The sequence below is a fragment of the Balaenoptera borealis genome (genome assembly GCF_965194805.1).
Source record: "Balaenoptera borealis genome assembly, chromosome: 12".
In the NCBI taxonomy this organism is placed as follows: domain Eukaryota; kingdom Metazoa; phylum Chordata; class Mammalia; order Artiodactyla; family Balaenopteridae; genus Balaenoptera; species Balaenoptera borealis.
In genome coordinates this window covers 87,928,508-88,063,702 of record NC_138869.1, presented here as the reverse complement: position 1 = coordinate 88,063,702, position 135,195 = coordinate 87,928,508, and the positions used below count along the sequence as shown (strand labels likewise).

Sequence of the window (135,195 nt, the reverse complement as noted above, 5' to 3'; positions counted from 1 at the left end):
CCTATAACCCCAAACCAATCACGTAAAAAATATCAGACAAACCCAGATTGGAAAACAGTCAAGTATACTACAGAAATACTTCATCAACACTGAGAAACTGTCACAGACTAGAGGAGGCTGAATACAATGTAGGATCCTGGAAACAAAAGGGACATCAGTGTGAAAACTGATGTGATATAGACAAAGTCAGGAGTTTAGTTATTAGTAAAGTACCCACGTTGGTTTCTTAGTTTTAACAAAGGTACCATGGTAATGGAAGGAGCTAATATTAAGGGAAACTAGGTAATGGGTATAAGGCAATTCTCTGTATTGTCTTTGCAACTTTTCTAAAATTATTCCAAAATAAAAATTTAATTTTAAAAATTACAATAAGGAACATATCTCTTTGCCACCACTGAAATCAGTGTTGAGGCAAACGCCTGGTTGACAGTAGGTCCATGATAAGTAGTTGTTCAAAGCTGAAGGAATGTGATATTGTTGTCTTATTTTGGTGAGGGACATGGCAGAGATATTTATATGGTTATCTGTGCTAGATGATGTATACTTGTCCTGCCAAATACTCTCCTAGAGTCCCATTCGCACACTGAAATGCAAACCAGACCAACGAGATTTGTCTTTAGCCTGTAAAAGACATCTGAAATGGAGCCATCTGGTTTCTGTTGAACTTGAAGTTTGGTGGGTTTCTCTCACAAAGTTTCAAATCACACCCAAAGTGTTTTCTTTCCTATCTTGGCCCTAAACTATTTCCATTTGGGCCAATAAACATCTGAACCACTTCTCTTTGTTACATCCTGCCCCACAAAACTGGGTTTATCTATCACACCATGGTCCCATTATAAAATCCAAGTTTTTCAGAAAGAACAGCGGCCAGTTCAATGTTCTTTGGTGGGTTCTTCACAGAGCTCAGACTTCTCCCAGGTAATATTCATCACGCCTTCTTTTTTGTTCTTAAAGACTTCATAGATTACTTTAATGCTGGGTGGATTGTGTGTGTGTGTGTGTGTGTGTGTGTGTGTGTGTGTGTGTGTGTGTGTAAGTTTTAGGCATCTCTGATATGCATAAATGCAGGTGGTTCCTAATTTAACTTAGTCTTCCCATTAATACACATAATACCTGACACTTAAAATACAATAGGAGAGGTGTATTGCACTGGGCAGAAAATTTTAAATCATACAGATTTGACTACAACAAAGGAGTTCTTCAAATAGAAATGAGTGGAAAATGTGACCTACCTTTACAGAAGGCAGCTATAGCTGTTGAAATAAACAACAAAAGGAAACAAATTGCCTGCTATTGCAAGAGATACAGGCAGTTTCCTTACACTATTCTCTATCAGCTCAGGAAGCAATGTTGTGTACCTGGCCTAGATAGAACACGCTTGTAGAAGTCTTATAGATTGAGGCTAGTCATAACCTACACTATCTGCCAGCACTCCCCAAAGAATTTGAGTAAATGAAAACAAGAAATAGAGATTTTACATTATTTTCTCAAGGTCACAAATACAATGACAGGTTTGGAACAAAGAACCAATGGAGCCTGGCATCACAGTCTGTGCTCTCAAGCATCATTCCATACTGCCTCTCATTCTCAAAGGAGAGGATAACTCTCTGATATTTATGCATTGATTGTTTATTTCAGGAACTAGGACCAGTTAAGAACTTTATGACATTTTTAAGTAAGACATATCTACCTAAGTTTTATATTGTCTATATCTCTGTGTCAAACATCGTTCTTAACGTGTATACATTTGCTGAATTCTTACCTTCTTTTTTCCTTTTGCATGCCTTTACCTGCCACATAGCTCCAATATCAATATTGGAAAGCACAGTTCTCTTTTGTAAGATATTGCTTTTTCACAGTAAGAGTAGCAAAAGGTGTGGTGAAGTCCTTCAAAGTGCTCCAGTTCATGTTATGTTTCAAGACCGATAAGCACCATCATTTCCCAATTGCAGATTTGAAACTGAGAAGTATCTCCTATCACGAAGTTGAAGAAGCTCCTAGAAGTGAAGTGGTTTGGCTACCTATTTCAAGGGTCCAGAGGCTCAGAAAGTTTTTCGTGTCTTGGCACAGCATGTAAACTTCTGTGCATATTTCAGGCGAGAGAAAGTAAAAGAACTTGATAGAAATTCTGAGAAATAGTCCCGAGACTCTAGCATTCGTCAAAAATTCTTGAGAAATGCATTGGTGAAACAGGAAAGTGACATCTACTTCAAATACTATCAGAATCAGCACTGTGTCATAATTGGCTCTGTGGCTTAGTTGGTGAAAGCGCCTGTCTAGTAAACAGGAGATCCTGGGTTCGAATCCCAGCGGGGCCTTAGGAGGCAATGTTTTAAATATGACAAGTACAAATTGGAATTAACTGGAGTTGATATGCGTTGAAGTCCTAGGGAGGAGAGAGGACAGCATTAGTCCCCTTGCTTACAAAATAAATATAATATCAACAACTCTCCCAAGAGCGTTGAAAGGTGCTAAAAACCCAGAATACTTGCCCTGAAATCATGAGGTGAAGATTAGAATTGCCTAGAGTGATTGCTTCTTGGTCTTTCCTTTACCTTTTAGATCAGGTGTCAGACATTGCCAGTTCGGTTTTGTGTGACCTCTTCAATTATTTTTGCCTCCTAGAACTTTTAACACAACGGAGACGTTCGTTTTTCTTGATTGATTCATTGAATGGTCAACCTCTCCCCTCAGATCCCCCCAGTTTTGCGCCCGATAACCTTTTGGCACATTGAACAGCGCCTTAGAGCCATGCTTCTCAAAATTTTGTGAGCACATGAATGACCTGGTATGGTCCATTACAGTGAGGATTTTAGATTACTACATCTGCAACAGGGCCTGAAAGTCACCATTTCTACAGTCTCCCAGATGAGTGACATCTACATTACTGTTACGTGGACCATACAGTGTGAGGCAAGGCTACTGAATTGGTGATCTAGTTTCAATGGGTGTGCTTTCAATTTCTGCACTTTCATATGTTTACAGCTATTTTCCACACCCATTACTTAATCTGGAGTTGTTTTCACCCATTTGCCTTTAGTCAAATCTAGTCCAAAACAAATAAAAGAACAAGAAAAAAATTCTAATATAAATTAGAGTAGTGTAAACCAAGTAGTGTTATAACCGTTTCCTCTTTTTTTGTTTTTAGTTTATTTTTACTGGAGTGTAGTTGCTTTACAATGTTGTGTCTGTTTCCGCTGTACAGCAAAGTGAATCAGTTATACGTACACATATATCCCCTCTTTTTCAGATTTCCTTCCCACTTAGGTCACCACAAGCATTGAGCAGAGTTCCCTGTGCTATATGGTAGGTTCTCATTAGTTATGTCTTTTATACATAGTCGTGTATATATGTCAATCCCAATCTCCCAATTCATCTCACTCCCCCTTCCCACCTTGGTATCCATAACTTTGCTGCCTACATCTTTGTCTCTATTTCTGCCTTGCAAGTAAGTTCATCTGTACCGGAAAATGAACGACCATTTATCTCTGTGGTTTCATTTGGCAATTTTAAAAGTAATTAACTGATTTCATGCAAACTTATTATAATACTCAGTGCATGTGCCCTTTGCTACCTCAGGCTTGCATACTTTTTCAGGACATCTGGTAGGGTCAGGATTGGCCACGTTGGGGGCTACTCATTACTTGCTTAACAATAAACTTCTAATCAAATTATTGGAAAATAAAATTATTAGACTTGGGGAGCACCAAACAAATGCCGTTTTATTGGACTTGTAAAACGCGGTGTGCGTGCCACGTTTCCGTGGTGTAGTGGTCAGCACGTTCGCCTTACACGCGAAAGGTCCCCGGTTCGAAACCGGGCGGAAACAGCTCTCTGCCTAGGCTTTTGACACTTTACCCACAAGTGCAACTACTTCCGTACTACCTTGCTGCCCTCTCTAAGGTGCCCGACCTCAAAACAAAGGGCTTCCAACCTATCCTCACAGCAGCAGTGCTCAGACCTACATCTTGTTAAAGTACTTACTGTATTTTCACGTATCTGTAGGTTCCTCAGACTCCAACACCTTTTACAGTGTGTGAATTATGAGTATGTCCTTCCAGTCTGTGCCTAGTGTTTTTCTCTCCTAATGGACTTTTGAGGAAAAACGTGTTCAGTTTTGGGGGGGATACAGTGTAGCAATCTTTCTTGTATGCTTAGTCCTTATTATGTCCTGTCTAACATATAGTTGCTCATCTCAAAGGCGTGGAGTATTTTGCTAAATTTTCTTCAACAGACCTTACTGTTTTCACTTTCACTGTATAGGCAAATGATTTGAAATGCAAGCAAATGGCCAGGAAGCAGCTGAGGTGTGCTTACCGCAATTAGAATTGAATAAGTGAATGAATGCCATCAGACAAACAAGGATGTAAAACAAACAAACGAAAAACAAAAGGTGATGTTTCCAGATGTCTTCCATCTCTGGCATTTTCTTTTTTCCTTGCCAGAAACATTTTCAGAAACCTTCAGTATAAAATTTGTGTGTGGAGAAGGTGGAAAGGAATGGAGGAGAGGGCGGAGGAAATGAATCAGAAACGTTTCCCGTCCCCAGAAACTGCACGGGGATTTCGTGTCCGGCAGAGGCCGTTGCTTAACCTCACTGTCCTTTCCTTTTTCTCCTAGTTCCCGGGGTCCGCGTTCGTACCCCCGTCAGTACCCTCAGGGACTCGGTCTGCAGCCCGCCTTGATCCGGGTCTCTCTGCTCAGGTGCTTCCACAACGCGGTCAAGGCCAAGCCGCCCCTTCTCCGGAAGCCCAGGCTGCGCGCCGGGATCCGTAGGCCGACTGGCCTGAGCCACCCAGGCTTGCCTGCGAGGGGTGGCCGCTCGCTGCCACGAGTTGTCCTTTGGGCGCAGAGACCTGTCGCTTGCGTGGGTTCAAAAGGCAGTTGCCTTGTAGGCACAGAACAGTCCCGGCCGGGCTCGGAAAGGGGTGACGGTGGGTTTACCGGCGTGTGTGTTTAGAGACAAGTCTGTGGGACAGACGTACGCGGAATGGGGCGCGGGGGCCCTCGCAGGCAGGGTACCGAGGCCGGCAGGGGCTCCTCTCGGACGCTTCAGGGGCTCGGCATCCCGCTCAACTCAAGGTGCGTGCCCGGCGGGCGGAGATGGCCCGCGTTGCCACCAGGAAGCCCGCCTCTTCCCGGAGTCAGGGCCGTGAACAGCGCACTCTGGATTTGCCGGGCTGTGTGAGGGATTTCTCAGAAGAGAGAAAGGACAGGGGGAAATGTCCTGATAGTATATTGAGCTGGTGGTGTGTGTGTTTTAGACACCGATTTTCTTATTTACAAAAACACATGAAGTACCGCATACAGTATTTCTACTTGATGGTTATGGAAGAAATGTTCACATATTAAGATATGGGGAAGTCATTATGGCTTACATATGATTTAACTAAAACTTAACCCTGACTAGAACAGCCTGTTTTGCGACCTATTAAACATACCTTTTACATCTGCTTTAACCATTAAAAAAAACCAAAAACCATACCATTACATCTGCTTTAACCATTTAACTTTTACCATTACCAGAAGTAAAAATGTCTATTTTAAAGATGGAGATTAAACGCCTCCCTTCCTGGGACGCCAGTGCCAGTAGTACTGCCTCTCTACAGGGACCCTGGCTCTTGTCCCTCGTGGACTAAGGGGAGTCACATGATCTGAATGCCTGGGAGTTTTCTCAAATGTTTGGGGGGATTTTAGCTGGCTTTTGCTTAGATTAGGTCAGACTAGATCTCAGATTCTGTGAACTTTGAGAGGACAAAAGTATGACAGACAGAAAGCAGTGTTTCTAAAAGAGTTGCCTATGACCTAAACATCTGATGGCTATTTTATTATGTGGCCCTGAAGATTATGGCCTGAAATCCTCTCCATGGCCACTCCTATGTCTTCAGCTTCATTTCGTACCTCACTGCCCCCTCTCTCCCAACCACACTGTCCTACTTGCAAGCAGTTCCTCTTATTTCCCAGGGGTGTGTGCACATATTATTCGTTCTACCTCAAATACTTCTCTATACCTAGTGAACATCTCCTCAACCTTGAAACTTGACCTCCACCATTACTCCTTCAGATAAAACTTTCTAAGTAAATCTTCACATTTCTGTTAGCACTGTACACCTCTCTTTCATGGCAAAAGCCAGTTTGGTGAAAGATGGCAAAGCTGGGATGAGAAAGCATTGCATTCTGGATTCCAAGTTTGTGCCGTCAAGAACATTACCATACCGTGTCTCTCTCTCAACATCCAAGATCCTTCTCTCGAGGCAGTTGTACATTTTGAGGCGTCTCTTTTGCCCAATTTGAAAACTAAAATAAACATACAACCAAATTGTCTAAAAAGAGCATGTCTGTCTGTTTGAAATGTATGTGGTATTAAATCAGTTCCTAACTTCCCACATTCTGTGTCAAATTTGATTTCTGGAATGTGTGTACCTTTACTGAATGACTGAATTCTTGCCTCTTTTTGCCTTTACCGTTGACTTTTGCATGCTTTTATCCGATGCATGGTTCATCACAGAATTTGCCCATGATTCTCCCTCTTAGTGAGGCTTACTCTTTTAACAGTAAGAGGAAAAGATGTGATTCTTACAGCCGAATGCATTTCCAAACCAAATAAATGTGCACTACTTTATAACACTTAATTAAAGAGAATACAGGGCAGTCATTAGTCATCCGCGCACACATCCTCAGGGTCCAATAGAAGTACATAAGAATATATGACGCGGGTGGAAGCATGGCAGATCAACAGATTGATTGCAAAAATTAGCAAAGAGCACTCGCAGGCGAAAACTTGCTTTCAGGGAATGACATGCTTGCTATCACGTATGGAATGTTCTAAGGGTTACAATTCTTATGATTTTAAATATAGAAATTGAAAACAACGTTGTATTCTGTACATTCACCGCAAATTACATGAATCTGTCGGAGTCAAAGGTTTTGCGGTTATTTCTATCCTCATTCCGGAACCAGCGACTTCGTAGGTCTCATTTAATTAAATAGGCATACTTAAGCGCTTGTTTCGCGTGGGGGCCAGTGGCGCAATGGATAACGCGTCTGACTACGGCTCAGGAGAGTCTAGGTTCGACTCCTGGCTGGCTCGGAGCCCTTTTGACACCCAATCGCCTTGCAATCGACACGCCGGCCAGTTCTTCAAACTTTCTCGGATCACAGTGACGTGCTGGGAAAAGCTCCCTCACCTTGCTTCTTGTTGCCCCGCAGGGCAATCAATCCCGCCTCTTGCGCAACGCGGAAGGACCCTTCAAAGGCGATCACAGGAACGATCACAGTCTAACGTTTTCTGGTTTCAATCTCATACCGCAAATATGGAGAAAGGATCACACAGAGACACCTATACACAGATTCAAATCAAAGAGGCGTTAAGAAAACAGAAGAGGAGGAGGAAGAACAAGAAGAAAGAAAGAAACAATGTGGATCTACGAGTGTCTTCACCAATATTAGCCTCACTGGTTTACCCCTCAACCCCTTCCGAATAGAAAGACAAGAGGCTTTGACTGAGGCAATGGTAAATCCAGAAAGGCCGGGCTTGTGCGGACCGGATATCGGAGCTGGTCCTGACCACCACGCACTCAAGATTCCAGGCCGCAGCTTGCTTCCCAGCACCGCGACTTCCAGAAGCGCGCTGGTTCGACGGTTCCAAAACGAAGGGTTAACGTGAGTGACGTGTTGATTTTATTTATTTATTTATTGTTTTTTCTTTTCTTTACGTAACCTGAGCTTTCTAAGTCTCGGCTAGAGACGTGTAACCACCTTGGGTGGTAAGGAGTAAAAGCGACCGTGGCCAGTACGGGGATCGAACCCGCGACCTTGGCGTTATTAGCACCACGCTCTAACCAACTGAGCTAACCGGCCGCGACACACCAGGCCCTTTCGCTTAAAACTTTTAACCACCATTTCCCGCAGTACCTCTTCGGGCAAAGACAAACGTTTACTTTTCACGGTCCTCGGATACCTAGCTGCTCCATGTGTAACCCACCAAAGATCTGCTGTGCCCTCTACACAGAAAGCCAAACTCGGACAGCAGCCCTTTGTCCAAAAGGAAGCCTTGGGTTGCACGGCGCCAAGCAAGGGACTGCGAGACAAGTCTCACGTCCACTCCGCCTTCGTCTTTGAGATACGGGTGTTTTTAAAGGGCGGTGGGGGGTGGGGAACAAAGAAGCTGGCATTGACCACCGACTTCTGACATTTCGGAATCATTGCTTCAGGAGTCAGGATGTTTCCGGTTTACCATTCTCTGGCCAGGTGGTCCACGGCTCGGGGATCTCTTAGCTCAACTTGCCCTGCAGAAACAAACTGACGTTGGACGTTAGTGATGATATCGATAACAGCAATTTTACTACATTAACGATGTTATCAACAACAGCAATTTTAGTCTGACTCTGGTTGATTAGTGCTCAATTGGCACAGAATTGAGGTCAGAGGGGTCAAGAAAGGACGGCCTGGCAGACCAGTGGGCATTTCCCCCTCTCCGTCGTCCCTCGGTTTCTGTCGGTCAAACACTGCCCCGGCACAGAATGGGCAGCTGCCAGAGCTCAAGGGCACCGAATCCCGGTTACTTTTCTGCGATCATGTTCTGGCACCTAAGAGATGGTGATCACAGAACTTCCTAAGGTCACATAACCCACATAGGACAAAATCGAGCAATTTTCAGAAATCTACTGTACCCGGACGCTGCCTAAAATGTCTGTCCTGCCTTTGGAAAGGAATTCTTCGCTTAAGGGTAGTATTTGCCTGGTGTGACTCATTGACTTTAGTATTATTGGTTTTAATACAAAAGCGCAGTAACCCCGATCATTTCCTGGAAGAGAGAAGCAATTCAACGTGGCCGAACCTGGGCTAGCCAGAAAGTCTCTTCTCTCTTAGACACACCAGCGGGGGGGTGGGGGGTGGGGGGTGGGGGGGAATAAGCACAAGCAAGGGAAGCGCAGTTTCCGTAGTGTAGTGGTTATCACGTTCGCCTCACCCGCGAAAGGTGCCCGGTTCGAAACCGGGCGGAAACATCTCACCTCTCCGGAGTCTGCTTTTTGAAGCATCCTCCTGAACCTCTCAGGAACCTTCCGAGAAACCAGGTAGGCGGCTGGTTACGAACGGCTCCCGAACGCCAACCAAGTCTCACCCGGAAACCTGGGGGACTCCGCGAGCATCGACAATCGGACCCGTCGGAATATCCTTCAGGCACCATATTCCGTCTTGTATGACAGAGCCTGCACTCACTCCTAGTTCAGGGGCTGACTGCCAGCCATTTACACAACAGCACATACTTCCATGGATTCCCCCGGCCGTTGGCCGCAGCTTCCTCCAAAAACGTCGGCTTCCTCTTTCACGTCCAGGAATACGACTGAAAACCAGTGTGCCTTCTTTCCCTTTGGCTTTCTATCAAGAGAAAGCGTCTCATTCTGTTTATTAAGGGTGGAAAGCAACAACAATAACCAAATTCTCCTGAGAGAAGCTACACTTGGAACTTAACCTTTTAAAGGGGTTGGGGGTTGGGGGCGGGGAGGGAGAGAGGGCCCAAGAGGAACGAAAGAAGAGAAGAACGCCCCGATCCTCGGTGGCCGGTTAGCTCAGTTGGTTAGAGCGTGGTGCTAATAACGCCAAGGTCGCGGGTTCGATCCCCGTACTGGCCACTTCTTTCGGTCACCGCTGCAGGGACTCTCACCCGCTAACTCTTCTCAGAGGAAACTTCTTGCTTCTTAACCTACACACGACTGCGAGGAGTGTAGAGTCCTCTCTATTAATAACACGTTCCAAATCCACCTCCCTCGCATACCTTTTATCCACTCCTTAGCCAACTCGGCTCTCGTCCTACCACAACGTGAACATTCTTCCCGGCAGGCAGTGTTCTCTTTCCTCCGGGACCAGTGGCTGAGGACAGAGAGACGTGCAGGGCCAGAGGGCACAAGAGTGGCAGCTCGACCTAACACGAAAACTGGGCGGGAAAAGGTGGAAAAGATTACTCGCAACCTTTTGTTACAAGCTTATTCGCTTTTAAATTCTCTTTCCAAAGTAGTTGCGCAATCAACGTCCTGTCTCAAATCCTCAAGAGATACAAAGTAAAGAGGCGTTCTTCAAAGGTCGTTCTTTCCACGTCTCTGACGACTCTTTCAGAGGAACTGACAGCCGAGATTGCCCTGTGAGGAAGGACCACACCAGGTGGACTGGTTCAGGATACTTCCTGTTCCCTCCATGTCGGCAGCACTTTGAACACTTTGAGCAAGAAACACAAAACACAGACTTCTCTTTTCTTTTCTTTTCTTTTCTTTTCTTTTTTTCTTTTCTTTTCTTTTAAGGACAGGAATCGAATCTGGATTCCTTAGACAGACGTGCATCTCATATCGTTGCTTCTGACTTGAAAGGACAGTTCAGTATCATGGTAACTTCTCTGATCTTTGTGGGAAGTCCTTCCCCAGACTTGTACAGTTTCCCTACCTGCGTGCGCTGACCAGTGCTAAGCTCCACGTGGAGTGCTTTCTGGAGGTTTCTCTTCTCACGGCTCTCTCCTTTCCGGTACTCTGTCCTGCCAGCTCTAGCTGCCTTGGTCTCCTGGACTATCCGCCCCGTCACTTCAACTCAGGGAGTTCACCAGCCTCCGCCTGGGTTCCTGTTGCATGCACTGGGGCCTGGAAACTCTCTCAGGGCAGTAAGGACTAGGGTGCCGTCCTAGATCTCACCTCATTCCCAGCAAAATCGCTCATTCCTTTTTTTCTGTCAGGGAGTACCATCCTTCTTTGCCTGATGTTTGGTGTCTTGAAAACTGTTTCGTCTATTTTGTCAGGTTTTGCTTCTTTCAAGCAGGAGGGTGTATCTGATCCTTGAGATTTCGTCTTAGCTGGAAACAGGACTTTCTGCCCTTTGGAGGACGAAGGGGGAAAGCTGAGTCCTCTTCGGTGTGTGCTGCGGGTTGCAGGCTCCGGCGGAGCAGAGAGGGGCGGGCTGGTTAGTGCAGCGGCCTGTCTCAGGGCAGTTGGCATTGCCTTTCTGGGAAACGTGGGGCCTCATGTTGCGTGTGGCAAGCAGTGTGCACAGGTATTGCACTGGGCCTCCAGGCTCCAACTGGGCCAACCTGTCTGGAGGGCTCAGGCTACAAGGCCTCAGCGCCGGTCAGATGGTCTCCTCTGGTGTGTGAGTGTGATGTGTGTGTGTGTTGGGGGGCGGTGGGGGGGGGGGGGTTTGGGCCAGGGCTGTTTGCGGGAGAGGAGGGCTCTTGTGTGAGAGCAGGGCTGAGTCCAGGAGTGCTGAGGGGCCGAGGCCGCCAAAACGGGCATTCGGATCTCTGTCCGGCTGGCGGGCTGAAGGTGGGAGTTTTCTGATGAGGGGGTGGGAGCCTTGGAGGGCGTGGGATCCGGGCGCTCTTTCCTTACCGCCGCCCCGCTGTCGCCCGCGGGGCATCGGAACACCTACGTGCTCCGTCAGTGCCTCCCCGTGGGTGAATTCCGGTCGTCCTCTCGGTGGCCTGGTGATGACTGCCACTTAGCACAGCCTCAGAGGCTGAGACTGGATGAATCAGTGGGACCCGCCCAGCACCTGAGTCCACCGGGATGACCCCGCTCCGTCCTTCCTTCCCTTGCTGCCTCTAGTCCCCTTTCTTTCTCTCTCTCTCCCCACACACACGCCCGTCTCTCCTTTCCATTAGGTTACTACTTCTCTGTGGTACCCTTTTCCCAATACTTTATTGAAGTATATTTTTAAATGAAAAGAGTTTATGTGTAGTTTGAGCTGATAAACTTTACCGATGTATCCTACTCCCATGTGACCACCACCCAGCTGGAGACTGAGAACATTCCCATTAGTCCAGAAAATCGCCTTATGCCCCCTTACCAGTCAATATTGCATCCTGCAAGCTAATCGCTGTCTGATTTCTAGCACCAGACAGTTTGCCTGCTCTTGAACTTCATAGAAGTGGAATCATACAGCATATCCTATTGTGAGGCATTTTGGGGGTCCAGCATGATATTTTTGAGAGTGATCTGAGTCCTTACACGTGCAATGTCACCGAACTTTGTTCCTCTTATTGCTGGGAAGTTTATTCTTTCGATTCTATAGACAAACCAAAATGTATCTGCATATACGCGGACACATGACATAGCTCATGATGTTCATAGTGGGAAAAAAGGAGCTCAGCGTGACGGCCTGTCAGCAGAGTGGCGCAGCGGGAGCGTGCTGGGCCCATAACCCAGAGGTCGATGGATCGAAACCATCCTCTGCTAAGTTTCCTTCTTCTAACGCCCAGTTCTTTTCTCCTGGATCGCAGGCACAACATAGCATGAAGAAATCTCGTCAACTTACAGATGCACCTTCTTCTTCGACCACCTCTAGAATCCATTGCCAGCCCCTACCTAATCGTTGTAAACCAGTTAGCGTTTTCCTTTCCCCTCCTTTTCCTTTTCTTTTCTTTTCTTTTCTTTTTTTCTTTTTTCTTTTGCCAGTTGGGAGGGGGGGACGGAGGTGGGGAACAATCCATCCTCCTCACTCATTTCAAAAGAGAGGCGAATCTCTAGCCCTTCTCACTCGAGAATAGTTAAAAAATTTACCGTTCGTTTCCAATGGATCAGTATTATTTCTTCCAGGAAATAAAATACACACTTCACTCCAGTTAGGGTTTTATATTTTCTTTACACTCGAAAGAAAAACATTTTTTCCTGATTTCTGCCCGATGACTATGTTACATTTTTACTTGGGCGCGAGTCTCCTACCCTTTGTCGCCTCTTTTTTCGCTCCTATGCATGATTTATCAAATTTAGATCAAGTTAATGCGAATGTTTTGTGAATTCTTTTTGAAAGCAATACATGTTGCAATTACCATGAAGACACCATTCGCGTGCACTCTATGGGGAAAACAGAAGCAAAGGAGTTAAATGTGAAATGGCAGGAGAAAATGAAATGAATGTGTTAAAATAAAAAGATCTGTGCATCACTATCTAACTGTCAAGCTCAGGGGGGAAAACACACACACACATGGACGTCTTAGGGAAAAAAAATTTTTTCTGTTTTTTGAGGAAAACTTTTTAGTGAAAGTGCTCTTTAGTGGGTCCTTACATTATGACAAGGAAGTATAAATTCCTTCAAACAGGAAGCACCCTAAGTAATGAGAATTTTAAAAAATCAAATGGAAAAATAGAAATAAGGTGAAGATGGGGGTAGAGGGACCTGTTCTCTTCCTTTACCTGTTGCTTTGAAGGTGTTCTTATTTGGGCGTCCACTAAACCAACACTCTTCAACTTATTTTGCCTGCTTACCCTCTAAATTGTTCAGAGGAGGGAATAGCCAGGTTCTGACCAAAACTCTGGGTCCTTTGGCTCTGCAACTTGTGCCACCATGTGATGGAAGGGAGGGTTTACGCCTTCAAGACACCTTTCCTATGGGTCCCCAAGAGGTCGAGGCCACATCACTTCCATGTGTGAGATGTGATGAGATAAGCAGTAAATCACGCTCTAAGAGTAGAGAGCAATTGCTCTCAGCCAGCCAAGCAAGAACACTCGAGTATCTGGGAAGGACATGAAATACCTGACCAAAGCGAGCGGGAGGTGGGAGGAACTGAAGCAGGAATGCTGCACGCGCTGCTTTTGGCGTTTGCACCAGGCACTTTTCTTGTTCTGGAAAAGAGGGCAAATGAACTGAATTATAGACTTCGTCCCTGGTGACGGCGGAGTTTACTCCACGGGACCCCGACATTTCCTAGCGAGGGTTCCCTGAGGACTTTGCTGGGCGCGCTGCTCCTCGGCTTTTTTTGCGGTTCCTGGTCTGGCCGAGAGCTCGGATCCTCTTCTGCCTATTCGGAAATAGCGGTCGTCCTAGGAATTGCTGGGGTCGTTTAGTTTTGGAGAGAGCCCGGGATGGAAGAGGCGAGGAGAAAAGAAATGTGAACAGGAAAACTCAGCTCTAGTGTTTAAGGAAGTTGGAAAAAGCGAGAGCACTGTGCCCCAGAGCAACTCAGCTACAGCGTTGCTACTCTGGAGATAGCCAGATCCAGTAGGAGACAGTGAAACATTTTCCTAAAATGTATCTTCCTGATCGCGCACTGGCTCTCGATGGATGTGAACGGATTCTACTTTCACATTCCCTTGCAAATCATGCCTTTTTATTACTTTTTATACAACATTTTACTGTGGCACGTTACTTCAGGGGTAAAAATATTCCCTGTTGACAAGAAAAAACAAATGGGAATATAGGTGTCTCCAAAGTCTCACCTGTAAACAAGACACAGGGCTGCGTCTCCTTTGTGTATTTTATACAATTTCACAGAGGAGAAAGTGACAAATTCTTCATCTACTTCCAACTACGAACACTACAGTTTTAACGAAAGGGAACATACATATATATCACAGAAAGTTAGTGCTTTAATATTTTTACACTTATTCAGACTCGTAAAAAAATTATTCTCCTTGACTCTCTCAAATAGAAATCCATATTTTGGAAAAATAATTTTTATGTAGTTACTAGACCCCTGCTCACTATCACTCCTACTTATTGCCACCGTTTGTTAAATTTAGATTAACAGTGGAAATGTATTGAAGATTCTACTTTGAATAATGCACCTTAAATAATCATAAAAGCACCTTTTGTAAGCCACACACTTATTCAAAAGTAATGGTCTTTTTGCTAATTTTCAACGAATTCTTCTTATTCCAGCCATAAGAAGTTTTCATCCACAAATGCATGAATTGATGGGAGGAAATATTCCCTGCCTTTTCACTAAAAGATGTCTTACCAATGCAGTTCTACTTTACATATATAACAACTTCCTTATCAAAATTAGCTATTAGTATCTTTTACTGAATGCTCTTACTAAATGTGAAGGTAATTCAAGTCAGAAAAAAAAAAACACTTAAACACAGATTTATAGTCACTGGAAATAACTGAAATTTAGATTTCAGTTAATGTAAATAAATACTTTCTATTGCATAGTGACATGATTGGGTAATTGAGCATAAAAATACATAGTATTAGGATAAAATTCTGTGGCAGAAATAGAATGAGAATATGTTTGTGAGAGAAAACATTCTCGAAATTTTTTAAACTGTAAAACCTCAGTAAGAAGGGCTTTTCGACGGAGGATGAGGGGAGGGGGGGGAAGCGGAAGGGAAGGGGGAGAGGAGGGAGACGGGGAGGAGAGCTGTAAGGCCCAAACTGAGATCTGAGGAACGTGTAGAGAATGAAGACAGGTGAAGTGAGGGCACAGGTGGGGACTAGAGTGTCGCCGGTGAAGAATGAGAAGATTATGGAGCTTGGGGAGAATAGAAAAAAGTTTACCTTGACTGGAAGGCAATGCGAGTACTGAGGAAGGATGACAATTAAGACTGGAGACACGAGCAGGTTAAAAGATTATCAAAGTGTGAAAGGCTCCCAGGAGGAAGGGGGAAAGAACTGGTTCTGTGTGAAAATTCTCTTAAAATGACTGCACTTTGAAGAATGGTACTGTACAGAAGGATGAAAATGTAAGGTTTTCCCAAAAGCAAGACTTTTAAAAAGTATTCGAAAGCACTTTTCCACTGTGGGACGAGGTGGCCGAGTGGTTAAGGCGATGGACTGCTAATCCATTGTGCTCTGCACGCGTGGGTTCGAATCCCACCCTCGTCGATCTTTCTAGGGGTGGGGGCTGTGACATTTGCTCTTTTATGTATCTTGGCAAAACAATTGTGCATTGCACAAGTTTCCTGCTTCAGTTCCTCCCACCTCCCGCTCGCTTTGGTCAGGTATTTCATGTCCTTCCCAGATACTCGAGTGTTCTTGCTTGGCTGGCTGAGAGCAATTGCTCTCTACTCTTAGAGCGTGATTTACTGCTTATCTCATCACATCTCACACATGGAAGTGATGTGGCCTCGACCTCTTGGGGACCCATAGGAAAGGTGTCTTGAAGGCGTAAACCCTCCCTTCCATCACATGGTGGCACAAGTTGCAGAGCCAAAGGACCCAGAGTTTTGGTCAGAACCTGGCTATTCCCTCCTCTGAACAATTTAGAGGGTAAGCAGGCAAAATAAGTTGAAGAGTGTTGGTTTAGTGGACGCCCAAATAAGAACACCTTCAAAGCAACAGGTAAAGGAAGAGAACAGGTCCCTCTACCCCCATCTTCACCTTATTTCTATTTTTCCATTTGATTTTTTAAAATTCTCATTACTTAGGGTGCTTCCTGTTTGAAGGAATTTATACTTCCTTGTCATAATGTAAGGACCCACTAAAGAGCACTTTCACTAAAAAGTTTTCCTCAAAAAACAGAAAAAATTTTTTTTCCCTAAGACGTCCATGTGTGTGTGTGTTTTCCCCCCTGAGCTTGACAGTTAGATAGTGATGCACAGATCTTTTTATTTTAACACATTCATTTCATTTTCTCCTGCCATTTCACATTTAACTCCTTTGCTTCTGTTTTCCCCATAGAGTGCACGCGAATGGTGTCTTCATGGTAATTGCAACATGTATTGCTTTCAAAAAGAATTCACAAAACATTCGCATTAACTTGATCTAAATTTGATAAATCATGCATAGGAGCGAAAAAAGAGGCGACAAAGGGTAGGAGACTCGCGCCCAAGTAAAAATGTAACATAGTCATCGGGCAGAAATCAGGAAAAAATGTTTTTCTTTCGAGTGTAAAGAAAATATAAAACCCTAACTGGAGTGAAGTGTGTATTTTATTTCCTGGAAGAAATAATACTGATCCATTGGAAACGAACGGTAAATTTTTTAACTATTCTCGAGTGAGAAGGGCTAGAGATTCGCCTCTCTTTTGAAATGAGTGAGGAGGATGGATTGTTCCCCACCTCCGTCCCCCCCTCCCAACTGGCAAAAGAAAAAAGAAAAAAAGAAAAGAAAAGAAAAGAAAAGGAAAAGGAGGGGAAAGGAAAACGCTAACTGGTTTACAACGATTAGGTAGGGGCTGGCAATGGATTCTAGAGGTGGTCGAAGAAGAAGGTGCATCTGTAAGTTGACGAGATTTCTTCATGCTATGTTGTGCCTGCGATCCAGGAGAAAAGAACTGGGCGTTAGAAGAAGGAAACTTAGCAGAGGATGGTTTCGATCCATCGACCTCTGGGTTATGGGCCCAGCACGCTCCCGCTGCGCCACTCTGCTGACAGGCCGTCACGCTGAGCTCCTTTTTTCCCACTATGAACATCATGAGCTATGTCATGTGTCCGCGTATATGCAGATACATTTTGGTTTGTCTATAGAATCGAAAGAATAAACTTCCCAGCAATAAGAGGAACAAAGTTCGGTGACATTGCACGTGTAAGGACTCAGATCACTCTCAAAAATATCATGCTGGACCCCCAAAATGCCTCACAATAGGATATGCTGTATGATTCCACTTCTATGAAGTTCAAGAGCAGGCAAACTGTCTGGTGCTAGAAATCAGACAGCGATTAGCTTGCAGGATGCAATATTGACTGGTAAGGGGGCATAAGGCGATTTTCTGGACTAATGGGAATGTTCTCAGTCTCCAGCTGGGTGGTGGTCACATGGGAGTAGGATACATCGGTAAAGTTTATCAGCTCAAACTACACATAAACTCTTTTCATTTAAAAATATACTTCAATAAAGTATTGGGAAAAGGGTACCACAGAGAAGTAGTAACCTAATGGAAAGGAGAGACGGGCGTGTGTGTGGGGAGAGAGAGAGAAAGAAAGGGGACTAGAGGCAGCAAGGGAAGGAAGGACGGAGCGGGGTCATCCCGGTGGACTCAGGTGCTGGGCGGGTCCCACTGATTCATCCAGTCTCAGCCTCTGAGGCTGTGCTAAGTGGCAGTCATCACCAGGCCACCGAGAGGACGACCGGAATTCACCCACGGGGAGGCACTGACGGAGCACGTAGGTGTTCCGATGCCCCGCGGGCGACAGCGGGGCGGCGGTAAGGAAAGAGCGCCCGGATCCCACGCCCTCCAAGGCTCCCACCCCCTCATCAGAAAACTCCCACCTTCAGCCCGCCAGCCGGACAGAGATCCGAATGCCCGTTTTGGCGGCCTCGGCCCCTCAGCACTCCTGGACTCAGCCCTGCTCTCACACAAGAGCCCTCCTCTCCCGCAAACAGCCCTGGCCCAAACCCCCCCCCCCCCACCGCCCCCCAACACACACACACATCACACTCACACACCAGAGGAGACCATCTGACCGGCGCTGAGGCCTTGTAGCCTGAGCCCTCCAGACAGGTTGGCCCAGTTGGAGCCTGGAGGCCCAGTGCAATACCTGTGCACACTGCTTGCCACACGCAACATGAGGCCCCACGTTTCCCAGAAAGGCAATGCCAACTGCCCTGAGACAGGCCGCTGCACTAACCAGCCCGCCCCTCTCTGCTCCGCCGGAGCCTGCAACCCGCAGCACACACCGAAGAGGACTCAGCTTTCCCCCTTCGTCCTCCAAAGGGCAGAAAGTCCTGTTTCCAGCTAAGACGAAATCTCAAGGATCAGATACACCCTCCTGCTTGAAAGAAGCAAAACCTGACAAAATAGACGAAACAGTTTTCAAGACACCAAACATCAGGCAAAGAAGGATGGTACTCCCTGACAGAAAAAAAGGAATGAGCGATTTTGCTGGGAATGAGGTGAGATCTAGGACGGCACCCTAGTCCTTACTGCCCTGAGAGAGTTTCCAGGCCCCAGTGCATGCAACAGGAACCCAGGCGGAGGCTGGTGAACTCCCTGAGTTGAAGTGACGGGGCGGATAGTCCAGGAGACCAAGGCAGCTAGAGCTGGCAGGACAGAGTACCGGAAAGGAGAGAGCCGTGAGAAGAGAAACCTCCAGAAAGCACTCCACGTGGAGCTTAGCACTGGTCAGCGCACGCAGGTAGGGAAACTGTACAAGTCTGGGGAAGGACTTCCCACAAAGATCAGAGAAGTTACCATGATACTGAACTGTCCTTTCAAGTCAGAAGCAACGATATGAGATGCACGTCTGTCTAAGGAATCCAGATTCGATTCCTGTCCTTAAAAGAAAAGAAAAGAAAAAAAGAAAAGAAAAGAAAAGAAAAGAAAAGAGAAGTCTGTGTTTTGTGTTTCTTGCTCAAAGTGTTCAAAGTGCTGCCGACATGGAGGGAACAGGAAGTATCCTGAACCAGTCCACCTGGTGTGGTCCTTCCTCACAGGGCAATCTCGGCTGTCAGTTCCTCTGAAAGAGTCGTCAGAGACGTGGAAAGAACGACCTTTGAAGAACGCCTCTTTACTTTGTATCTCTTGAGGATTTGAGACAGGACGTTGATTGCGCAACTACTTTGGAAAGAGAATTTAAAAGCGAATAAGCTTGTAACAAAAGGTTGCGAGTAATCTTTTCCACCTTTTCCCGCCCAGTTTTCGTGTTAGGTCGAGCTGCCACTCTTGTGCCCTCTGGCCCTGCACGTCTCTCTGTCCTCAGCCACTGGTCCCGGAGGAAAGAGAACACTGCCTGCCGGGAAGAATGTTCACGTTGTGGTAGGACGAGAGCCGAGTTGGCTAAGGAGTGGATAAAAGGTATGCGAGGGAGGTGGATTTGGAACGTGTTATTAATAGAGAGGACTCTACACTCCTCGCAGTCGTGTGTAGGTTAAGAAGCAAGAAGTTTCCTCTGAGAAGAGTTAGCGGGTGAGAGTCCCTGCAGCGGTGACCGAAAGAAGTGGCCAGTACGGGGATCGAACCCGCGACCTTGGCGTTATTAGCACCACGCTCTAACCAACTGAGCTAACCGGCCACCGAGGATCGGGGCGTTCTTCTCTTCTTTCGTTCCTCTTGGGCCCTCTCTCCCTCCCCGCCCCCAACCCCCAACCCCTTTAAAAGGTTAAGTTCCAAGTGTAGCTTCTCTCAGGAGAATTTGGTTATTGTTGTTGCTTTCCACCCTTAATAAACAGAATGAGACGCTTTCTCTTGATAGAAAGCCAAAGGGAAAGAAGGCACACTGGTTTTCAGTCGTATTCCTGGACGTGAAAGAGGAAGCCGACGTTTTTGGAGGAAGCTGCGGCCAACGGCCGGGGGAATCCATGGAAGTATGTGCTGTTGTGTAAATGGCTGGCAGTCAGCCCCTGAACTAGGAGTGAGTGCAGGCTCTGTCATACAAGACGGAATATGGTGCCTGAAGGATATTCCGACGGGTCCGATTGTCGATGCTCGCGGAGTCCCCCAGGTTTCCGGGTGAGACTTGGTTGGCGTTCGGGAGCCGTTCGTAACCAGCCGCCTACCTGGTTTCTCGGAAGGTTCCTGAGAGGTTCAGGAGGATGCTTCAAAAAGCAGACTCCGGAGAGGTGAGATGTTTCCGCCCGGTTTCGAACCGGGCACCTTTCGCGGGTGAGGCGAACGTGATAACCACTACACTACGGAAACTGCGCTTCCCTTGCTTGTGCTTATTCCCCCCCACCCCCCACCCCCCACCCCCCCGCTGGTGTGTCTAAGAGAGAAGAGACTTTCTGGCTAGCCCAGGTTCGGCCACGTTGAATTGCTTCTCTCTTCCAGGAAATGATCGGGGTTACTGCGCTTTTGTATTAAAACCAATAATACTAAAGTCAATGAGTCACACCAGGCAAATACTACCCTTAAGCGAAGAATTCCTTTCCAAAGGCAGGACAGACATTTTAGGCAGCGTCCGGGTACAGTAGATTTCTGAAAATTGCTCGATTTTGTCCTATGTGGGTTATGTGACCTTAGGAAGTTCTGTGATCACCATCTCTTAGGTGCCAGAACATGATCGCAGAAAAGTAACCGGGATTCGGTGCCCTTGAGCTCTGGCAGCTGCCCATTCTGTGCCGGGGCAGTGTTTGACCGACAGAAACCGAGGGACGACGGAGAGGGGGAAATGCCCACTGGTCTGCCAGGCCGTCCTTTCTTGACCCCTCTGACCTCAATTCTGTGCCAATTGAGCACTAATCAACCAGAGTCAGACTAAAATTGCTGTTGTTGATAACATCGTTAATGTAGTAAAATTGCTGTTATCGATATCATCACTAACGTCCAACGTCAGTTTGTTTCTGCAGGGCAAGTTGAGCTAAGAGATCCCCGAGCCGTGGACCACCTGGCCAGAGAATGGTAAACCGGAAACATCCTGACTCCTGAAGCAATGATTCCGAAATGTCAGAAGTCGGTGGTCAATGCCAGCTTCTTTGTTCCCCACCCCCCACCGCCCTTTAAAAACACCCGTATCTCAAAGACGAAGGCGGAGTGGACGTGAGACTTGTCTCGCAGTCCCTTGCTTGGCGCCGTGCAACCCAAGGCTTCCTTTTGGACAAAGGGCTGCTGTCCGAGTTTGGCTTTCTGTGTAGAGGGCACAGCAGATCTTTGGTGGGTTACACATGGAGCAGCTAGGTATCCGAGGACCGTGAAAAGTAAACGTTTGTCTTTGCCCGAAGAGGTACTGCGGGAAATGGTGGTTAAAAGTTTTAAGCGAAAGGGCCTGGTGTGTCGCGGCCGGTTAGCTCAGTTGGTTAGAGCGTGGTGCTAATAACGCCAAGGTCGCGGGTTCGATCCCCGTACTGGCCACGGTCGCTTTTACTCCTTACCACCCAAGGTGGTTACACGTCTCTAGCCGAGACTTAGAAAGCTCAGGTTACGTAAAGAAAAGAAAAAACAATAAATAAATAAATAAAATCAACACGTCACTCACGTTAACCCTTCGTTTTGGAACCGTCGAACCAGCGCGCTTCTGGAAGTCGCGGTGCTGGGAAGCAAGCTGCGGCCTGGAATCTTGAGTGCGTGGTGGTCAGGACCAGCTCCGATATCCGGTCCGCACAAGCCCGGCCTTTCTGGATTTACCATTGCCTCAGTCAAAGCCTCTTGTCTTTCTATTCGGAAGGGGTTGAGGGGTAAACCAGTGAGGCTAATATTGGTGAAGACACTCGTAGATCCACATTGTTTCTTTCTTTCTTCTTGTTCTTCCTCCTCCTCTTCTGTTTTCTTAACGCCTCTTTGATTTGAATCTGTGTATAGGTGTCTCTGTGTGATCCTTTCTCCATATTTGCGGTATGAGATTGAAACCAGAAAACGTTAGACTGTGATCGTTCCTGTGATCGCCTTTGAAGGGTCCTTCCGCGTTGCGCAAGAGGCGGGATTGATTGCCCTGCGGGGCAACAAGAAGCAAGGTGAGGGAGCTTTTCCCAGCACGTCACTGTGATCCGAGAAAGTTTGAAGAACTGGCCGGCGTGTCGATTGCAAGGCGATTGGGTGTCAAAAGGGCTCCGAGCCAGCCAGGAGTCGAACCTAGACTCTCCTGAGCCGTAGTCAGACGCGTTATCCATTGCGCCACTGGCCCCCACGCGAAACAAGCGCTTAAGTATGCCTATTTAATTAAATGAGACCTACGAAGTCGCTGGTTCCGGAATGAGGATAGAAATAACCGCAAAACCTTTGACTCCGACAGATTCATGTAATTTGCGGTGAATGTACAGAATACAACGTTGTTTTCAATTTCTATATTTAAAATCATAAGAATTGTAACCCTTAGAACATTCCATACGTGATAGCAAGCATGTCATTCCCTGAAAGCAAGTTTTCGCCTGCGAGTGCTCTTTGCTAATTTTTGCAATCAATCTGTTGATCTGCCATGCTTCCACCCGCGTCATATATTCTTATGTACTTCTATTGGACCCTGAGGATGTGTGCGCGGATGACTAATGACTGCCCTGTATTCTCTTTAATTAAGTGTTATAAAGTAGTGCACATTTATTTGGTTTGGAAATGCATTCGGCTGTAAGAATCACATCTTTTCCTCTTACTGTTAAAAGAGTAAGCCTCACTAAGAGGGAGAATCATGGGCAAATTCTGTGATGAACCATGCATCGGATAAAAGCATGCAAAAGTCAACGGTAAAGGCAAAAAGAGGCAAGAATTCAGTCATTCAGTAAAGGTACACACATTCCAGAAATCAAATTTGACACAGAATGTGGGAAGTTAGGAACTGATTTAATACCACATACATTTCAAACAGACAGACATGCTCTTTTTAGACAATTTGGTTGTATGTTTATTTTAGTTTTCAAATTGGGCAAAAGAGACGCCTCAAAATGTACAACTGCCTCGAGAGAAGGATCTTGGATGTTGAGAGAGAGACACGGTATGGTAATGTTCTTGACGGCACAAACTTGGAATCCAGAATGCAATGCTTTCTCATCCCAGCTTTGCCATCTTTCACCAAACTGGCTTTTGCCATGAAAGAGAGGTGTACAGTGCTAACAGAAATGTGAAGATTTACTTAGAAAGTTTTATCTGAAGGAGTAATGGTGGAGGTCAAGTTTCAAGGTTGAGGAGATGTTCACTAGGTATAGAGAAGTATTTGAGGTAGAACGAATAATATGTGCACACACCCCTGGGAAATAAGAGGAACTGCTTGCAAGTAGGACAGTGTGGTTGGGAGAGAGGGGGCAGTGAGGTACGAAATGAAGCTGAAGACATAGGAGTGGCCATGGAGAGGATTTCAGGCCATAATCTTCAGGGCCACATAATAAAATAGCCATCAGATGTTTAGGTCATAGGCAACTCTTTTAGAAACACTGCTTTCTGTCTGTCATACTTTTGTCCTCTCAAAGTTCACAGAATCTGAGATCTAGTCTGACCTAATCTAAGCAAAAGCCAGCTAAAATCCCCCCAAACATTTGAGAAAACTCCCAGGCATTCAGATCATGTGACTCCCCTTAGTCCACGAGGGACAAGAGCCAGGGTCCCTGTAGAGAGGCAGTACTACTGGCACTGGCGTCCCAGGAAGGGAGGCGTTTAATCTCCATCTTTAAAATAGACATTTTTACTTCTGGTAATGGTAAAAGTTAAATGGTTAAAGCAGATGTAATGGTATGGTTTTTGGTTTTTTTTAATGGTTAAAGCAGATGTAAAAGGTATGTTTAATAGGTCGCAAAACAGGCTGTTCTAGTCAGGGTTAAGTTTTAGTTAAATCATATGTAAGCCATAATGACTTCCCCATATCTTAATATGTGAACATTTCTTCCATAACCATCAAGTAGAAATACTGTATGCGGTACTTCATGTGTTTTTGTAAATAAGAAAATCGGTGTCTAAAACACACACACCACCAGCTCAATATACTATCAGGACATTTCCCCCTGTCCTTTCTCTCTTCTGAGAAATCCCTCACACAGCCCGGCAAATCCAGAGTGCGCTGTTCACGGCCCTGACTCCGGGAAGAGGCGGGCTTCCTGGTGGCAACGCGGGCCATCTCCGCCCGCCGGGCACGCACCTTGAGTTGAGCGGGATGCCGAGCCCCTGAAGCGTCCGAGAGGAGCCCCTGCCGGCCTCGGTACCCTGCCTGCGAGGGCCCCCGCGCCCCATTCCGCGTACGTCTGTCCCACAGACTTGTCTCTAAACACACACGCCGGTAAACCCACCGTCACCCCTTTCCGAGCCCGGCCGGGACTGTTCTGTGCCTACAAGGCAACTGCCTTTTGAACCCACGCAAGCGACAGGTCTCTGCGCCCAAAGGACAACTCGTGGCAGCGAGCGGCCACCCCTCGCAGGCAAGCCTGGGTGGCTCAGGCCAGTCGGCCTACGGATCCCGGCGCGCAGCCTGGGCTTCCGGAGAAGGGGCGGCTTGGCCTTGACCGCGTTGTGGAAGCACCTGAGCAGAGAGACCCGGATCAAGGCGGGCTGCAGACCGAGTCCCTGAGGGTACTGACGGGGGTACGAACGCGGACCCCGGGAACTAGGAGAAAAAGGAAAGGACAGTGAGGTTAAGCAACGGCCTCTGCCGGACACGAAATCCCCGTGCAGTTTCTGGGGACGGGAAACGTTTCTGATTCATTTCCTCCGCCCTCTCCTCCATTCCTTTCCACCTTCTCCACACACAAATTTTATACTGAAGGTTTCTGAAAATGTTTCTGGCAAGGAAAAAAGAAAATGCCAGAGATGGAAGACATCTGGAAACATCACCTTTTGTTTTTCGTTTGTTTGTTTTACATCCTTGTTTGTCTGATGGCATTCATTCACTTATTCAATTCTAATTGCGGTAAGCACACCTCAGCTGCTTCCTGGCCATTTGCTTGCATTTCAAATCATTTGCCTATACAGTGAAAGTGAAAACAGTAAGGTCTGTTGAAGAAAATTTAGCAAAATACTCCACGCCTTTGAGATGAGCAACTATATGTTAGACAGGACATAATAAGGACTAAGCATACAAGAAAGATTGCTACACTGTATCCCCCCCAAAACTGAACACGTTTTTCCTCAAAAGTCCATTAGGAGAGAAAAACACTAGGCACAGACTGGAAGGACATACTCATAATTCACACACTGTAAAAGGTGTTGGAGTCTGAGGAACCTACAGATACGTGAAAATACAGTAAGTACTTTAACAAGATGTAGGTCTGAGCACTGCTGCTGTGAGGATAGGTTGGAAGCCCTTTGTTTTGAGGTCGGGCACCTTAGAGAGGGCAGCAAGGTAGTACGGAAGTAGTTGCACTTGTGGGTAAAGTGTCAAAAGCCTAGGCAGAGAGCTGTTTCCGCCCGGTTTCGAACCGGGGACCTTTCGCGTGTAAGGCGAACGTGCTGACCACTACACCACGGAAACGTGGCACGCACACCGCGTTTTACAAGTCCAATAAAACGGCATTTGTTTGGTGCTCCCCAAGTCTAATAATTTTATTTTCCAATAATTTGATTAGAAGTTTATTGTTAAGCAAGTAATGAGTAGCCCCCAACGTGGCCAATCCTGACCCTACCAGATGTCCTGAAAAAGTATGCAAGCCTGAGGTAGCAAAGGGCACATGCACTGAGTATTATAATAAGTTTGCATGAAATCAGTTAATTACTTTTAAAATTGCCAAATGAAACCACAGAGATAAATGGTCGTTCATTTTCCGGTACAGATGAACTTACTTGCAAGGCAGAAATAGAGACAAAGATGTAGGCAGCAAAGTTATGGATACCAAGGTGGGAAGGGGGAGTGAGATGAATTGGGAGATTGGGATTGACATATATACACGACTATGTATAAAAGACATAACTAATGAGAACCTACCATATAGCACAGGGAACTCTGCTCAATGCTTGTGGTGACCTAAGTGGGAAGGAAATCTGAAAAAGAGGGGATATATGTGTACGTATAACTGATTCACTTTGCTGTACAGCGGAAACAGACACAACATTGTAAAGCAACTACACTCCAGTAAAAATAAACTAAAAACAAAAAAAGAGGAAACGGTTATAACACTACTTGGTTTACACTACTCTAATTTATATTAGAATTTTTTTCTTGTTCTTTTATTTGTTTTGGACTAGATTTGACTAAAGGCAAATGGGTGAAAACAACTCCAGATTAAGTAATGGGTGTGGAAAATAGCTGTAAACATATGAAAGTGCAGAAATTGAAAGCACACCCATTGAAACTAGATCACCAATTCAGTAGCCTTGCCTCACACTGTATGGTCCACGTAACAGTAATGTAGATGTCACTCATCTGGGAGACTGTAGAAATGGTGACTTTCAGGCCCTGTTGCAGATGTAGTAATCTAAAATCCTCACTGTAATGGACCATACCAGGTCATTCATGTGCTCACAAAATTTTGAGAAGCATGGCTCTAAGGCGCTGTTCAATGTGCCAAAAGGTTATCGGGCGCAAAACTGGGGGGATCTGAGGGGAGAGGTTGACCATTCAATGAATCAATCAAGAAAAACGAACGTCTCCGTTGTGTTAAAAGTTCTAGGAGGCAAAAATAATTGAAGAGGTCACACAAAACCGAACTGGCAATGTCTGACACCTGATCTAAAAGGTAAAGGAAAGACCAAGAAGCAATCACTCTAGGCAATTCTAATCTTCACCTCATGATTTCAGGGCAAGTATTCTGGGTTTTTAGCACCTTTCAACGCTCTTGGGAGAGTTGTTGATATTATATTTATTTTGTAAGCAAGGGGACTAATGCTGTCCTCTCTCCTCCCTAGGACTTCAACGCATATCAACTCCAGTTAATTCCAATTTGTACTTGTCATATTTAAAACATTGCCTCCTAAGGCCCCGCTGGGATTCGAACCCAGGATCTCCTGTTTACTAGACAGGCGCTTTCACCAACTAAGCCACAGAGCCAATTATGACACAGTGCTGATTCTGATAGTATTTGAAGTAGATGTCACTTTCCTGTTTCACCAATGCATTTCTCAAGAATTTTTGACGAATGCTAGAGTCTCGGGACTATTTCTCAGAATTTCTATCAAGTTCTTTTACTTTCTCTCGCCTGAAATATGCACAGAAGTTTACATGCTGTGCCAAGACACGAAAAACTTTCTGAGCCTCTGGACCCTTGAAATAGGTAGCCAAACCACTTCACTTCTAGGAGCTTCTTCAACTTCGTGATAGGAGATACTTCTCAGTTTCAAATCTGCAATTGGGAAATGATGGTGCTTATCGGTCTTGAAACATAACATGAACTGGAGCACTTTGAAGGACTTCACCACACCTTTTGCTACTCTTACTGTGAAAAAGCAATATCTTACAAAAGAGAACTGTGCTTTCCAATATTGATATTGGAGCTATGTGGCAGGTAAAGGCATGCAAAAGGAAAAAAGAAGGTAAGAATTCAGCAAATGTATACACGTTAAGAACGATGTTTGACACAGAGATATAGACAATATAAAACTTAGGTAGATATGTCTTACTTAAAAATGTCATAAAGTTCTTAACTGGTCCTAGTTCCTGAAATAAACAATCAATGCATAAATATCAGAGAGTTATCCTCTCCTTTGAGAATGAGAGGCAGTATGGAATGATGCTTGAGAGCACAGACTGTGATGCCAGGCTCCATTGGTTCTTTGTTCCAAACCTGTCATTGTATTTGTGACCTTGAGAAAATAATGTAAAATCTCTATTTCTTGTTTTCATTTACTCAAATTCTTTGGGGAGTGCTGGCAGATAGTGTAGGTTATGACTAGCCTCAATCTATAAGACTTCTACAAGCGTGTTCTATCTAGGCCAGGTACACAACATTGCTTCCTGAGCTGATAGAGAATAGTGTAAGGAAACTGCCTGTATCTCTTGCAATAGCAGGCAATTTGTTTCCTTTTGTTGTTTATTTCAACAGCTATAGCTGCCTTCTGTAAAGGTAGGTCACATTTTCCACTCATTTCTATTTGAAGAACTCCTTTGTTGTAGTCAAATCTGTATGATTTAAAATTTTCTGCCCAGTGCAATACACCTCTCCTATTGTATTTTAAGTGTCAGGTATTATGTGTATTAATGGGAAGACTAAGTTAAATTAGGAACCACCTGCATTTATGCATATCAGAGATGCCTAAAACTTACACACACACACACACACACACACACACACACACACACACACACACACAATCCACCCAGCATTAAAGTAATCTATGAAGTCTTTAAGAACAAAAAAGAAGGCGTGATGAATATTACCTGGGAGAAGTCTGAGCTCTGTGAAGAACCCACCAAAGAACATTGAACTGGCCGCTGTTCTTTCTGAAAAACTTGGATTTTATAATGGGACCATGGTGTGATAGATAAACCCAGTTTTGTGGGGCAGGATGTAACAAAGAGAAGTGGTTCAGATGTTTATTGGCCCAAATGGAAATAGTTTAGGGCCAAGATAGGAAAGAAAACACTTTGGGTGTGATTTGAAACTTTGTGAGAGAAACCCACCAAACTTCAAGTTCAACAGAAACCAGATGGCTCCATTTCAGATGTCTTTTACAGGCTAAAGACAAATCTCGTTGGTCTGGTTTGCATTTCAGTGTGCGAATGGGACTCTAGGAGAGTATTTGGCAGGACAAGTATACATCATCTAGCACAGATAACCATATAAATATCTCTGCCATGTCCCTCACCAAAATAAGACAACAATATCACATTCCTTCAGCTTTGAACAACTACTTATCATGGACCTACTGTCAACCAGGCGTTTGCCTCAACACTGATTTCAGTGGTGGCAAAGAGATATGTTCCTTATTGTAATTTTTAAAATTAAATTTTTATTTTGGAATAATTTTAGAAAAGTTGCAAAGACAATACAGAGAATTGCCTTATACCCATTACCTAGTTTCCCTTAATATTAGCTCCTTCCATTACCATGGTACCTTTGTTAAAACTAAGAAACCAACGTGGGTACTTTACTAATAACTAAACTCCTGACTTTGTCTATATCACATCAGTTTTCACACTGATGTCCCTTTTGTTTCCAGGATCCTACATTGTATTCAGCCTCCTCTAGTCTGTGACAGTTTCTCAGTGTTGATGAAGTATTTCTGTAGTATACTTGACTGTTTTCCAATCTGGGTTTGTCTGATATTTTTTACGTGATTGGTTTGGGGTTATAGGTTTTTGTGGGAGACCACAGAGATAAAGTACTGGTCCCATCGCACCATAGCAGATGTTACATGATAGGAGCATAGCTTACCATTGGTGATGCCAACCCTGATCATTTTGAAGGTAGTGTTTGCCATTTTTCTCCCTTGTGAAGTTCCTATTTTTTTTCCTACTTCCTACTCTACTATTTAGAAGTTAGTCACTAAGTGTGGCCCCTATACCGGAAGGGAGGGGATTAAGCTTCATCTCCTGGGGTGGGGGGGGGGGTGTGTGTGGGGGGAGTATTTACTTATATTAGTTGGAATTCTTCTGTAAGGAAAATGTTTCCCTTCTCCTGTATTCATTGATTGATTTATATCAGTATGGACTCGTGAATATGTATTTTATACTTTGGATGATAATCCAAAACCACACTATCTGTTGTTCAAACTGTTCCAGCTTTGGTCATTGGGAGCGCTTTCCCTGTTATAAAGAGACAATTGGCAAAGCTCTTTCTTTCCTACTGTGTTGATATTAATAAATTTTTTTTTCACACATCATATAAAAAAATCGTGTTTCATCTTTCGCTGAACTGGTTAAGACCCAAGTGTGGAAGTGTAGAAAGTGTGGATGGTTTCCCAGTTTATTTTTGGACGAAAATAATCCAATAGGGTCAGTTTCTTTGCAAGAATCAGTTACCCAGAGGAGAAATAATATGCCCAAAGCAGCTCTATTTCCCTTGCTGGTCACTCACTACTATCCTTTCGCCCTGTAGATGGGATTCAAACGAGGACTTCAACCTTGAGGGAAATCAAAGATGTACGTCTAAATCTTTTTAAGTTCTCCGCGCGAGGTTTGTCTCTCACCCTGACGTTAATTGTGACATCGCAGTGGACCTGAGACTGGAAGAACTCTCATCTGTGTTGAAATCTAAGAGGAAAGCCTTGTGGCACAAATTGCCCGGTACGGGGACCGAACCCACGACCTTGGCGTTATTAGCAGCAGGCTCTAACCAACTGAGCTAACCGCTAGTACGCTCCTCTGTAAGCAATTAAATGAAAAGGAAACAAAATGGTTTCTTCAAATTCTCGGGGCGGGGTGCCGGGGGGGCTGGGGGGCCGGAGGGGTGGGGCGAGGGGAGGCGGGGAGGGAGGAGAAGGAGAGGGAACACAAAGAACCGAAACAACCGAAAAGTAACGTTAATTTTTTAAATCTCCACATTCTTCCTATTTCACTCTCCCCCATCTCGGAGTTAGGAAAAAGAAAAAGAGAAAAAAAAAACATTTGGCCTGATTGAACTCTGCTTCTTGGAGGCCTCCCTCTAACTGACGACTCTGAGCCCCCCCTAAAGATCAGATTCAAAGTCCCCGAGTGAGGCTTCCTTCCTCCTACCTATTTAAAATAATTTATAAAAATAAATTATTTTTAAAATAATTTTATTTCATACTATCAGAGTCCTTAATCCATCTGGAATTCATTTCTGTTAATTGTATGAGATGAGGCAATTTTCTTTTCTTTGAAGAGTTTAGCTACTTGTACCAACTGCACTTGAAAAGTTCATTAACTTCCTGCCGTTCTAAAACGACGAATTTAGCCCTGTTTCTCATATTCTATACCCTCCCCGTAAGGGATCTCACCTTTTCCGAAGGTTTCGATATTATTCTAAGGTACATTGACAATGCTCCAATCTTTCCCTAGCCCTCACCAGACACTCCATACATTCATTTGCTCTAACCAAAAACCTTTGCTTTATCCCGGATTCCTCTCTTCATCTCACACCTCACAACCCCTTTAAGAGCAAATCGATTAAATATATATATAAATCTGACCACTTCTCACCACTTGCATTGTAAGCGTCCTCGGCTGGGCCACCATTGAATCCCACCTGGATTCCTGCAGAACCCTCCTCCCAGTCTCCCCGCTTTCACTCCTCTACCGTCCCATCTCAGCCAGCAGCCAGAACAATCCTAAAAATGAGTCAAGTCATGTCATCTATTTGTCCCAAAGCCTCTACTTGTTCCACATCTCACTCTTGGGGACTTCCACCAGGTTTTCTCTTTGCCTGGAATCCTCTTCCCTCATACTCTGGCATGGCTAAGTCTGTCAGTGAATTCAAGTCTTTGCTCAGATGTCAACCTCTCATAAGAGCTCAGATGAAACTGTAGCGCCATCTTAATCCACCTACCCTGCTCTATATTTTTGCCATGCCGGTTACAATCTCTTTCACATGGTAGTTATTTCCTATTATGTTTATTGTTTATTTTTTAATCACACCCCCTACTAGAACATAAACTCCACAAGAACAGGAATTTTATCTGTCACTGAGAACATCCCAAATATTAGAAGAGTGCCTAGTAACCAGCATCAGACGCCCAGTATTTTTTGAGTGAATGAATGATTGAATGTGACAAATATTTCCTTCATATTCCTTGGTCATTTCACACTCAGTCTATACAAAATTCCATGTATTCTGCCAAAATTACATTTTCCATCCTCCAAGTCAGATGGCTAAGGGTCGGTCTTCTCCAACTCCCCCTTACCCTTATTCTGCCCATCTCCTCTGCCCACACGGTGCAATCTGTCACCAAGTCCTGCTTCTTAATCCCTCCTCTCTCTACTGCCTCCCCACGCCCACTCTTAACTACCTGGTTAACAATCCCTGTTAACCAGGTAATTAATTACCTAGTTGGAATGTATTGTATCTTTCATCTTTGTTGGTGTCTCCGCAGTCTCCCACACATTTCCAAGCCTCCAGCCTGTCCCCATTTGACTCCTCCCTCACATGACAGCCAGAGCAGTCTAAACCCAAGCTTGTCTCTTTCCTACTTAAAATCTTTCCATGACTCTCCGTTGCATTTGGAATCCTGTGCACACTGCACGATATGGTTTATAAGCGTATCCATAATCTGCCCCTTCTTCTCCCAAACCATGTCTGACTCCTTGAAAGTTATCCAGATAGATGCGTTCTGTCTTCCAGACCCTCCTTTGCACGTGTTTTGTCTTTGGCCTGAAATACCCTTCTCCAGTTGCTAGAACTGGAGAACACACACCGTAAAACAGAATTCAAGTTTCAAGACTTAGATAAGAAGGGACCTTCTGCCCTGCTTCCCTTCCCTTGGTACCTGTCGCTTGTTATGGAATCACTGGCTTACTTACCAGTCTCCCCACTAAAATTGTAATCTCCAAAGCAGAAGTTTTCCTTCACCTCTGAATGTCTGGTGCCAAGCACGATACAAGGTATATAGACATCACCGTATAAATGTTAAATTATCATGTAAAGAGCTGTAGAAATTGTCTAATACTTGTCCTCTTGCCCCCCTCTGTAAGATGGCAATCTTGGGTTGTGGGATGCCTTTCAAAGTAGAAACAGCGTGGATATTTAGAGTCGTATATACCTGGGTTAGAGGTCTGACTTTGGTGATTTGCTGTAGTGAGGGAGAAGCGAACACAGACTTTGGAGCCAATAGGGTTGAAATCCCAAATCTGACCTTTTCTAACTGGTTGACCTTGGGCAAGTTTCTTAATATCTTTCTGCCTCTGAATAGATATGAGTTTTATAGCAATTCCTGTATCATAAACTCATTTCAACAATTTATTTTTATTTTATCAACCAACTTAAGATTGCTTATTTTTCCAATGAGGTCTCTTCCAATGTATCCATAAAACAGGAGACAGATGTATTCAGGGAGTCATTCTTGCCTTTTCTTTTTTTCCATCAGGATGACATGTGCTAAGGAATATATCGTAGCTACTCAAAGACCTCCCATTGGTTACAGTACAGAGGCCAGCTTAGGTATCTGCTCTTCCTCCCTTTCTCCCTTTGTTCTCAGGCCCAAGAGTTTTCCTGCCCTACCCACCCTCTCTGGGAGAGATGTGAGGTAGAGGGTGATTTTATAAGGTACACATTAAAAGAAAAGTAGAAGCTTTGGTTCCTTAATTGAGCATTTCTCACTCGTAATTATGGAGGAATTATGACCTATGGTGTAAGGAAAAGAAGCAAGGTTGCACCACTCTCTTTTTTCCTCCCCTGGCCCTCCCACGGATGCTCTCATGGGTAGGCCATTGATCCTCAAGGAAAAGTTGGCTTCAAGGTCAAATTGCATTAAAAGCTTCTCCAAAATAAATAAATTAAATTAAAAAAAATCTTCCCCAAGAACCAACTGAGGAGCAAAATGGCAAGAAATGAGGAATTGGCCTCCCTAGGGGACCAGATAAAGGAACCACTTCTTTGAGCCAAATAAAAGCAGGCTAAGATTTAGAGAGAATCTATTCCTCCTCCCGAAGATGCAAGAGAATATGGGTTGTACTTTTTGCCTCCCTGGCACGTCTGTTCCCAGAGAAAAAAGCAGGAGGCAGTGTCCTGACTGAGCTCACCCTTGACACAGAACGGAGTGGGTAGGGAGGGGAAGGCAAGTCTCCGTTCAATTCCAAAGCTATGGTTCCACTCATTTTCATTCTGCTATCACCACTAGATACTTTAGTCCTTCATTTTCCTCTAGAATGTAGGTTAGGACCACAAGGTGAATGTGTAAAGCTCTCACCTTAGATCTGGGGTATTTTTGCTGTAGAAAATTAGAAGTGACTGAGGCACTTCACTATGCTGAGGTCCAAATCAGAGTACGAATGGCAAGGAACACAAGTTATTTCTTGTGGGCATGAGGCCTTCGGGAATGCCCTTGCTCCCTATTCTTTGGGGATTTTGATTTTGCACCAATGGAAAATGAAGGGGCTGACAGTCTGAAAGATCTTCTCCCAACAGAGCCCTGGGGCGGTGGAGCGGGCATCCCAAAGCCAAGGCTGCTGCCTGCCTTAACTGATCCAGTGACCGGGGTGCTCTGAGCAAAGGGGGTCATGGAGGGGTCCCCAAACATAGTTTTTCTTGCAGAAATGCTGGCCTTCCCCAAGGCAAAATGTGTGCCCTGGCTGGTCCGGCTCTGGTTGTTTGGGCCGCAGCCTGTTCCCAAGGGTGTGATGCTGCTAGTGGTCCCACTTGGCTCTGCTCCAGTGCTGAATGCTCCAGGGTTGGAGCTCATGTCTGGGGCAGTGACGCCCATCCCAGTCTCCTCACAGTCTATAGGGGTCACTAATCCCCCAAAGTCAAAAGGTCGTGGGGCTGTACTGCCAAACACTGAGCCACAAGCCCCACTCCGGTGGGTTGGGGTGACAACTCCCAAACCGTTCGTATTAGCTTGACTGGAGTGCTGCCAAAGGCCGGCCAGAAGCTGGCCGGGATGTGAAAGGTGGAGGCTGATGGTGCCAAACCCCCAAAGGCTGACTGCGTGGTACCGCTGAAGGATGGCTGGGCTGGAGTCGGTGTTGGGATTCAGGAGGCCCCTGGTGAGCTTCCAAAAATGAAAGAGCTACTGAAGCTTGGGCCAAGGGCTGGTTGGGGGACTTCTTGCTTCTGCACATATGCAGCCCCAAACGCAGGTTGGGGAGTGGCTCCCAGGGATAGTGGGAAAGGTGGCCTTGAGCTTGACTCCAAGGGAATTGTGAATGCTGCGGTCGAACTGGAGATCCTGGATGACAATGCAGGCTGGTTGGTGGTTACTAGGGCTGAAGTTGCCAGAGGGCTACCCACAGCGCTACAATGGGCAGTGCTCCTGGTAGGGGATATCTGGACAGCGCTGGGAAGAACCTGGCTAAAGATGGTGACTGTGTGCACAGTAGGAACGGTTGGACGCTGGCATAGTGGGAAAGTGAAGCCTGCAGCTGGGGAGAAGCTGGCCCTGGAGGCACAGGCAGCCCCGAGAGGGAAAGGGGGGCAAGTGGAAGGGATGGAGCAAGTGTTGCCCATGGTACTGGTAACATTCACTACACCAAAATCCAAAGGTGGCTTAAAAGAGCCTTTGCACGTGCTGGCTGGGGTGGTGGACACGACTACAGAGGTAGCCTTGACCAGGCCATGGAAGAGACGGGTAGAAGCAGGAGTAGGTGGAGGAGAGGTCTGCTTGAAAGAGAAAGGAGCTCTCACGGGCATAGTTTTAAGTGGTCTTAGGCTGCCAAAGATAGCCTTGAAGGTGGGAGTTGAGATACCCGGAGGTGTAAGATGCTGTAAGATGCTGCAGCTGTGCTTGAAATTCTGGAATATGAGGAGCCTCCTATCTCACTATTGGCTGGGAGCCCCATAATGGGTTTTGACAAGCGGTCAGCAGAAGTTGCAACAGGAGGTGCAGATGCAGGAAGATGGGGACCTGGGCTGCTCATCAATCCAAACAAAGTGCTTTGCATAGTGGGTGCTGCAGGGATAATGGCAGGTGAGTCTCGGGGTATGGCAGCCTGAGAGGTTGAAGGTGGCCACGTGGTGTCAGTGACTGGTGATGTGGGAAAACAAGGGTCAGAGGGATGAAAGTAGTTGTGGGTTTTGAGTCTGAAGAGGTGCCTGAAAGGGGCTCTGACTGTGAGCACCCACGTGGGGCCAGCAGGCCCGCTGTCTTCAGAGGCGAGTGGGCCACACTGATTGCCTCTCCGGTAGGTTGTGGGAAGGCCAGTGGACTTGGAGACTTCTGCATTTTATGTAAGCTTTCCAGCGGAGGAGCAGCGCCCTGGGACAGGGAAGGCTGAAGAGCAGACCAAGTGTCAGGGACAGAGTCTGTGGTGACCTCAGTCGTATCCTCGCTGGCTTTGTTGCTCCGTTGGAGTCCAGCTTTCTTCCCTAAGGCCAGGTCTTCAGGGACTGCATAAGCAAGCTGAGGAGGTGGAGTCAGGGACAGCAGGCTGCCAGGGCTTGATAGAAGCAGGGGAATCTGATTTTGCTACCCAGAGCTGCCAGATGTTTCTCGGGACTCATCTGATACCGGTGGGACTGGAGAGTGAGACGGATGGCCATGTTCTTTCCTTGTTATTGGCCACTCTGGTATCTGGAGTGATGTACTGGGAATACTTCTCTTCCAAGGCTCAGAGAAATCTCTAGAAGAGCTGTAAGAGCTTGTAATAGCATTTCTTTGGGAGCTAAGGGGGCCACCTGTGTGTGTGCCGGCCAAGGAGTCCATGGAGGAGCAGCTGGGCCTGTTATTCAAGCTGTGATCCGAGCCCCAGCAGTCGAGGCTTCTCTGCAGAGGCCCAGGCCTGGGCACAAAAGAAGCGAGGACTCCATTTTTCGTCAGAGGCTTAAACGCAGATGGTCTGGTCTCTGGAATCCTTCTCCTACTGTCCAAGCTCTCATGGAACAGTCGTTCTTCCCACCTCACTTTCCCCTTCTTGCGCTCTCTGAGGGCCCTCAGCACTGTCTCCTTCGCACATGGGTCTGGGGGCTTCTCAGAAGGTGAGAACCCTGCAGAGTTCGTTTCCTCTGCTGGGGCAGTGGAGGGGGGCGCTGTCCGCTCACGAGGAGCGAGCCTGATGGTCACCGGGCTCCAGATTGCCCTGGCGTGCCGAAGAGACCAGATACTCCGCTTGAAGTAACTTTCCCACCCGTCTGAGGGAAGAGGCCCCATGATGGAGCTCCGGGACCTGTTCATGGGAAAGCGCCTCCAAGCCTCGTTGACCACCCACGCGTTGGGACTGGTAGGATCCCCGTTCGGCGGCCTCCTCGCAGGTCTGTGCCGAGGGGCAGGGTGGGCACGATGGACGTGCTGAACCCGGGGGACCTGATGAAGGGGCTGAGCTGGCCGGCCGTTCAAGGGCCTCTCCGACAAGTCTGTGCGCCCCTCTGCTGGGGATGACGGCGAGAGTCCCAGCTTGCCCACGTAAGTGCCCATGTGGAGCAGTGAGGCGGAGTCGGTGACTCTGACTTCGGGTTTGGGCTCCCGAGGTTTCTGACGCCTGCTGACTCAGCCGCAGTCGAAGTGTTCCGGTGACGGTTGGGATCCCTGCGCGAGGAGAGTGAAAGGGTCTCGGGGCGCTCCTCACCCTCCAGGTCCTGCATCCGAAAGTGAGCGGCCGGTGGAAACAGAGGACACGCGGGACCTCGGCAGCCCCCGTAGCCTGCTCTGCTAGTTTGAGGCCTAAGCTGGCCGCTCTGGCCTCTTTTCTCTCCTCTCCGGGTTGCAGCGCGCGGCACGAGGAGAGGGATTGGAGAGGAAGCGCGCGGCCGGAGTCCCAGAGCTAGAGTCGAGCAGGCGCCGGGTCTCCAGACGCCGGCTCCCGGCCCCGGCACCGCTCCGTCCGCCCGCCCGCCCGTCCCCCGGAGTCGGAGTAGGGAGGGCAGTCCGAGCCCCTCAGCGTGAGTCGGTGGAGGTTGGGGGCGGGGGGCGGGGCGCTGGCGGGAGCGCGGGACCGGAGACCCGGGCGCGTGGACCTGGGCAGCCCAGACGGCGTTCGTGGCGCCAGCAGCGGGGAATAACGGAGGCCGGGTTTGCTGCTTGGGGATTCCCGCCCTTCTTCCTTTCCTTTGCCCTTTCCTTTCTGCAGCCAGTAGGTGCCAGTCATTTGCCTCCGGGATGACAAGCTCCGGACGCAGCCACCATCCAGGGTCGCCTCCCCGAGGCTGACTGTGTGTCGCCCTCCGATTGTTCGCACTTTGAGTATGCAGGTACGGTGGCACCGTGGCGGGGTCTCGAGGCTCCGGAGGGGGCCAAAGGGATTTCTTGTCTGCCGACCGAGAACCTGAGCGCCTCCGCAGGCACCCGGCTTTGTCCCTCGCTCAGCAACCCCCCCGCCCCCCCCGCCCCGGCCACCCTCTCCAATGGCGATCCTCAGCTAGCCCAGTGGGGTCGGAGCGCCAGGAGGGGAGCAAAGAAGTGGGAGATTTAATCTGCGGCTGAATATTCAGGCTAAGCCAGAGTGAACTAGGGCACTAACATTCTGAGAAATTCAAAAACGAATAACGTTTTAAGATTTCCAATACCATTCCTTCCAATAACGATAAAAATGGCACGGATTGAATACGTTTCTTTCAAGAAAGGTCATTTTAAGGTTGTTAAGTTAAGGAACTCGGAGAACGAGTTCCATTCAAAACCCACACTGTCCAAAAATGGGTCCAGACATCTCCCACTTCATCGATCTCTTTCTCCTTGAGTTTGTATTTCCACAGAATTTTACGCCAATATAATGTATGTTTACGCTTAGAGTCTTTATTCGATCGTTCTACTATACTAGTCTGCACCAAATAGAGGTACAGACACTGAAATCTGAAATTTTGATATGTGACGGAACCACAAATCTGTTATAATTAATTCTTTTGGTTTCATTTATATTTGCATTTACTAATAGAATGCAATCAATCAGAACATCGTAATTAGATAATAAATTTGAAAGGCCCTTTACTGGAAGTTGTAACAGAAGTAAATATGGAATGCATCACCTCTTTCTCCAAGAGGTCGCATACAATATATTGATATAAGACCACCTCCACTGAAGGAATATTTCCATTGCTCCTCTACTGGACACCAGGGATGGAAGGAATTTTACAATTCGGGGCAGTGTGTCCCTTCAGATAGGTAGAAGAGTTTTGGAACTGCCTAGTGAGAGAATGGTGGGATTTCAAAGTAAGGTGGGAAGCAAGAAGCCAAACTAGCGGATTCTCAAACTCGTGGATGTCAACTGGTTGAACATGGAAGAGGTAGAAATTGATTCGGTTTTTGTGCGTGCTTGTAGCCTAGTTGGAGTAAAGTTGAGCAAGGGACGGAAAAGCTCTGTAGCAGAGGATGGTTTCGATCCATCGACCTCTGGGTTATGGGCCCAGCACGCTTCCGCTGCGCCACTCTGCTTCACCTTGGAAGACTGCCGCTGTTCTTCCCTTCGATGATTATGTCACCGTTTCTGCGCTGAACATTTTTTTCGATTTCCTTTCTTTCTGATGGTTTTCGTCGCCCCTCTCTCTCGAGGCACGTAAGAGATCAGCTCTTCCGCAACCAGATGACCTCGGGTCATCACCTTCGGGTCTGCAATTTTCCAGCCTGCCCAAGAGTGCCCAAGCTCGTCATTGAACCCCCTCGCCAGCACCCCTCCCCACTCCCTGGAGCCGCTAGCCTCTCGGAGCGGAGGAAGAGCCCGCGGAGCAAAACTCTGGGTGGACCCTTCTCGGGGAGAAGAGCGGAAGTCGTGGAGCCAACTCTGCTGCCGCCGGAAAGGAAACGTGTTAACCATCTCCTCTGTTACCTGTCGAAAAATCTTAGATAACACTTTGAGTAAAAGAGAGGCATTTTGTTTGCTGGCAAGGGCGCAAGATTTTCAGGACGGTGTGCCTGAAATAGAGTTAACCCAATTTGTTTCTCAACTTATTACACGGGGGTCACAATTCCGATTGTATCTCGTTTGGGGCCGTTTGGACTAAACACATTTTTTAAAAGATAGGACCTTCCTTTTCTCGAGGCTTATATTAGAGAGCAGAGCCTTTGGGAAGTTCCTGGACACAGCTCTCGTTTGCAGCTGCCTCTGCGATGACGCTAGAAGGGGCCGGTCTGGAAGGTTGTAAATCTTTTCTCTTTAGTACTGGAAGCTTTTGGAGAGTGAGCGTAAAGTGTTCCTTCAGTCACATGGCTAGGCCGAGGCTTGTATGCTAGTGTGTTTTTGTTTGTTTGTTTTTTCTCCTTGTACTCCATGTCCCCGTCCACAATAAAACTTAAGGAGCGATGGTGGAGTGGCGAGCTTAGCAGCTCGCACCAGCAGAGTACCCTCCTCGGGTCTGCAGCCACGCGCACTGCCCTACCTGAGCCCAGCTATGCAGCTACCCCAGCCAAGGAAAGCGAAACTCCATTATTCCTTTGGGGCTCTTACCCCGACCCCCCACCCCGAGATCTTTGTCATCTCAGGGAGATGCTGCCATCTTCAAATTGTACCCTCTCAAGAAAGTCTTTTTTCAAAACTTTTCTGACTGCAACTCAGTGTCGAAATACGTTTTAAGTCACAACTCAATATAATATGCAAACAAATGTATGTATGTATATATATATATATATATATATATACATTTATACATATGAGAGAGAGATTTATATATATAAATGAGAAAGATAACTATCTGAATCTATCTATCAATAATCTATACCAATATCGATATAGCTATAGATAGATGATAGATATTTGGAGAGTCACAGAGGCCAAACTCTACCAAACAGTATTTTCCTGCATGGGTTTATTCTGATGTTTCCTATTTCTATTCCTATATCTTCTATTTCATTTATTAAAATACCATTCATGACCTTTTTTTACATTGATTTTACACCCATTCACTTCTGAGTGATTTCAAAAACACTGTCACTTATATAATGGTATTCGAAATGTCTCTTCCTTTTAGAGTCAGATAAGGAAGACGTGAAAGACAGTGACCGTTCCACAGTGGTCAAAGAATTAAGGAAATGGTTCTAATGCCACCAGCATTTTTTTGGTATCAAACAGGACACAGTGTTAACTCTCCCAGAGACTACACTCCACATGCCCCTATCTGTGATTATTCCTGCAGTTAGTGAAGGGAAATCACACTTATTCTAAACAGTCCTCTCTGATTCGGGTTTTTTTTTTTTTTTTTCCACCTCTATTTCACAGTTGTGATGTGGCTTCTTTCTCTCCTCTTCTGCTGAAGGATTCTTGCCTGTGTGACTAAGTAGGTATCTGCCCTCACCTCTTAGAGAATATTTTGCTTTTATTCCTCTATTTTACCATGTCGAACATATTGTTCTGATGCTGTTCCCTCTGTGTAGAGAATTCTTACCTCAGATATATATAAGATTTACTCCCTGGCCTCCTTCAAGCTTTTGTTCAAATGTTGGGATCAATGGATCCAAAGGTTTTGGACAAATGCGGTCTGCCCTCCATTTTCCGTGACTACTTCAAACGATTTGTCTATTAAGTTCCCCTAACATTTCTTCTAGGATGAATAATTCCCACCTTCCTTTGCTGTGTTGTCACAGTACACTGGTTGCAGTGTTACCCCATTCATTCAACATTTACTCTTGCTAGCTGTGGTTTATGGCTCTCTACAATCAGTTAGATGTTTGTATACTGGAAATTTCAACCTTAAAGTATTTGAGATCATTTGAGATACCTGGAGACATGACTCACCACACTTCAGCCCCACACCGAGAAGAAAAAAAAAAAAAAAAAAAGAGGGTAAAAAACCTTCCTTCAATCTTTTAATAATATTTTAAAATAAGAAATTCCTGTTGTTGATGTCTGAGGGTGATGACATCTACTGGATGAGTTGATCTGTCCAGCTAATTGTTCAGTGGCTGTTCTGAAGTAGATTTTATCTGGTAGGTATTAATAAATGATAAAAGATCCTCAACATTGTGACAATTCCCACAAGTCAATCCACATGCATTTCTCCACACCTCTGGTCTCTAATCTTCAAAGCTTACTCTTTTCAGATTCCTGATCTTCCAGCCAACCATTCCCTTTTGCCTAGGATTCCATATACAGCTTTATCTTAGGCCACTTCTCTCTCCATGTAAAGAGGAACATCAAATGAACCATCTAAAGCTCTAACCACTGGGAGGATTTCTTTTCACCACTATCTTGCAGGGTTACTTCTGAGTGGGAGATTGTGTCACAGCAGTTCATTTAAAGCTCACAGCACCATACAGAACTCACCTATCTATGAACCAAGTGATTTGATTACCAAGGGCTCTTCTACCTAATTCCCCACATAATGGTTCTTAACTTCTCTGATATGTCAGACTGGACATTTCCACGGACATTTCATTAGTCAAACCAAGTCACATGGCCAAGTTCATGAGGAAGAGGAAGTGTTTATATTATATAATAAATATATTATTTCAATGAAATAATCATAAATAATTATAAATTCACATGAAGTAATTATACTTATAAATTCACATGAAGTTGCAAAGATAATGTATCAAGGTGGCATGTATCAATAGTTCATTTTTTTTTACTTTTGAGTAGTAATCCATAGTATAGATGGACCACAGCTTGTTTAACCTATTCACCTATTAAGGAACATTTTCGTTGTTTTCAGGTTTGAACTATTACAAATAAAGCTCCTATAAATAATAATGCACAGGGTTTTGTGTGGATATAAGTTTTCTTTGTTCTGGGATCAATGCCTAGGAGTGGAATTGCTGAGTTGTATGGTAAGTGTGTGTTTAGTTCTTTAAGAAACTGACAAACTACTTTTCAGAGTGGCTACACCATTCTACATTCCTATGAGCAATGTATAACAGATCCAGTTTCTCTGTATTCTTACCAACCTTTGGCAGTTGTTACCATTTGTTATTTTATCTCTTACAATAGGTGTGCTGTGATATCTCACCATGGTCTTAATATATATTTCCTAAATGACTAGTGATATTGAACATCTTTTCATGTGCTTATTTCCCATTTGTGTATCCTCTTTGGTGAAATATCTTTTCATGTTTCTTGCCCATTTCTGAATTGGATTGAGTGTTGTTAATGTGGAGTTTTGAGAGGTCTTTGTATATTCTAGATACATCTTAGCCAGATATGTGATTTGCAAATATTTTCTCCCAGTCTGTAGCTTGCTTTTTTTATTTTCTTCACAGAGTCCTTTGCAGAGCAAAAGTTTTTAATTTTGATGAAATCCAGTTAGTCAAATTTGTCTTTTATGGAATGTGTGTTTGGTGTTATGTCTAGGAACTCTCCACCAAGCCCCAGGTCCCCCAAATTTTCTCATATTTTTTCTAAAAGTTTTAGACTTCTATATTTTATTTTAAATCTATGAACCATTTTCAGTTACTTTTTAAATAAAGTGTGAGGTTTAGGCTGCAGTTGGCTTCTTTTGCCTATGGATTGCTCCACCCCAATCTTGTGAAAAGACTTTTCTTCCTCTACTGAATTGCTTCTGCACTTCTGTAAAAAATAATTTAGATGTACTTGCATGTGGTGCTTTCTGGATTCTCTATACTCTTTCATCGACATATATCTCTCCCTCTGCCAAAAATGTACACTCTTTTTTACTGTGGCTGTATAATAAGTCTTGAAATAATAAGAATGTTTTCTTCCACTTTATTCCTCTTTTTCAGAATCATTCTAGTTATTCTAACTCATTTGTCTTCCTATATAAATAAAACACCCTAGTCTAGAGGGATAGCTTTCTTATATTTCATGGGCTGTAAGGGCTTTGTACTGTGTTCCTCAGGAAGTCTCTATTATTAAAAACTGCTAAAATAATCTTTTGTTTGGAACAGAATATCAAATCTTAACCACTAGCTAAGGCTGAAGGTAACTGACTCCTTGGTGTTTTCTCACTGTAGGTAGGTAAAAGTCATCAAAGTTTAACCCACATTTTTTTGGGAGAAAATCTTAAGTACCATTGGCCCATGGAAACACAGGTGTATAGCACCTGGACAGGGACTTGAACCCTGGACCCTCAGATTAAAAGTCTGATGCTCTACCGACTGAGCTACCCAGGCTCTGAATGCATGTGTTTATTCGGCCTCCTTTGTACAGTTCAATTGTTTTGGGGGGGCATTCTTAACCCCCAACAGAATTTTGATAAATTCGATATTCCCCCTCACATTTTTTTTCAGTGGACATGTAACATTTTTCTTCATAAGGTTCAATTTTTCTGAAGGATAGAGTAACTTATATCAAAGGAATCTTAAAACTATAGTAATTTAATACATACCAACATCTCTTGAGAAAGAGAGAGAAGAGAAAGCCCTTGTTAAACTTCTGTGAAAGATTTTCCTTTGATCTTTTATTTCCTTGAATTCGTTATTGCTATCCCGTGTCTCTCATAGAATTTTATTCCAATACAACATCTTTATATATTTAGTATCTTCTTGATTTTCCTACCATGTTTCTCTGTACCAAATACAGGTATAAACATTGAAGTCTGTTGTTTTTCTTTTGAACCCAAATCTGTATTAAAAATACTTCTTGTGGATTGTGCTATATCTGCATCTACTTGCACATAATTAATCAAAGCATAATAAACAGATAATAATTTAAAGACCCTTTAATGGAAGACGTAATGGAAATAAATGTGGAATTTGTCCTCCTCCCTCCTCCATGAAATCGTGTACAAGACTACGTCTACTGAAGGATTCAGTTCTTCCCATTGTTCCCGTGATGGGAATCCGAGAGGAGAGCATATTTACACCCCGGGGCACTGTGCCACAGCCAAATGAGTCTTAATTTATCAGAAATGTCTGAATTTATCAAGCAGAAGGGCGAGATTTTTCCATGAAAGGTGAGAACGTGGGACTTACGTGCCACACTTCTATGGCAGGCTGATCCTCTGAGAGGTGACTTTTGAAAGGTAAATACCCTAGGAAAGGTGAAATATGTAAGATCTAGAAGTAGATTTAGTTCAACTGTTTGAATACAGCTTAACGATGGAGTTGCTAAAAAACTTGCAGCCAAGGTTGGTTCCGATGCATCGATCTCTGTGTTTCCTGTCCAACACACTTCAGCTGGTCCACTCTGCTTATAAACGGATGTTCCCTCGTCGATATTCAACTCCGTTATCACAACTGGGTTTTCAAACACAAGAATGGCTTCTTTTCTTTTCTTCTTTCCCCCGTCTTTTTCTTCCTCCCCCCTAGCTCAGCTCACTGCTCCCTTTACTCGGCCTCTTTTCGGTCCCCTTGAGAACCACAGGGTTCCAGCAGCGCCCCCAGGCCTGCTCGTTTCCAATCTGCCAAATATTCAGACTCTGAACCCACTTCTTCAGAAGCTTGTCTGGGCTCACAGGAGGATCTGCAGGGGGAACCGAGGAGGGGGCGGCGGGGCAAAGCCTTGAGGAAACCCTCGCTTGAGAAGAACCTGTCAAAAATCTCAAGAGGTTTTTCTTTGCCTGCAAAGGAGCCAGATTTTCAGAATTCCATTTCCGATTGGATAACGTTTGGATCCGTTCTGACAGGGGACAAGAGTTCCTGTGTCTGAAAACAGGATTTTTGTTTTCGGAGTTGGTCTCGGAATAGAGCTTTTGGAAGCCTCTGCACACCAAGGCTCCTGTTGTTCGCGGCTGCCTCTGCGTGCTACCTTCCAGAAATTGCACTGCTAGATGCCGAATAAGAACTTCACTCCACACAGAAGTAACTAGAAGCCACAAAAATATTGCTCACCAAATCCAAATGTTAAATCTCTCCAATTTAACTTCCCTCCAAACGTCTATAGTCCTTCCTCCAGCAGGAGGGTGAATGTGACAGAGAAGTTGGAGTGGAAAGGGGCAGGGGAATTCCCGACTGTTTCGTGTTCTCTCTTGCTTTTGGACGTCGAGGTTGCATTTCCCCTGGAATTCCTTCTCCTTTTCCCATTTGCCAGTTCCTACTTGTCCTTTGGATCTCAATTGAGACATTACCCACTACCTCTTCCCCGAAGCTTTTGCTGACTCCTCAAGACTGGTTTAGAAACTCCTAGAATACACCCAGGATTCCTGAAGTTATTTCAATCTTATTAATAGTCCTATTTACATGTTATAACTATCTCTTGTATGAATCTTACATTTGCACGCTCAGGGCTCAGTCCTTAAATACCACGTATATGCAAATGTCTTTCCATCTTGGACTGCTCCTTCAAACTCCAAATTCACATATGCAGCTGCCTTCTCGGCAAGTATTTTATACTTAACATTGCCAAAGACTGAATTACTAATCTTCCCCCCAAACTTTCTCCGCCCCAATCTTCCCCCATCTCAGTAAACAACTACTCCATCTGTGCAGTTATCTGTGAGTCTTTGCTTTTGCTCAGATCTTACATCTCATCTATCAGCTCCACCTTCAAAATATATCCATAATTCAACCAGTTTTTACTATTTCCTTTGCTGTCATACTAGAAGGCCTTTCAATCTCTCACCTAATTTAAAATTTTTTTTATTTTATATTAGAGTACAGTTGATTTTTAATGTGTTAGTTTCAGGTATACAGCAAAGTGGTTCAGTTACACATATACATATATCTATTCTTCTTTCAGATTCTTTTCCCACATAGGTTATTACAGAGTATTGAGTAGAGATCCCTGTGCTATACAGTAGGTCCTTGTTGAATATTTATTTTATATATAGTAGCGTGTATATGTTAATCCCAACCTCCTCCCCTCTCCTTTTTTTTCCTTTGACACAATTTTACATTAATTTTTGTTTCCTTTCTACAAAACCATTTTAAAGGCATTTTACTGATTGAGCACCTCAGGTTTTATGTGAAGTTGCTCCTGTTGTAAGTAAAGAGGGAGTTCGTTACTCTGGAAATTTGCTTCTGTCTTTTCCTCCAGGCCAGTTCTACCTGGCAACAAGATACAATTTGAGGTGAAGTCCAAACAGTCCTCATTTCACTTAAAAAAGAAAATAATCTTAGCCTGCCCTGTGGCCAGTAGTGGTTGTGACCACAGCTGGCCATTGAGAACATTTCCAGTATGTAGATCCTCCGGCGTTTCTCGGGTCCATCACCTCAACTTTTACAATAGGCCCGTCACTGGTCCCCCAGTTTCTAGTAACCTTGCCCCTTTCCCATCTATTCTAAACACAGAAGTAGTGCAAAATTCCCCAAGGGTTTGAAACTCTCCAAGAGTTTCCCTCCTGTTCAGTAAAGAAACCAAAGTGCTTCTAGTGGCCTGCAAGAGCCCTCCCCTCCTCCCCTCCACCCTCCTCTCTAGTTCCTTGCTCTTCCTCAGACAAGTCAGACATACTCCTGCCTCAATCCTTTGCACAGTCTGCTTCCTCTGCCTGGAAACACCCTTTCCCAAACACGTGCCTACCTCATTTCCTCATATCCTTCAGGTCCGCTCAGATATCACTTTCTCAGTGCAGGCTTACCTGTTCAACATATTTAAAATAACAAGACAATAAAAAGAAAAAAGAAGCCATCCCTATTATCTTTTTGCTATATTTTTTCATTCATACTTATCACCATCTACTGCACTATACATTTTACTTATTCATTGGTCTGCACTTCCCATTACAATGCAAACTCCATGAGGATAGAGTTTTGCCCATTTTGTTTGCATGTTTAGTCCCAGTATCTCGAGGAGTACATGTTAAATAGCAGCTACTCATTAACAATTTGTTGAATACATGTTGAATGAATGGTCTACCAGGGTACAATAAATGAGTTTTTCCACAGGTGGATGTACAAGCAAATTTCAAGTGTTTAACCCTGAAAGCGGACAGGAATGGTCTGTTCATAGATAAAGGTTCTGAATTCCATTTATATAGCTCCCTGTTGTGGGTGTGTGTACAAACCTGACTGAGTTGCTAACCGTGGGTCTTCTGTTTAATTATGTGACCCACCGTTGCTAGTCAGTGCTTGTGCAAGGACTTAAAGCTTGACCCTGCTGTTAGGACTAAGCACCTAAGACTTCTAATCCCATCTGGAGAGGTGCAGATGTTCATCTGTGTAATCACTAGTTGTTCCACTTTCCAGGCCTTCAACTGTCCAGGAATAAACCCTGACTCCTGAGCTACTGGAGCTAAGGCTGGATGAAGATAATACATGAGGCTTCGAGGGAGTGGGAATCTGTTCTAAAGAGGACACATTTTCCTATAAGACTTCTGAACAGTGCTTTTAAGAAATTGTATTTATTTGGTTGTTTTGTATTTTGAAAAGGTAATATACTCATAGAGTTCAAAAATGTATAAATAGTTATACAGTTAAAAATTTCCTCCCCATCCCTGTTACTCACCTACCTGGTTCCTTCTCTTTTCTCCACCATCCACAGGTTTCTACTATTATTAATTTGTTACTTAACCTTCTGGAGTTTCTTTATGCACTTGCATGTAAATATATAGATTCATATGTTCTGGGTCTTGCTTTTGATACCTCACAATATATTTTGGAAAACTTTACGCATTGGTAACATAGAAAGCTTCCTTGTTTGTCTTTGCTTAGTTTTATACTTTGTTGCAAAACAAACATACAGAGAAGTAAATAAAACCTTATTTCTACAACTTAACAATTAATTACAAATTGAACACCCATTTAACCATTACTCAGGAGCAAAAAAAAAAAAAAAAAAAAAGAGCATTGCTGCACTCCAGAAGCCCTCAGTATGTCCCTTCCACTCACCCTGCCTTCCACACTCTTCTTATCCCTCCAGAAAACCACAATCCTGACCTTTATGGTAACCATTTTTTACATTCTTAATACATTTTACCATCTACACATACATCCCTAAACAATATATCATAATTTTGTGGTTTTTAAATTTATATAAGTATAATCATACTAAATGTTTCCTTTGTGTCTTCTTTTCACAAAATTATGCTTGTAAAATTCATCCATATTTTTGTGTGTAGCTCTGATCTGTTCATTGTCAATTGTTGAATAGTATTCAACATTATTTATCCAATTTACTGTAAAGGTTCATTCAGGTTGTTTCCAGTTCTTGGCTATACACACAATACTACTATGAACATTCTTATACAGATCTCCTTGTGCACATATTTCCTTTGGGTATATTTCTAGGATAATAGGGTATGTGTATCTTCAACCTACTAGATAGAATCCAACTGTTTTCTAAAGTAGTTGTATCAGTTTAGACAATAGTGGTGATGAAAGCTCTTATTATGCCACATCCTTGACAAATAGTACTTCTTGTCATATTAATTTTAGTAATTCTTGTGGAAGATCAGTAGTATTTAATTAGAGGATAACTTGCATTTTCCTAATTTCTAATAAAGTTGGTTGCTGTAGTTTTAAAAAAATATATTTCCACAAATTCTTTGGCACTCCTCTTATCAAAAGGTGGAGTCTGATTGCCTTCTCCTTGACTATGGGCTGGGCTTAGTGACTCACTTCTAGGAAACAGAATGAAGCCGAAGTGACGCTGTGTTTGACATCTCAAGCTAAATAAAAGACAAACATCTTCTGCCTGGCTCACTCTCTCAAGAAGTCATAGACTTCATAGAGTAATGGACTCGTAAAAGTTCTTTATACCATATTTTCATGCTACTCCTGTTTGTTATTTATATTGGAAATATCTTCTCCCATTCTGTGTTTCATTATTTTATAGTTTTTTTGGGGGGATGAACAGAGTTCTTCATTTCACTTAAATTTATCAAATTTCCCCTTATGTTTAGTGCTGTTGTGTCTTATTCCTTTAGAAACCCTATCCTATCCCAAAGTCCTCAGGGATTTTGAAATATTCTCTTCTAAATGCTTTATACTTTTGCCTTTTACATTTCAGCAAATTAATTAATGCAGCTGAATTAATTTTTATGTATGGTGTATACTTTCCATATAGAGATCTAATTATGCCAGCACAATTTATTGAAAAGTCCTTCCTTTCCTTACTCTTCTACAGGGTCCTATTTATTACATACCAGATGTGCCCTTTTTTTTATGTTCCACTGGTCCATTTGTCTATCCTTGCACCAATACCACTCTGCGTTGATAAGGCTTTAAAGGAAGTTTTCGGGTATGGATGAGAAAGTGTCCCCTTCCTCCTCTTTCTCTTCTTCTTCCTTTTTCTTGACTCTTTTAGCTGTTCTTGGCTCTTTTCATTCCCAAATATTTAGAAAGATCTTATTAAATTCAACAAAATGTTGAGATTTTAACTGGAATTACATTAATCTGTTAATCAATTTTAGAAGAGCAAATATTTTTACAATATTGTATCATTTTACAATCCATAAACATAATATGTAACTTCAGTTATTTAGGTCTTATTTAATGCCACTCAATAGAGTTTTATTTTTCCTATGAAGAATTTTACATTGTTTCTTAAATTTATTCCTTTGTATTTGATATTAATGCCATTTTAAGTTCAATGTTAGAATTCATAGAAAAACAATTTATTTTGTATCCAGAAATCTTGCTAAATCTCTTACTGATTTTAATTATTTATGAGGATTTAAAATTTTCTGCATACTGTAGTAATAACTCTAAATAATAAGAATTTTATTTCTTCATTACAATTCTCTCTTTTGTTTGTCTTGCTTTGCAGCACTGGCTAGGACCTACAGTACAGCATTGAGTGGTAGTGGTCTTACTACTCTGAGATAGCTGAGATAGCTTTCACAATTTCACCATAAGTGTGATGCTGCCCTTGGCTTTTTATACATGTTCTTTTTCAAACAAAAGAAGTTCTTCTCTATTTTTAGTTTGCTTAGAAGTATTATTATTGGTGAATGTATGTTGAATTTTACCAAAACCTTTTCTGCATCCATTGAGATGATCATATGTGTTTCTCCTTTGATTTTTTAAAATAATGTTAATATTCCTTTTTTTTTTTTTTTTTTCAGCTGTGCAGCTTGTAGGATCCTAGTTCCCCTACTAGGGATCGAACCTGAGCCGCCTGCAATGGAAGTGTGGAGTCCTAACCACTGGACCACCAGGGAATTCCCTTCTTTGATCTTTCAGTGGGATGAATTAATGTCGATTGATTCTATAATCTTCAGCCAACTTTCATTCTTTGGATAAATCCAACTCGGTAGTGCTGTATTATCTTTCACACTTACATGGATAGACAGTGGGTCAATATTTTGTTCAAGAGTTTTGCATCTATGATCATGAATGAGACTGGCTTGGAATTTTCCTTTCTAAATATTGTCCTTGTCAGACTTTTGTATCAAGGCTATGCTAGACACAGAATGAGTTGGGAAGAGCAGACTCTCTTACTCTCTGGAAGCATGGAACAGTTCTTTATTTACTGTTTGGCAGAATCCACTGGTAAATCTATCAGTGTCTAGAGCCTTTTTTTGGGAAGATTTTAAATTATTGATTCAAGTATACCCCAATAAACCTGACTTTAAAAAATGTCCTTCGGCAAGTTACATTTCCAGTCAATTTTGGTTTCAGGGCCATTAGGTACTATTATTATTGTTCAATAGAAAGGATATCTCCTACTCCTTCTGAGCCTACCATTTTTTGACTGACTAAATAATTTATAATTTATGCCATCATTGAGGTCACAGCATAATAAAATAGTTCACATAAGTTATTATATAATATGTACAATATACTATAATAGCTTACTGTAATAACTATTATGGTATATTGTAGTATATTATATACTCTATATTACAGTATGTTATTATATTATATAATTAATAACATATAATATTATATATGTTATATAATTACAATAGTAAACTTCCCACAAAGTGTCTGGCACATTTATATATCGTCTCATTTAATCCCTAAGGTAACTCTTGACAGGTAACCTTGTCATTATTTTACAGATGAAGGAACTAACTCTGAGAGGTTATATTCTCTGACCAAAAGTTACACAACTGATAGGTTACACAACTGATAGGTTGAGAAATTGGTGCCCTTAACCATTTTCCATACCAATTCCCTCAAATGAGCTATTTCTCAAGAGAATGTGCAGACTGCTCAAATTCTTTTTGGTTTTGCCTATTTCTTACTAAATTTATTCCTAAATATTTTTTGTTTCTATAGCTATTGTGAATAAAATCTCTTTTCCATTACACTTTCAAATTGTTGTTAGTATAGTGTATATGTATTTGTAGTACTATTAACTTTGTTTTGTAACTGCTTACAAAATTGTGTGAACATGTCATGCATTTTTCTGGTGAGAAAGTCTGCGACTTTCATAGGTTCTTAAAAGGATACATAAATTCAGAAAAGCTTAAACACTGCTGCCTTAAGTCCAGGTTTTCCCAAAGCTTGTGTAACAAGTCCATTACAGTTTATGCTTATGTGTGAACAGTTTTCTTGGACACCAAAACAAACACCAGACTTTGAAAGTCTGGACTACTCTCCAAAACCATGTATTGGATAAGTTCCATAAGTGGATTTTTTTCTGTCCCTAGGTAGTGAATTTAAAATCACAGGATTCTGAGGTAAATCTTCATATTTTCAGGCCATTGTCTCTATAACCACAGGAAGAAGTCAGACAACAGACCAACGGACTTTTCTAGATGTTCTGAAACTCAAAATTTATTCTCATTCAGATGGCCCTTACATATTTAGGTGTGTAAATAACAAATGAAGTTCCCAATTTCATCTTTTCTTGGTAATCTGCCCAAGACATGTTTCTAGTTCCTTTTCATCTGGGAGATGATGGCAACAATACTCAATTTAGTAGAGAAAGTTGAGAAAGTTACATTGCAAGATTAAGTTTGAATAAATTCTAGGAAAACTAGCTTCATTTTATTATTTTTTAAATAAATGTATTTATTTATTTTTGGCTATGTTGGGTCTTCGCTGCTACACGCAGGCTTTCTCTAGTTGTGGCGAGTGGGGGTTACTCTTCATTGTGGTGCGTGGGCTTCTCTTTGCAGTGGCTTCTCTTGTTTCAGAGCACGGGCTCTAGGTGTGCGGGCTTCAGCAGTCGTGGCTCTCAGGGTCTAGAGCACAGGCTCAGTAGTTGTGGCGCACAGGCTTAGTTGCTCTGCGGCATGTGGGAACTTCCCAGACCAGGGATTGAACCTGTGTCCCCTGCATTGGCAGGCATATTCTTAACCACTGCACTACCAGGGAAGTCCTGAAAGCTAGCTTTATATACCAACAGTTCGATTCATTCTTTGCCAGGGTTTTATCCAACATCATATCCTTAAGAAAAGATCCCAATGTTCCTACTGCAATAAATCCTGGAATTTATACTATTTTATCTCAATATTCTTCAATATTCATAATATGTTGCATTTTGGAGAAAAAATACAAGGGTAATATATAGCATATATGGCATGTGGTCTATATCTTCATTGAATCACACTTGATGTAGAGTAAATAAGTCACAATTTAAGAACCACATCTACAGAAGCCTGCATTAGTAATAAAAACAATAAATGTGGACCTTAAATATAAATTAATCAGGCCTTCCAAATTTTCAGGTGAGTAAACCAAAGTTTAAAGAGGTAAAGCAACTTAACCTCAAAATAACAAATAGACCTAGTTAGTAATAGAGCTGAGATTAGAATCCAGGACTTCCAAAACCCAGACATGTGCTCTTTCCACTAAACTATGTGGTCACTCTAGGAAGTTGACAGGTTTTTTGTTTGCTTGCTTGTTTGTTTTGTTTTTGGCTGTGTTGGGTCTTCGTTGCTGTGCTTGGGCTTTCTCTAGTTGCGGTGAGTGGGGGTTACTATTTGTTGTGGTGCATGGGCTTCTCATTGCAGTGGCTTATCTTGCTGTGGAGCACAGGCTCTAGGTGTGCGGGCTTCAGTAGTTGTGGCACATGGGCTCAGTAGTTGTGGCTCACAAGCTCTAGAGCACAGGCTCAGTAGTTGTGGCGCACAGGCTTAGCTGCTCCGTGGCATATAGGATCTTCCTGGACCAGGGATCGAACCTGTGTCCCCTGCATTGGCGGGCGGATTCTTAACCACTGCACCACCAGGGAAGTCCTGAAGTTGACAGTTTTCAGGATCCTCTTTCTGTTTCCCTGGGGAAGGTCTCCATACTAGCCAAGTTCCCAAGGCATTCAGAGGATTTCTCTCCAGTGTGAAGCTTTTCATGTTGAAAAAAAGAAGAGTTTTGTCTAAAGGTTTTCCTACACTCAGTATGTATATTTGCCTTCTCTCCACTACGAATTTTCTGGTGTTTTGTAAGATATGTGCTCTGGCTTAAGGCTTTCCCACATTCATTACATTTGTAGAGTTTTTCTTTAGTATGAATGTTCTGATGTTTTTTAAGGTTTGCCTTCTGGCTGAAGGCTTTGCCACATTTATTGCATTCATAAGGTTTCACTCCAGTATGAATGATCTGATGTTGAATAAGGCCTGAACAGTAACTAACAGCTTTTCCACATTCATTGCATTTATAAGATTTTTCAATGGTATGAGTTTTCTGGTGATTTGTGAGGTTTGTACTCTGACTGAAGGCTTTTCCACAGTCATTGCATTTAAAGGGCTTCTCTCCAGTATGAATTCTCTTGTGCTGAATAAGGGCTGAACAGAAACTGAAAGCTTTCCCACAATCGTTACACTCACAGCACTTCTCTCCAGTGTGGGTTCTCTGATGCTGAATATGCCCTGAGCGGTCACTAAAAGCTTTGCCACATTCATCACATTTGTAAGGTTTTTCTCCAGTATGAACCCTCAGTGTTGTGTAAGGAATGAACTCTGGGTAAAAGTTTTCCCACATTCATTACATTTATATGGTTTCTCTCCTCTATGACTTCTCTGATGTTGAGTAAGGTATGTACTTCCGCTGAAGGCTTTCCCACATTCCTTACATTCATATGGTTTCTCTCCAGTGTGAGTTCTTTGATGTCGAATAAGAGCTGAGTAGTTACCAAAGGTTTTCCCACATTCATTACACTCATAAGGTTTCTCTCCAGTGTGAGTCCTTTGATGCTGAATAAGGGCTGAACAATCACTAAAGGCATTCCCACATTCATTGCATTTGTATGGTTTCTCTCCACTATGCATTCTCTGATGTTGAATGAGGTCTGAACAGTAACTGAAAGCTTTCCCACAGTCATTACATTCAAAAAGTTTCTCTCCAGTATGGACAATATGATGTTGAGTAAGAGCTGAGTGATCACTGAAGGCTTTCCCACATTTGTTACATTCATAGGGCTTTTCTCCTATATGAATTCTTTGATGTTGAGTAAGATGTGCACTCTGACTAAAGGTTTTACCGCATTCGTTGCACTCATAAGGTTTCTCTCCAGTATGAATTCTTTGTTGTAGAGTAAGATGTGTGCTCCGGCTAAAAGCCTTTCCACATTCAAGACATTTATATGGTTTCTCACTAGTATGAATTCTTTGATGCTGAGTAAGTTATGTACTATGACTGAATGTCTTGCCACATTCAGTACACTCGTAAGGTCTTTCTCCACTATGAATTCTCTGATGTTGAATAAGGACTGAGCAATAACTGAAGGTCTTCCCACATTCATTGCATTTGTAGGGCTTTTCTCCAGTATGAGTCTTCTCATGGTTTGTTAAATGGGAACTCTGGTTAAATCTCTTTTCACATTCATTACATTTATAAGGTCGTTCTCCAGTATGACTTGTTTGATGTTGAATGAGAGTAGTGTGGTCTCCGAAGGTTTTCCCACATTCACTATATTTATAAGGTTTCTTTACAACACATTTACTTTGTATAATTAAATCTGAGTTTTGTTTGAACATTTTTCCATGTGTACCACATTCATGGCAATGCTCTTCTATAGTATCACTCTGCTCTGAAACAAGTATTGATTTTTCACTGAAACTTTCCCCAAATTCATTAGATTCTATATCACTTTCTTTGGCAGAAATTTTCATGAAGGTGACTAAATCTTTTCCCAGATATCTCTTCTCGTTTAAGTGCTGATTCCAGATTTCCAGGTTTCTCCCAATATAAAATTTCTCTTTGTAATTTCTTCCATCTTTATTCCTTGGGATGAACCTTCTTTGAGAATGTCCTACTGGCCTATTGTTGATTTCTTGACTCTAGGTTTAGACTTCCCATCTATAAGACATAAAAATACAAATTTACTATGAGTCTGATGCTAGGAGAAAAAAAGCTGCTATATTGGAAACAACATAATGAAACTGAAAATACTGAGAACATTCCATATTGGGAATATAAATATGGTGTGCTAAACTAAGGAAGGATGAGATGGAAAAGCTAGTGGTGTGAAAGGGTCTAATTCAAGAATAATGTAATCAAACAGAATAAAGCAAATGGCCTGTCAGGTGAGAAGCGTGATTAGGGAAAAGGCTAAATTACAGAACTTAGAAAAATATGAAGATGAGCATGGGTTAAGAAAGGAAAACTGTTATCAAAGAGAGATGGTCTTTTAGGGAGTCTCCTGTGAGAAAACTATATAAGCAACCTTTAAACTATTATCTTAAAAGCTATTAAGAGGTATTTAAATGTATTTCAAATAAACTTTCCTATTAGATTTGGATTTTTGACTTGCATAAAGCACTGCTTTTACCTAATCTCTCTTTTTTGAAAAACTGCTAATGTTATTGCTTTACCTTTGAGGTAAGAAGAGCAGAAACTAGGTCTAAAGGGAAAAAGAAAGACTAAAATGGGGGAAATTTATTCTTTTGAGGTGGAAAGTAATTCTTAGGGCTTTCCAATGACAAACCTACATTGTTTTTATTCTCAGTCAAGGATAGAAAGGCAAGAAACATTAAGCCCAGAGGACAAAAGAGGGATTATATGTCAGCATATCTAGTAGGCCTTCACTATGGGTTCATACTTGAGAGTGAGTACTAATATGTTGATTGAAAGTTAAGTGTTTGTGTGTAAGGACATGATGAATAATTGGTTTCACTGCAGGATTACTGGGCAGGGACCTGGCTGTTTTGTTAGAGCATCCCCAAATGTTGGCACCTATAGTGTTTTATTTTGGGCTGATCAGTTTCCCTATAATGAAATACTTCAACCTTCTACTTGGAAAGTGTGTTACCAACCAAACTTGGGTCCACCTGCCTGTGCGCAGTAAAGTCAATTTACTGACATCGGGTTGTGGTGAAGGGAAAGTGCAGCGTTTATTGCAGGGCGCCAAGCAAGGAGTCCAGGTAGCTAGAGCTCTAAAGGCCTGAACTCCCAGATGTCTTGGCTTTCAGGGAAGGTTTTTAAAGACAAGGCGAGGGAGAGGGGTTTGTGGGGTGTGTGATCAGCTTGTGGACATTCTTCTGATTGGTTGGTGGTGAGGTAATCGGGAGTCAACATCATCAACCTTCTGGTTCCAAATGGACTGGGTCTACGTGCTTGTGGGCAGCATACAATTAACTTCTTCCACCTGGGACGGGGTAGGGTTCAGTATCTTCAAACCAGCTCAAAGGACATGGCTCAGAATATTATCTATAGCCCTTAAGGATGAACTAAATGTCCTTGACTTTTTTAATGGCTAAACTATTATTATTTTGTCCTGCTTGACTGTTTTCCTTCCTTTCTGCATTTCTCACTTCTTTGATTAAATTTACTTTCTGGAACTTGGAGGAGGCCTAGGAAGCTGAAGTTTTTCTACAAACAAGAGGTAGGCAAAGGACATGGGGTGGGGGCAGGTCTGTTTGGGGAAGTCCCCATAGGGTCCTGCTCCGTTACAAGGGGGTGGGATGTAGAAGCTTGATGGCCCATGTTCTGAGTCAAGTGAGTCAAGTGAAAGGAAGAATTTGTGGAGGGAGGGCTTCCCTTTTCAGTATGTAGATTTTCACTTAAACATCTGTTTTCAGTGTGACCCCTAGATCCGGACATATAAAAAGCAAGCATTAAACATGAGGAATTAATGATTTTATTAACTGTATTCCTAACTTCAACATTATTTCTTCCTTGTAACTAGTTTATTATTGCTTCTCCTGTCCAAAAAGTCCTTCTTTTTTTGTTTTGCCCATCTAATTCTTGACCATACTTTAGAGCCCCACTTATTACAGTAGTTTCATGACATTCCTAACTCTCCAGTTTTCCTGATCTCCCACAGTATTTACTGTACTATTTTAACTTCTAATTTATTTTTTAACATCTTTATTGGAGTATAATTGCTTTACAATGGTGTGTTAGTTGCTGCTGTATAACAAAGTGAATCAGCTATACATATACATATATCCCCATATCTCCTCCCTCTTGCATCTCCCTCCCATCCTCCCTTAACTTCTAACTTTAGTGCTTAAATGCAGCGCCTTATATTGTTTATCTATTATCTCACGTGTGCATATGTTCTCTCTTGAGTTACTGTTTCATGTTTTGGAAGAAAGGAAACTGATTACTTTTTTGGTTGTACAGCTAATATTTATTAAGTTTATGCCAAGCTGACTCACAATATTAACATAGTTAATTCTCCTAAAAAAACTATGAAGTGAATAATAGAATCTCTATTTTAATGGAGGTTCAGAGTACTGAGTCACTTGCTCCAAGTTACACATAAGCCACAACTCCAGAATCCAAGCTCTTTATCTCTACTGCCCTAGGAAGCAGCCTTGTGTAATAGAAATGATATAGACTAAAGACTCAGAAAATCCTTAGTTTTAATCCCAGCTTTCTACAGACTACTTGTGTGATATCAGGTGAAGCCCTCTCATCTGGACCCTTTCTAATCCTTAATACCACTGATACTGTGACCTTTCAAATACAAAAAATTCTGACCAAACACTTAAATTTCTTTCATACCTTTGAGATAAAGGTCCTTAATGATTTGACCCACTTACCAATCCAGCATCATCATTTGTCACTCCCACATGCCTTATATTCTAACCATACTGTTTTTACTTCCTAGTGTTCATCACATTTATGTTTCCCTGCACATACTGATCTTTTAATCTAGAACTTTCCTCCCACCACCTACTCTTTGCTAAGCTAATTGCTAATCCTGTTCATTCTTCAGGATTCAATTCTAACATTACCTTATCTATATTCTAGGCTCCTTATCTATATTCTCATAGCCTCTATAATAATAAAACAATTATTCTTAAAAATAATAATAGCTAGGGCTTCCCTGGTGGCGCAGTGGTTGAGAGTTTGCCTGCCAATGCAGGGGACACGGGTTCGAGCCCTGGTCTGGGAAGATCCCACATGCCGCGGAGCAACTGGGCCCGTGAGCCACGACTACTGAGCCTGCGCGTCTGGAGCCTGTGCTCCGCAACAAGAGAGGCCGCGACAGTGAGAGGCCCTCGCACCTCGATGAAGAGTGCCCCCCCGCTCGCCGGAAGTGGAGAAAGCCCTCGCACAGAAACGAAGATCCAACACAGCCAAAAATAAATAAATAAATAAAAAATTTAAAAAAATAGCTAACATTTAATGAGTGCTTATCATGCTTAAAACCATCATTGTTCTAAATACATGTATTTAATCACTTATTCCTCATTAGAACTCCATGAGATAGAAGCTATTTTTATCCCCAATTTATGAATGATTAAATGGGGCATAAAACTTATTACAATTAATTTTACCTGTTTCTCATTACTTTTTAAAATATACTACTAGAGGGACTTCCCTGGTTGTCCAGTGGTTAAGACTCTCTGCTTCCAATGCAGGGGGTGCAGGTTCAATTCCTGGTCAGGAAACTAAGATCTCATATGCCGTGTGGCGCATCAAAAACAAAAACAAAAACAAAAAACCTACTAGAAAAATTTAAATTATATATGTGGCTTGTATTATATTTCTATTGATCAGTGCTGGTTTAGAGAGATTAGACATTTGCTCAAGGCTACAGAGCTAGTTAGTGGCACAGCCAGGATCCAACCCAGTCAGCTGGGTGAGAGAGTCCACCTTCTTCACGACTGGTCCCCATGTTGTGTCAGCATATTCTCCATCACAGAACTCATCAGTCTTTTTTACTAGACTTTGAGCTTCTGGAGATCATAAACTAAAGTCTTTAACCTTTGAATCGTCAATTCCTAACACAGTATCTGACATATAGAATATGCATGAGGAACGTTTGGTGGTTTTTTTAATGAGAATGCCACAATGATAGCAGTTTTTAAAAATTAGTCTGTCCACTTTTTTTTTTTTAAACTAAGCCCTAGAAACTACTTAAAGCAAGAGTTGAGATAAAGCCACCATCCTAATACTTGGAAGAATAATATTTGATAGTGAGTATCTCCTTTTAAAATAATTACAGGCATAAATGCTAAGAGGGATATTCAACCTGTAAACTGAAACAAATTTCAGTTTATAGTTCAGTTCCTTCAGTTTCCTTCAGAAACCATGAAGGAACCCATGGAGTAGATGGAAATTTAGGTGAGTCAGAGCTTTACACTGTCACGCACAGCATGAAAAGATGGTTTCATAAAGGACAGTGAACTCAATCAATTTTATCTGAGAAGATAAAAGAGGGCTAGGAAAAGATAATCAGATTCTTTCTGAAAGAAAAGGAGAAATGCCCTTCATAAGCATATTTGCAACACAGTGGTGAAAGATAAACACAAATTATAGTCAAGAAGTGATTGTGTGATCATTAAAAGAGCAACATTAACAACCACTTTTAATATTAATTGACTTGCTTCAAAAATTACTTGCATTTTAAAGGAAATTTTATATCAAGATTATGAATATTACAAATAATTCAACTAAATATATAACTATTAGCATAAACAATGTTCTTTTGTGTGTTATCCTGTGGAACTCTGTAAATACCTGCCATGAGGATTGGTATAAAAGAAAGGATGCACAGTAGATGGAAGTACATAAATAAAGAGGCTAAGACTAAAATGAGGATGAGATTCAGATAACTGAACTTGAAAATCTGCAACTTTTTTAGGGTTTTCTTGGTTGCCTAATATACATGATTAACTTCATAATTTTTACTGGACTTTATAGTAGAAAATGTATTTTCCATTTGTAGAGGTACAAAATCAACTTTAATGAATTATCCAGACATTCCTCATCTTTATTTTTTGCTTGTTTGATTTTGTCCAGTAGTATGAAAGGCATATGATCATTGCATGCTTGTCAATATATCTTACATTTTTAATAATTTTATATATTATAGATATATAGATATATATATATATTTTCCCCGGCACTGGGCAGCTTGCGGGATCTCAGTTCCCTGACCAGGGATTGAACTTGGGGAATGGCAATGAAAGCCTAGAATCCTAACCACTAGGCCACCAGGGAACCCCTCCTCCCCCCACCTAAAGTCTATTTTGAAATTAACTTGCAGCTTAACTTCCTTTTTATTTATATCTGTCCAATCTTTTATTTGAAACTTCTTTATTACTTTCATCCAAAAATCAAAACACAACTAAATAAAAAGCCCATATTTTAGGGACAATAACAAGTCCTACAACTCAGGCTTATCACAAGGATTAGATAAATTAATATGTAACAAATATGTAAATACGTTAATATGTAAAGCACTTAGAATGCTTAGAAAGTAGGTATGTGAGGCTAGTTTCAATTAATGTCATCCATTACATCAACAGACTAAATAAGAGAAATTATATGATCACATCAATATATGCAGAAAAAGCACTTGAAAAAAATCCAACAACATTCATGATAAAAACTCTCAGTAAACTAGGAATGGAGGGGAACCTTCTCAACTTGATAAGACTATTTTTTAAAAATCTTCAGCTAACATCATACTTAATAGTGAGAGGCTTGAAGCTTTTCCACTATGATGAGTTACAAGGCCAGGATGTCCACTCTCACCTCTCTTTTTCAAAAATGTACTAGAAGTCTTTGTTAATGCGATAAGACAAGAAAAGGAAATAACGGTATACAGACTGGAAAAGAAGAAATAAAACTGTCTTCATTCACAGATAACATGATCATCTTTGTAAAAAATCCAAAAGAATCAACAAAAACTCTTAGAACTCAAGAGATTATAGCAGGATTGCAAGATACAAAGTTCATACACAAAAGCCAATTGCTTTCCTATATACAAACAATGAGCAAGTGGAGTTTGAAATTAAAAACACAATACCATTTATATTAGCACTGAAAAGAATAAAATACTTAGGTATAAATCTAACAAAATATATATAAGACCTGTATGAGGAAAACTACAAAATTTTGGTGAATGAAATCAAAGAAATAAATAAATGGAGAGATATACCATAATCATGGATAAGAAGACTCAGTATTGTCAAGATGTCAGTTCTTTTCAACTTGATTTATAGATTCAGTGCAATCCTAATCAAAATCCCAACTTATATTATGAATATAAACAAACTGATTCTAAAGCTTATATGGAAAGGGACAAGACCCAGAATAGCCAACACAATATTGAAAGTGAAGAACTAAGTTGGAGGATTGACAATACCCAACTTCAAGACTTACTATAGAACTACAGTAATCAAGACAGCATGGTAAAATAATTGGTAAAAGAATAGACAAATAGATCGATGGAACAGAATAAAGAGCCCAGAAATAGACCCACATAAATATAGTCAACTGATCTTTGACAAAGGAGCAAATGCAACACAGTGGAGCAGAGATGAATTCTCAACAAATAGCACTGGAACAACTGGATAGCCACATGAAAAAAAAATTAACCTAGACACAGACTTTACATCCTTCACAAAAACTCAGAATGGATCATAGACACAAATGTAAAATACAAAACTATAAAACTCTTATGAGGTAACATCGGAGAAAACCTAGATAACATTGGGTATGATGATGCCTTTTTAGATACAAAATGATCCATGAAAGAAATAATTATTAAGCTGGACTTCATTAAAATTAAAAACGTCTGCTCTGCAAAAGACAATATCAAGAGAATTAGAAGACAAGCCACAGACTATAAGAAAATATTTGCAAAAGACACATCTAATAAAAGATTGTTATCCAAAATATACAAAGAACTCAGAACTCAGCAATAAGAAAACAACTCTGTTAAAAAAAATGGACCCAAGATTTTAACAGACACCTCCCCAAAGATACACGAATGGCAAATAAGCATATGAAAAAAGTTCCACCATGATATGTCATCAGGGAAATGCAAATTAAAACACATAGATAACACTACACATCTACCAGAATGGCCAAAATCTGGAACACTTAGAAAAACAAATTCTGGGGAAGATGTGGAGTAATAGAAACTCCATTCACTGCTGGTGGGAATGCAAAACGTACAGCCACTTTGGAAGACAGTTTGACAGTTTCTTACAAAACTAAACATACTCTTACCGTATGATCCAGCAATTGTGCTCCTTGATATTTACTCAAATGAACTGAAAACTTATATTCACACACAAAAAAAGGGGCAGCATAGACAGATAGATACATACATACATATATAGATAAAGATACATATACAAGCTCAGGTAGTGAAAAATGCTATCAAAAGAGTAAGGTAAGGGGATAAGGAATAAAGAGGATCTTTATTGTAGATAGGATGGCCAAGGAAAATTTTTATGGGAGGAAACATTTGATCAGACCTGAGTAAAAAGAGGGAGTGAGCCATGAAGATATCTGAGGACAGACACAGAGAACAGCAAGTACAAGATCTCTACATCAGAATCCTGAGGTGGGAATAACTTCAGGATGCTATGGGAAGAATGGGAGGCCAGTGTACCTGGAGAGAGTAGTAAGCTAGGAGAGTGTAAGAAATGAGGAATGGATCATTATGTGGTGTAAAATACAGCCAGCCCCCGGGATCTGAGGTTGGTTTAATCCATGCGTGCAGAACCCACAGTTACTGATGGCCAACTGTACTGAACAATTTTACAGAAGAGACTTGAGCATACCAAGATTTTGGTATACACGGGGGTCCTGGAACCAATCCCTTGTGGATACCGAGGGACGACTGGAATGCCATCTCCCTTATTCTTCAAGGATATGGGAGAACTTGCTTGTTAAATTCTTACAGTATAGGACTTACTGGCTTTATTATCATAGGCAGTGTTATTTAATGGAAAAAAACACTCAGCTGGGGATAAAGGACCCTGGATTCTAATATCTGAGTAAAATGCTGTAAAAGTATTAAGCAAGTCAATTTGAGTCTTAGTTTCTTCAGTAACAAAATAATAGGGTTAACAGTATCTGCTCCCCTTGTTTTACAGAATTTTGTAGGGATTAAGCAAGATTAACAAATTTTAAAGGCCCACTAAATTTGAACATTTGAAGGGAGAGGTGTGGAACACTGCTTCTCAAAATGTGGTCCCTAGACCAGCAGTCTGGAAATCACTTTGGAACTTGCCAGAAATGCAAATTCTTAAGTCCCACCCCAGACCTACTGAATAAAAACTGGCAACGGTCTTAGTAATCTGTGTTTTAACAAATCCTCCAGGTGATTCTGATGCACACTCAAGTTTGAGAAGCACTGGTTTAGAAGAAGGTGAAACTGTTGAGCCAGTCCCCAAATTACCGAGCAATGAGACTTTCCTCTTGGAGGTTCAGAGCGTTGCTGCTTGCAGCTGCCATGAGCTAGTAAATATACTGAATATTTCACATAATTCAGGATCTCAATGAGCAGGAACTGGTCCTTATAATGACTGGAGGAAAGGGCGCCTACTAGCATTTAATGTGTAAGAGCCAGGATGTTAGATGCCCTTCAGCATAGAATAGTCCCATACAATTTTCAAATGTCCTGCAGGACATTCACATGGGTGTAAATCTGTTGACAATTAGTAGAGCCTAGAACCTAACTCTTTTTTACACACGACTACAGAGTTTTGTGTTTGTTTTTCCAGTGCTAATATACAATGATTTTTGTATAAAGGTAACTACAGTCTAAATCAAGGTACTTTTTCTGAATTTTACTAACATTTGGATATTTTATCAGCCTGAGATGCAGTGTGTTCCTTTTTTATTTCTCCTCTATTTTAGAGTTGGAGCATTATATAGCTTTTAAAAGTATGTAGGTTAATTTTACTATTTAATAAACTTTATTTCAGGATAGAAATGAAAGCATTACAAAATATTTTTTATAAAAAGGGACTGTTCAGTCTGAAAGAGTTGAGAGCCACTGACATATATTGCATCATTTAACCTCACAACACCCTGATGAAGGTACTCATCAAAGTTAAGTAACTTGTGCAAAGTCACCACACAGTCAATAAGTCTCAAAGCTAGGATTCAAATTCAGACTTGTTTGCCTTCAAACACCAGGCTTAATGAAAACTATTTTCATACAAAAACCTGTACATGAACACTTAGGGCAGCATCATTCATAATTACCAAAAACTGGAAAAATTCAAATGTCCATCAACAGGTGAATGGATTATAAAAAAAACAAAAAACTGTGGTATATCTATTCAGCGGAATATTACTGAGCAACAATAAGGAACTGACATACACAAGATGGATGAACCTCAAAGGCATTGTGCTGAATGACGGAAGCCAGTCTCAAAATGTTACGTAATGTATGATTCCACTCAAGACATTCTGGAAAAGATAAAACTACAGAGATGGTGAATAATCAGTGACTTGCAGGGGTTAATGGTGGAGGAAGAGTGTGAAAATAAGCGAGAGCACAAGGAAGGGTTTGGAGTGAAACTGCTCCTGATTGTGGTGGTGGTTACAGGAACCTATATTTATGTTAGAACCGTGCGCCCCTCTCAGAACGATTTTACTGTATGATAATTACAAAACTAACTAAACCAGGCCGTTTTCTCTGTGCCATGATGGATAAAAGACTGGCGTGGAAAAATGGGGTCACTTGAGGCAACACAAGGAGTGATTTTATTTTGGTCGAGGCTTCAAGCATCCCCTCTCATACAGACCCCACCACAAAGGCCCGGAAGTTTTCTTCCCACCTTCTCACACAAAGCTCCTGCCCCCGTGTTCTCCTCTCACCCATCAAGGTGAGGAAAAGGAAAGCTATCTTTCCTCAAATCCAGTCTCCAGATCACTCTCACACTCGATCTCATTGATTTCTTACCTCTCTTTTAATGCAAAGTCGTCGCCTCCACCTTGCAGTGCTCTGGCTGCTGTGACATCACGAAGGCTCTGTTCTCTGTATTATCGTTGGTTCTGTTTCCTTAGTGACCCTGGGCCTCCACCAGACGAGTCCCTGGTCCGGGCTAGGGGGCTTTCTCTTATCCAGTTTGAGGCTCTTAGAGAATTCGCCTCTGCCCCTCCCTCTAGCGCACCTACCTATTTCTGACATCTGGAGGCCAGGCAGGGCCTAGTATTTTATCACCAGCGCCCGCCAGCTGCTGTCACTCTCTGGACGGTCCCCTTAGCGCCAGGCTCCAATGCCCAGAATCCGTCGCAACCCCGGGGCTCCTGAAACCCCGATCTTGCACGGCCCACGAGCTGGCTCGAGTTTCCGCGGAGACACACCACAAGTCCGATGGCCCAGAGGGAGCGTCCTGGTTTCCCCCGGGGCCCTTCAAGGGTTAGCGACAGCCACAGGTAAAAAGGTGAACCTCTGCCCCCACTTCTTCTGAAAGAGCAAGGCCTACCCCCAGCGAAGCTTCAGACTCTGCGAGGCTTGACCCACTTGTCCCGAGCTAGGGGAACCCCAGACAGCTCGCAGCGGGGAGCACTGACAGTGTTCCCCGGTCCCAGAACTACGCTTGCGCGCCTCTAGCCGTCCCTTGAACCCGTTCTCCCTCCAAGGAATACATTTCCCAGCAAGTCTGCGGCTGCTCTGTTTCAGGGGCAGGGGCGTGGCTAGATTCGACCCCTGTGATCCTAAATGGGCAGAACTAGGCGTGGCCACTGGAGAGCATCGCTGGCCTGGTGTTTTCCCAGTATGGTCCTGATTTATGTGACACCTCCACGATGACTGGGATTTACGTGAATAATTTGCATGAAACAAAGTTCTTCCAAATCACAGCATTCACTGTTCTCTAGTAAGCAAAGGACAAAGGCAGATTCCTATTATCTTTTTACGACTTACATTAAACCACTAATTAAAAATTATAGTGTCATAGGAAAAGCAGCCTCCTTTATTTTATAATAACAATAGCCAGTGATTATTAAGCACATACTGTGTGCCAGGCACTCTTACACTTTATATGTATTATCTCATTTGAAAAAGCAAAAATCAGCCCTGCCATTAACCAGACTCAGATGACATTGATAAAGCCTGCTGCAAAGTTAATAGCAAACAATCTTTCCCCCAAATCATACTGCAGCTGTAGTGTCATAATGATCCTCTTTAAATACTGCTTTCTTATCAACGACATCCCCATCTTTGTCTTGCTACTCCCACTTAAAAAAAAAATACTGAGAAATGTTGTTTGCTAAAATCACAGACTGTTAAACTATTTGACATCCTATCAGGAAAAATGAACGTCTCACTCTTGCCTGGAAGATCAGAGCCCTCTTTGAAAGAAAAACAATCTCTATTTCCAAACCAGGTACAGAGCTTCAGATACAGCATTTTCAGACACAACATATCACATTCACCATAACTTTGAGATTTCTAAAGAGAGAAGACCCGGAGTCCATTTTTTTAATCCAAACCTGCCTTGCAATGAGCCTATTAAAATGCTACAATAACCCTGGTTCATCCTTTGTGAGATGCTCCATGGTTCTGCTGGTGACCTTGTGGTAGCAAGTGAATAAATATAATTTTGTTGGACTATAAGTTTATCTCTGGTAGTCCTTATCAGATGTGTTTTAACACATTTTACTTCAAAACATAAGCTCAGAGACTGGCACACTGTAATCAAATAATTAATGATTTATGTAATCTGTTTCCTCATTTTACAGATTACAGATGAGGAAACAGATTCAGAGAGGCTAAGTAACTCACCCAAGGTCACCCATATGGTTTGGCTACAAGAACTCATATTCTTAATTGCTGTGTTTTGTGCCCAACTACTTTCCAAATGCAAAGAAACAGCCCCAAGATGTTACTTGCTTAACGTTTCACAAATAGCAAATGGCAAAACTACGATTAGAGTCCTTATCTAATCCCAGTCCAGTTCTTTTCCTACTCTATGTCACTGTACTTTCTGGATATGTATGTTTGTGCGTACAATCTAGCTCATCTGCCTGATTTTGTATAGACTGCTGTATACTATTTATCCATGACAATATCTCTGAGATCCAATACCTTCATATTTAAAATGGAAAATAAATTAGGTGCCATCCCTTGGTAAGGTATGGCCTTGATGTTTTTTGTTGTTCATTCTAGCAGTGATGAATGTTAAGGGGCCTCGCACTGAGAAGCATATCGGTTATTGTGAGAAATCAGTAATGCACAGAAAAGCACAGTGTCTGGTGCTGAATAAGTGTTGTGTCTGCATCACTTAAAATGTCTTCAGTTCCTTCCTAAATGGACAAGCCTGAGAAAACCACCATCAGTGGATTTAGGGGACTGGCTCTCTACGTTTCTAGATTCTTATATCTAAACAAGTCTCTCATATCTTTTGATTAAGAATGGACAGAATTTGAGATCCTCACAAGCTATGGCGTTCTCCCGCAGTACATTTTGAAGATTGTTCTTTAGTGGTTCCTAAGGTGGTTGTGAAGATTAAACGAGTTAGTAATGTAATGTTGCTGAGAACACAGCCTGGCAAATGACACAAGGAGCATCTCAAGGAAATTGGGAACAGTTAAGAGAGAGTCAAATGGAACTCATAATTAAGTATCTAGGACCCCAATAAAAACTGCCATGGACATTCAAATAAAGCAAAATAAGAAAAATACAAGCAATCCTATCAGGGAAAATTAAAAACTAGAAAATCATTGTCAAAATAAAATAGGCATGATTAAATTTTATGATATTCAATGATGCAGCAAGAGATGGAAATATGTATATACATATATGTGTGCATGTGACGTGTGTGTAGAGAGAAAAAGAAATGGATGCTGCTGAACTTGAATCTGGATCCTGTAGATTTGCAAATTTAAATAAAGACCCAGTTTTACAAACTTTTTAAGAATGTTACAGATCTTAAAGAAAAAATATATTATCTGAAAGAGAAACAACAGGAATTATTGAATGGGCTATTAAAATTTTTTCAAGTATTTGTTGGTGTATAATTTTTAAGTATACAGGTAAATGACTTGACAAATGTATACACTTGGGTAATCACCACCCCCATCTCTCTCTACAGAAAGTTTCCTAGTGCCCCTTTGCAGTCAGTATCCCTGCATATAACATTTTAACAATTTCCCATTAAATATATGAAATCAGAATTTTTTAAATTAAAAATACAGTTGAATCATAGATTCTATAATGAAAATTTTATATAGTACTTTATTTGAAGTTATGTCTCTTGGATTTGTTAACTAACAGATTTTGCAAATGAAAACCAGCATTATTGACTTTTACATACTCAAACCGCCCAAAATACCAGTTGTTAGAACCGTATCAAAATAACCACAATGTCATTAACCCATCAATGGATAGCTTAAATTGAAGTTAATTGAAGTTTAAGTTGTATTTTCCACTTATTATCACTGAATATTGACCTAAAGATTTAGAGAAATAATTTTTGTACAATATATTGAAGCTATTTCTGTTGTCAGTGTTTGGCTGTATTGTAATGGTTGCAGTGCCATACAATCTAGAGTATATTTTAAGTTGTATTTGAACTTACACTGATTAACAGTCAACTAAAACTAAATAGAAATAAAGTTTAAGGAGGAAGCAGAGCAGTTCTGTGAAGGAACAGAAGGAGTAAACCAAGTCTCCCAGTTCCATCATGTTTAGGTGATTTCTGGTTTTATTCTTCTATGTTGTGGGTATTTCAGGGGAAATCTGATTTATTATCATCTTACCTTTCTACCTAAGGCCGAATCTCTTAAAATGACATTGTAAACCAAGTGCAAAGTAATAAGAAATAGGCTTGGAGATTTAGTATCTTTATCTTTCCCAATCTTCTACTTGCTCACTGGTATGTTCAAAGGGGAGAAGATAGACTTCAAAGAGTACATGCTTACATCCTGTAGAATCTATTTTTGTGAAATAAATCTTGAAAATCACTCTCTGTCCATGCGTCTTTCCTTAGATAAAACCTCGTGGTGTTGGGGATGAGAAGGTAAAGAGAAGCATAGTGATGGAATTGCTCTGTTAAAGGGATCAGCTATTTAAAAGGTATCCTCTTGCTCCTGCAGGTCCTCTGGTATTGTCTCTGTTATGGTGGAGAAGACCCATGTGATAGATACCTGGATTCCTGGCTTCTCTGAATAGAAACTGTAGATACAGAATTTGAGATGCTCTTCCTAATTAAAAGCAGTTTCTCAATTTTATTTGGGTGATTTTATTTCCAGTTGGGGCATTCCTATTTCTAAAAGCCTAAAAAAGTTTCTGAGGATGGGAGTACAACAAATCTGACCAAAAATCTATTAACGATACAAGCATTTACTACAGAGTCACTGTACAAAGCCCTAAGAAAAAGCTGCTAGGGAATATCAGAACCACACAATACCTGTCCTCAAGTACAGTAACTCACAAAATTTATTTAGTGCTCTCTTGCTCAGAATATTAACTTGCTGACCTTTCATGAAATGTCAAATCTTACATAAACTTTCCTTATGTTAAAATCTTTGATATCTGGTGGTGACTGATATTTACCAGAAGTCATTAGTACTCATCACATTCACGAAATTTCTAGGCAGTGTGAGTTGGCAGATGCTTAAAAGAACTAAACTCTGGCTGAAGGCTTTTCACACTCACTACATGCACAGGGTCTTTCTCCAGTGAGCATTCTTTTGGTGTTTGGTGAGACTTGCATTCTGGCTAAAGACTACCACATTTACCACATTCATAGGGTTTCTCTCCAGTATGTATTATCTGACGTGTGGTAAGGTGTGAACTCTGGCTGAAGGCTTTCCCACACTGGTTACATTTACAGAGTCTCTCTCCAGTGTGAGTTTTCTGATGTTTGGCAAGTTTTGCACTCTGGCTAAAGGCCTTCCCACGTTCATTACATTCATAAGGCTTCTCTCTGGTGTGGATTACTTGATGTATGGTAAGGTGTGAACTCTGGCTGAAGGCTCTCTCACATGCATTACACCTGCACGGGTTCTCTCCATGTGAGTTCTGTAGTGACTTCTGAGAGCAGAGTGGTCTCTGCAAGCCTTCTCACAGTCAACACATTTAAAGACGTTTTCTCCATTATGAGTCCTCTGATAATGAGTCAGGGATGATCTTTGGCCAAAGCCTTTCCCACACTCATTACATTCATATGGTTTCTCTCCAGTGTGTATTTGTGATGCTGAATAAGAGCTGACCAATTTCAGAAGGCTTTCTTTCATTGTAACTTTGTACTCAGAGGGTTTCTCTCCAGTGTGTATTCTTTTATGTTTAATAAATGATGAGCTCTGGCTGAAGGACTTCCCACACTCATTATGTTCATAGGGTTTCTCACCAGTGTGAGTTCTCTGATGTGTGTGTGGGTTTTTTTTTTTAAGATTTATTTATTATTTATTTTATTTATTTTTGGCTGTGTTGGGTCTTAGTTGTGGCATGAGGGATCTTTCGTTGCAGTGCGTGGGCTTCTCCTTAGTTGTGGTGTACGGGTTTTCTCTTCTCTAGTTGTGGCACGCAGGCTCCAGGGCACAAGGGCTCTGTAGTTGTGGCACGCAGGTTCCAGAGCGCATGGGCTCAGTAGTTTGCGGCATGTGGGACCTAGTTGAGGCGCGCGAGCTCAGTAGTTGTGGCACACAGGCTTAGTTGCCCTGGGGCATGTAGGATCTTAGTTCCCTGACCAGGGATGGAACCTGCATCCCCTGCATTGTAAGGCAGATTCTTCACCACTGGCCCACCAGAGGAGTCACTCTGTGATGTTTAATAAGAGAACTCCTGCTGAAAGTTTTCACACAGTCATTGCATTTGAAGGGTTTCTCTCCACTGTGGATTTTCTCATGCTGAGTAAAGGTTACATTCTCACTGAAGATTTTCCAACTATTACATTCAGAAGATTTCTCTCCAAAATGAGAAGATAAGGGTGACTCTTTGGATGATTACTAAGAAAAGAATAGTAACTGAAAGTTTTCCCACATTCCTTACATTTGTATTGTTTCCCTACACTGCACATTTTATGTTTCATTAGTTCCGTATTCTGTTTGAAAATATCTTCAGTCATATCACACTTATATGGTCTCTTTCCTATAGGAATTTTTGTTGTATAATAAGATATATTCTTGCAAATTTTCTTTTTGCCTGGCCCCTCTCTTTGTTGAGTATTTTCTTGCTGGCAACTGACATTTGATCCCATACTCTTCTGGTCTCCCTCTTGGCTCTCCAACCTATTCTTTACATTCTCCATCTTCTCTCAAGTTTAGGTTTCAGGGACCATCTTTGGTAGGTCTTTTCATTATTGCTCCCAAGGTGGTCTTATTCAGAAACATCCTGGTTTTCAATAGGCTTTTTGGTCTCCAGATTATTTTCTCAGCCTGAAAGAAAATTTTTTAAATGCACGTGTCTTGTGCTGAGTGACAGGAAACTGGTGAAGATGAAGTGATATCATGAAAATATGTCCACAGATATATATGGCTCTTACACTCTGAAATATGTCTTTGCATTTAACATCACAGAGGGATGAGGAAGGAAAAAACATATACATAGGACAAGAATGGTATGAAAGGGGGCCACATCAATCTATATACATAATTCAAAATGTGAGAGAAGGAAGGGAGGTGATCTGGTGGGAAGCATCATCAGAAGTTAGACAGATGGACCAGAAAAAAGGAAAATGGTCATGGTATTTGCAGGGAAATGACTGGGGTTGCGGGTAGGGGGGTGGGGGAGAGAATACTGGAAAGCTGGAGGCAAAGCAATTACTCAGAGATGTTTGGGCACTTATTTCACTTTTTACAGTCGAGTGAGAATATCACCTCCTGCTGGTGTTTTCAATACCAGAATCAGGAAAGCCCAATCTGAGTAAACTTTCTTTAAATGAAAGTAGCAAGCTTCCTGAAGAGTGACAAATGCCCCTAGTATAAAATTATGTGGTACACCATGTGCAAAGCAATGTCACCTTCAGGTACCTGGCTTTTGTTGGGGGATTCTGGGGAATGTGGTGAGGCACAGTGAGATATGCTGCATCTGTTCCTGCTCTGTAGGACCACCTACGTTTCAAGCTTGAAGACAGTTGGCTAATTAGTTTAGAAATTTTCAGGGTTTCTTTTTATTTGGTAAGGAGGCTCTCTTTCCCCCAATCCCTAGCCCATTTGAAACATGCATATGTATAATAACTGTGGGAAGGCATCTGAGCTTAAAATCTAGGTCTTCGTGCCTAAATTATGTGAGTCTCCTGACTAATTTCATGGCTGGCAGTCTCTCCTCATCACAGCCATCTACATTCTCCCAATCTGTTCTCTACAATCTCAAGGTGACACTGTTTTGCACACAGTGGGGTTTTATAACCATGGACCACACAAGAGTCTAGGTAGGTGGTGAGGGCAATCATGGCATTCCAAAGTGTCAGGGACCCAGGCTCTTCTATCTTGTTTGTCCGTCATGTATAAACTTGACCTCATACTCCAAGATTATAAGGAGAACAGAAGGGATAAAGAAGGGCAAAGATCAGCCATTTCTTCAGAAAGTTTCCCAGAAGCTGCCACCTGACACTTCTGCATATATTCCATTGAGTAGAATTCTAAGATAGCTCCAAGATTTCCACTCCTGTGGTATTAACTCTGTATAATCTCCTCCCTTTGAGTGTGCGTAGCTCCTGTGACTATGGTGGGGTAGTCATTCCCTTGATTAGGTTACATTATATGACTCTATGGTAGCAGACTGGACAGATTCTCCTTCTGGCTGTGAAGAAGCAAGCTGCCTCACTGTGATAGGGCCATGTGGCTAGGACCAAAGGACAGCCTCTAGTTGCTGAGAACAATGCCCAGCCAACAGCCAACAAGAAAATGGGTCCTACACATAAGGAACTGAATTCTGCTAACAAACTAAATGAGCTTAGAAGAGGATCTCAAGCCTCAGATGAGACTGTGGTTCCAGCTGGCATCTTGATTTCAGCCTGTATTAAACCCTGAACAGAGAACCCAATTGAGCCTTGCTCTGACTTCTGACCTACAAAAATGTGAGATAATAAATGGGTGCTGTTTTCAGCTGCCAAATGTGTGGTAATTTGTTATGCAGCAACAGGAACCTAACACAAAATGTTTAATGGATGGATAAATAAACCAATGACTTAAAGAGGTGATTACTAGAGAATGGTACTGTTGAGAGGGAGCTTTTTCTACAGAACCTACCATTTACCACAGTAAGTCAAATAACTTTAGATCTGATTTCAGAAGTACATATATGGGAACATAAATTTTAAGGTGAGAGGATAAAATGTGTTAATGCTCTGAACACTGGAATGGCATTTCTGATGGGAATAAACTCATATTTACCTGGTGTCCTGCAGTTAGATGCATGGTAGCCAGCCTCTCTCCTTTGGGCTCCATTTTGAGGGAAGGAAGAATCCTGGGAAGACAGAGATGTCAAAAGAACATGGAGTCCTGAAGACAAACTACTGACCAGCAAGTCCCTCAAAACAACAGATGTGGCCCCTACCTTCTCTCCAAAGAAAGCTATCAAAGGAAGCAAAAGGACAGATATAACTCCTAATTCCTAAGTTTCAGAGAAAGGAATTCCTATCTCTGTTATTAGAGTGGGTTGCAGGTAACAGTTATCTGGATGCTATCAGGGGCAGGAACAGAGAGGGAAGCATGAGGACATAGGATGCCTGGGCAGGGAACACTAGGAGGTGACAATCAGATACAAAAAGGAAGATGAAAATATTAAGGAGAAACTTTACCTCAGTCAGGTGTTCATGTAGGATAAAGTGTTATATCCTTTTTGGAAAGTAATTTGGCCCCACATACCACAGAATCATGCAGCATTTTGTTGCAGTAATAGTACTCTTAACAACTAGTTATAAGAGAATCATTTTTTACAAAACAGAATCTTTTAAAAACAAAAACAAATCGCAGGTTAAAAGATGATCCCTGCAGAAAGCACTAAAATATCAAAAATTCCAAACAATCTAAATATGCCATAAAAAGAAATAAAATTTACAAAGTATTAAAATGGCTTCTTGAGGGAACAGCCCACCTCTATCAAAATAATTATGAAAACTACACAGCCAACATATAAAATGCTTGTGATAGAATGAAAATGTCTGAAACAATTATTGTGACTATTCTACAATTATAATTGAGTAAAAAGTATGCATTTATCTAGGCAGGGAGTGGAAAGAAACATGGAAAATACACTTGATATGTTATAAGATTCTGGCTGATTTTTGCCCTTTTCACTCTTGTTGGAAAGTTTGTGCAGTAATAGAAAATAAAATTACTTAGGATTGACTCTGTGCCTAAAGAAGGGTAAGGAAAACTTATGTTTCCTACTTTTACCTTGTAGACTGCCTTCTTCTAAGCTTATTCCATTAGTACATTTTTTCTATAAGCCATACTTATTTCTTCCTCATTTGGGTTAAATCCTCCAGAAACACAATCTTCATTATTTTCAGAGTTCTGAGACAAATTTTAAACTCCTTGTTCAGGAGGATCTGAAACTGCTTCAGCACAAGTAATTTCACCATTTCTTTGATCTTGCCAGTGCCAATGCTCTAAAGACCTCTTGGTCAAGTTTGTCTGTTGATTGATCCTGCACAACTAGCTTTTCCTCCACACAGGGGTTCAGAAGATGTCTGAAAGCAGCTGGAAGCTAAAGCTTCTCTTCAGACTGCAAATTCTCTTCAAAGATGTAATTTCTTTGGAGGCTCACCTCCATCTCAGGCATTTGAGCTGTACTTTCAACCTCTGAAGTTCCAAGCTGAGGCCTCTATCCAGAAAACCTGTGGGCAGAAACACAACTGCAAACATTTACTGAACAGTACTCTGTAGAGGACACCAGGATTCCAAACTTTTAAAAGATGTTAAACTATTAAGGGGAAGGTTGACGGGAACATTTATTATATATAAATCAGATTGACGAGCAGAACAGTGAGACATCAAGCTATCATATGCCTCCTGGTGTGATGCAAAATGAAGGACAAAGCCACAGGTATCAGTATTCTTGTCAGAAAATTGAATCTAAATCTAAATATAGTCTTTAGATATAACCACCAGCTTGCAGAGATTACAGAAGATAGAACTGTTTAAAAAAGAATTGTTAATTGATACCACTAATATGTAATTATCCAAATCCAAAACGTAGGAAATTCTACATGATGAATGACGCTGTTTCTTCAACAACAACAACAACAACAAACAAACAGAATGGCATGGGGAAAAAAAAGAAAGGAGATTGTGAGAAAATGGCAGAGTAAAGAAATCCAAAAGTCTGTCCCTCCACAAAAGCAACAATCGCAATTCTGGAAAAAAACTGTCAGAATCAACTGTTTTAAAATTCTAGAAATTAACCAAAACTTGCAGCAGCCATCGGAATGCTTAATAATCAAGGAAAATCATCTGAATCTTAGTAAGAACAGTGAGCTTTATGGCATTTTAACTGGTCCCATTCTACACTCCCTAGTTTGGCAGTGGCCTTGAAGATAATAGCCCCCATTTTCAGCACGGGTACTAGTACCAGAGGGAATAGAATAGACCTCATCCACAAAGAATTGTGATTTTTTTGTTTTTGCCTGTCAGGTGGCTTCATGGAGAAATGACTCAAAGAAAATATAAGAAGACTGAACACTTACTAATTCATTGTATGAGGCCAATATTACCCTAATACTAAAGACAGAAAAAGACATCACAAAAAAAATCAAAACTACCTAACAATATCCCTTATGAATCCAGATGTCAAAATCTTCAACAAAATACTAGTAACTTGAATTCAGTAGCATATTTAAAATATTATATACCACAGCCAAGTGAAATTTATCCCAGGAATGCAGGATGATTCAACATAAAAAATCAGTGTAATATACCTTATTAACAGAATGAAGGGGGAAAACCACTAGTTCATCTTAATAGATGTAGAAAAAGCATTTGACAAAAATCCAACACCCTTTCATGAATAAATATATATATATATATATATAACACACACAACAAACTAGGAAAAGAAGGGAACTTCCTCAGCCTAATTAAGGGCATCTATGAAAAAAACCACAACTAACAACATGCTTAACAGTGAAAGACTGAAAGCTTTCCCCCTAAGATCAGGAACAAGACAAGAATGTCCATTCTTGCCACTTCTATTCAACACTGTACTGGAAGCTCTAGCCAAGGCAATTCAGAAAGAAAGGGAAAAAAAAATGCATCCAGATTGGAAAGGAGCAAGTAAAATTATCTCTATTCACAGATGACACAATCTTATATCTAAAACCCTAAAGAATCCACACACACAACACACACACACACACACACACACACAAACTATTCCAACAAACGAGTTCAACAAAATTGCAGGATAAGATAAAACTGAAAGATCAATTTGCAAAAGTCAGTTGTATTTCTATATACTAACAATGAATAATCCAAAAATAATATTGAGAAAACAATTCTATTTATAATAGTATGAAAAAGAAAAAAAATACTTAGGAATAAATTTAACCAGAGAAATGCACAAATTTTACAATGAAAGCTATAAAACACTGTTTAAAGAAATTAAAGAAGATCAAAGTAGGGCTTCCCTGGTGGTGCAGTGGTTAAGAATCCGCCTGCCAATGCAGGAGACACAGGTTCGAGCCCTAGTCAGGGAAGATCCCACATGCCATGGAGCAACTAAGCCCGTGTGCCGCAACTACTCAGCCTGCACTGTAAAGCCCACGAGCCACAACTACTGAGCCCGTGTGCCACAACTACTGAAGCCTGTGTGCACTGAAGCCTGTGTGCCTAGAGCCTGTGGTCTGCAACAAGAGAAGCCACTGCAAGGAGAAGACCGTGCACCGCAACGAAGAGAAGCCCCTGCACAGCAACAAAGACCCAATGCGGCCAAAAATAAATAAAGAAAAAAAAAGATCAAAGTAAATGGGAAAATATCTGGTGCTTATGCATTGGAACACTTAATATTGTTTTAAAGGCAATATTCCCTGAGTGATTTACAGACTCAGTGATACAAAATCTTAGCTGCCTTCTTTGCAGATATGGACAAGCTGATCCTAAAATTCATATGGAATTGCAAGGGACACCAAATAGGGAAAGCAATCTTGAAAAGAACAAAATAAGACTCACATTTCCCTATTTCAAAACTTACTACACAGCTACATTAATCAAAATAGTGTGGTATGAGCACAAGTCAGTGGAACAGAAGTGAGAGTCAATAAACCTGTGTGACTATAGTCAATTGATTTTCGACAAGGGCGTCAAGACCATTCAATGGGGAGTCACTTTGGGGAATCACTTTTTCAACAAATCCACATCCAAAAGAATGAATTTGGACCCCTATGCCCACATATTCAAAAATTAACTCAAAATTGATCAAAGATCTAAATGTAAGAACTAAAACTCTTAAAAGGAAATGTAACTATAAATCTTTGGGACACTGGATCAGGCAATTATCTTAAATATGGCACCAAAAGCACAAGTAACAAAAGAAAAAAAATAGATAAGTTGGACTTCATCAAAATTAAAAACTTTTGTGGATCAAAGGACACTATGAAAAGTGTGAAAACAACCCACATAATGGGTGAAAATATCTGCAAATACTATATCTGACAAGGGTCTAGTATATAGAATATACAAAGAACTCTTATAACCCAGCAACAAAAACACAACCCAATTTTTAAAACAGGCAATGGATCTGAATAGTCATATTGCCAAGGAAGACATGCAGATAGCCAATAAGCATATAAAATAACGCTCAATACCATTAGTCACTAGGCAAATGTGAATAAAAACCACAAGATACCATTTCACACCCACTAGGACAACTATACTCAAAACAATTTGATTTTCAACAAATATTGATAAGGATGTTGAGAAATGGAACTCTTATACATTGCTGGTGGAAATGTAAAATGGTGCAGCTGCTGTGGAAAAGTTTGACACTTCCTTGAAAATTTAAATATAGAGGTACCATATGATCCAGCAGTTCTACTCCTAGGCATAAACCCACGAAAACTGAAAAACAAAAAAGCAAACAAACAAACAAACAAAAACACATTCACACAAAGTCTTATACATGAATTTCCATAGCAGCATTATTCATAATAGGAAAAAGTGGGAAAAATTCAAATGCCCATCAACAGATTAATGGATAAACAAAATGTGGTATATACACACAATGGAATATTATTCAGCCTTAAAAAGAAGTGAAGTGCTAATAAATGTTACATGTGTGAACCTTGAAAGTGAAAGAAGGCAAACACAAACAGCCACATATTGTATGACTCTATTTATGTGAAATGTTCAGAATAGGCAAATTCATAGACAAAAGAGAATAGTGTTTGTCAGGGGCTAGGGAAGGGGTGGAATGAGGAGTGACTGCTCAGTGTGTACAAAGCTTCTTTTGGGGTGATGAAAATGTTCTGGAATTAGATAGCTGTGATGGTTGCACAACATTGTGAATATACTAAAAACTACTGAATTATACACTTAAATGGTTAAATTTTATGTTATGTGAATTTTACCCCAATAAAACAAGAGAGGCATAACCCACACAAAAACTTGCATGCAAATGTTTATAAATGCTTTATGCATAATCGTCAAAAATTCAAAGCAATCAAGATGTCCTTCAACAGGTAAATGAATAAACAAATGGTGTACATCCAACTACTGTGGATCCAATACTATCCAACAATAAAAAGGAATGAGTGATTAATTCACACAATATGGATGAATCTTAAATCCTTTTTGCTAAGTGAAAAAAGCAAACCGAAAAGGCTACATACTACATGATTCCATTCATGACGTTCTATTAGAAAGGCAAAACTAGAGGGATGGAAAACAGATCAGTGGTTGCCAGTAGTTTGGGGAGAGGAAGGTATTTGACTAGGGGAAGCACAGAAGATTTTTTAGGGAGATGGAACTAACCTGTATCATATTGTAGTTTGGATATACAAAACTATGCAGTTTTTAAAACCAACAACTTTACAACATAACGAATGAACTTTAATAAATTAGAATTTTAAAAAACCCAACCAGGAGATTGGGGGATCTTAGGATAGATTGTAAGATGTGAAAAAAAGATTCTAATTGTGTTACAAATGTATGACATGACCTCACTAAGGAGGATGGAGAATAAAGGGAATGATTTAAGTATATTTGGAAATGATCGGAAATGTTAAGACTCAGACAAAAGGAACTAACTTCACACAGCACTCTAGTTGGTATATCTGTTTCTCTTGGGAATATGAGACACAAATTCTGAAACAGCTGTACATGTACACTGGAGTTGAACAGATAAGTAAATGGATGGTAGACTGTGAGTGCCAGGTTTCTCATATTGGGCAGGGAAGTTACAAATAAGCTAGAGGGAAGGTTAAAATGATACACGTGGTATTGGATTAGAGTCAGAGACATCAGCATGTATTCACCTTTAGCTTAATATAGATATGGATGGATACAGAAATAATTAGAGATATGTATGGATATATTGGTTAGTATACATATATAGTATAGTTTAACACTGGCAGCTGAGAGAGACCAGAAGCAGTGACACCTCAGTGACAATGAGCACACCCTATATTGTTGACTCCAGGACTGGGACAGAGAAAATACAATATGAACCTGGAGCATCTTGCATTGACAGAAAGTAAGAAAATGCTTTAAAAAAAAAAGGGGGAAATGGGTAGGGGGAATGTCAAAGGGACATAGGACCCAACCTAACAGCACCCAATGGCCAAAGCTGAAATAATTTGAGCAATAAAATAGTGTGTTATTGTATTACAACACAAAATATAAAATAAATATCAATGGATCCATATTGATATAAATAATTGAATAAATAAATAGGGGATAAAAAACTAATCTCCCTTACAGAGAATTCCAAATAATTTCTATAGCTACTCTCCCCTGCAGGATGGGGAGGTAAATTTCCCCTCCTCCCACTCCTTCTATGGGCTATGCTTAGTGACTTGCTTCAAAGAATAGAATATGGAAGGAGAGGTAACTTTACAGTGGGGCAACCTGGTAAGTAATACCTCAGTCAGGTGATCAAGAATAATATCATCAGTGATAAGTCATGCTAATAGCATGTATCCTTGATATGAGATGTATCCTTGAGGTGATGAGATTGGGACTTCTCTTCTGTGGTCTTTCGTACCCAAACCTATAACCCCAGTCTAATCATGAGAAAAAAAAAAAAAAAAAAATTAGAAAAATCTCAATTGAGGGGCATTCCACAAAATACCTGACCAGGTCAAGGTCATCAAAAACAAGGAAAGCCTGAGGAAAATGCATAGATCAAAGGAGACTAAGGAAACATGACATGTAAATGTAACATGGTATCCTGGAAAGAATCTTGGAACAGAAAAAGAACATGAGGGGAAAACAGTGAAATCCTAATAAAGTGTAGTGTTTAGTTAATAGTAATGTACCAGTGTTGGTTTCTTAATTGCGATAAACATACCATAGTAGTATAAGATGTTAACAATAGGGGAAACTAGGTCAGGGGTATTCAGGAACTCTCTATACTATCTTTACAACTTTTCTGTAGATTTAAATTTAAATAGATCGAAAAATATTTAAAATTAAATGTTTATCTTTTAGGGCTTCCCTGGTGGCGCAGTGGTTGAGAATCTGCCTGCCAATGCAGGGGACACGGGTTCAAGCCCTAGTCTGGGAAGATCCCACATGTCGCGGAGCAACTAGGCCCGTGAGCCACAACTACTGAGCCTGCGCGGCTGGAGCCTGTGCTCCGCAACAAGAGAGGCCGCGATAGTCAGAGGCCCGCGCACCGCGATGAAGAGTGGCCCCCGCTTGCCGCAACTAGAGAAAGCCCTCGCACAGAAACGAACACATATAACACAACCAAAAAAAAAAAAAGTTTATCTTTTAAAAAGAGAAAGACTTAAGCACAATGTGTGCACCTCATTTGGGACTAATTCAAACAAACAAACTGAAAAAAAGTGGAGGGGCCTCCCTGAAGAAGTAGTTGATCCAAGTCTCAGGTGGGGAATACATAGTGAGCAGAAAGGCAGTTATGCCAGGAAACAAGGAAGGTCTCTGAAAATACAGTAAAAAGACACAGAAGCTGACTTAAAGGTCTTCCCATTAGCAAAATTTTGGATAATTCGAGAATCAAAAGAATGATGACAGTAATGCATATAACATGTTGAATTTTTAAAAGAATGCTTGAGGACATAAAAATATTGATAAAAGGGGAGAAATGTACCTTAACATTACGTAGATACCGCCTTAACCTAAGTGATCAAACTTAACCAATAGTGGGACAAAGTGACATAATGTACCTTCTGATGTGATGCCATGGGAGATACATATGTGGTACTCATGCCAACAATGCTTAATCATAATCTAATCATAAGAAAATAACTAGCCAAATCTTAATTGTGAACATTCTACAAAGCAACTGACCTTCACTCTTTAAAAATGTCGATGTTATAAAACACAAAACGGTGGATGTAGTATTCAATACCACAGTTTATTTATCCATTGTACCTTTTTTTTGGATATTTGAGTTATTTTCAGTTTTTGGCTACTATAAATTATTCAGCTATGAACATTCATGTACATGATTTAGGACACTTGTGTATGTATCACTGTTGAGAATTTACCTGGGAAGGGAATTATGGGCTCATAACATATATATCTTCAGTTTAGTTAACACCAAACTTATTTCCAAAGTCACCATACCAACTTAAATTAAGGGGTTAATTGCACAAAGTTCTATACTTTTGTGTGTTGGATCTTTCCATAATTTTTTAAAAATATAAGGTTAATAAGGAGGATAATTTCCTTCTCCTAAGACATACTACCAAAGGGGGCAAAAAGAGAAAGAAGGGAGGGGGGAGGAAGAAGGAAAATAATCCTAAAAATTATATATGATCATCTCTAACATTCTTCTAAGTTTTTTTTCCCTTTCCTGGTTTAGTGGCGAGTGACTGACACAGAAGAGTTGAAAAAGAAATAAAGTATGATACATTCTTACCGGCACAAGCCAACAGTATCTATCTTCAATCCCTAAGGATAGAGTTACTTTTCTTTCCTTGAATCTCAGTTTCAAAGTCCCTCACTTCTACCACAATCCTTGAAATGGCTGTGTTTTACTCATTCTGAGAATACCAGCATCTTTCCCTTTATTCTCATCTATAACCCTCAAGCATTTCAGTTTAATCATCTACTAGTGAAGTACTTTCTTTCCATTCAGAAATACATTTTACTTTGCAACTACTACAAACTTGCCTCTATGTGTGTATGGTGTGTGTCTGAGCCAAAATTTCACAAAACAATAATTATTCCTACTATACATGTTTGCTGTTACTCTTATTGTGTGTATAAGCTACTCTGGTATACACATTTGCTATTCTATTTCTTTCTTTCTTTTTTAAAACGCTGTTTGCAAGCCACTGAATCGATTTCATAACTCACAATGGTCCCAAAGTTTGAAAAACACTAGTCACTACAGCTTCTCTGATCCTCAGATACTGTGCCACTATCTAAATGCTAATCTTTCCCGGCAGGCATTCAGAGCATTCTTTAGCACCAGAGGACTTTGTCCATCTGAAAATCTCGAGTCAAAGGTTATCTCCTGACAAAGGGAGTTCTCTGTGTCTCACGTGTCTCCTCTGTCCTCCTATATGGCATATAGTTCGTTGTAAGTCAGTGTCTACTTTTGACCACACAGTAATACGTTTTATAACCCGTTACACACACTTGAATACACAAAAGCTTCACGAAACAAATACTTGCCCTTTCTATATGTGTTGCTCTCTGATAATTTCTATTCCATTTGGGGGGAAAAATGCTTTCACTCTGGAGAAGCAGTTTATTTCCATGGCTCTGGGGCCTGGAGATTAAAAGAAACAATGAGAAGTGTCCAACACAAAAAATGAATCTCTGTGGAGAGGACCTTCACTCTGCAGCTCGAGAAAGGATACTGCAGCCTTCATCCCCAAGTCCTACTTACTCCGGGAGGTAACAAGAATGGCCAAATGATTTATAAAGCCCATTTTAAGGATGTAAGGTAGGTGCATGACGTTGTTATTAAAGAAAAAGCATGAGTCCCCAAAACCACTCTGGCAGAAACAGTCATCCTGAGTGTGTCCCAACCGATCTCTTGAACAGGGAGCAACACAGATCCCACAATGGGGAAACCTACGAGGAAAAAGAGAACGGAAAAGGTAGACAAGTGCTAAAGAAAGGCCTTGATGTGCACACTTGCCTGGAACAAACCCCAGCATGGGCGATAGGACTCGAGACTTCACCTGGAGGCCAGGCGGTTGCCAGGATACGTAGCTATCCATCCAGACACTCCCACGACTCTGTCCCGAGCGTTGTGGTGCCGCACGCAGCCTCACAACTGACAGTGGGGCATCTCCATAGAAAGTTTTTCCGAAAGGGCAAAGCGTACTGTCAGCCAATACTCCGGAACACACTATTCAGACTCCCACTAGACACTCACCCTCCCAAATAACGCGGGCTTGGGCGACGGAGCCAAGGGCTGGCGGTGGGAAATGACGCAACAGAGGCGCCGGGAATCCTGTGCAACCAGCCACTCCCGCCGTCTCCATGACAACAGTCAGATTGGTCCCAGCGCTCAAGGCAGCGGTTTTTGATCTGGACCTAGGAACCAAGGGTCAAGCATGGCACTCTAAGTCCTCCTGTCTTCCTGCTAGCAATCCAGTTTTGTTTATCCTCCCATGTCTTCGTCTTCTTGGCAGAGAATAACGCCTGCGTAAAACCAGAGTCTCAGGTTCCATTTATGTTGTTTAGGAATATAATCTGGGTACACTTACCAAGGCATATTTAACATCCAGAGCAGATAATTTTTTTTAACACTTCTCTCCTCTGTACAAGAAAAATTATTTTCAGTAATAATCCTGAAATGGAATGAATAATAATAATGGTCAGTGAAATAGTCTTTATTTCACTTCACATATAATTATGCAAGTTTTTAAAAAGTTTTTAATATAGGCCAAAAAAATTTAAAATAATGGACTGGTATTTTTAATTACATGAATGTATTTCTGGGAAAAGATGAAAAAAAGTCACCTACATATAGTGTGTTGCAGTAATGAATAATATCTTCATAGTTTCTGTTTTTGAGTCTTCTGCAAATTTCTCAATGACTGACAAAATTTAACCTGTTTGTATAGTCACCTTCAATAGACAGTATAGCCAGATTTGTCAATTTATCATCCCTTGAAGCTGATTGAAGAACGCTTTATTTATTTATTTTAACATCTTTATTGGAGTATAATTGCTTTACAATGGTATGTTAGTTTCTGCTTTGTAAGAAAGTGAAGCAGCTATACATATACATATATCCCCATATCTCCTCCCTCTTGCATCTCCCTCCCACCTTCCCTATCCCACCCCTCTAGGTGATCACAAAGCACTGAGCTGATCTCCCTGTGCTATGCGGCTGCTTCCCACTAGCTATCTATTTTACATTTGGTAGTATATATAAGTCCATGCCACTCTCTCACTTCGTCCCAGCTTACCCTTCCCCCTCCCCGTGTCCTCAAGTCCATTATCTACGTCTGTGTCTTTATTCCTGTCCTGCCCCTAGGTTCTTCATAACCTTTTTTTTTCTTTTAGATTCCATATATATGTGTTAGCATACGGTATTTGTTTTTCTCTTTCTGACTTACTTCACTGTGTATGACAGACTCTAGGTCCATCCACCTCACTACAAATAACTCAATTTTGTTTCTTTTTATGGCTGAGTAATATTCCATTGTATATATGTGCCACATCTTCTTTATCCATTCATCTGTCGATGGACACTTAGGTTGCTTCCATGTCCTGGCTATTGTAAATAGTGCTGCAATGAGCATTGTGGTACATGACTCTTTTTGAATTATGGCTTTCTCAGGTTATATGCCCAGTAGTGGGATTGCTGGGTCGTATGGTAGGAAGAACGCTTTATTTTATTAAATTCATTTTAAGAAGTTTCTTTCACATGAAGCAACAGATATACAAATTGGGAAAATCTTAAAGGTAAGTTTGGTAGAAGTTCATAAAAGTCCCATTTCAAAATTCACAGCAATTGTTTACAAATGGATTTTAAGTTTCTCTGCAGTACAAAAATTGTAAATACACGAAGTCCAAGAAGTCACATAGAAAGGTGGATGTTAAGTATGCTCAGCATTTCTTCTGTTTTTAAGATTAAAATTCTTTTCTTGTCCCTCTTCTTCCAGCCAATTTCTCTCCTTATATCTCTTAAACTCCTTATATTCAGGAGACCCTTTCCCCCTTAAAGAACACAAGATTTAATTCTAGCCTTGTATCTGTCTGCGTCATTTCACTCTTCATTCCATGATTTGTAAAAGGAAATGACAGTTATGTCACGGAAGAGGGATGAGTAGGAATGTCCAGGAATCAGTCCCTCCATAGAAACAACTATTGAGCTCGCAGGACTGTGTGAAGCAACTCTTTTGGAAATCTGGGGTCTAGTCAAACATTTGCAGAGTCCAGAGGAGAGATTGAAGAAGAGATTGATAAATTTTGGTGAATCTCACTGTTTCATGCAGTGGCTACCATCCCCCATCTCCTAGCACTATGGCAGGCAGCCAGTGGGAACTATTGGCCTTGCTCCTGGTGTAGCTTGCTGGTGCTGTGGTGGGCAATAAAGACCTTGCACTCTAAAAATTGGGGTTTAATGTTTTGATTGCTGATCACTGCTTTTGATTGCTGAGGAGCCAGTACAGAGGCCAGCCATAGTTTTAACTCCAAAGAGCTGAAATGGCTTCCCAACCCCTAGGGGATTTGAAAAAACAGTGCTTCACCCCATAAGCTTTGGTGTGTTGTGCTTTTGTTTTCATTCTTCTCAAGTTATTTTCTAATTTCCTTTGTGATTTCTTTTATGATCCATTGGTTGTTTAAGACTATGTTATTTAATTTCCACATAGTTATGAATTTTCTAATTTTCCTTTGTTATTTTTTTATTATTATTAATTTATTTATTTATTTATTTTTGGCTGTGTTGGGTCTTCGTTTCTGTGCGAGGGCTTTCTCTAGTTGCGGCGAGTGGGGGCCACTCTTCATCGCGGTGCGCGGGCCTCTCACAGCCTCTCTTGTTGTGGAGTACAGGCTCCAGACGCGCAGGCTCAGTCGTTGTGGCTCACGGGCCTAGTTGCTCCGTGGCATGTGGGATCTTCCCAGACCAGGGCTCGAACCCGTGTCCCCTGCATTGGCAGGCAGATTCTCAACCACTGCGCCACCAGGGAAGCCCCTCCTTTTGTTATTGATTTCTAGTTTCATTCCATTTTGATCAGAAAATATTCTTTGTATGATATTAATCTTTTAAAAATTATTAATGCTTTTATTGTGGTCTAACATATGCTCTATCCTGGAGAATGTTCCATGTTCACTTGAGAAGAATGTGTGTTCTGCTGTTGTTGGGTGAAATGTTCTATATATATATTTTGTTAGGTCTAACTGGTTTATATTTTTGCTCAAATCCTCTATTTTTTTTTAAACTAATCTGTCTGGTTGCTCTATTCATTAAAGAATTCCATCTGCAATAGCATCAAAAATAATAAAATACCTAAGAAGAAATTTAGCCAAGGAGGCAAAAGATTTGTACTTCAAAAAGTGCAAAACATTGCTGAAAGAAATTAAAGAAGACCTAAGTAAATGGAAAGACATACCATGTTCATGAATTGGAAGACACTATTAAGATGGCAATACTACTCAAAGCAGATTTGATGTATTCCCTGTCAAAATCCCAACAATGTTTTTTACAGAAATAGAAAAACCCATCCTAAAATTCATATGGAATCTCAAGGGACCCTCAAAACCAAAACAAATTTTGAAAAGGAACAAGTTGGAAGATTCATACTTCCTAATTTCAAAACTTACCACAAAGCTACACAGTGGTAATCTCAACAGTGTGGTGCCGGAATAGGGATATACGTCTAGACCAATGGAATAGAAAAGAAAGTCCAGAAAAAACAAATTCCACATATATATCAACTGATTTTCAACCAGTGCTAAGACCACATAATTGGGAAGTAACAGTCTTTTCCAACAAATGGTACTGGGAAAACTGGATATACACATACAAAATAATGAAGTTGTATGCTTACTTTACACCAAATACAAAAAATAATTCAAAATGTATCAAAGATCTAAATTTAAGAGTAAAACTATAAAACTCTTAGTATAAAACATAGGTAAAACTCTTCATGACCAGAATAGCATCCTGATTTTATTTACCTTTACTTCTCTTGATGGAATTTGGGAAATGTCCTGCATTTAATTGCATCTAAGCATCTAGACTGTGCAAAAAAAGCCTGTTTCTCCAGAGATGGTCTGAGGACCACCTGCATTAGAATTATCTGGGATGCCCCCTGAAAATGCAGTGTTTCTGGGACTTTCCTCTGACCAACGAGTGCGAAGCCTGGGAATCTGTATTTTAACCAGCTCTCCAGGTATGCTGTTTAAAACTAAATCACTGGTTTGGACTATACTGCATAGAATGTATTAAGATCTTCAGGACCTTTCTAGGGTCTCCAGCATCAACTTTCTCAGGCCTCTAGCCATCAACTTCTCAATCTCGGCGTCACACACACCAGGGAAAGTGCTTTGCAAAAATCTCCAGGAAAATGAGTCTGAACACAACCTGGCGGTCCCGGAGTCTGCAGCGCAGGCGCAGAGCCACGGCCTCTGGTATGCTGCCCATTCTCCCCATCGTCTCTGTTCTCTAACAGATCATCCGCTCCAGGAGAATTAGGTCGGGGCCGTTGATCAGGCAATGACTGGCCCCACATACTGACAAGGACACGACCAGGGGTCTGAGTGGAAGAGTGTCTGTGACCTCGGGAACCTTGGTGAGCGCGGGAGCAGTGGGTCGACGCAAGGGTTTCCCATTAATCCTTCCGGCTTCCTCAAGCCCCGCGCACTAAGGTTCTGTCTACGCGTGGGTCCGGCCCAGGGTGTGTCCCGGCGCTCGCCCCGAGGCGGCCGGTGAGTGGGGCACGCCGGGCTCCGGGGCCCGGGGCCTGGACGGGTGGGCCTGGAGGCTCTAGGAAGTGGTCGTGCGGAAACACTCAACTCTCTCGGGGGTAGACCGGCGAGAGGTCCAAGGGTGGTCTGGCCGCAGATCCGGCCGAGAGGTGCCTCCGCGGCTGGGACGCGGCACGGTGTCTCTGAGCGGCGCCCAGCGCTCACCTTGCGGGTGGGCACAACCTAGTCCCTCAGCTGCGCTGACAGCAGGTGGTGTTCTCCGGTGAACCCCTGGGAGATGGAAAAGCTCAGAGTTTCATTCCGCTCCGCTCTAGCTGGGCGAGGAAGGGCTTCTGTACTCGGGGTGTTTCCCAGATGCTTACCGTGTGCCAGGCACTGTTCTAAGAGTTTTTACCAGCGTTAACTCATTTAATCCTCGCGTTAACCCCATGAGATGTACGATTATTATCCTCATGTTACAGATTTTAAAATTGAGGCACACAGAGATGAAGTACCTTACTTAAAGTTACAGAGCTTGAGAGTAGTAGTATTTATTTTATGGTTCTGATGATGACGGTTGTACTTCAGTATAGTAGGTGTTGTTAGGGGTATTGACAAATGCTGTATATCAAATTCTGTGAATTTGTTGTGACTTTGAACCAATCTTCAAGGACACTGTTGTCTGAAGACCATCTTTTGGTAGGCCTGGAGACTTGACTGTCTCTGTTTTAGAGTTGAACAGAGGCTGCCTAGGCCCTCCTGCTGACTCCTGTGCATTCGCAAAGGCTCCAGGAAGTAGTCAGCCCGATACCAGAAAGCAAAGCACCAGAAGAAGAGCTATTCCAGAACCCTCAGAACCTGCTTCCTTCGGAATGAGATAATTTCTTAATATTCAAGGGAGTATATACAAGGGAAAATTATTCCAAGATCAGCAATTGATTATAAGAGAAAGTGGCATGGTCAAAAGAATTTCAGATGGTTAAGGTAACAGGAGGGGGTCAGGGCTGTGAGGGCTGGAAACTTAGTCATATAAAGAGGAGAATGGGGTTTGCTGGTGCTGCAGCACTTTGTGACCACTGTACTTTCGAGAATAATGATTTGGTAAGAATACGATATCTATAGACCAGTAAGGTGATCCAGGTAAAACTAAAGTATGAGGAAGAAAGGAGAAAAAGAGAAAAGGAGAGGCAACATTCCACATCATGGTGGAGCAACCCCTTGTATGAAACCTAGATAAGGGTATGGTCCTAACCTTGTGGAGACAGAGACCTCCTAGCCTGTCTGAAATATATCTGGGGGCTCCGCCTGAGACCTTTGTCATATCCACCGTCTCTGCCTTCCCCATTTCATGTGCATCCTCCAAAGCCAGGAAAAAGAATGCATCTCTCCACTCTCTAGAACAGCAGCACAAATCCTCTGAGAGCATCTTTCCCTAAATGTATACTATCACAATTTAAAAACTAATTCATTTGAGGTAAGCACAGCAGTAATATCTCCTTATGTCATAGATGATATTCTTTATAGTAAGCTTTGCCATTTATAATGTGTAGCATTCACAGAAGCTTTGTGAGAAAAGACAAGGGAGTGCTAGTAATGACATTTTATAGTGTGGGACCAGCTTTTCAAAAAGGTGAGTGGCTTGCCCAGAGATGCACAGCCCTGTGGTGGAGCAATATCATCTGCCTTCTGTTTTGACTCTCAGGAAGAAGCGACTACTGCCTACTCCCTTTGAACTCATATCCCATGTGAGGAAATCGATAAGCAGGCTGGATTATATGCCTCGGAACACCTAGAGAGTTTAGAGAGAGTTTGGACTCAGCCCAGACCAATTCCCTTTACCTTTTCTCATTAAAGAACTAGGGACTTAAGCCCAGACATAAATGTCTACTGTCATTTTCTTTGTGTCTGGGAGGAGGTGGGGTTACTTTAGGACATTTGTTTTACCTCTTAATACCTAGGGTTGCATTCACCTGGCCCAATGTGGACATTACTAGACCAGTGACTCTGGATACCTTAGGGTAACACCTGTTATCCCCAGATTTGCCCTTTACCAGAAAGAAAATGAAGAGGAGGTGGAAGAGGGAAAGGCAACTTTCTATCTCACTATAGGATCGTATACCATGTATGTTAAGGATTCTTCCTTCTTTTCTGGAAGTTTGTGCCATCTCGCCAAGTGGAGACACATGTATTTCTCTTTTCAGAGAATGTCCCTTCTTAGGTGAGTGTGGCAAATTTTGCCCAGTATGGGATTAGTCCCTGGTTACCTGCTGACTGCTTTTGATGTCTTCCTCAGCACTCTCTTGCTCTATTTCAGCATTAGGCGATTGACGTCTTTCTCAAACAGTTTCCTCTGAAACATGGACCTTAGGCTCTCACATGTCTCTGGGGATTTGAAAAAGAGTCTGTTCATTCTAGTCTTATCCCCTTAGTCTAGGCAGATGGGTCTGTGCCTCAGAGTTTGGAATCTAAAATTAAATTCCAGGAATCAGACAGCTCTGGACTAATCAAGTCCAACATCTTCCTTTTACAGATGAGGATACATAAAACCAGACTAGTTATTTTTCCTTGGTTTTTATTTAGCTACCAACAGAGATATGATCAAAATCCAGATTACTTGGTAAATGTAATACCAAGTAATTATTTATACCACGGGGTCTCTATCTGGTGTTTCACTGATTTATGCCAAGGATGTCACTTGCTTTGTGGTGGCACTTTAGTGGAAGCCAGGAAATTTAATCCTTAGTTTACACAGATAGGGCTTTTAGTGTGGTTGGGACTTATTGCAGCCTCTCAGGATAGTCATCTCTCAGAGGTAGTCACTCTTGTGTCAAGGTCATGCTGGTGTCCTTGGATCAGTGGAGTTTAGTTCCTTGGCCCTTTAGAGGCCATATGAATGGAAAGCATGACTCAAGTGTTCTTTCCCTGCCTGTTGAGAAGCAGTAAGTATGATGTAGTGTAGTGAGTTTGAGTCCAGGATTTATCACTTGGCCTTGGGCCAAATTACTTATCCTTTCTGTACCTCAAATTCTTCATTTGTATTTTGGAAATAATAATAGTAACCCTCTCATTGTTGTGAGACAAAAATGAGTCTGTATTCATAAAATGCTTAGAATAGGCAGACCCAAGAGAAAAGACCAAAAAAGGGCCTTTCCAGAGGCTGCACCTCCAAGTCAGGTTCCTTTCACAGTTGGGTTCTTTTTTTTTTTTTTTTTTTTTAATGTAGAAACTTTCCCCAATGTGGTTTCTGTGTGTCTGTCATAGGTGTCACATATACAAACACATAATGCATAATACAGTTATACATGTCATGAGCTTATTTGAAATGCAAAAACAACTACATCTTGGGACTCTTGTACTGCACTCTATATACACATTAAATTATAATTATCTTATATCAAATTGGCATATTTTACCAATCATCAAGGTATTAATAAGCATGAGAGTAAACCCTCAACTTCAAATTGGCTCTCTCCTTTGAACTCTGTCCTAGTTCTCTCTATGTTCAGGAGATCCTGCCTACTTTTAGATGTCCTGTTTTAATGGTTCTAGTGAGTCAGTTTATAAAGATCTTCACATTTCAGATCTTCCTGGTTTCCCTTTGTCTCCAAAAACCTGAACAAAATCTCTTCTCAACAATATCTCTTCTCCAAGATGGAATGTAATATGTAATAATGTAATAATATTCCACTATGTACAAAATTCCCACTGTTCCTACATCACCTTTATGGCAGTGTGGGTGTTCTCAGATCTTCAAGGACTTCTGCTGGGGACAAGGACTTTTGCTTTAAGGCTTTAGAGGCTTTGCAATTTACCGCCTGAGAGAGTCACTATTTATCTATTGTGTAACTGTTAATACTTTAGTTCCATTGCACTAGAGAAGTAATTCTCTACCTTTCAAACCTACCATCCCCTTTACTATCTTGAAATAAAATTTATAGATAATATTAACTACCTATAGATATAATTTCCAGAATATCACTATGTTACCTTAACTGTAATATAAAGGAGAAAGAAAAGGAAAGTAATTTATAATAGAATAATAGTTTTTCAGCATGTAAATGATTGGATGAAATAGACACTTGTACCTATTCATAGAATCATGTGAATAGAACAGCTACAAATGCAGACTGATACGTGAATGTTGTATTTGTGAATCTAATGTCATGAGTGGCTTGATTTTCCTAAAATGGCGAACAATTCCAAATATCATTCAAAGAAAAAGAAGTATATTTCCTTGATTTTCCAATACATAGCAAAGTTGTGCAAAATACTTTGTATTTATTTGTAAAGTAGTTCCAGTCTCAGGTAACCATTAACAACTCTTTTGAAAGTCTGGCAGGATAAGGGACATTCTTTGTTTTACAGGAATCCCTGACCCCCACTAAATTCTAATAGCCCCATTCAATCAATATGACAACCAAAACCAAAACCAAAACAAAAAAAACCACACACACAAACCCTCACAAATTCCCAAAACTCTCCCTAGGAGGTGATATTGCTGCCTTGAGGATTACTGTAATAGAGGAGAGAAGTAACAGTGAACTGCCAATAGAATAATGATGGAGTAGCTTAAGGATCTGGGCTGCAAGAATGTAGGCCAGCCAACCTAAGCAGTAAGACAAATGCCTACTAAGGAATGTTAGCGCCAAAAAGTGTGCAACTGGATTTTATTGCAAGGTTCTAAATAAATTAGAAAATCTGACTTCTCAGCCAACCCAGTGGTAGAGTTTTGTGTTCCCTGCTTTCAGTTGAAAGGCATGTTCTTCGCAAAGCTGGACACAGACAGCATCGTCATGTTGCTCTTGAGGTTCTCCATGGATGGCTTCTTCGTGAACATCCTCCAAGATTCATTTCCACATATGGGAGGTTCACAGTCTCTGAGAAAGGCAAGACTTTTGAAACCAGATCAACTCTTAACCTAGTGGATCTTAAATTGTGCTGTGAGCAGAAACATTAGGGGAACTATTTTACAATTTGTTGCCTACTGTCATGCCCAAGGGCTCTGAATGAATTTACAAGAGAATGGGTTAAAGAAAAAACTTCAGTGGGGAAACAGAGTCCAGAGAAGGGCTGGAAGAGTAGGCACAGATTCCCATATCCTCCCCATTTTACCAACAGAGCCAGGATGCTCTGCTAGACACTCAGTGTAGGTCAGTATTCTAGGAGAGGGCCTTGCTGCTCTTCCTTATTGTAAGGCAAGTGTTAGAACAACCTTGTGAGTGGGGAGATAAACAGACTGCTTGGTACAGTCTGAATGTGGGGTGCCAGCTTTTTACAGGAATCATCTGGGAAAGCTAGCTGCCTAATACCTGGAAACCTTGAGATCCTTGGGAAGTGTTGGCCCTTCTAGCAGAAGGAAGAAGTCACCTGTCCTAAGGGAAGCTGAGTTTATGTTTTAGACCCTCTGGCTGTGAGAAGAATGTTTGGTAGAAAGGCTGGTCCCAGTGAACACATTTTTCAGGCAACCTAGAGAGTGTTTCTAAGGTTCATTTTGGACAATTCAACTTGTCGAGTCATATAAACTTAATAAATACAAATGCCTGGGCCTCATTGTACTTAACTAGGTCTGAGGTAACGCCCAGTATCTAGAGTAACAAGTTCCATAAGTGATTCTGATGGATATGTGTATAACCTTTCTTTTGGAACCAGTTTTAGCCCAGAACTTTCAGATACCCATTTTCTCCAGCCCCTCCTGCCACAGCCTCTAAAAATGCACACTATGGTTTTTGTTTGTTTGTTTGTGGGGTTTTTTTTGGCTGCACTGTGAGGCTTGTGGCATCTTAGTTCCCCAACCAGGGATTGAACCTAGGCCCTCGGCAGTGAAAGCACGGAGTCCTAACCACTGGACCGCCAGGGAATTCCCACACACTATCTTTTCTATAGATCAAAGCATTAATGTTGAGCTCTCAATAGCCCTGTGTCTCCAGCACCAATAGCCTTGTGTTAAATCATTTCCAATCAGCAGGAATCCCAGCATGTGAATTGGACATGATCACCCAGTTGGAGAAAGAACAACTGTAGACACTGGATCTTCAGGGAGCTGAAGAGGGGAGTGACCAAAAATATCTGTCTAGGTGAGTAGTATCATGAAAAGGCCACCAATCTGAAATTTCGGAGACATGAGTTCTAGTCTAAGCTCTTGCAATTTGCTGGGTGACTTAAGTTACTCACTCTGTTTTCTATCTGTCAAATAAGCAAGTTGGCCTTGATGAACTCTAAGTTAAGATCTGTCATGATGAGCTCTGTTAATCCTCTGAATTCTGTGGTTGTAGACTTGTTTAGAAGAATACCTAAACTAGCTGGAAGAAGGGTTGGGGGATCAAAGGGAGATCAAATGGGGATAGCAGGGTAATAGTTATAATTTCTGAAATTCTGTTTTCTCTCTTTGCCAAGAGAATGGTTACATCCAAGCTTGATACAGGCTTCCTCACTTTTTGTATTTTGGCACGGGGGTGGTGGTTATGTTTTCTACATTTGAGAGTCTTTACTTTTCTCATCCCTTTCCTTTCTCTCATTTACCATAACTAATTGGCTACAATAGTTAATAGCTCATTTTACTTTCTAATCCCCTATTCTCTGCTCATCAATTGATATATCTGCTCATGTCCATTTTGGGGGCTCAGCATATTACCCACGCCCCTACCTGTATTTCTTGATGTCTCTGTGCACCCACTGTGAAAACTCTGTTATCACTTCTGGCCTTGTTCACTTCTCTTTCATTGTCCCTTTTAAGTTTCTGCCCATATAAAGTTGTCAGGGTGCATGAATTGCAAATTAGTTGTCTTTTTTTTTTCTGCTGGTTTATTTTCCTTGCTCTCCACACTAAACACAGGTGACATTTGCACTTTAAATGTCTTTCAGATAGGGAGATTTGAACTGAACCAAAGCATCAACACCAATCAGGCTATTTCTGAAGAACTAGAGTTTTCAGGGTCAGCAATGGAAAGTCTCCGAAGGAATACTGCCCAACATCCTATGAATGAAGAAGTCTGTAAAAGTGAGGGCCAGTTGTCAAGGCAGACAAAATGTCCTACACAGAAGAAATCTTCTTTTGAGAAAACAGCAATCAGAAAAGTGTCAGTGACCCTCAAGGAAATTTTCACTAGGGAGAGAGGCCCTGAATCCAGTGAATTTAGTCCAAGCTCAAAACTTAATACACGGCAGAAAATTCCAAAGGGAGCCATGTCCCCCGTATCTAGGAAAAACTCCAAAGATAATTCAGGCTTAATTAAACACCAAAAACTCTTTCTGCAAAGGAAACCTTGTAAATGCAATGAATGTGGTAAAGCCTTTAGTTACCAATCAGACCTTATTGTCCACAGTAGAATTCATGGTGGAGAAAAGCCTTTTGCATGCAATGAATGTGGGAAAACTTTTAGCCGAAGTACACACCTTATTGAACATCAAAGAACTCACACCGGAGAGAAACCTTATGAATGCAGTGAATGTGGAAAAGCTTTTAGCCGGAGTACACACCTTAGTCTACATCAGAGGATCCATACTGGAGAAAAACCATATGAATGTAGTGAATGTGGAAAAGCCTTTAGCCGAAGCACTAACCTTAGTCAGCATCAGCGAACTCATACTCAAGAAAAACCTTACAAATGTAATGAATGTGGGAAAGCCTTCAGTGACCGTTCAACCATAATTCAGCATCAACGAATACACACTGGAGAGAATCCCTATGAATGCAGTGAATGTGGAAAAGCTTTCAGTTGGATCTCATCTCTTACTGAACATCAGAGAACACACACTGGGGAGAACCCCTATGAGTGCAGTAACTGTGGGAAAGTATTCAGTCGGAGCTCATCTCTTGTTGAACATCAGAGAATACACACTGGAGAAAAGCCCCACGAGTGTAGAGAGTGTGGAAAGGGCTTCAGTCGGAGCTCCTCCCTTATTATTCACCAGAGAACTCATACGGGAGAGAAGCCTTACAAGTGTAATAACTGTGGGAAAACCTTCAGTCAGAGTTCATCTCTCATCAGACATCAGCAACTTCACACTAAAGAGTAATATCTGTGCTTTCCTTCATGTTAGCACAAGAGCACACAGCATAACCTCCCACAGCTGAAAAGAAACATATATACTTGTTTGAATTTTCCTTCCTACTAGCTAGCTCTAAGCCAGTTTCAAGCTAGTCTTCCTTCCTTTTTGTAAACTAAATACTCAAATGAGTGATCAATCCAACAAGGGGATGACTTTTAAAACCTAACGTATTCACCCTAATATTCTGGAGGGCTCCAACTTAGAATATACAGCTACCTAACACCTTGCAGTTCCTCACCTTATCTATTCCATGGAGCTTGGGTCCCTGAACAACCAGTGAACCCTCTCTTTCCCAACCACATCAGCTCCTTCACTTAAAAGAGGAAATCCCATGTGTGTGTATTTTCATGCTTGCTGGCTCCAGTAGCAGAAGAGAAGGAGCTGGCTTCAGATTAGGACAAAAAATTCCCACCAGTTTGGGGATAAAAAATTCAGTCTCAAATTAATATGGACAAATTTTTCTCTTCATTCCTCCCTTACCTTTTTTGCTATAGCATAGTTTCCTCAAAGTATAGCCCATAGTTCTAATGTGCCTAACTAATCCCAGTGTTATCTTATCTTATCCTTACCAAGAAGGTCCTAAAAATCTTAGCTCCTCCATTATCTTTTAAAAAATTGCTGCCCTATTTTAAAAACTTTTCTTTTGTTTACAGACTTCATGAAACATATACCATCTGGTTCTGACTCTCACCAGCCTTGTTAAGCTGATCTGTCAAAGACAAACTCCATGCCTCTTTCTCAGTCCTTTTCCTACTTGACATTTGCAGAATTGGCACTTTTGGCCACTCCTATGCCTTAAAACGTGAGCTTCTGGGATCCATTGTTCTGTGCTGATCCACACTTTTCCTACCTTACAGCACTTCTTTGATTAACAATGATCAGCTCTGTGACTCTGGGCAAGAGTTGGACCAGAATAATTTCATTTTATTGGCTTATAGTACTTCATGTTATTCAATTAGATTGTAAGCTTCTTGAAAACAGAAATCTTGCTTTAGATCCCTATAAAACATCACACAGTGCTGAGTAGTCACTAAATGCCCCATAATTATTGCTTACTGATTCCTCTTTATCTATCCTGGGTAATCAGTCTGCTAGGATTTATTTGAAATGTCTTGATAGTTGATTTCTTTCTCTCTATTCCTACTGCTGCTGCCAAGTCCTCAGTAGTTTGGGTCTAGATTACCAGAGTAAACACATTGTTGCTGCTCTTGTCTCCCTGTCTTTATATAGCTGCCTGACTAAACTATCACTTGGTTCAGAAAGAATCCACAGTTTCCCATTGTCCCAAGGAAAAAGTTCAAAGTGCTTTAACTTGAAGACCTTGCACAGTTGGATCTATTTACTTATTTTCCATTACTCCCCAGTACAACTGGGCAGCCCTGTCCTTTGTCTCTACGACACCCTTTCTCTTCACACTTGGCTCCTCTTCAAACTATTCCGTGGCACCCTTTTACATACCCTGCTTTCCTCCCTGTATCTCCAGAAATCTATCCATACTTTATAAAAGGCCCTGGTCAGGTCCTGCCTCCTCTGTGATAATTTCAGTCCCCCCCCCCCCCCCCCCCGCTTCTTAGAAATCCTTTACAGTGATGGTTTGCCTTATTCTCCTGTATTACATACTTTCTTTTTCTGTTCTCTGGTTCTGTCAGGTGCTTTTTTCCATGAACTTTTTTGAAGTTAGAAATTGTCTTAAATCTCTTAGAAGCCCCATCTAATGCTTAGTACAATACAGGCCTGGATTGTAGTTTTAATCTAAATCAGGAGGGTTTAATTTAATAATGCAGTCACTTTACTCTTTTGAATGGAGAGATTACCTCATAAATATTTTGGTCCTTTTTGTCCTACCTTGAATTATATACATTAAGCCTTGGGACTGACTCTCCTTCAGAGCTCCTGGGATGCTGGCCTCTTGGCTTTCCACTTCATGAGACTGTTTTAAGGAGTAGGTGGGTTTATTCATATAAAGTGATGAAAACAGTGCCTAACATATAGTAAGTGTTCAATAAATGCTAATTGTTATGATTCTATTCCTTCATATCTGCCTGTAGTCTTTTATTTCATCCCTAAAGGGTCTGTAACTCCACAGAATGGAAAACTAGGATCACAATCAAATAAGTAAGAAGATATTTCTTCTAACTGCCATCACAGACAATTGTCATCTATTTTATTATAACTCTATTGTGTGTCAAAAATGACTCAAGGCAGCTTACACGATATGATAAAATACAAAACTGAAAAAAATACAAATCAGTATTAAAGAAGAAAATGCCTAGAAGATCAAGATTATGACAAATTATGGTATGCCAGATAGTTATTCAGGTATGAAAGTGAGATGGTCATTTGCTTACATTGTATTTGGAAGGGGAGAAAATGTCCATTCTTCAAGGAAAGCCTAATAGAGTTAAGATGAATTTCTCCACTGGCCTTCATGTAATTATACAATGTGCTTGATAACAAAAAATTAATATTAAATTATGTGTTCTCTACAACACCTAGCATATAGTATGTTTTCCAGTGAATAAATATTTAGTTCACAGGAGAAGTCTCAGAAAGGCAAATATAAAGATTCTTCTTGGGGTGGAGTGGGGTTAGAAGGAGCAGAGGGTAGAGATAATCAAGTAATTACTGGGTGCCAGAAGAAAAGCTCTTTTTACACATTTGAGTCTCTTAATTTACCACATTATGGGATGAAGAAACTGAAATTTACAGATGTTAAATAGCTTACCCAAGGATCAGGATTTGACCCCACTACTGGATCTCTTGAGCTGGGCCCTGGCAAGATCTGGGAAAGAAAGAACTGTGTAAGTAAAGGCATAGAGGTGGGAAAATGCTCTGTTTGTTCCAATAGATGAACTGGACTGTCTATGGCAGGGAGTTCAGTGAAATAAAAATGAAAAAGTTTATTTGGAATTGGATAACTAGACAGTGGCTGCCCTGAGTACTAGCTTGTGTGTGGATTTAATCATTTAGGCAATGAGGGAATTACAGGAGGTTTTTGATCATGGTAATAAAAATTTGGTTTGGGGGAGAAGATTAATTTGGTAGAGGAGACAAGGTGGTTTGGAAATGAGAGAGACAGCACGCAGAAACTAGGTGAGGAGCTGAAGTATTAGAATAGTGGTATTGTGGAACAGAGCAGTGGTCAGATGAAGAGACAGTATAAAGGAAGGATCCTATGAAACTGGTGACTAGATACGGGCAAGGTAGAAGAGAGACCAGCACTTCCTTAGTTGCCGTTGTTAACTTTCCTGTAAGCTACCTAGTGTATGGAGGGAGGAATTTCTGATACACACTCAGCAGTTAGCCATGAATACAAAACATTAAAAAGCTGAACGCCTGATATGATTAACTTGCATCTTTAAAGTCGATTTGGAACCAAAAACTTTTGGGATTTCTGGTGGGGAAATCGGGTCAGAAGATAAGACTGATCTGGTGTGGGGAGCTTTATTCTAAGGAGAAACAGAGGGTTTTCCAATGCAGCCAAAAGCACTGTGACTAGACTCACACTGAACAATGTCTTCAAAATAATCTCCGTCTTTGCACGGAGCCCACATCCAGGCGCTCGGCGTGGGCCCTCTTCTGCGAGCCCTGCAGGGGCTCCCGCGGAGGCCAGCTGCCTTCCCAGTCCTCGCTCGTCCGGACGCCTAGGCCATTCCTCGGGAACCCGGGTAGGGAAGGAGGCGCGAGAGTGCGAAGACCACCGCGGGGGTAAGAGCCTCAGAGCTCTGCGCTTTGGCTGTGCTCCCGGACTTTCATGGTGACCGTTGTGTGCTCCAGTTCCCCCCATCAAGGCTGCGATGGCCACTCCTAGAACCACCCGATGGGGGCCAGCGACCACCCCAGACGCCATCTTCTCGCTTCCCCAGGGGCGCTCTGAAGCAAGATCGGCCAAAGAGCTGATACTACATCTGAGAACTACAATTCCCAGAAACCTCGGAGACTCGCAGTCGTCACAGCGCCCAGACTCCATTTCCCAGAAGTCTTAGGACCAACTCCCATCCTTACTGAAAACCTTATGTGACGTCATCGACTTTCTGCTGAAGATTCTAAAGGCTGTCGGGGTGGGCGGTGCCACGCCACGTTTCTGGATGGTATCCTAGCTTGAATCTCTGTCACTTCTTTTTCTAAAAAATTGATAAATCAGAGTGAAGCTTCCACTCTTTTCCGTTAGATTTTATTCATTTAACATGTGTTTTCCGTGCCTACTCTGTATTAATCCGCTTTTCTGATTTGTGGACTGTGAGATTGAAGATGAGTCACTTTCTTCGCTAAATATTAATTCAGCTCCTTTAAAGAGGCCACGATCCTTCCTCAACATTCTCCCTGCCACCCAACCCCTCACCCTGACACACACACACACGCACACACCCTGAAAAGCATAAAGGGATGAAAAGCAAAAAATAAACACTGGTCCCATCACTCATATAATCCCTGGACATATTAGTAAATGTTCTTTCAGACTTTTTTTTTTCTTCTTATATCTGTGTATCTGCATATGCTAGATATGGAGATGGATTGTGTGTACACGTTTATACATAACAAAAAAGTTATAGTTTATACGTAACAAAGGATTTACTATATACATACATCTTGAACTTTCCCCATGTTAATATTTTCCAAAATAATTTTTAATGGTACCATCAAAGAACTAATCCTGTCCCTGTATTAGCATTTCTTTTCAGGCTTCCTAAACACCAGTGTTTTTATTTAGAACCCCTAGCAAATGCTTCAGTCTGCTGTTGTCAAAACAACTTTAAAAATTACTGTTAATTTTATTAGTTGTGATAATGATATTATGGTTATGTTTAAAAGGAAGAATAAGTCCTTATTGGTTAAAAGATAAATACTGACCTGACAAATGATGTCTGGGTCTAACTTTAAAATATTACAGGAATAAATAAAAGTGGGGAGTCAGGGAGGGATTGCTAAACAAGACTGGCAAATGTTGATTATTGTTTAATCTGGGTGAAGAATACACTGAAGTTCATTTTTCTATTTTGTGTCTATTTGAAATTTTCTGTAATAATTTTTTTTTTTTAATGTATACTAGCATTCCTCTTGGAGCAGTGTGGCCAGCTAATTCCTTCCAACCTCATGTTCAAGTCATCCTTTGACCACTGCCCAAATGAAGAATTTTCACTTCCATTGTCATTTCTGTAATGCTGACTGATTCCTTTTCCTGGGACCCATCTTCTGATTAGTTTTTTCACAGTACCTCTGAAACTAAGTCTCAACTCTTTACAGAACACTCCTTTTACCTTCATGCTCTCCTGCATCTCAGTCTCCTCCTGATCTCTCCTATGTACATGACTTTGGCATCTGGCTTATAGTTTTCTGCTGTATTTCACGTCTCATTTCATTCTGAGTGACATCAATGTGCCTGACAGAGTAACTGCTCAGTAAACATTTGTTGAATCAATTAATGTCCACGTGGATGAATCATCCAGCAAACATTCTGCCTTTTATCTGGAACTCTGGGGTCTTGGCAGGCAGGAATCCCCGCGCTTGTGGGTAATACAGCATCTGCTGCCCATGCTTTTCCTCTCCCACCGGTGAATCTTATCCTTCCCTTTTTAATTCTTGTTCCAGAAGTCCTCCTCCGACTCTGCCTTTAAAAGGTGCCTGCCATCTGCTCCCCACGCACAACCTTCTGTCCTTCACACTTTCCACGCCCACCACTTAGCTTCTATCCATCCCAACATTGTCAGAGACACCATTTCTTTCTGCCTCCTTTAGGACTTTGCTCTCACACTCTTTCCACTTTTCAATCTCTCCTTTTCTAGTGACTCATTTCATTATCACTTTAAACAAGTCTAGTAGGTCTCTCCTATTTAAAAACATCCTCATTAAATTCACATGCTGCTTTAGCCACCAAGCTAATTCTCCCCTAGAGCTTCCAGAAGGAGTGTGACCCAGCCAACACCTTGAGATTGGCCTAGTGAAACTGATTTCAGACTTCTGGACTCCAGAACTGTGAAAATAAATCTTTTTTTTTTTTTTTTAAGTTATACAATTTTTATTTATTTATTTATTTATTTATGGTTGTGTTGGGTCTTCGTTTCTGCGCGAGGGCTTCCTCTAGTTGCGGCACGTGGGGGCCACTCTTCATCGCGATGCACAGGCCTCTCACTATCGCGGCCTCTCTTGTTGCGGAGCACAGGCTCCAGACGCGCAGGCTCAGTAATTGTGGCTCACGGGCCTAGTTGCTCCGCGGCAGGTGGGATCTTGGGCAATGCTGGGCCATAAGCCTCCCAGAACTGTGGTTCCAGATTTCTCCTGGCCCCAAAGTAATCTGCTCAGAACTACATTGCTCAGAGGCCTCAGTAATGATATTTTTTGGACCTGGACCTTGAGCCTTCATGCTTTCTCACTAGTCCAAGATCAAGATGAATGCCCCTGTGCAAGGGTGAGTTCATCCATGGCCCAGGCACCCACCTGAGCCCATCTGAGGCAGAGGTGTGTCCAAGACAGGGTCTAGAATACAGGTTCCATCACACTGTGAGGTCATTCATATCAGTCCCCCTTTCCCTCCCCTCTCCACACCATCTTCTTGAGATGTAAACAAATCCAGAGAGAGGTAAACTTCTTTGACTTTTCTCTTGTCATATTGTTAGGGGAACCACTGACCGAAACTGCCCACGCTGGCCAGGCCCTATAGTAACCACTTGCATGAGTGATCTTAAAACAGGAGGTCCTGGTAAGGAACTCGGAACTAACAAGCAACCTCCAGATAGTGATCACACATTCTCGGTGCCCTGCATTTGATCTGATGGTACCTATGAATAGATCAAATTAATGGAACAAAGTAGGATCTTCCATGGTTAATGACAAATTCCCAAATAAATTCTGTTCCCTCATATAGGAATCATAGTGGCAAAAGGACAAGAGTCTTTTTGTCCATTCCAGGCAGACTCTGGTGTTCACTATTTTGGGATCTCCTTTGAAACAGGAGGACCCTTCACCTGGATATAGAAACTTCATTTCCTTATACTGTGGGAGTGGCTCAGATTGCAACCAAAGCATATCCTATAACCTGAGATCCATTCCTCTCTGCTAATGTCCACCTCTCTGCTATGGGATAAATAAATTCCTACATAATGGAAGCCTTGAGAAATTAGGAAATACCAAGATGACATTTCTTCATAGATGTTTCAAAACTATGACAGAAAAAAGTCCTGAGATTTAAATGGCTACTTTATCTCCTGAACTCTGTTCTTCACTGTCTGGCATCTTCTTTAAGGAGGTGACAAAATTCTGATGCAGGTCACTGGCATTTATATAAGCAAAAATGACTGCATTTTTTGTTTTCACTTGAAGAAAGCCGCAACACCCACTCCCCCAAACCTCCTTTGTGGGAAGAGTCTTGAACTCCTTTTATATAAATAATGGTCAACTTCTGTGCTACCTCCTGTTCTCAGAGCTCCTATTCTCAAGGCCAGGCTAGGAAATTGTCAGTTACTCTTAAAAGAGCAGACCTGATAATTAGACTGTATCTAGAAAAAATATAAGGGCCCATCTCTTTATGGCTAGACCCATATTTATTTCTGCCTCAAATGTTATCTTGACCAGGGTTGCCACAAATGACCATGCAGGCTGTGGGCTGCCCATCTTCAGAAGTGTCACTCACACTGTCATCTGCTTATGGTATCAGGTGGCCAAGGAAAAGCAAGTAAAATGACCATTATTTTATACAGCCGTTTAATTTCTGTACTTTGGTAAGGAAACAAATTTGACCTTACCTCTCAAAGTTCATGAGAAACCAATTTACAAAACAAGGTAACAGTCAAAATTACATTATGTGTACATCTCCTTCAGTACATTATGTGTACTGAACAGCTAATCTGTGAGCTTCTAGGAGGAGTCACAAGAAGCTACTAAGGAAGTGAGTACTGAAATGTAATCCAGTTGTTCTTTCCAGGGTACACATTAGGAGTTTAAAAAAAGACACTGAAGCCAGGATCCCACTCCCTAGGCCAATCAGTCACTGGGGGTGGGGTCTTGGCAACAGAATTTTATAAAGTTCCTGAAGTGATTCCACTATGTAACTGGGGTTAAATAACACAGGTTTAAGCTGTAGTAGAGGATCTATGTAGTTGTGATAAACCTCTAGAATGTTAAAACATACTAGGAGAGAAAATAATAGGAAGGTTTAATACTTGTACTGAATTAAGCCATTATGTATTACTGAATTATTAATTTGAGGGTACTTTACAATTCTTTTTATTAGGAACTGGTTACTTAAAGAACTTAAATGTGTTAGAACAGGAGCATGATAGATCTCCAGTCTAGTTACTGAAACAAAAATGCTTTCTATTGGCAAAACATGCATAAATGCATACATTCTAGATGCAACATAGCAAAATGCTGATGTACAATAATCCTATTCAAGAATATATTGTGAATATACAAAACCGAATATAAAACTCCAAACGACCTTTGAAATGACCTACTCCAAATCCCTCATTTCACAGAGGAAACTGAAGCTTAAAATGGCTGAATTTGCCAATGTCACTAAGTTGCTTAACAACGTAATTGGCTTACTTCAGCTCAATGTACTTTCCATTCCACAGCATGACAGTGACAAGTAAAAATATTTTTGGCAGTTTCTCAATCCACCCTGATTCTTCTGTACTTAAAAGGACAAACTAGAGTAAATGCATCCCCTATGTTTACGATGTTCCTAGAAGAGTCATATGCCAGGGTGCAGTCTCTGATGTTTGTTGAGAGCAGAACGATATCTGAAAGCCTTTCCACAATCATTACATCCAAAGGGCTTCTCTCCTGAATGAATTCTCTGATGCTGAATGAGGTAAGTGCTCTGGCTGAAAGTCTTCCTGCATTCATTACAGTTGTAAGGTTTCTCTCCAGTATGAGTATTCTGATGTTCAGTCAGATGAGTGCTCCGGCTAAAGGATTTGTCACATTCATTGCATTTATAGGGTTTCTCTCCAGTGTGAATTCGTTGATGCTGAGCCAGATGGGAGCTCTGGCTAAAGGCCTTTTCACACTTATTACACTGGTAGGGTTTTTCTTCTGTGTGAGTTTTTTGATGTTGAGCCAGAGATGAACAATGTCGAAAGGCTTTGCCACACTTGGCACACTCATAAGGCTTTGCTCCTGTGTGAATTCTCTTATGTTGCGTAAGGTGTATGTTCTGGTTGAAGGCTCGCCCACATTCATTACACTTGTAAGGTCTTTCTCCAGTATGTATTTTCCTATGCTGAATAAGGGATGAGCCATAACTGAAGGTTTTCCCACATTCGTGACACTGATAGGGTTTCTCACCAGTATGAATTCTTTCATGTTTAGCAAGAGATGAACTCCGAATAAAGGCTTTCCCACATTCCTTACATTCATAAGCTTTCTCTTGGGTATGAGTCTTCTGATGTTGATTAAGGTTTGAGAGATAACTGAAAGCCTTTCCACACTCATTGCATTCAAAGGGCTTTTCTCTGGTGTGAATTCTCCGATGCTGAGTAAGGGATGAGCAATAACTGAAGGCCTTTCCACATTCATTGCATTTGTAAGGTTTTTCTCCAGTATGAATTTTTAGATGTTGAGCAAGGGATGACCAGTAACTAAAGGATTTCCCACATTCAGCACAATCATAAGGTTTCTCCCCAGTATGTGTTTTCTGATGTTGAGTGAGGTTTGAGTGCTGACTGAAGGCTTTTCCACATTCATTGCATTCATATGGTTTTTCACCAGTATGAATCATATGATGACGTATAAATGTTGAGGGTCCATTGAAAGCCTTCCCACATTCATTACATTTATAGGTTTTCTCTCCAGTATGAATTTTTTGATGTTGAGTAAGGTGTGTGCTCCTGGTAAAGGTTTTATCACATTCGTCACATTTAAAAGGTTTTTCTCCTGTATGAATTTTCTGATGTTCCATAAAGTGGCCTCTCTGGCTAAAGGCTTTTCCACACTCATTACAAGTATATGGTTTCTCACCAGTGTGAATTCTCTGATGCTGAACAAGATGGGTCCTCTGACTAAAGGCTTTCCCACATTCATCACACTTATAGGGTTTTTCTCCAGTGTGAATTCTTTGATGTTGAGTAAGAGAAGGACCCTCAATGAAGCCTTTTCCACACTGATCACATTTATATGGTTTATCTCCAGTATGAATTCTTTGATGGTTTATAAGGTTTTCACTCCGGCTGAAGGCTTTTTCACATTCATTACATTTGTAGGGTTTCTCTCCAGTATGTGTTCTCTGATGGCGAATAAGAGCTGAACAATAACTAAAAGCTTTCCCACATTCATTGCACTTACAAGATTTCTCTTTTTTAACCGGCTTTAAATTCTGTTTGACATTTGTTTTAGTAGAGGTCTCTTCTGGAGACACTTCTTTTTGTGTTAAAAGGTCTGAACTCACATTGATGCTTTTTTCAAAGTCATTATTTACATGGTCTTTCTTCAAAGTAGGTATTGTCTTGTCAGTTATTTTTGTTTCCCTCGGCAGGGCCTGTTCATTTGTCTGTTGCCTCTCTGAACTGCCTTCAGATTCCCAAGTTTCTAAGACGTTGGAACTCCAAGGATCATCCCTTTTGTGCTTTTCTACTGTTGCCTCTGGAGATGGCTCTTCTTCAGAAATGTCCAGCTCTGAGACTGATACGCTATTTTCTGGTCTTGTCTCCCAGTCTGAAAGAAAAAGAAAATGTCAGTATTCTCTGAATTGAGGGAAAAAAAACAAACACACAACAAAAGTGTTATTGTGGGAATGACCTAATGAAACCAAAAATAAAGCCCTCAGCAAATTCTGAGGATTTTCAAACACAGCCCTATTATTTGGGGAGAAATTTGGAAAGAGCTAAGGAGAATGAGAAATAAAATATGAGAGTAGCAAGAGAATGTCTAATTCAATTTCATAGATAATCTCTAAGAACCAGTAAGGGAACTCCATTTAAGTTGATAGTAAATTTAGAAAGTGACCACAGATAGATAAGAGGAGACAGAGATGGACTGACTCTAAAGGAGGCAGTCTGAACTGGGATTCCTTGCCAGTGAACAGCAACAAGAAGTCTAAGAACCATGATTTCAAGACAGGATAAACACAAGACATGACTATGGCTCCATGGTTTTTAGCCTAGAAAACTGACAAAATAGTCATATCACTGCTAAAATTAGAAAGTTGTAAATAGTGGAGGAAATAATTTAGGTGGAGGAAGATAACGAGTTCAACACTAGGCATTTTGAGAATTAGGAAGAGAAATGGAGGACTAGACTATAATGGTATTTGTGGGGGTGGAAGATGCCAAAAGTAGCAGGATAACTAAAATGTTCAAATATAGGATAGAAAATATCAGCTCAAAAGAAGAAGGAAAAGAATAGCTAAAGCCATAAGAATGTACGTGAAAAAAAAGCAGCGATGGGGGAAGATCCTTGAGGGTGTTTAGGGTAATGGGATGAATAAAATATGCTAATGAAAGAAAGCAGTTTTTCAGCAAGCAAACAAAAGAATATAAGAAACACAGAACCAAAGATGTTAAAAAAAAAAAAAAAAGAAAGAAACAAAGAACCAGAAAAGTACATAATCAGGACATAGAGTTACACTACTCTATTGTCTACTATGGTATAGTTTGTCTTGTGCCAAGACAAGAAAGATGACAGGGTAGTCAATGCTGGCAGATTCAGTAAAGAAAAAAAGGCTGTGTTTAAAACAGCATTTCTTGGACTTCCCTGGTGGCGCAGTGGTTAAGAATCCGCCTGCCAATGCAGGGGACACGGGTTCTAGCCCTGGTCTGGGAAGATCCCACATGCCGTGAAGCAACTAAGCCCATGCGCCACAACTGCTGAGCCCACGTGCCACAACTACTGAGCCTGTGCTCTAGAACCCACGAGCCACAGCTACTGAGCCCGTGTGCCACAACTACTGAGGCCCGCGTGCCTAGAGCCTGTGCTCCACAACAAGAGAAGCCACCACAATGAGAAGCCTGTGCACCACAACGAAGAGTAGCCCCCGCTCACCGCAACTAGAGAAAGCCCGTGTGCAGCAGTGGAGACCCAACGCAGCCAACTTAATAAATAAATTAGTTAATTAAAAATAAAATAAAATAAAACAGCATTTCTTTGGTTCCACTGGTAACGGGAAGGTATAGCAGACCCCCAGAGAACCCTGAATCTCCTGTGCTGCCAGCCCAGTCACTGTCACCACCATTATCACTGCAAACATGAGAAGCAAGGCTGGGACCTAGAGCTGCCTACCATCCCCTCCATACCTGGTACCATAGGAAATGGTACAGCATGCATCAGCATGCAGAAGTGCAGGCAGCTTCACAACAGCAGTGCTTCTCCAGCAGGGACAAGATGATTAATGTAACACAAGTTTTGGGGAACAGCCAATCAGTATAAGAAATGGATATGTTTTCATCAACAAAAATGACACTAAGGATATACTTGTACAGCAGATAGCCATAAAAAATAGCTCCTGGGAAGTACTTCACAGGGAAAAGGATATGGAGACCATGGAGTCAGATGCTGTTAAAGGCAAAAAGAGTGTGGGAGTGACTGATCTCTAGCTCAAGTTGGAGTTCCAGTTGAAAGCAATAAACATGCAACAGACTGTGACCAATATCATCCACATTGTCATATTGTCTACACACTAACCAAAAGAGTTACCAGAATATCAGAGGTGGGGTAATGAATGAAGGATTGGAGAAAATTCCAGAGGGCCAGACTGAACAGCACCATTCCTACTGCAGGAAGCAATTCTCACTTTACTATATGCAAAGTCGAAGGGCACTGACCACAATATTTCGACACCCCTGTGCATGGAGAGATAATAGAAGGTGCTGACATCCAGGTTGCAAAAGAACAACGTAGACCGGTAAGACAGAATATATATCAGAATACAATCACGATTCTGCAGGGGCCAAGTCACCAAGACAGCCTAGAGAAGAGGATAGGAAAATGATGCAGACAAGGCCCAGGGCCAGTGGCCACCTCAGTGTAACTTTCCAAAAGTTGACAAACTGTAAGCACAAGTTAACAAAGTTCTTATTTTTAAAAAATTAGTTTTCTAAATTGTGTTCCATGAAACCATCTTTTTTTTTTTTGGCCGCACCGCACAGCATGTGGGATCTTAGTTCCCCGACCAGGGATCGAATCCACGCCCCTTGCATTGGAAGGGAGGAGTTTTAACCACTGGACTCAAGGGAAGTCCCATGAAACCATCTTTTAAAAGAAAGATTTTAAAGGTGCAGTATAAAAAAAAACGGAATCACAGTTAGGAGGACAGGGGAGAGAAATGTTACATTCTATGCACCCTGTTGGAAATTTATAATTCCCAACTACAAATTAAAAAAAAAAAAAATTCTGAGTGGTCCTCCAGTAAGAAACCTGCTAAATTTTAGCTAATCCAGTACTTGCCAAATTTGAACATGGCATGCATTGTCTCTCCCCATAAAAAGGACCCCCTACTCCTACCTCATTAAATCTGGAGATATATTCCTTACCTAGAGTGACTAAGTTTGTACATTTTTTCAGGGTCAGATCTTTGAAGAAGTCTCTCTGTGCAGTTTGGGAATTGATGGTTTACAAGAAAGTTATTCAAAATTTCAAGGGCAGTCCAATAAAGTGATACGATCAGAAGCTACACAATGAGATTAAGACAGGAACAGGTGATGAAGAAATGACGGCTACAGGTATGGAACTCACTTTTGCACAGTTTGGTTGGGAAAGCAAGAAGGCAGACTGGATGGTGGCCAGAAAGATTAACAGTGTTGAGTAAAAGTATTTGGAATTTAGATTACCTATTTCTGTTTGAAGGTACTGGGGGTGGAGGCTGTAGATCCAAAAAGAAAAGGGTGAAAAGGGTAATAATTTCACCCTTCACTGTAAGGGTGAAAAGTGGGGTAATACTTATGAGACCAGGGCCCCAAAGGAGGCTGGGAAAGGAGGAATCCAGATTCCATGTCAAGAAGTTGCCTTTAGAAAAAAGCAAGAAGGATAATAACTCCTTTGAAAGGAGTACAAAAATAGAATACATGTTGAGACATTTAGTGTTCTGACAAAGCATAAGAGAGTCCAGATGCCTTCCCATTCTCCACAGGAGACACTTTAAAGAGAAGCAAGTACATCTACATTTCAGACGTAAAATCCTCTCATCAGGCTGGTGGTTAGTGTCAATAACACGCATCTGCCGGGTATCCATTACTTACCTCCAAGGGCACCTACTGGAATGCTGGGCTCCACAGTCCATGGCTCTGTCCCTTGCTCTAACTGGGAAATCACATCAGGTTTGGAAACTTGGAGTCCTGCTCATAGGGGTAAAAAAAAGTTACCTGTCTGCACTGAGAGAAAAGTGCTGTATCAGAGTTCAGTCTCATCACTTTGTCTTTAGAGGAAAGGATACGTGGACAAATCAGATGGAGTAAAGCATATAAAGCACATATAGCTTCCATGTTATACATTCCCAGATGTGGTATAACTTGGGAACTGATCTGGGTTCAGAAAAATTATTAGTTTGTCCTTCCACTTGCTAGAGAGGAGAAACCTTTTCAGAGCCTTTCAAAGTTTAGGAATCTTTGGTTCCTTAATGGCAGAACTCACCTAAGCACAAGAGCACCCTCCTCCTCCACACCCCCAGATATTAATGCAGAGGAGTCATCTTTACCTATAGAGACCAGATGTGTATAATTTTCCAATGTCACATCCCTGAATAAATCTCTCTGTACAGGATCCAGCTGTTTCCATTCTTCCTGGGTAAAGTCCACTATCACATCCTTGAAGGTCACTGATTCCTGAAATACCAAACATATTTCTGCTTAGCCATAAAGGATTTACCTCGGAAAGGGGTAAAGTTAGCAATACTGACAGAAGTAAGGCAAGCTCTGGGCTATCTGAAAAAATGATTTTGATATTTCCTCCTTTGTAAAATGATAAAAAACAAAACGTGACTCATAGGATTATTGCAAGAATTAAATAAGCAATGTTCAATATTAAATGCTTAATTTAAGGTCTAGCATATAACAAGTGCTCAGTCAATGTTGGCCACTGTTATCTTCATAATCATCATCATCATGATCTCTGTGTTCCAAGATATATCAAGTATTAAGAGTATACCTACTAACATTAATAATATGCTTTACTACCTGTAAGTGCAAGAACAGCCAAAAATGTTTTTGAAAGAATTTGAGGAGGAGACTTACCCTACCACATTTCAAAATATACTAAGTAACATACCAAAATATACCGAAAGATAAAGATAAATTAAAACAGAGTGGTCTAGTATGGAATAAAACTCAATGAAAAACAGAGAACCCCAAAATATAGCCATGTTTATAAGAACTAAATGGGATTAAGCAACTTTCAAATTAGTTTTAAAAAGCTGGATTATTCACGAAATGGTGCCATAACAAATGACTGTCTATTTGAGAAAATAAATTAAGGTGAGTTCCCTACTTCACAGCATACACAAAAATACCTGCTGGATTAGAGACTGAATTGTAAAGAAAAAGCAAAAATAAAATAGAATAAAAGACAGAAAAATGGTTTTATAAGCTTGATATGTGGAAGGCAAAAATTATAAGACAGAGACTGACAGATAAAACCACATAAAAATGTAAAACTTCTGTAGAAACCATAAATAAAATGCAATATTCTGAGTTGCTACAAATAATTAGCAGAAAAGATGAAAGATGAACAACCTACAACAATAACCAAAAAAGGCCGACAACCCAAACAGGCAATTCACCCAAACCATTGTTAACAAACCATGAAAAGATGTTCCACTCCAAGAAAAACATAATAAAACAATGAGATACCAGATTAGCGAACACTGCTTAAAGTGCTCATGTGTATTACGGTGGGAACAGGGCCCTAATGCAATCTATCAGGGGGCACTCTGCCAGGATCTATCAAAACTTTAAAAGCATATGTCATTCAATCCAGATTTATAGCTTGTAGGAATTTATTCTTTAGAAACACTTCAGGGTGCAAAGACATATGTAAAAATTTCCTTGCAACATTGTGAGGGGAAAAAAAAGCAAACTTAAATGTCTATTAATAGGATAGTGGTTAAAGAATTCATGGTACATCCATACTAAAGCAGCTTATGCAGACATTTTAAAAATAAAGTGTCTCTATATGTACTGATTAGGAAATATATATCATATTAAAAATAGCATACATGGTATTATCCCATTTTTATTTTTATCAATAGGAAAGTTTTTATGTAAATGCACAGAGAAAAAGCTAAAAGAATACACTACCGAATATTATCAGTACGACTGTTTAGTCGGACTCTGAGGCAATGCAGGGGAACTTCCTACTTTTCCTTTATTTATTATGTATTTGAAACTGGGCAAGTGAGTTAATTTTGTTTCAAAATAGATAAATAAATTATTGGGACTTCTACTTCTAACCACGACAGAGCTACTGGACTAGCTCTCCCAGTGTAAACAACTGTAAAACTCAACAATATAACTGAAACAAGTGCTTTCGTATTTTGAACAGCAGTCAGAACAGAACTGTGATCCCTGAGAGAAGGGAGACAATCACATGAGCCCCACAGACCCTTCAGTTTCCTGCCTGGAGGCAGAAACTGAGCAAGACACAGTGGTCTCACTGAACTAAGGAAACAAAGGTGGCAGCTCAGGACTACAGAGGCAGGGAATTTGCAGGATAGATGCTAGAGAGAAGGGAGATACACAGAGGAGGAGCTCCAAAACTCTGGTGTAAATACTATCTCCACAGGCCATATCAAGTTACCAATGTGACATAACTGAACCCAGAGTTGAGAAGACATACGCACAATCAGTTCCCACAAACAGTTCCAGCGCACTTTAGGAGCAGCACAAGTTTAGCCTGTGAAGAAAGAGTTAAAGCAGCAAGTCCGGCTTGCCCAATCCTTGCTAATCTCCAGGGACACTTGGATCCATGTTTCTGAACCTTAAACAAGCTCTGAAAACTAATGTTTATATAGTCACTGATTGACGATGTTATTGTGTGCCTGGAGCACTGGGACAGGATGTACCAGACTGTCAGCATTGTTTAAAGTATACATGAAGATTTACGATGCACATGTGGTGCCTAGTTTGAGGTCTGCACCATGGCTGGTCAACAGCAAGTACACGCTGATGTGATCAGCTCCCTTTAAGAACTCTGGACTGTGAGACTCAAGAAGACTTCCCTGGGTAGAGACATTTCTCTGTCTCTGTGGACAACAGCTCTAGAGAAAGTACATCTGTGTGATCATCACAGAAGGAGGACTTGGAAGCCTGCACCTGCTTTCTTTGGATTCTTATAAATATCTTTTTCCTTCTGATGTGTTTTGTATCCTTTGTTGTAATGATCTCTATCCCTGAGTTATGTTGCTGGGTTGGGTGGGTCATCCTAGCAAATCACTGAACTAAAGTATAGTCACAGACCCCATGAAACACAGTCCTAGAATAAGGCTACACTAGGTCAGCCCTAACAAAGCTTACAGTTCAAAACCAAACCTCAAAAGGATCAAGCTGTGGCCAAGATGGGATTAACAAGGACTGGATTTACCCTCCTGCATTAAAATAACCAACAAATTCCAGACAAAACATATGAAACAACAGTTTCCAAGGCACTGAATCTCAGATAACAAAGAACAGTGATCCCCAAGAATCAGGAAACAAATGAAGTGAGCCCTACAACTGCTCCAGCTTACTGCCTTGAGAGTGTCCAGGCAGGGGTGCAGGGAAGGGGAACCCAGGAGCTACCCAGCAGACTCCTTGAACTGAAGAGGTAATGCTGAGAGTTTGGGGAAGTCAAGGTGACTAGAGTTCACATAGAGTACTGTAGGGAAGGGAGCTACAGAGGAAAGAAGCAAGAACTGCAGAAACTCTCCTAACCCCTCCAGACCACATACATTTTTGTTGAGTCTCTGTTTTCCATGGTACTCATTTCACCTTTTTAATATTTAGCAGTCATTTGGTCTATTCAGGTAAAGTATCAAGTTTTGTACTTCTTCTGCTCTCTCATCACTGGCACATGGCAAGACGTAAGCAAGAAGTTAAGTGGTGAATATATTAGTTAAGCTGGAGAGGCAGAGCTAAGAAAAAAGTGGTTGGCAGATGGGAGCCCAGAATGAATTGCCAACATTGGTTTTCAGCTAAATATAACCCACAGCAAAAGAATACACAATCCCACTCTAACGACTGAAATGACATTTCAGGAAATCCCAACTTACCTGAAAACTAGCTGATGGGAGTGAAGTACATCCCCCTTGGAGAAGGGCAGACTCTGGAGAAGACAGATCTAGGGGAGAAAAAAGAAACCACAATGAATCCTGTCCAAGTTAGCTGTTCCCAGCAATCCACAAAATCCACTTATTTTTCTATATGAAAACAGCAGGAACTATTTCTGCCATTTGAGAAGCCATTTCCTTCTCAAAATCCAATAAAAGAAGCAACGTAACTGCTGACTAGGACCTTCGTACTCTCATGGGTAGGCTTAGGAATTAAAGTATTACTTTAAGATTCACAATTTTGCCCCTAGATACTTACAGTCACATGGATCATACAACTCAATCTACATTCCTCATTAAGTGAGGCAAAATATTTCTGCTGCCTTCTCTGCTACATATAAAATATGAATTAATAATCAGGTTACTTTCCAAAAGTCTTCCCATGCCCTTTGAAACGTTGCTATTAATATAAATTACATATCACAACGACATATACTTATCTATATTACCTACCTACCAGAGTGTCTAAACTTAAATACACATGGTCAATACTAACTACTGGCAAGAATACAGAGAGATTAGAACTTTTGTACATTGCTGTGGAGGTAAACATTTACCAATCATTTAGAAAAACTGTTCGGCAGTATATACCAAAGCTATATGTACACCTGCCCTATGACTCAGCAATCCCACTCCTGTGCATATATCCAGAGAAATGAGGGGTTATGTCTACCAAAAGACTTGTACAAGACTGTTCACAGCAGGTTTATTTATAATATGCCCAGATTAGAAACAATCCAAACGTCTTTCAGCAGAATGGATAAACTGTGATATATTCATACAATAGAATATTATTCCACAGTGTTAAAAGAATGAGCTCTTGCTTTACCTAACAACACGGATGTATCTCATAAACAATATTGAGCAAAATAAGCCAAACACAAAAGAATGCATACTGGGACTTCCCTGGTGGCGCAGTGGTTAAGAATCCACCTGCCAATGCAGGGGAGACGGGTTCGAGCCCTGGTCCTGGAAGATCCCACATGCCGCGGAGCAACTAAGCCCGTGCACCACAACTACTGAGCCTGTGCTCTAGAGCCCGCGAGCCACAACTACTGAGCCCATGTGCCACAGCTACTGAAGCCCACGCACCTAGAGCCCATGCTCCACAACAAGAGAAGCCACCGCAATGAGAAGCCCGTGCACTGCAACGAAGAGTAGCCTCTGCTTGTTGTAACTAAAGAAAGCCCATGCGCAGCGATGAAGACCCAACGAGCCAAAAATAAATAAATTAATTAATTTTTTAAAAAAAGAATGCATACTGTATGAGTACATTTATAGGCATGTCTCGTTTTATTCTGCTTCACTTTATTTGCACTTCACAGATACTGTGTTTTTTTTACAAATTGAAGGCTTGTGGCAACCCTATGTCGAGCAAGGCTATCAGCACCATTTTTCCAACAGCATTTGCTCACTTCATGTCTCTGTGTCACATTTTGGTAATTCTCGCAATATTTCAAACTTTTTATTATTACTATATTTGTTATGGTGATCTATAATCAGTAATTTTTGATGCTACTACTATAAATTGCTGAAGGCTCAGATGATGTTTAGCGTTTTTTAGCAATAACATATAGTTTTAGATTAAGGTATATACATTTTTTTTTACACGTAGTGCTATTGCACAATTAATAGACTACAGTATAGTGTAAACATACCTTTTATATGCGCTGGGAAACCAAGAAATTCATGAGATTCAGTTTATTTCAATATTTGATTTACTGCAGTGGTTGGAACTGAACCCACAATATCTCTGAGGTGTGCCTGTATATTAAGTACAAAAACTTAGAATAGTGGTTACCTCTGGAGGGTTACTGACTGGGCAGGCACACAAGAGAGACGTCTGGGGCATTAGAAACATTCCATATCTTAGTGTGGGTAGTGGTTACACTGGTATATAATATATAAAAATTAATCAACTGGTACGCTTAAGATCTGTGCACTTAATGTAGTAACTTATACATCAATAAACAAAACAGAAACCAACTTTGCTCTTGGAGGAATCTATTCAGAGTAATGCTTGATGGGAAAGTCCGATTCTCAGAAAGTAGAGGAAGCAATAAAAGGAACTATTATTCCAGACTTAATTTGACCAGTAATGGAAAACTGTCTTGTAAAAGAAATCTTGAGAAGAAAATGAAGATGTTAGTTGGAGGAAAGTTGAGGAAATGTTGTACATAGGCAGATATGTACCCAAGACTTTAGGAAAACAGAATAAAGAGAAATGTCTTAGGTAAGATGATTTTGATTCCAAGTAACAGAAACCAACAAAACCAACAACAGTAACAGCTATAGAAACCAACTAAGTGCCTGGCAATAGTAAATGTTCAGTAAGTGTTACAAATATTACCATGACTATAAGGGACAGAGGCTCATGAAAGTTAATCCTAACTATACAATTGTGAAAAATTCCAAAAAGAAAAAAAAGGCAAAGCCTTAAAATGAAACCATTTGGGCTGATTTAATTTTGAGGAAGTTAGAATTAAAAAGAATATTTATGAAAGATATAAGGGGCAAAGAGCTGAGAAGGGGGGAAGTGATGTCATCAACATGGTGGAATAAGAATTTTCTACCATCTTCCCCACAAAGAACACTGATTTAGACAATCATCCATGGATGAGAGTGTCTTTGTGGAAGTCCAGGAGTCTAGCACAGAAGTTCCAGCACACCACTGGAACAACAACAAAAAATCCAAGATGGATGCATTGAAGAGGGTAAGAGGAACAGTTTCATTTTACCGGTGTCACCCCCAAGGAGGTACAGCTCAGTGCCAAGAAGGTCTTCTTGGCCTGTGATTTCTCTCACGGGAAAAAGTGAAAGCATGTGAGTGCCCAGGTTCCCCAGCAGTATAGGACACCACCAAAGATACCCACTTCTTTCTCACCTCATCCAGAATACTGAGGTGTCCTAAGAGAATGAGGGGAAGAGAGCAGCTGGGAGAACAGCAGTCGGGGCACTTGGAGGGCATATCAAAGGAACATGGATCCTACTAACCACTTCACAGACTCCATCAGGAAGCCTGCCAAAGAGCCACTGGGGATGCTTCACTTGTGGATTCTCCCAACTGCAATGCTCCATGCACCTCTCCTATACACCCTCCCCACAACCTATGGCCAGCTTTCTGTGCACACCCTAATGGTGGCAAGAGGAGCTTTTATAGATAGCTATGAACACACACAGAAAGCCAGCCTGACTCTGCATGATTTGGAGAAAGCCAGCCTGACTCTGCATGATTTGGAGAAAGCAACCAAAGCAACCTGAGCATTCAGCACCACCAAGGAAAAGCAAAGGTGAAGCTGTTAGCACCCAGCCTGGCTTTGCAGGACTGAGAAGGCATACAATCTTAAGAATCCCCCTCAAGAGGGAACAAAAAGCATGGAGCAGATGTATGCATAGAAGATCTGAGAAAGCCTCAGAATCCCTAACAGAACTGCTGATGGAGGGTATTTCTCTCCCAAAGCCAATCAGTAAAGACAAGAGGAAGTGATTTCATCAGTGGTGTTTCTATACACTAAAAAGGAAATATCTGCAAAAGAAATAAAGAAAATAATCCCATTTAGAACAGCATCAAAAACAATAAAAAACTTAGAAATAAATTTCACCAAGGAGATGAAAGATCTGTGGAATGAAAACTATAAGTCATTGATGAAAGAATTTGAAGAAGGCACAAATAAATGGAAAGACATCCTGTGTTCATGGATGAGAAGAATTTCTATTGTTAAACTGCCCATACTACTCAAAGTCATCTATAGATTAAATGTAATCCCTACCAAAATTCCAATGGCATTTTTCACAGAAATAGAAAAAAAATTCTAAAATTTGTATGGAATCGAAAAAGACCCCCAAAAGCCAAAGCAATCCTGACAAAGAAAAACAAAGCTGGAGGCATCACACTTCCTGGTTTCAAACTATATTATAAAGCTACAGCAATCAAAACAATATGGTACTGTCATAAAATAGACACAGATACCAATGGAACAGAATTGAGAGCCCAGAAACAAAGTCTCCTATATATGATCAGCTAATATTTGACAAGGGACCAAAAATACTTAATGGGGAAAGGACAGTCTCTTCAACAAATGGTGGTGGGAAAACTGGATAATCACATACAAAAGAAGGAAACAGAATCCCTATCTTACACCAATCATGAAAATTAACTTGAAATGGATTAAAGATTTAAACAAGACCTAAAACTGTAAAACTCCTAGAAAACAGGAGGAAAAAGCTACTTGACATCGGTCTTGGCAATGATCTTTTCAATATGACACCAAAAAACACAAGCAACAAAAGGAAAAAGCAACAAGTGGGACTACATCAAACGAAAAACCTTCTGCACAGCTAAAGAAAGCATCAACAGAATGAAAAGATAAGCTATGGAATGGGAGAAAATATTTGCAAATCATATATCTGATAAGAGGTTAATATCCAAAGTATATAAGGGACTCATACAACTCAATGGCATAAAAACAAATAATCCAGTTTAAAAATGGGCAGAGAACCTGAATAGATATTTTTCCAAGGAAGACATACAAATGGCCAGTGTATATGAAAAGGTCCTTGATATCACTAATCATCAGGGAAATGCAAATCAAAACCACAATGAGATATCACCTCAGACCTGTTAGAATGAATATTATCAAAAAGACAAGAGATAAGTGTTGGTGAGCATGTGGAGAAAAAGGAACCTTTGTCCACTGTTGGTGGGAATGTAAATTGGTATAGCCAATATGGAAATATAAACATATACCACATTTTCTTTATCCATTCATCCACTGATGGACACTTAGGTTACTTTCATGTCTTGGCTCTTGTAAATAATGCTGCAATGAACATGGGGGTGCAGCTATCTGAGATAGTGATTTCATTTCCTTTGGATACATACCCAGAAGTGGGATTGCTGAATCATATGGTAGTTCTAGTTTCAATTTCTTAAGGAATCTCCATATTGTTTTTTATAGTGGGTAAACCAATTTACATTCCCACAAACAGTGGGAATGTACACACACATACACATATATAATGCAATATTATTCAGCCATAAAACAGAAGGAAATCCTGTCATTTGGGATAACATGGATGGACTCTGAAGGCATTGTGCTAAGTGAAATAAGAAAGAGGAAGACAAATACTGCATGATCTCATATGTGGAATCTAAAAAGTCTGAACACAGAAACAAAGAGTAGACTGAGGGTTTTCAGGGGCTGGAGGGCGGGGGAAATGGGGAGATTTTGGATAAAGGTTACAAACTTTAAGTTACAAATAAGTTCTGGAGATCTAATGTACAGCATGGTAATTATTGTTAACAATACGGTATTATACACTTGCAAGTTGCTAAGAGAATAAATCTTAAACATTCTCATCACATGCACACTGCACCAAATATGTGTGGTGACCAATGTGGTTAACTAACCTTACTGTGGTAATCATTTTGCAATATATAGGTGGGTCAAATCATAACACTGGACAACTTAAACTTATACAATGTCAGGGTCAATTATATCTCAATAAGCTGGAAACAACTTTTCTCAGCAATATTTTGTAGCTTTCAGTGTAGAGATTTTGCATATTTTTGTTGGTATATATTCTTGTTTCATATTTTGGATGCTATTATAAATGGAATTATTATTTTTATTACAATTTCCAATTGTTCATTGGTGATAGAATGAAACAGTTGATTTTTTTCATCAAACTTTTTGTTTTGAGATAATTGTAGATACACATGCAGTTGCGAGAAATAAAACAGAGATTCTTTGTACCTTTAGAAAAAAAGAGCTGAGGACAAATATAAGGTATAGCTCAAACCTAAATAAATAATATAAATAATGTTAAGATCTCTAATGATATTAAACAAATCCGAGAAAAAGAACCGTATGATAGCAGCTAGGTTAAACCAAACTTGACTGCATAGCCATACCTACAGAATGTAAAGACAATGACAATACAGAAAGAAGTCTACAGTGACATATCACAGGGCTCTGTCCTTACCCTGACCTGTTGAATGACATGTAGGAAGAAAGAGAAGGAATATTCATTAAATATGCTAGTGACATAAAGTTGGAAAGGACAGTTAAAACACTGAATAACCAAGTTAATATCAATTATTAATTATTCTGACAAGCTGGAACACTTGGCCGAAAAATTTGAACAATCATAATAAATGTGAAGTCCTGACATTAAGGATAAAAAACAAGTCTATTATACAAGGATGACATAAATCTAGTTCATGGCAGTTTATGTAAAAAAGATCTAGGACTAACAGCATAATATCGCTGATTTTTTAAAAAGCAAATACAATCTGATACTAAACAGCAGAAATATCCAAATCAAAAGAAATAGTATGTCACACTTTAAGGTATTTTTCAAAGTACATCTAAATGACTGCTTAGTTTTAGGCAATGCATTTTAAGAAGCATGCTGTCATGCAGTAGAGTTTTTAGAGAAGAGGTCTAGATATATCGCATGGAGACCCATCAAAGGAACTGAGGCTATTTTGCTTTGAGAAGAAAAAGAATTTGTGAGTAGGGGTTGTAACAGCTGAATTCACATATCTGAAGGGCAGCAATGTTAAAGAGAGAGCAGTCTCTTGCTTTTGGGGACTACGAACTAAGATCAACACAGAAGTTACAGGGAAAGGCACTTCTGCCTCATATAAGGAACCAAAAAAAGAAAACACCAACAAGGGAATAGTCTGCACCCAAAATGGAGCTTAATGCCATAATTGTTCAGGCATAGGCTTAACAGATGGTCATCCGCCAGGGATATTTCAGAACTGATTCTTGCATTGAAGAGATGATTACCAAGATTTTTTCTGACTGTAAGATTATCATTCTAATTTTTAATAAATAGAAATCATGTGAGGATCACAGACATTCTGAATCATTACTCCTTTTCATTCCCCAATCCCAAAGCCAAGCAGAATTAGCTCTTCCTCCAAGTCTCTCTCTATAATGTAAATAAGAATCTCTCCCTATGATGTAATTGTTTCTTTTCTCTATCCTCATATATATAAGGTTCCCTCCTTCCACTTCTTCCAGCTCTGTCAAGTATTTAATCTTCATGTCATGACTGTTCTTTTGCCCCCATTATCCCACTCTCCCCCAAGTCGTCCCCACTACCTTCCATCTCAGGTGCTCATCCCGTTCCTCTTGGAATCTGGACACCAGGGTTTCCCAAGCAGCGTCCCTCCAGTGGGGTCCTCCCTCTCTCTGGAGCCCAGATGTCCGGCACGAGTCTGTGCCCTTACACACAGTGAAGCTGGCTGCCCTAAAAGACACAAGATGGGGTAAGCGGCAACCGTCACACAATCACACCTCAAGAGTTTTGCACAGTGGCCAAGAGGTCCTTGGAAAAGAGAAGTGCCCGGAGAGAGCAGTAAAGAGGCATGTGGCACTCCCGCTGAACAAAAACAGAATGGAGATCGAGTACGCAGGTTCGGCCCCAGATTCCAAAAAACCCCTGGCGCCTACCCTAGAATCTGGGCAGAGGCGCCCACCTACTCGGACGGTTACCTCGGTGCACACTTGTGGGCTCACACCCCCGCGGGCTCAAGAAGACACACCTGTTGCGGAGCGGAAAAGCTGGAAGGTGGACAAACAGGGCGGGGCTCGGCTCGCGTCCTTCCTCCTAGGCCGGAACAAAAGAACAAAGCCCTCCCAGGGATCGGGGCGGAATAGTCCCACACTAAAGGAGGAGAGGGGAGCCCCCTTCGAGGACTCCCCAGCTCCCTCTCGCAGAGGCCGCTTCAAGCGGAGAGAGAGTGGGGTGACGTCACGCGGCCAGAGGGGCTGGCGGTTGCCATAGTGATATCTGGGCTTCCCTCCCGCTAGAGCGATTTTCGCGCTCTGATCCCGGGTCCAGAAGCTCTGGGACAATCACCAAACCTAGTGAAGGGAGCCGAAGCAGCTGGACTTTCCCCCTCGCCAAGCTCTTTTCACGCCTACAGCCGGCTTCAACGGCCACTTCCGGTGGTGGGAGAAGAGAACACCGCCCCCCCCCCACCCGCTCGCTAGCGTTAAACCGCGCCCCGCGGACACATAGGACTACGATTCCCAGAGTGCTCCACGACGCTAAACTCCATTTCCCAGAGTCCCCAGCCAACGTTTGAGATCCAGTGGAGCGGGGACGAGTGTTCTACCCACTAGTCGTTTGTTCGTACACGTCTCAGGTGAAAGTATGCGTTAGAGCAGTGACTCTCAAGCGTGTGTGACCGGACTGATTTTAAGAATACACATTTACACACATATATAATTTAAAAACGCAAACAAGCATTTCACAATGCATATCTTGCCTTTATTACCTGTCCTGCATTGTATTTAGTGTTCTATCCCTTTGTTTAAAAAATTCTGGTCGTGACCCATTATATTGACCCTCAACCATGACTCTTAAATGGAGCCCAACGCCAGTCTGTCGGTGTGTTCTTGGGAGAAAAGAATCCAACAGAAGTAGGTAGGTTTCTGTATTTTTAAATGTGTGGCCCAAGCACTTTACTGTGCTTCAGTGCATCTCCATATTTGTATAGTGGGGCTGAGGTCAAGTCACTCAGCCTGCTGACTGACAAAACACTAAACTTGGAAATCAGGAAGACATGGCCTAAGTGAAACAGGAATGAAAGCTGTGAGAGAACAGGCTGAAATAAAAACACTAGATGAAAAGGGATTAAAACACATGCAAGCATATTTAAAATGCAGGAACATAACTAAAATCGTACTGGAGAAGAACTGAATTGATGCTATGGAAAAGTGAATCAGTTGTGTATAGGATATTCTTTTAAAGCTGCGTGGTTCAAAAGAAAAAGGTGAATGAAATAGAAGAAAGTGATAGATGTAAAGGACAGAGGATGGAAAGGCAACATGTGGATGATTGCCCATCAGGAAGGAGAGACCACATGAAATCAGCTATCATTTAACACTTTCTATGTGCCAGGCAGTGTTCTAAGTGCTTTACACCTGACTTATTTAATTCTTAAAACAATCTAATGAAGTTGTTCATTATTATTCCTTCTTTATTACAAAGGAAACTAAGGCACAGATAAGTTGAGTAACCTGCCCGAGGTGACATAACCAATAAATGGGGAAGCTAAGACTTGAATGTAGTAATTTGGTCCCAAGCTCCCACTTTTAATCTTTAACACTAGAATCCCTAGTAAAGAGATGAACAATTTCCTAAGTTTAAGAAAGAATGCATCTCTCATTCATTGCTAGTGGGAGTGCAAGATGGTACAGCTACTTTAGAGGACAGTTTGGCAGTTTCTTTCGAAACTAAGCACACTCCTACAATATGATCCAGCAATTGTACTCCTTGGTCTTTACCTAAATGAGTTGAAAGCTTATGCGCACACGAAAACCTAATTGCCGAAACTTGGAAGCAACCAAGATGTTCTTCAATAGGTGAATGGCTAAACTGCGGTACATCCATACAATGTAATATTATTCAGCAATGAAAAGAAATGAACAATCAAGCTACCAAAAAAACCCACAAAGGAACATTAAATGCAAATTGCTGAGTGAAAGAAGCTAATGTGAAAAGGCTACATACTGTACGATTTGAACTATATAACATTCTGGAGAAGTCAAAACTATGGAGACAGCAAAGATCAGTGGTTGCTAGGGGTTTGGGGAAGGGAAGGAGGGATGAATGGTTGTAGCACAGGGGATTTTTAGGGCAGTGAAATTATTTTGTATGATATTGTAATGGTGGCTCCATGTCATTATACATTTGTCAAACCCCATAGAATGTCAAACACACAGAGTGAACACTTAATATAAACTATGGTCTTTAGTCAATAATAATTTATCAATATTTGCTCATCAGTTGTAACAAATGCACCATACTAATGCAAGAATGTTAATAGGGAAAACTGGGGGGAGGGGCAGTGGTGAGAGTATATGGGGTTTTTCTGTAAACCTAAAACTTTTTTTAAAGTGTATTAATTTAAAAAATATATAAAGGTTAAAGGTGCTTCTGGTAAGGTCTCAGCAGGAAATGAGGGATGTGTAGTTAGAAACTGGAAGAAAACTGATTCTTGTTGTAAAGTGGCAGAACTTGGCTGAATTGTGTTCTACAGTTGGGTGAAAAACAACTTGTAAGCAATGAACTTGAATATTTAGCTGAGGAGATTTCCAAGCAAGGAGTGGAAAGTGCATCCTGGTTTCTGTGTGCTGTTTATAGCAAAATATGTGAGGAGAGAGACAAATTGAGAAAAGAACTGTTAAGCAAAAGGAACCATTTTTTTGATGGTTTGGAAAATTTTCAGCTACACCTTATACAAACGAGGCTTTCGATACAAGTTGAAATACATATGTATTGAAAAAACATATATATATGTAAAATTTCTGTCCTCAGTGACTTCTGTTTGTAGTTTTAGCAACTGGGTGTACACATTAAAAAAAGTAAGCAACCATAGCAAGCAGCATATAGATGCTCCCTGAGTGTATATGCAAAATATTGAGTACCTACTATGTGCCGAACACTAATAAGAAACACTCTCTGCATATAAGGTATAATCTAGTGAATAAAAACCTAAGTTTCTTGAGTTTTTACTTGGCTCCTAGCTCTAGATACTTTACTTGAATCAACTCATTTAATTAACTCAGGTTACCAAATAGGGAACAGAAAAGGATGGAAATTCACAGAAAACGCATAGGTTAATAATTTAAGATACAACCCTACCCTAATAATGTATCTTTTTGCACAATGGCCATAATTTTGGTAATAACCAGATTTTTTTACTCAGAAAATACATAATGAATATCTTAGTATGTCATCAATAAATATTCATGCATTACATGCCCTTTAATGGCAGCAAAAGTATTGCATCATATTGATGAATAATTTTTTAAAAGAAAAATATTTACCACAGCTTAACAAATACACACGAAAAAACATATGAAAGCGAACCACTCAATGCATTTACACGAAGCAAACACACCCATGTACCCAGCACCCAATTTGAGAACCAAAATCATTATCAGAATCCCAGAAACTCCTTCCAAGGGTAGTGGGACCTCCCAGTCACTACCTACCAAGGGTAATCATTACCCTGATTTCTACTGTACAAGGAACATTAATTTCACCTGTTTTTGAACTTTCAAAAGTTGGAATGCACTATAATATGTGTTTTTTGTCTGGCTTTTTCCATTCAGTATTAGTTAGTGAGATTTAATCCATGTGGTTGTGTGTACTTGTAATTCATTCACTCTCGTGGTGTGGTATTACATTGGGAAAACCTCTCAATATGTCTTTTCTACTGTAGATGGACATTTGGGTTGTTTCCAGTTTCGGCCTAAAATAATAACTAGACTACTTTGTGTTTCTTACAACTCAACCCTGGCTCTTCCTTTACTGAGATCCATTCTGATATGTTTAAAATTTTTTTCAGTGCAGTAAAAGTTGCAGCTGTGTCCAGTCTTCGTTCCCTGTTACCCTAAAACAAACACCTGTTGATAATTTTAGTTCAAATGCATCACTAATTGCTTTCTGTTTTGCATATACATATATATATTTTTTAATGTATTTATTTATTTTTATTTTTGGCTGCCTTGGGTCTTTGTTGCTGCGCGCGGGCTTTTCTCTAGTTGTGGCGAGCGGGGGCCATTCTTCGTTGCCGTCCTTTTAGAAGGTAGCCAGGTTCCAGGGGCGACAGGAACTCACGAACCATCTATAAATTTTGTTCTTAAGGTGACGGGAGCGTGGAAACACACTGTGAAATGCAAAGCACGGTGCAAACACAATGGGATTGATGTTCCCTTAGGATTGATGTGGGCTAGGCACTTGGGGACACCAGAGCAAGGGGATGCAAGGAGGCTTTTCTGCATCATTTCCCTCGCCCTTTACTCAGGACGCAAGTCATCGAACTAAGTTCCTCTCTGAAAGCCACTACCCACTAGCTCTTCAAGGAGCATCAGTGCCTGAAAGTTCCAAACAAAAGCTACACGTATCAGGCCTAAAACTAGGATGACAGTCTGATTCCACTTCGTTGGGAGGTTAGTTTGGTTCCAGGTGAGGACATTACAGAGGCCTCAAGTTGTCTGGAAAACCTATTGCTGATGCGGTGAGGACACCCCCTTTTAGTGCTCTCGACTCCCGCAGTTGCCCAGCGAGGCTGACCTCCATGCCAAACTTGCACTTCACCTGAGGGTTTCTATCCAATTTGCAGAGTGCGTTTTCTTGCACTCCAGCTCATTTTTTTCCTTTCTTCCCTTTTGCCCTTACATCAGCCAGTGAATTTCTATTTAAAGATTTAACAGCAACTGTAACTGTTTGTGTAGTCGTGGCCGAGTGGTTAAGGCGATGGATTAGAAATCCATTGGGGTTTCCCCGCGCAGGTTCGAATCCTGCCGACTACGTTGGCTTTGGCGAGGAAAATACAAAGCTTACCGCTTCGACATACAGGGTTGTAAACAACCGGGTTTTCCTTTGCCTCTGTGCACTTTCAGCCTTGGAAACTTAAAGTATTTCTGGAGTCAACAGATGCCCCTGTTAGGGTTTAGCAACTACCTCCCGTGTTCAGTAGATTCAAATCATGGCTGTGAGTGTAGATAGGAACCGGTGCACTGGTTCCTTTTTGTCTTTTACCGTAAGGTTCTCACATAGCGCCATCGCTGGCCGCCCCACTGTGCTGCCTGTTCTGGGAAGTGAGGGACGGACTGGAGAGGACTCAAGGCTAGACTTGGACATATTCGGCTCGGACGCTGAATCGCATAATGTATGCTTGATAGCAGGAAGCGTGTCCTGCACAGTGACGTAATAAAGACAACAGTGAGCAACTGTATGGAGATTCCTCCAGAGTAGCATGCTGTGTTTTCTACATTAGTGCAGTAGTGTATATCTCTACCTGTCATGCTGGAGACCATGGTTCAAGTCCGCTACACGTTGGCCATTGTCTCTCTTCTAGTTAACCACCAAGGACTGGGGTTCAGGAAGTAATATGAAGAGAGGATGGCCTCTCCACAATTACCAAGTGATCCAGCCGGTTTGGTGACAAGTGAAGATTACATCTTGATGTGATGTAAATATATACTATTATGTGTATATATGTACTTTAAAATACATGCATATATACACATTTAAGAGTATATATTTTAAAAGCATATATATGTGTGTGTGTACTTTTCTCTCATGTATATGACAGAGAGAAAAGGAAAAGAGAATGCAGTAATATGCTAAATATGCTAACATTTGGGGACTGGGGTAGCCAAGAATTCTCTGTATTCTTGTAAATTTTCTGTCAGTCTGAAATTATTTCAAAATTAAATTATTTTAAAATTAAAAGTTAAAAGACTAATAAAACTATAAATGAAAAATATATTCATTGACATTTAAAAGCACAGATATGCAATTTGAACCATAGATATAAAAGAGATAAGAGTAAATTAATGAATAAGAGTTTAGAATTGATGAAGGAATGGGATGCAAACTGCTACAGTGAGCAAGAAAATTCATAACACATGAGAAAAGCTAAATAGAGAGTGCGTGCCTAAAACAGTATTGTTCAATAATGACTACATTTTGGGATGTGAAAATAAGATGGTACTGCAATTCAAAACAGCAATAACATGTATGATGGGAAGGTGTGGCCATAATCCAAATTATTCTATGCTCCTTTATAATAATGAATAAGGTTAGAACTAGATGTACACTCAAAACATGATACATACTTTGGACCAATTGCTGAATGGATGAGTCTTAAAATCAGCATTTTTGTGGGCCATGTTCAAAGCCAAACAGCTTTTCTTCTTAATGAAGGAACATCCTTCCAAAATATAAGAATAAATTTGAAATTTTAATTTAGAATTAATTTTTAACATTTTATCAAATTTTGGTAGTCGAATTTAAAAGTTAATATTATTATGCAGCACTGCCAGGCACTAGATTATTTCTTCAGTAATTCTTTTGCACAGTTGAGTGATCAAAGTCCATTCCTTTTCAACTAACATTGACTCTCATTTGTCTCTAACTATTACTTCTTTTCATCATAGACAAAATATTCTTTTTTATTTTTTACAGAGGAAAAAATGATTGATCATAGATAAGAACTATAAAGGCATTGATGAGCAATCAACAGAGGCAGGGCTTGAAGGGCCACATCCTTGAGAGAAGGGAAACACATGATATGAGTTGCACAAGCGCTTGCCCTTGAGGGACATGTTCTATTTTGCAGCATTTTAGAATAGACTCCAAGCGGAAAGAAGCAGTTGCCCTGGACTGAGGAGGCACTCGTCAGTGTTTGGCTACCAAAATCCATAGGACCTGAGGGTCAAAATTCAGATGATGAGGGAACCACAGAGAAGGAGCTCAAATTTCCATGTATAAATTCTCCTTACAGCATTGGCTAATTCCTAAATTGCACACACACAGGAAGATGTTCCAAAACTCTGTAGGAAAGAGCAGCTGGAAGGCTAATGATCTGTAGAGATTCAGCAGCTGCTTAGTTCTGGAGAAACAGAGATTAAAGTTCATACCTCTCCCAGTTGGAGGGAACCCGATAAACACTATCAGCTGTCATTTGAGACTTCAGAAGCATACCTCTTAAGCAGTAAGTGACAAACCCAGCTGTAAGGACCAAACAAGAAGAGCAAGGGCTATGTCTTCAGAGTAAAGAAAAACTAAATAGACCAACCATAACAAAGGCTCAATCTTTGTACATTGCAGAAAAACTACCAGAAAACTCTGAATGTTTGGAAAGAAAGCAATACATGTCTATATAATCCATGGATCAATGAAGAAAACACAATAGAAGTTTTAAAATACTTTGAGCTGAATGATCATGAAAATATGACACATCATAATTTGTCTAATGTAGCTAAAGCTATTTTTAGAGGAAAATTTTTGTCTTTAGTTGCATGTATTAGAACAAGGGAAAGGTTGGAAATCAGTGATCTAACTCAAGAAGCTATAAAAAACTGGGAACTTAAATGCAAAAAGTAGAAGGAACTATTAAAATAAGTTCAGAAATCAATAAATGGAAAGCAGACATACATCAGAGAAAATCAACAAAGTAAAAGGTTGGTTCTTTGAAAAAATTGATGAAATAGATAAACCCCAAACAAGAATAACTAATAAAAAAAAGAGTAAGTTAAAACACAAAATACCACAACAGGAAGGAAATAGATGATATTCATATATATCCTAGATATATTTTAAAAACAAGAATGGTATCATAAACATCTTTATGTCAATATACATGAAGCAGTTAATAAAATGGATGCATTCTTTGAAAAATACAGTATACCACAAGGGACACAGAAAGCAATAGGAAATCTGAATTGTCTTATGCCTATTAAAAAATTAAATCCATAATTTAAAAAGTCACTCCTATAAACCTCCAGGCCTAGGTAGAATATCTTGTGAATTCTTCTATACAAATAAGAGATAAATAATATCAATCTTACAGAAACCCTTTCAGAGAATAGAAAATATTCTATATCTTGATCATGGTGATTATTACACAAGTATATGCATAAGTAAAAATTCATCAAACTGTATAATTAAGATTTGTGGTCTCTTCAGTATGCAAATTACACCCAAATTTAGAAAATGAGATAAATTAAAGCAAAGTAAGGATGGTTTAACTCAAATAAAAGTAAGGAGAATTCCTCGCTTGCAGCTGTGCATTACAAGACATAATGAAAGGTATTCTTGGGTTAAAGAAAAATAAAGGATTTGAAAATTGGAATTAATAGGTGAATTAACATGGTAGCTGGGTTCATGGTCAGTATACGACATATCAAGTGTGTTAATATGTACCAACAACAAACAATTGGAAATTAAAAATTTAAAGTTTCCATTTCAATAGCATCAAAAACAACAACGGTTTAAGAGTAAATCTAATGAAAGTAAATTTAATAAAATAAAAATATAAGTAAAAATCAATCCAAAGAGAAGAAGTAAAATAATATAAATACTTTCAATCTAAAAGGGGTTAAGAAAGCAGAAATTAGAGAACAAGAACATACTGGCAAAATTAAAGAAGAGCAAGATGGTAGACTTAAACTTAACTAAATAAATATTTATCTTGAATGTAAGTAGACTAAATATTTCAATTAAAAAATGAAGATTGTCATACTGGAAAAAATTTACCCGAACTACATGTTCTTTATATGGCATACAGTTTAACATATTGGTTTAAAAAAAAAAAAGGCTTAAAGTAAAAGAATGCACAAGACATATCAGAACAAGTAACCAAAAAAGACAGACCAGAACCATTTTAGTGATAATAATGTGGTATTTGTAGACTCTCAAGAAAGTATCATTACTAGAAATAATGAGGCTATTTCATAACCTCCAGGGTCAATTTAGTAAAAAGATATAACAATTTTATAGGCACATAATAACAGCTTCAAAGTATAGAAAACAAAAGATTGGCAGAGCTAAATGGAGAAATACAAAAATCCATAATCATAGTTGAATATTTTAACACTTCTATAGAAATAACTACTGCAACAAACAGACAGAAATTTAGTCAGAAAATTTTAAGCAATAGGATTAATACTATACCCAACTGAAGAATATCTCTGTTTTTGAGGTATACATGAAACATTTAACAAAATCACCAAATGCTAAGCATAATGCAGGTGTCAACAAATTTCAGAAGATTGAGATCACACAGAATATGTTCTCTGAGCACAGTACAACTAAATAAAAATCAATGTCAATAGCATAGATAAATAGAAAATTCCTAAATTTTGCAATATTAAGTAATACAGTGCTAAATAAACCCATGGGTCAAATAAGTTTTTTAAAACTATAAAATATTTTTAACTGAATGATAATGAAAATAAGACATATCACAACTTGTGACATGAAGCCAAACCAGTGCTTAAAGTCGAATTTTTAGCTCCAGATTCACATACTAAAAAGAGGGAAAATTGAAATTTAATGATCTAAGCTTTCATCTCAAGAACCTAGCTTAAAAATATAGCTAGGTTTTAGAGTTTAAAAAATTAAACTCTAAAAGTTAGAAGGAAAGAAATAATAAGAGCTGTAATCACTGAAAAAGAAAGGAAAAATAGACAAAATCAACAAAGCAAAAATTCGCTTGTTAGTAAAATTGCTACCCCAAATTGATTTTTTTTTTAAAGAAACAAAGAAAAACTAACAAGGATAAAAAGAGGACAACATTAAAGATCTTACTGATATCAAATTAGAGTCAGAGGATAAAATGAATAGTTTTGGGGAATAACTTTGACAATGAAGATAAATTACAGGTTCTATATAAACACAACTTACCAAAGCAGACACAAGAAGAAATGAAAAGTTTAAATAGTCTGAAGTTCATTAAAGAACTTAAAAATCATAATTACCTTCTATATTAGTTTACTATGGTTGCCATGACAGAATACCACAGATCAAGTGGCTTAAACAACAGAAATAAATTTTCTCACAGTTCTGGAGGCTGGAAGTCCAAGATCAAGGTGTCCACAGGTTTGGTTTCTCCTGAGGCCTCTTCCCTTGGCTTGCAGATAGTGACCTTCTCCCTGTATCCTCACCTGGTCTTTCCTCTGTGCTTGCTTATCCCTGGCATCTCTTTGTGTGCCCAAATTTCCTCTTCTTATAAGGATACTAGTCAGGTTAAATTAGTGCCTATTTTAACAGCCTCATTTTAAATTAACTTAATTCTCAACTCTTTTTATGAGGCCGGCAAAATCTTCATACTAAAATCTGACAAGGATGTTACTAGAGAGGAAAGTGAAGGTCAAACTTTGTGTTAAACATTCTAGATGCAAAACCACTAAACAAAATAATAGCCATCAGATCCAGTAATATAGAGAGAGAAGAGTCAAAGTGAAAATGTAATGCTTGTTTTAGTAATATGAAATTTGTTTTATATATAAAAAATCAATCACTTTAAATTTATTACAAAATGTAAGAGAAAAAACAAAAGATCATATTAGTAGATGCAGGAAAAACATTTGAAAAAATTCAATGCCAATCATTAAAAATTTCCAGCAGGAAATTTCTAGAAATTTCCTAGAAATTTCTTTCTAGGAATAGAAAGGAGATTTCTTAATCCCATGATGCATATATACAAAATCCTACATCTATCATCCTAATTATGGTAAATATTTGACACTTCCTCCCAGTTACTGAAACCAGGACAATCAGGACCACTATCACCACTCCTATTCAACATTGTATTGGGGGTCTTAGGCCATGAAATAAAATAAGACAAAGAATTAAAAGATATTAAGATTGGAAATGAATAAATAGGACTGTCATCATTTGCAGATGATATCATTAAGTGCTTGGAAAATCCCCCCAGATATACAAATTATTAGAATTAATAAGTAAAAATAGCAAATTTACTGGATACAAAACCCCATATTCAAATATATGTTGTATTCATATATACTGGCAAAAATAGACAACTTTTTTGTCATTTACAATAGCAAGAAAACTACCAATATCCTAATAATAAATACAATAATAAATGTAATAAAAATGTGCAAGAGTGCTATATTAAAAACTCCAAATCACTGTGCAGAGAATTTTTAGTAATATCTAAATAAATGAAAAGATACATCATATTCATTGATTGAAAGGCTCAGATTCAATGTATTTGAAATAAAATGCTCAAAGAGTACTTCTGATAGAATTGACAAACTGTCTCTAAAATATATGTGCAGGTGGAAAGGACCTAGAATAGTAAAGGAAATCTTGCAAAGGAAGAACAAATCTGGAGGACTTTTACTACCACATAACAAGACTTATTCTAAAGCTATGGTGATTAATAAAATATACTATTGATGTAAAGATAAAGAAAGAGATCATTGGAACAAAATAGATATGCTGATACAAAACCACATACATATAACAAAGTGTCACTGCAACTCAAAGGGGAAAATGATAGATTTTTCAAAAGATGGTGCTGGGTCAACTGGACATACAAAGGAAAACAATGTGGACATTGGCCTCTTCTGTAAACTGTTCCCTAAACTAATTCAAGATGAATTAAAGCCCTAAATGTGCAAGGTAAAATAATAAAATTTACAGAGGAAAACAGGAGACTATCTTCATGAACTTTGGGTTGCCAAGGATTTCCTGTATAATAAGCACAAAAAGCAATAACCATAAAAGATAGGTAAATTAGACTTTTTTAAACTTAAGAATTTCAGTACATCCAAAGACACCATTAACAATGTGAAAAGGCACAGAGCGGGAGATGTTTTTAATAAGTATATTTGACAAAAGATTTATGTCTAGACTGTATACAGAACTCCTTAAAATCAGTAAGAAAAAAGACAATAGGTAATAAATCAGATGGTGGGAATCTGGGTAGTATCTCTTGTGATGATGGCTGATAAGCTGGTCACTGTGGAGGGTCCTCTTTCAAGGACAGTGTCAATCAGCTCCCTCTCAGCGCAATACTGACACATTATTTTTAATCCTCTGGGAAGAGCCTCCATTTTTGACAGAACATTTCCGCTTCAGTGTCTGTACAGGGTATAGTAGATGGCCAGTAATCATCTATTTCCATCTCTCCCAAGTGAACCTTCCTGTACTACAGAGGCTAGAAGGTTAAAACTGCATTTTCCTAGCTCCCTTGCAGCTAGGTGTGATTTAAGCTTTTTCTGGGAGTTTTCTAAGGTGGAAATAAGGCACCTTCTAATTCAGTTGTTTTGTGCTAACAAGCATTGTCATGGACAAATTGGGATTTTCTGCAGAGGAACACAGGTGAGGGGCGTCAGTTGTTTTGCTAATTCACATCTAGGACCATGGCACACTCCAGAACATGGAATTCTCAAAGTGTGGTCCCCAAACCAACACCAGCAGCAGCATTTGGCACCTTGCCTAGAAATGTAAATTGCTTTCTGACTGTTCTGTGTTTATTTGTCTATTTGTTACCCATTAACCACAGGTCCAAATTAACCACCAGAGTTGTTTACATTTCCTGCTACCACCTCATTTATCTAGCTCTCAGAAGTCAAGCCAATATTTCTCCTGCCCTACATAAGCCCAGGGCCAGGTACCAGATAACTAGGGACAGACCCTATGCCCCCAAACTCCCCGGATTATTAAAATGATCTAATCCTAAACTGTTTACTCTGACTTGCCTTTCCTTTCCTATGGAAATCCCAATAAACTCTGTAACTTGTGCCTTCCTCTTGCTCTTTTCTGCCTCCTGACCAACACTGGTACTTCCCCCTGTGGCCCTGAGTAGTTTCTAGAGGAACTGTTTCTAGGGAAACTGTGAGTAACATCAAACCTCTCTTTGGTGGCATTGGCCTCTCCCTGTCTTCTCTCACTCACCTTTGTAAATTAAGACCTGGCTGACTTGCTTTCTGTCATGATAGATAGCTTTCATACTAAATTTTGAGAGCAACTTTCCTAGAGAGAACACTTCTGTTGCAGAAGCCTACAGATATCTGCACTACAGTTCAGGCAATAGACCCCTGAAATCAACGATTCCAACGGCAGCATTTTGATTTCCTATTTTCTTCATTGTAGACAATGGCAACCTCTCTGGGAGACTATTACTGCAGGGTTGTTTTGGGAATCATTTCTGCAGGGGTGAATTAGAGCTGGCACCTCCCTTCATCCCTCTGTGCCAAAAATTTTGTAAGCTTCTGTGTTCTTATTAATACCCCTTTTGCTTAAAATAGCTTGAGAGTTTTTGTTTCTTAAGTAAATGTTTGACATATAATATAACACAATATTAATGTGGAAAAGTACATAAACCATAATTTACGGCTCAAGAAATTTCCACAAAGTGAACACACCTATGAAGACAGCACCCAGAATGAGAAACAGAACCATTCCCAGCATC

General features: G+C 40.9%; 2 protein-coding genes across 8 annotated transcripts; both read right to left on the bottom strand.

Annotated features, from left to right (window-relative positions):
• Positions 1-33,730: 33,730 nt before the first annotated feature.
• Positions 33,731-36,969, bottom strand: POM121L2 (POM121 transmembrane nucleoporin like 2). Its single transcript, XM_082345637.1, is given in 6 exon segments — positions 33,731-34,374; positions 34,377-34,503; positions 34,507-35,228; positions 35,231-35,518; positions 35,521-35,935; positions 35,939-36,969. Coding segments are annotated over 6 exon segments (3,048 nt in total). The 5' UTR covers positions 36,881-36,969; the 3' UTR covers positions 33,731-33,820.
• Positions 36,970-49,003: 12,034 nt separating this feature from the next.
• Positions 49,004-122,466, bottom strand: ZNF184 (zinc finger protein 184). 7 transcript variants are annotated; one of them, XM_082346873.1, is made up of 10 exons: positions 121,990-122,444; positions 121,547-121,694; positions 114,375-114,442; positions 110,829-110,955; positions 110,374-110,469; positions 99,711-106,855; positions 98,931-98,987; positions 73,541-74,988; positions 65,160-71,581; positions 49,004-55,345 (listed from the first exon to the last, which is right to left on the bottom strand). In XM_082346873.1, exons 2-6 carry the CDS (start codon positions 121,551-121,553, stop codon positions 104,895-104,897), a joined length of 2,259 nt encoding a protein of 752 aa, XP_082202999.1. In that variant the 5' UTR covers positions 121,554-121,694; positions 121,990-122,444; the 3' UTR covers positions 49,004-55,345; positions 65,160-71,581; positions 73,541-74,988; positions 98,931-98,987; positions 99,711-104,894. The 7 variants fall into 7 exon arrangements, with proteins under 7 accessions (XP_082202999.1, XP_082203001.1, XP_082203000.1 ...); XM_082346875.1 differs by lacking the exon at positions 65,160-71,581 and having other exon boundaries at positions 73,541-73,613; positions 74,546-74,988; XM_082346874.1 differs by lacking the exon at positions 65,160-71,581.
• Positions 122,467-135,195: the final 12,729 nt, after the last annotated feature.

Bases quoted from the DNA above. Each gene is read 5' to 3' on its own strand.
- ZNF184 (XM_082346877.1), bottom strand. The intron at 110,956-114,374 runs GTAAGTTGGGAT...TTGGTATTTCAG, and splicing joins TCCCATCAGCTAGTTTTCAG to GAATCAGTGACCTTCAAGGA. The intron at 110,470-110,828 runs GTAAAGATGACT...CCCTATGAGCAG, and splicing joins TACACATCTGGTCTCTATAG to GACTCCAAGTTTCCAAACCT.